This window comes from Perissodus microlepis, chromosome 8, assembly GCF_051167445.1.
Source record: "Perissodus microlepis isolate ML-2025 ecotype Zambia chromosome 8, ASM5116744v1, whole genome shotgun sequence".
Lineage (NCBI taxonomy): Eukaryota > Metazoa > Chordata > Actinopteri > Cichliformes > Cichlidae > Perissodus > Perissodus microlepis.
The window spans coordinates 16,702,624-16,833,219 of record NC_140468.1 but is presented as its reverse complement, the minus strand read 5'-3'; the positions used below and the strand labels follow the sequence as shown (position 1 = coordinate 16,833,219).

The following is a 130,596-nucleotide window of genomic DNA, read 5'->3' as shown; positions in this document are numbered from 1 at the left end:
TGAAACAATCTCCACAGTGACATCTGCTGGCCAATGTGACTATTGCCACATCTTTTTAATGCTGCTCTGTGAAACAAATGAGGCAGACAAGCCCCGCAATTCCAACAAAACGACTTATTATAACAGACTGTCAGTAATGGTGATGAGCACATCTTTTGGAGAAATCCAAATCCAACCAAGGCAAGAAAAACATTGAGACTGTTAAAGACAGCAAGCAGTAACCGTAATAAACAGTGTGCTTCAACAAAATTATATTGACTATTGACATATTTTATTGAGCTCACCCACCAGTCTCCGTTTTTCTCGCCATGTCTATATGAGAGTAATCGCCGAATAAGATATTTATACATTATTTATATATCTATACAATATCTGTCTAGTTACACTTTTAATTCCAGTCTTTAAGTGATTAAATGGTGTATATTGGTCTTTAAAATTCACAGCAAAAATAGTAATGAAAGATGTGGTATTGTTTTCTTTTACACATGTGAGTGTAATAAATAGAAAGGTAGTATCAAAAACATTAATTCAGTAATTACAAATGATTCTGGTTCATAAGAAAATAGAATCCTGGCGCTTCCCATGCATACTGAAAACATATTAATGCCCTCCATTGCAGATTTCACATTTTTCAAAACCATCCTCTGGATTGGACTCATTTACAGGCCAGCTTTGGCCTGCAGCCAGAAGGGCAGAACGACAGACTAGCACTAAGTTCACATAATAAATAAATAAATAATAAGGAAGAGAGACTAATTGGCTTGCTGAAGGTGGGCAAGAAGATAATGGAATCAGAGTGATGATAACAGAATTAAATTTAGATAAGTATAGAACATGTAAAGTGTAAACACTCTGGAATCCAGGCAGACACGAGAGCACAGACTTCTTGAACTTTCTGTAGCATAATCAATCAAAAGTAAAAGAAAATACAAATCTAAAAAATACAATCATTTTATGCTTCCTGGCTTCACTTTTTAATAACTTCGAGGGTATGGAAATCTGTTCAGTGTGGTAACGTTTGTAGAATTCAAATCACTGGCCCTCTAAACTGTCATTTGAATAATGTTGGTGTGTCATCCTAGGCCGGGTTTCAGTCACATCAAATCAGCTGGTCAAGTCATTCTCTATGACTTAACTAACTTTGACTGTAATCAAAGCTTTCCATAACATGACTGTTGTCATTTTATTTCACCCAAAATTAGTCAGAATTTCCTGAGAAGGTAGCCTGGGATTCATCACCAGCAGACTAACTTGTAAACATGGTGAGATTATATCAAATTTAAGTGATTTCTGTAGATATACACTGACCAACATTACACTAACCTTATTATAAAAATATATCAGTTTATATGTTGTGTTATTTTTAGTAACAAATAAGTAATCTTTTCCACTGCTGAAAACTTTTTGTTTTTATGTAGCTTCCAAAAAGATGGCAGTTCATGACTGACTGGACACCTCAAACGAAATTACGCAATAATTTCTCATGAAAATTTCTCATTTCATTATTTCCTCTTTTTCTTAATCACCACAGTTTTCTTCCTGATAGTTTTCCAATTTAACACTAGTGACATATCTTGAACTCTTCACTTCCCTATACTTCTCTTTTGTAACAAATTTAGACCAGAGATAACTAAGTTTGACTTTAGCATGTTTTATTTTGGCTCAAACAGTGGAGTGGGGTAAAAATATGAAGGTTAATGCTTTGCATTTTACTGCAGGTGAAAGAGTATACACAGCTTGTCCTTGTGGCATGTGCACAATAACTCTCCTATAAACCTCTTTCAGATTTTAATGACTGATTAGTTGCATGAACTACTAAAAGTAACGTTGTCTTCTAATTCTGTTTTCCCAACTACCTTGTTGGAAACGGTACAGGTTACAGTGAAAACAGCTACTGTGTTGATGTCTTGATGTCACAAATGTGCTCACACATTGAGCTTACACAAGTAAAACAGCAGAAAGAAGATGAAAAAGTAAATTCATGACACAGTTCTGGTGTGAAGACTCAAAACACACAATCACACAAAAGTGCAAATTGCTCTGATTAACACAAGGTCATTGCCGTGATGTAAAAAAGTGCTGATTATGTACATTTTTTCTCCAAATAGCACCAAAAATGTTAGCTAATCCTGGCTATATTTAGTTATTTTCCTATTCTGGTTGAACTGGGCTTTCTTTGCATTTGCTGTGCACAGCAGACGTCCAGTGAACAAGTTAGAAGGATTTTATCTGTCAATGGTAAACAGCCCATATTCAGTTACAATATATTTATGAAGTGATTATAACTCAGCCTTTTACTGAGTTGAAAATTGTGTTTCACAATGAGGCAGTAAAATAACACACACACACACACACACAAATGTATATATATAAAAATGCTCCCTCGCCCCTGCGGGCAGTCTTTATCCTTCAAGCTCAGGTCCTCTACCAGAGGCCTGGGAGCTTGAGAGTCCTGTGTAGTATCTTAGCTGTTCCTAGGACTGCGCTCTTCTGGACAGAGATCTCGGATATTCTTCATGGGATCTGCTGGAGCCACTCACCTAGCTTGGGAGTCACTGCACCTAGTGCTCTGATTACCACTGGGACCACCGTCACCTTCACCCTCCACATCTTCTCAAGCTCTCCTCTGAGCCCTTGGTAATTCTGCAGCTTCTTGTGTTACTTCTTCCTGATGTTGCTGTCATTCAGTATCGCTATGTCAATCACTACAGCCATCTTCCTCTGCTTGTCCAACACTACTATGTCCAGCTGGATAGCCATCACCATTTTGTCCATCTGTATCTGGAAGTCCCACAGGATCTTAGCTCGGTCATTCTCGGCCACCCTAGGGAGTTTCTCCCATTTTGACCTCAGGACTTCGAAGCCATACTCGGCACAGATGTTTCTGTATACTATTCTGGCCACTTGGTTATGGCGTTCCATGTATGCCTTGCCTGCTAGCATCTTGCACCCTGCTGTTATGTGCTGGATTGTCTCAGGGGTATCTTTACACAGCCTGCACCTTGGGTCTTACCTGGTGTGATAGACCCCAGCCTCTATGGATCTTGTGTTCAGAGCTTGTTCCTGTGCTGCCATGATTAGCGCCTCTGTGCTGTATTTCAGTCCAGCTTTGTCCAGCCACTGGTAGGATTTCTGTATGTCAGTTACTTCCTCTGTTCTTCCATGATGGTTCCCCCTCCTCTTCCTTTTTCTTGGGTTTCTGCTGCCTGAGGTATTCGCTGATCACGCGGTCTGTTGGGGCCATCTTACTGATGTATACATGGATGTTTGTTGTCTCATCCTGGACTGTGGTGCTGACACTCACTAGTCCCCGGCTTCCTTCCTTGTGCTTACCATACAGCCTCAGGGTGCTGGACTTGGGGTGAAACCCTTCATGTATGGCCAGGAGCTTCTTTGTCTTGATTTCAGTGGCTTCTATCTCCTCCTTTGACCAGCGTATTATGCCAGCAGGGTACCTGGCCATGGGCAGGGTGTAGGTGTTGATAGCCCTTATTCTTACCGTTCAGCTGACTCCTCAAGACTTGCCTGACCCTCTTCAGGTACTTGGTGGTTGCAGCTTTCCTAGCGGGCTCCTCGTCGTTCCCATTTGCCTGTGGGATTCCCAGGTACTTGTAGCTGTCCTCAATGTCTGCAATGTTGCCTTTTGGTAGTTCAAGCCCCCTCAGTTTTTCCCTCTCTTTGGGAAAAACCATCCAACTACACTTCTCCAATCTGAATTGACCCTGTGCACGAGAAAATGCTAACTTCCTGGTTTGAGACCGGATGTGGGGTTGTACATTTCCGGTAGCTTTACTTTGCGGTCAATCGCTACTGCGAAAATATACTCCAAAATCATGTCCAAAACTCGAAAACGGAAAGATCGCGTTAAGTTACAAAGAGCAGAAGGTGGGAACACTCACCACTGTTGTGTCATAAAAAATCTAATGATCAATTTTGACGTTTAAAGAGTTTAGATCGATCAGTTGTTTACATCACTCTTCTGCAGCAGAAGACACATCGTCCACATTCAGAAGCACATCTCTGTATAGTGACTGGTCTTATGATTTAAACAGGCAAATGTTCAGCATTCAAACTACAGGTGAAGAATAGTCAAACCAGATGTTTCCCCGTTATGTCGATATCAGCTAGTCAAGTACACACCTACACAGCATGTTAACAAACCGTGAAAAAAGCCACACAAAAAATGAATGATTGCTGGTAAGGGTTTCTATACATTAGTATTTACGAAGGGTATGTTGTGACTTACCTTCAAAATTACAGTGGTCCCTCGCTATAACGCGGTTCACCTTTCACCTCGTTGTTTCACAGATTTTTTAGTGCAAGTTTGCATGCTTTTTTTTTACGTCACATTGTGTCCTGCGTCCTGATCGCTGCAGACGATCTCCTACCGTGACGTCTCTCCTGTACAGTACAGAATCGCTGCATTGATCGCTAGCAGTGTGACTCTGAAGTGCAGTACTGTATGTCCACGATGTCCACGAAACGTTTTGCACCGTCAAAAAATACAATTGGCTACTTGATTTCACCTATCGCTGGTTATTTTTAGAACATAACACCCGCGATAAACGAGGGACAGCTGAGAAATATAACATTTGAATCCCTTTTCTCTTTTGCTCTGAGGCACGGGGAAAAATATCGACAAGTCGATGAACATCATTTACAGATATATTGGGTAAATGCCCAAGACATCTATAGAAATGTAAATCGCCACTTGATTCATTCATTTGCTTAACTTGTTTTGGACCGTGAACAAGGTGTGAATAGGACACCGGAAACAAAGCTCCCCACAGGAGTTTCCGCACCGGAAGTAGCATATGCTAACGTGCACATAGTCAATAGTCATTCCGATGTCACTGCTGTATATCCTGGTGGTGTGGATCAATAAATCGATTGTCTCATTCACTCTTGGCATACAGCTTGATGTCATCCATGTAGAGAACATGGCTGATGACTGCTCCATTCCAAAGTCGGTATCCGTAGACAGTCTTTTTGATTATATCACTGAGGGGGCTCAGGCCTTTGCAGAACAGTAGTGGGGACAGTGCATCTCCTTGGTAGATCCCACACTTGATGGTGACTTATGAAGAAATATAACAGAAATATAAAGAACTGCTAAAAAAGCAAGCAGAAAAGCAAGAATAATGAGAAGAACTCGCAAAAAGTTGTAAGATCTAAAAGGTGTAGACTTAAAGTGCAGCACAAAGCTTCTTCAGATAGATGATAAAATAGCACAGAAAAAAGATTACAGAAACTGTGCCTGAAAAAGGAAAAAAAAAAAGTTGAGTTGATTGGAGGTGTGGTGCTTGTATTTGGAAGATTTTGCTGTGAACAGCCAACATGCAGTCAAATAGAAGGCAGGAGAATAAACCGGCTGTTCTCCACAGAACCATCGAAGGTGTACTCTGAGTGGCAGGGGAAAAGTATGAGAACAGCATCTCAGACTCAACCAGACTGAGCAATACTGGAAGAGCATAAGGGAGAAGGAAGCAGGACAGAACAGCAATGCTTGGTGGCTAGTGGATCTACTAGCAGACCACAGCAACCTCCCTGAACTGAGTCTAGTGTGGACAAATGTCGAATGAAACACACAAAATTGTATGCAAACTAATACATACATATATATATAAATACATAGAATCAGAATTAGACCCCTAAAACATTACAAAGACACCTAATCCCCATATTTATCGCCTGTCTGCATGTGTGAGGACATGATAACAATCCACCCTCCCTAACCATCATCTTGTGACTGCTATTTTTAATTATAATGACCAAATCCAGTGATTTATATCATGAGCTGTCTTTTGCAGGAACAAGATGAATAACTCAACTAGCTGATGCCAGACTGTAGTGTTTTTTGTTTTGTTTTGGTTTTTTTTTTAGACTTTTCTTTTAGATAAGTCACACAGTACACTCAAAAAGTGTTTTCCCCCTAACATTTTGTCACATTTTGTCATGGGAAGCTCATCATACAATTGTGTAAATTCTTTTTTACATTCTACACTTAGAATGCCCCAGGGACAAATTCAATTTTCCATTTTCAATTCAATTTATTTATACAGCACCAATTCACAACAACAGTCACCTCAAGGCACTTTATATTGTAAGGTAGACCCTAGAATAATACATACAGACAAAAAAAACAACAACAATCATATGACCCACTATGAGGAAGAACCTTGGCGACAGTGGGGAGGAACATCTCCCTTTTAACAGGAAGAAACCTCCAGCAGAACCAGCCTCAGGGAGAGGCGGCCATCTGCCGCAAGCGGCTGGGGTGAGAGAAGGAAGACAGAACAAAAGACATGCTGTGGAAGAGATTAATAACAAGTATGTTTCAATGCAGAGAGGTCTATTAACATATAGTGAGTGAGAAAGGTGACTGAAGAAGAAATACTCAATACATCATGGGAATGCCCCAGCACCCTATTGCAGCATAACTAAGGGAGGATTCAGGGTCACCTGATCCAGCCCTAACTATATGCTTTTTAAAAAGGAAACTTTTAAGCCTAATCTTAAAAGTACAGATAGTGTCTGTCTCCCGAATCCAAACTGGATGCTGGTTCCACAGAAGAGGGGCCTGAAAACTAAAGGCTCTGCCTCTACTTTTAAATACTCCTGGAACAACAAGCCTGCAGTGCGAGAGCGAAGTGCTCTAGGTGATACGGTATTCACTATTTTGGATTAATTGAAGGCTTTTCAGGGAGTTTTTAGGACATCCTGATAATAACGAATTACAGTAGTCTAGCCTAGAAGTAATAATTGCATGAATTAGTTTTTCAGCGTGATTCTGAAACAGGATATTTCTAATTTTAGAGAGATTGTACAAATGGAAGAAAGCAATTCTACATATTTGTTTAATTGAAGGTGCATATCCTGGTCAAAAATAACTCCAAGGTTCCTCACAGTGTTACTGGAGGCCAAGGTAATGCCATTCAGAGTAAGAATCTGTTTAGAAACCATATTTCTAAGATTTCCAGGGGACAGTACAATAATCTCAATTGTATCTGAATTTAGAAGCAGAAAATTAGAGGTCATCCAGGTCCTGCAGTTTAATTAATTGCTGTGTGTTATCTGGCTTCACGGATAGATAAAGTTGAGTATCATCTGCATAGCAATGAAAATGCATGCTATGACTTCTGATGATACTGCCCAGGGGAAGCATGTATAATATAAACAGAATTGGTCCTAGCACGGAACCCTGTGGAACTCCATAATTAACCTTAGTGTGTGAAGAGGACTCTCCATTTACATGAACAAATTAGAGTCTATTAGATAGATACAAACCACTGCAGTGCAGTACTTGTAATACTCTATTGCTCTAATGCTCTAATCACTCTAATGGAATATTATGGTCAACAGAATCTAATGGTATCGAACACTGAAGAAGATTTGTAACATTTGTAACCTTCACTAAAGCTGTTTCTGTGCTGTGATGGGCTCTGAAACCTGACTTAAACTCTTCAAATAGGTCAGTCCTCAGCAGATGATCTGTTAGCTGTTTTATAACTACTTTCTCAAGAATTTCTGAGAAAAGCAAGGTTGGAGATTGGCCTATAATTAGCTAAGACTGCTGGGCCAAGAGATGGCGTTATAAGATGGCCTTATAAGTTCCAGTTTAACTACTGCCAGCTTGAAGGCCTGTGGTACATATCTAATTATTAGAGACTGGTTGGAGTAATTAATTGTGGGACTTCTTAGAGCAGTCTTGTAGGAATGGGGTCTAAAAGACATGTTGATGGTTTGGAGGAAGTAATTACTGAAATTAACTCAGACAGATCAATTGGAGAAAAAGACTCTAAATAAATGTTACTGAAAGTAGCTGTAGATAACATTACATCTGTGAGATGATTATGAGTAATTTTTTTCTCTAAAAATTACTCTTAAAATTAAAATTCTCTTAAAATTTTATTTGTGAAGAAGTACATGAAGTCATTACTAGCTAACGTTAAAGGAATGGTTGATAGGCCAAATTTTCAGTTTTGGGTTGGTGAATGGTCTGGCCTGCAGCTAGGGCAGTTCAGCACCTCGACTCGTCTTCTGCAAAGGTATGCCTTTGTAATCAGTGCAGTTTGTGGTTAAACATTGTCTTGCTAAAATATGCAAGGCCTTTTCTAAAAAAAGATGCCATCTGGATGGGAGCATACGTGTATATACTTTTCAGCATTAATTGTGTTTTTTCCAGATGTGAAAGTCACCAGTTCCATTAAACTGAGTGCTGACAACAAACCAGCAATTGAGAAACTTTTTTTTTTCTTTTTTATGGGTAGATTTCTTTAGTTTAAGACCTTCATTCTGGGCCTGTGGTACATTTAGAGTTCCAGATTTACCTTAATAATGTCTCTTTGCGTTTCTACATTCAGTTTCTGATCAGTCTTAACAGGTTTTAATTAGTTGAAAAACAATCCTATAACACAATGCTTTCACTGTTATGCTGAATTGTATTGAGCAGCTGATTATTGATGCCACACTCATCATGGTAGAACTGAGACCAAACATCTGACCACTGCCATAAATCTAAGATATGCTGGAGTGTTGTACTGAGATTGTTTACAGGATTTCTGAAGCTTAGTTGGAATGATCACCAGGTTCTTTGTTACTTCGAGAAGCCTATCAGACTACTTTCGTTGGCCATTGTGGCCATTCTTTATAGCCTTAGCAGATCTGTTGGTTGATATTGTGAATGTCTCAGAGCTCTGCAGAAAGTTGCTTCAGTCTCACGGTGCATTTGGCTTGGTTATCTTACAAAATATTTTAACATGGTTATAGCTGTATAAATCTTTGATTTCAGGCAGTTTAGAATATCAGAGGTGACTTTTTTAAAAAGTATTTTATAAACATCTATAGATATTATGTTTCTGTTTTGTAACCATGAAGTATGGAATGATTCATGACGAGGCAAAAAATTAACAGGAACAATTTTAGTGTTAGGGTGTAAAGGGAATTAGTCATAATGTTTTCTGAATGTGATGTAAATAGTTATCACATCATGACAACATGATACTGGATAGTCATTAAAACACATGACAAAACCAGTAAATATTTTGTCACTGAAATATCATTTTATGTCGATATACTAAACTGACTGACTTGTACAGAATTTCACCACAATCTCAGCAGATGACGCTGACTCAGTCTTTGGATATTTTACATATTTAATCTCCTTATTTGGTTCACAATCCACAGGGAGGTTTTTCGATGACTTTGAGAAGAACATTAATGTGGAAAGAAATACAGAACTGTAAAAAGGGCAGAAGTCTGTAACGAAAACTACTGCCAATATTCGTGTTTATTACAAATATGACATATAAAAAAAATTATATATATTTTTTAAATTGCACTGTGGTCTTTAAATCTTTGTCCCAGAAATTAAAGGTAGAAGGAAATGTTTCAGTGTTCTGGCTGTGGGGTGTGCACATGGGCAGGGCAAACATAGTGGCAGGTGACACTCTGCTTATATATTTGCCACTCACTGCTAGCTGGGTGACAAGTACAAAAAGAGGGACACACAAGAACTGTGAATTTACACAATGGCGTTGAGGCAGTGGACTCATTTATTTGCTTTGGTGAGCCTCCTGGCAGCAGGTAAGTCAGGCTTATGCCAACATGTGCATGCAACATAAATGTTTTGAATTAAAATATAAATGCAAATATATATTTTCACTTAAAACCTTTTAAAATAGGATCTCAAAATTATCTCCTCTCATGAACAACACTGATCCTGTTGTGTTTCTTTCCAGAATCAAATGCTCAGCCTGATGGTAGGTAAAACAACAGTTTATCTGATTAAAAAACCAAATCATTAATTAAAATTTATTATTTTTTAATATTAATTATGTATTTTAAAATAAAAAAATTAACAGGGATCCAGATAAAAACAGAAAAAATGTTTTCCGTGTTCCTACAATGATTTATGTTGCTTCTGAAGTTTGATCCTGATGATCTTTGTTTCAGTGTGTGGCACTGCTCCACTCAACGGCAGGATAGTGGGAGGTGAAGATGCTCCACCTGGATACTGGCCGTGGCAGGTCAGTGTGCAGCTACATGGTGAACATTTTTGTGGCGGTTCCCTCATCAACAAAGAGTGGGTGATGTCTGCTGCTCACTGCTTCTCTGGGTGAGTAACACAAACGTCTGCTTAATCTTTATACCTAAACGGATCCAGCTAGAACAGGACTTTGACTAATATTTGTCTAAAAAGGCAAATACCAGATTGGGAATTCTAAAAATTATGTAATTCCTGAAACATTTCATGAACATAAATGTTAAAATACTGACTCAGGCTTTCTTACTCTTCCAGCTCAAATGCAGCATAATGACAAATGTTTACAGTACATTTTTTTGTCAAAACTACTATATTTTCTTTTCATTTCTATAACTTTAGTTCAAATCCCTCTTGGTGGACGGTTTCTCTTGGTCTTCAGAGCCTGCAGGGTGAAAATCCAAATAAGGTGTCCAGAAATGTTGTCAAAATCATTTTGCACCCAAACTATGACAGTGAGGCCTACGACAATGACATCGCTCTGCTCAGACTCTCCTCACCAGTCAGATTCACTGACTACATCAGACCTGTGTGCCTGGCAGCGAGTGGCAGTGTGTTCAACAATGGCACCGATAGCTGGGTGACTGGCTGGGGTGCAGTCAAGGAGGGAGGTGAGGCTGTTGTTGGTGTTTCAGTGTTCATGTGGTCTGTGGTTCATTGGTTTGTGTGTAAACAGCTCCTCATCTTTCTTCCCATCAGTGGCCTTACCCTTCCCTCAAACGCTGCAAGAAGTGGAGGTGCCAGTTGTGGGAAACAGACAGTGTAACTGCCTGAATGGAGTGGGCACAGTCACAGACAACATGATCTGTGCTGGTGTTCTGGCAGGAGGCAAAGACTCATGTCAGGTAGGCTTCCTCATCTCATTTGATTACATAATCAGGTGTTTCAAAGATTCTCAGATGTGTCCTCTTCATCTCTACAGGGAGACTCCGGAGGTCCAATGGTGAGTAAACAGGGCTCTGTTTGGGTCCAGTCTGGAATTGTAAGTTTTGGATCTGGTTGTGCTCAGCCCAATCTGCCAGGAGTCTACTCCAGAGTGTCCCGTTACCAGTCCTGGATCAAGTCCCGCATTTGCTCTAATAGGCCAGGATTTGTGCGGTTCATCTCCAGCGGGCTGGATCCTGACAGCAACTACACCTGTCCTGGTCCTCTAACAAGACCCTCAAGTGAGTCTGAATATGAATGGAAAAAATAAATATATATATAGCTTTCAGATTGTGTTTGGATCTCACTGATCATGAATCCTGTTTTACATCCACAGGGAGATAATAGCAGAGTCTTCATGGTTACAAGTTGCCGTCGTAACAATCACTGGACGTAAACTGAGCCATGCAGATGTTGACATCTTTACCAAAACCTGAAGATTTGGGTCATTCTTTCAGGAGATTGTTAGTGAAACATCATCTCCTGCAGCACTTTTGACAAGATTTCACCAGATTACTGAGTTTCCTTATTGCTGTCTTTTGCTGTCCTCGTTATCTCCATGTTCCTGTTGTTATGGTTTGTTGTTGTTGGAGGTTGAATTAGTTTGTTATTACAAATGACCAACAGATGCTAACAATCTTCATCAGCACCCATTTATATTTATTTAATGTACTAATGATGCTCAGATCAAAATGAAGAAACTAATTCATATAACCTGATTATTTTGTAGTATTTTGGTATGTTTCTGTGAACTAATTATACATAAATATCTCTGTACTGTGCATTCTGATGCTGTTGTCTAATTATAAATGGTATGATTATGTAAATTTAAGAACTAAATTTAAATGCAATTCTAATTACATATAGAATATAATAAACATTCATTAAGCAGAAAAATTATTTTGTTTTTGACATCATTCAAAAGTAAATATTATATATATTATTTGTTTGTGAACAATTTGCATCATGAGTGACAGTTTTAACAAATCACGGGTGTTTTTTTTAACAAGCTAAATCATTTTGAGCATATATATTTAATTTTACACAAAGGTATATTAAAACATACAATGTTCATGAAAATATAAACAGAAAATTTTAAATTTAGATGTGGAGTCATGAGCATATTCTTGATAAGCTATTTTAAATTTCATTCTATAATACATCACAGTCACAATCTCTTCATCACTCCATCTTCTCGGGTAGTTACATTAAACCTTCAGTTTATTTCATTTAAGGATCCAAATTATAAGAATAATACATCAGAAATCAATTCCTGATGACTTCTATTGTGACTCCTTAAAGAAAAATGTGTCTGCTTGTTATATTTTGCCTTCAGGTACCTGTGTGATCTAAGCAGCTAATTAACAACTGCATTGTTCTGCTCAGACAGACACTAAAAAACTATCCACATCCCTAAATGCACTGAGTTTCTGCCATGTGATTGGCTGATTAGATATTTGCATTAACAAGCAGCTGAAGTGGTGTACCTGTGAAGTGCATGGTCAGTGTATGTCACAGTCTGGCTACAGACTCATTTTTTCTCAGTTGCAATGTATATACTAAACTGCATTTAACATCTCACGATACACTACAGATACTCCTGCAGTGCAGTCATGTTTTAGAGTCACTGTGGTAATTGTGCTTTTAATGCTTTTAATTACCCCTCTAATAATCACCCTCTACATCAGCCCATATACAACATTCACAAATTACTTCGTGGTACACTGTACACTACAATGAATTTAAATTGAACAGGAGTGTTAAATCTTCATAAGTTTTGAAATGCAGATGGTATTGTTTTGTATGTGTGCTGTGATAGTCACTGCATTCTCTTGCGTTTCATTTAAAGGTGGGAAAGGCTACCACTTAATCAAGCACATCTTGACTCCCATGTCAAAGCCCTCAAACGACAACAAGATCTACTTCAACAAGGCCCACATAAAGATCCTCGATTTCATGCAGACGACACTGGATTCCATGAAGAGGTGTTTCAAGTGTCTGACATAATTTTGTTTTGCACAAGAAGGCTCACTTAAACAGTCTAACATTATCAAAGCAGTGTGCTGCACAACATTGCTAAAATGTTCCGTCCCTCCCCTGCCTGACGCTGATAAAACTGAGCCACTATATCCGGGCAAGCAGCAGTCAGGGCCATTAGAGATCAACCACGAGGCCCTCAAAGCCAGAAAGGGAAGTTACTGATAGTAAATTCTCTGCTGGGTCCAGCAGTCAGGACCCCTCAGGTAGCAACGTCACAGAAGAAGATGCATAAATGGTTGTTTCTGGTCTAGGAAAGAGGATCAGTGACACACTGAAACCAAAACTTGGTTTTTATATTTCTGTGAATGTGAAATATTATATTTCTTGTAGAAATGATTCTTTTGTTTTGTACTCAATGTATTTTTTGTCATAAACTGGCTGTGCAGCAGGCAAGAAAGAACCCAAAAGCAGACTAACAGGCAAGACTTAAACTCACAAACACAGCTTTATTGCAAAATTAAACTAAAACTAAACTGGAATTCTGGAACCTAAACATACAGAGAAACACACCAGCAAATAGACAGCCATGAGTGAAGGAGAATGCAAATGGACTGAGGGAAACAGAGGCTTAAATACACAGTACAACGACGAGGAAACAGAAAATACATGCGGAACAGAGCTGAGACAAATTAGACATGACGGCACCAGGGAACCAAAACTAAACACACTGAACATGGAACACAAGACCTTCACAATAGAACAGGAAATGAATGAATGACTGACACATGAGTTTGACAGAGGAGTGGAGGAAAGGAAGACGAAAGGGAGAAAGGGAACACGAGGGAGAGAGAGGAGACATGATGGGCTCAGGAAACATAGAATGGAACAGAAGGAGAGAGACCAGACGCAACAGCTCATACAAACACATAAACACAGACACAGAGGGAGACACACAGAAGGCAAAGACACAAGGGGAAACCTAATAACCCAACAACTAAACAGGGAGTATAAAGAAATTCAAAACAGAATAACTAAGACTATTAATGAACCTGAATATAAACCATAATACAAAATATCACTAGAATAGAAGAAACTCAACATGATGGGTGAAAAGGACCCAGAACCATGACATTTTTAACATTCCCAAGTCATCAGAGGGCTATTTTCTCACACAAAAACAACAACAACAATTATAATATCACACATTTAGAAGCGATGCAAACTAAATAAGATCTGAAGTGTAGTTAAGATGTAATAGTTTGCATTATTAAGTTTAAAACCAAAATATTGCTCATAGACAAATAGTTTTTCATCAGGTGCATAAAAGATTAAGTGCAGGGTTAATACTAGGCATTTACATTGTGCCGACGGAGCTCTTGGAGTGCAGTGGCATTGACGTATATGCTGTCTGGCGTCTCGTATGTGTTCTCACATATATCCTCATAAATGTTCTCTTCATTCGTGTCTTTTGGTTGCAGACTGTCCATAATGCACTGGTGCAGGAAAATGTACTGGGACTGAAAAGGAAATACCAGAAGTTGTTGGTTATTTGAAATGCAGAACTTCTGCCTGTAAATATCATAATACTTTCTTTCAACATTGCAGCACAGTTTCAAAAATAAAGCATTCGATTTTTTTTTAATAAACAAAAAGGTCCAACAAGCTTTGTTTTATGAAAACAAATTTTTAGCTCTCCTACTTAAAAAGATGTAGACATAGACACAAAGAAAAATACTGTCCAGAATGTCACAAACAGGACTGTAATAACATTTCAATCAAGTGTTTTGCTGTAGAGGTGGGCTTGAATAATGTAAAATCAATTCATTAAAATCCTGCATCGATTTTGAAATATAATTATATTTTTCCCGAAACGCCAGAATCTCAGGTTAAACCTCACAAAATTTCAACAATCACCAAACAGCTAAAACAGTAAATGAGAGCAGGTACAGGGATTCTGCACAAAGACGTAAACACAAAGCGCGGACCCGCCGATGGATCAGAAGCAGTGAGATGTACCCTTTCTCACCCGACGGCACGGGCAGGGTCGGGGCTGAAAGCCGACAGCTCACTGATTCCCCTCCGTCGGCGGATCCGCGCTTTGTATTTACGCCCTTTTTGCGCTAGATTCAGAAGCTGCAGGTTTTTATCTCTCTCCAAACAATATTGACTGAACCAGCAGCAAATGAAGATCCAAACTATGCTTCACATTTCGCTTCACGTAAACATTGTCATGAATTAGTTTTGCTCCCACCACAATAAAATCACACTTCATGCAGAGCTCGCTGTCTCTCTCTACGAACAGTTTCCCATCTAAAAATCTTTTTTCTGCATTATTCTCTTGCTTATTATGCACAAGTCTACCGTTGTTTACAGCGCTGTCGACCGCTGCTTTTTTCCCTTTTACTTGCTTCCGAAAAGAAAGCCTCATTTCTGCTGTTCAATAGGCTACTGAACAAATTTAAACTTTTAAAAATTATCCAAAATTGCAAAACGCAGCTGTGTCTCTAATAAAACCTCTGCTTCACTTCAGCAGCATCAGGTAATGTTCAGATGTTGATTAATGACTTTATTTCATTTTTGATCTACTGCAGAATATTTTTAAGGTTATCTGCTATAAAATCCCAGGCAAGGAAAGTCGCCTTCATGTTTTTCTGTGTTTTTTCCTCAGTTACTTTGACACAAAGGCATCTGCTGTGATGCTTACACTTTTGATAAATTCTCGCAAGTGTCAGCTTTCTTTTTATAGATATAAAAATATGGAAATGTACTGATACGTGATCAGAATTATAATATTTCTGACTGAGGCTAAATTTCCCTGATTCAAATCAAATCAAATCGTGGATCGAATCAATTCGGGACCATGTGAATCGGAATCAAATCGCCCTATTTTGCTATAACATGTACAATGAACAAACTGGGCATTAAAGATTTTTTTTAAATATTTTAAGGAGTCATCTGTTCAAGTGTACAAAGTTTGAAAACAGAAATTGAACAATAGAAAAAATCTTTCAAACTCATATTTTAAGATGAAAGGATGGACAATAAGGACCTCAATTTAAAAAAAAACAAACAAACAAAAAAAACAACTGCATATCTTATGATGAATAAAATGCTGTCTGTGTGTTGTTTCACCAGCTGTGACTATAAAGAAATACACGGTTAGCTAAATAAGGAAGTGGTGGCTCAATCAGAAGCAGTTTAACACAGTTACCTCCGTCTGCACCATGTACGGTCGGCTCAGTCTCATCTTGTGTACGAAGGCATTGATGCCGACCGCTTCTTCTTTCTCCAGCTGCTGAAGCAGCACATCCAGGGAAATGATAGTGCCAGTTCTCCCGACTCCAGCACTAAGAGAGACACAAGCATCATAATAAGATAGCAAAAGGTTTTTAAGGTCACATAGAAAGCTCTCATCACTGTGTCTGTGCCAAAGTTATTGTAGTTAACAAAAACTAAACTAGAACCTATAACTAGATGTGAAAACAATGTGGAAAACAATACTGTACACAACAACAACAAGCTTCAATAAAATTATAGAGGAAATGTCTTTAATTATAGTCTTTGTCCCTTTGGTCAAATTTGTCATCACGGCCTGCTCAGTAAGGCTTTAGTGCATGTGTTTGCAATTTGTAATGTAATGTCTGTTCAAAACTTTTAAAAATATACCCCTGACAAATACCCTAAATGTTATAATTATTAAAAAAAAAACCCACAGAAACTAATGAAAGCTTAAATAAAACGGAACATTTCAAAAGAGTAAAAACCAAAGTGAAACTAGTAAATGCAAAATGAAACTAAAGTGAGCTGAAAACAAGACATCAAGACAGAAAGAAAAATGGATTAGAAAACACAAAACCTGAACGACACTGTTCTGTCACAAAAGACACACTTACACTTTTAATCACAGACAGGAGTGTTTGGGAATGTGATACCAACCCTTCACCTGCTCCTAATACGCTGCCTCGAAACATCACATTATATTTTTACAGTATCAGTCAGACACTGTCTGTGCTGTGTCTCTATAAAGTCTCACATATAGTAGAGTTTATATGTGAGTACGTAGTAATTTATAATGTTGTGGTTAATTGAATGCCTCCTCTGCAGATCCCAGAAGAGGTCTAACTATAACTGTATAACTGCATGTTGTATTCTACAAAGTCACTGGAGCACAATTGTGTCGTTGGTGGTATTTATATTTATGGGAATGATCCCAATTTGTTTCAGTGAGTTTTCATAATCTTACAGGATTGAAGGCCACAGACGGAAAGAAGTAAATATTAGGATGAACTAGTTGCTCCTAACTGAAGATCTTTAAGCTCAGCACTTATACAAAAAATGACCTTTAATAAATTATGATTTAATATTAGTAAATTCTTTATGCTGACCAAATTTATGGTCTCCAGCTTTTATGTCACTTCTTCTTAATCTAATGTGAATGAGACTAAAGAAAGCGTGCCTGGCAAAACAAAAAACACCTGGATTTAACCAAGCAAATAGTCAATAGCTTTCCCATTCATACTTACTGCAGTAATCAGTAATAATGTTTAATAATTTTGGCAACCAATAGCTTATTTAACCCTAACCCTGAAGTAGCATCTTATTTCTTAAGCGGTTATTTAGGAAGACATATCCTGTAGTAATGAAAAATATGTTAGTCCATTTCAGAAAGGTCAAATTACTGGCCTCCATCAAGCAAAGAAATATAATTGCTGAAACTCCTAAAATGGGTTAAGACATTTCCAAAGCATTAAAAAAAATTATAATATAATAAAATATAAAAATTAATATTAAAATCTGGAGAGAAAGTAATGAGCCATCATCTTTTGAGAGTAAATATGGTTGCAAAATATTCTTGAATGATTGTGATTTGAGCTCAGTTAAATGTTTGGTGAAACCAAATCATAAAAAACAAAACAAAATACAAAACTATTTGACTTGCTTTCACCACTCAGTTCAAAAAACAGCAGCCGTGTGTGTGTGTGTTTGCGCGTGCGTATGTGTGTGTCTGTGGGGTCATTAGTGATAATTCAATAGGATAGGCACCATCAATGTTGAAAACTATAAATATGTTTTAGAGCAACACTTTCAGATAAATATCCCAGAGGTCCTGCAAGTGGCCCTTTTACCTTCTTTTACTTTACTTTTATTACTTTTAATAGGCCATTTAGAGGATCTCTTGGAACTTAGGACTGTTAGATTGAAATTGTTAAATGTTGTCATTGTGTTACTTAAATTTGTAAGCCTTGCCTTAAATTGTATGATCAAAGACATTCTTCTGTTTCTGTTCCCATCCCCAGCCTGTTGAATGGTGAGGGAGGTAATTAGCTGTAGTGTTTAACTGTAGAGACATCCTATGTGAAAATTCTCTGTCCTTATTTAGTGAGTATGTTTTACTTCCTGCCATTTATGTCCTCACCTGTATATGGTAAACCGTTGGAGGAAGCTAAGCCAGATAAAGGGGTGAGGGGAGATGACCCTTTGTGATCAGCAGGACATCACACAAACACACACACACACACACATATACGTGCTTGCACATACACACACACACACACACACACATACACAGGCTTGTATATGCATACACACACATGCACACACACACAGTGCCTTAGTTTTATGACGCACCACAGGGTGGTTTTACAATGGGTGTTTGTGAAACTGTGGGTGCTGGTTCTTTGGAGTCGTTTGAGGTCGAGGGCAGGAGTGCTGCCGTTCGGCTCCCCTTGCTATATAGCATGTGAAAACCGGTTGAGCTGTTCTGCCTTGCATTCTTCATGGGTGATAAGTCTGAACTAGCGGGCCTGCTGAAGCGCAGACTCAACAAGGACCATTCACTTTTATAGTTTAGCTACTCAGTTCTCTTAGATGTTTATAGGCTCTTAAAAGAAGAGGGGCGCTGTCCCAACTTTATTGACTTGTGTTGCTGCCATCAAATTTAAAATGAGCTGATATTTATTGTTGGAATTTGGGTTGTAAGTGATGTGAGTTTACCTAAGTTTGTTGACAAGATCATCTAAAGTAAAGGTGGTCCAGTATTAGAGTGTGTGACTTTAGCTGGGTGGATATTGTATAAAAGCAACCCTGCACCCATGTAAAAGGAAACACTTATTTCATACCTGGAGTGAACCACAGTTGGTGCTTTGCCCCCTTCTCTCTCTATGTGCTGTCTCACCAGTCCTCTGAACTGGATCAGGACCTCTGTGCACTCTGGGACTCCATGATCAGGCCAGGCGGTAAAGTGGAAATGTTTAACTGTCCGTTCTTCTGAGATTTTTCTCTGTGAGGAACATTCATATACAGTTACTTTAGGCCTATGTCTTGATATACAGCATAATATTTTAGGTATCAATCAACCATTATTCTTTTAAAAGCAACATTAACAGCTAAAGCCTTCAATGTTTTCTATTTATGTTTTCTAGCCTTACTTAGTACCATCTACACACACACTCAGAAGATATAAGTAAGTTTTTATACATCTTTCAGGTTGAATTCTCTCAGCGTCCAGTTGGTCTCCTGTTGCTTAGATCTCATGGTTACCAACAGCTCTCCATAAAGGCATGACTTGCTGTCTGCAGGCCAGTATTGTTCACACTTGGTCTAGAAAAATGAACAAAAAGCAACAAAATACACGTACAAAATGTATATTAATCATAGATCTTGATCTGTTCTTTGTGAAGTGACCAGCATGTTTCCTCATGACAAAAACTTCATTGAAAGACTAGCAATAAAACATTTTAAGATTTTCCTGAAGACTTACCCGCCCTCCTTCAATGCAGTTGGTTACCATAACGATCCTCTTAACTCTTTGTTCCCAAATCATTCTCCAGAAATCATTAACAGTAGAGGGCAGAGGGCCCTGAGTGGCAATGTACTCTCTGTTACTGCTGTAGCCCTGAAAAGCAGTGGACAAAGTTAATATGTAGACTAATTTAGCTTGTATATCTTCTGCTCGTTATAGAAATTAAAAAAGAAAGCTCATGAAATCACACAAAGGTGCTTGTTTATATGATCTCTGTATGGTGTAGTTATAAAGAGATCTTCACTGAACTTTATCTTAATGTAACACTTACCGGCATGTAGTTGGCATTGATATAGTCTGAAATTCCATCAGGATCTGATGTAGTTAGCTTCACACGACACCAGTCATCTAATATGAGAAAACAGGTGATTTAACTCCAGTGCACCTCCAGTAGACCTGACATAGACTGCTAGAATGAGCTCACAACAGCACGGTTCAACAGTCAGAGGAGAGACTCACATGGCAAGACGTTATTGAAACGATTCTTCGCTTTGTTTTCAGGTAGAATAGCAGTCTTTCGTGTCTGGTCTGTTCCAACAGGAGCGAGGCACTGCATGAACGCAGCAGATAACAAAGCATGAAACGGAGATATTGGCCATCATAAAACAAATAAAATGGTAAGATATAAAACAGTAAAGATACAAAAACAGGAACACACAGAAGCAGAAGAGGAAAAAAAATCTTGATCTTTTTATGCACCTCATATTCTTCGCTGAAGCCTCTGTTCTCATCCAAACTCAGCTGATGGAAGTGGTCCGGAAACTTTGCAGCAGGAATAGATCTAAAAATAAATAAATAAATAAAACATAAAAAAAAGTAGAATTAATCTTACCTTTGTTTTGACCTAATTTTTTGCCGAATTTACCGGAGGAATCCACCCGAGGGATTAATAAAGTTTTATCTAATCTAATCTAATGAAATAATAAAAATTATACGATAGTGATTGACATTAATGATTCCCTCTCAAACGTATTAATTAATTTTTTGCCTTAATTAATGTTTTTCTTCATTGTGGGTAATTGTCATTGTAAAGAAACACTTACTTGCTCTGTGTGTTTGGTACTTTGGATCCACCAATGAATGAAGACTTCTTTCTGCTGCAGGATCGAATTTAAGACATTAAATTTGATAAATGTCTTGATTTAATCTACTTTACTCTTGTCAGTGAAGTGAGACCCACCTAATAATATCTGGTCTTTTGAGGAAAATGAAGACAACCAGAGCGACCAGGAGACCAAAAAGAAGCACACCAAATACGGACCCTGCAATAACTCCTAAAGAGAGCAAAAGCATAGTTAAAATGCAACAAAGTTAAAAAGTTTAGAGGTTTATTTTTACACTTGAGTGAAATGAAACGATTTGTAATCAAGTCAAAGTTGAAAATACTGTATACTGTTATGAAGCAGTAACATGGTAATATAGTTACTTTTACTCACCCCTTGGATCAGTCTGACAGTAAAAAACATGCGGTTCAGAACTCCTCACCCCAGACAGTGAAGTTACAGACACCTTATATTTATTGGCAGGTTGGAATCCATCGATTATGATCTCAGTTTCAGGACTAGCTACTGTGTGAGTCTTTCCAGCCACATTCACCTCCGCATTGGTCCACTCGCCCTCTGGGTCTGTCCATTTAATAAGAACAGAGTATCCAGCTGCCCAGTACTCACAGTGAGCATTTAGATTAGGAGGAACTGAGTAAAACAAGAAAAAGGTTTTACAATCACAACTAAAGCAGAAAATATATGACTTATAGTAAGTATAATTAAACTTTTTATACTATAAAAAAGAGTGTATGAAAACTGCCTGTAATTTTAAAATTAGTTTTCAACTAGAAAGATTATTTGCCTTATGTTGAATTCAAAGCAGTCCTCTTATTTTAAACATTTTATAATTTTGGGGATTTTCATATAAAAACTAAAAATAAAGACCTCAACATTGACACATTAGATATTGAAAGAAATACTTATTTTCTGCTTAAAGCTTTCTTGAGCTAATTTATCAGAACAGATTCAACAAAATTATATTGACTATTGACATATTTTATTGAGCTCACCCACCAGTCTCCGTTTTTCTCGCCATGTCTATATGAGAGTAATCGCCGAATAAGATATTTATACATTATTTATATATCTATACAATATCTGTCTAGTTACACTTTTAATTCCAGTCTTTAAGTGATTAAATGGTGTATATTGGTCTTTAAAATTCACAGCAAAAATAGTAATGAAAGATGTGGTATTGTTTTCTTTTACACATGTGAGTGTAATAAATAGAAAGGTAGTATCAAAAACATTAATTCAGTAATTACAAATGATTCTGGTTCATAAGAAAATAGAATCCTGGCGCTTCCCATGCATACTGAAAACATATTAATGCCCTCCATTGCAGATTTCACATTTTTCAAAACCATCCTCTGGATTGGACTCATTTACAGGCCAGCTTTGGCCTGTAGCCAGAAGGGCAGAACGACAGACTAGCACTAAGTTCACATAATAAATAAATAAATAATAAGGAAGAGAGACTAATTGGCTTGCTGAAGGTGGGCAAGAAGATAATGGAATCAGAGTGATGATAACAGAATTAAATTTAGATAAGTATAGAACATGTAAAGTGTAAACACTCTGGAATCCAGGCAGACACGAGAGCACAGACTTCTTGAACTTTCTGTAGCATAATCAATCAAAAGTAAAAGAAAATACAAATCTAAAAAATACAATCATTTTATGCTTCCTGGCTTCACTTTTTAATAACTTCGAGGGTATGGAAATCTGTTCAGTGTGGTAACGTTTGTAGAATTCAAATCACTGGCCCTCTAAACTGTCATTTGAATAATGTTGGTGTGTCATCCTAGGCCGGGTTTCAGTCACATCAAATCAGCTGGTCAAGTCATTCTCTATGACTTAACTAACTTTGACTGTAATCAAAGCTTTCCATAACATGACTGTTGTCATTTTATTTCACCCAAAATTAGTCAGAATTTCCTGAGAAGGTAGCCTGGGATTCATCACCAGCAGACTAACTTGTAAACATGGTGAGATTATATCAAATTTAAGTGATTTCTGTAGATATACACTGACCAACATTACACTAACCTTATTATAAAAATATATCAGTTTATATGTTGTGTTATTTTTAGTAACAAATAAGTAATCTTTTCCACTGCTGAAAACTTTTTGTTTTTATGTAGCTTCCAAAAAGATGGCAGTTCATGACTGACTGGACACCTCAAACGAAATTACGCAATAATTTCTCATGAAAATTTCTCATTTCATTATTTCCTCTTTTTCTTAATCACCACAGTTTTCTTCCTGATAGTTTTCCAATTTAACACTAGTGACATATCTTGAACTCTTCACTTCTCTATACTTCTCTTTTGTAACAAATTTAGACCAGAGATAACTAAGTTTGACTTTAGCATGTTTTATTTTGGCTCAAACAGTGGAGTGGGGTAAAAATATGAAGGTTAATGCTTTGCATTTTACTGCAGGTGAAAGAGTATACACAGCTTGTCCTTGTGGCATGTGCACAATAACTCTCCTATAAACCTCTTTCAGATTTTAATGACTGATTAGTTGCATGAACTACTAAAAGTAACGTTGTCTTCTAATTCTGTTTTCCCAACTACCTTGTTGGAAACGGTACAGGTTACAGTGAAAACAGCTACTGTGTTGATGTCTTGATGTCACAAATGTGCTCACACATTGAGCTTACACAAGTAAAACAGCAGAAAGAAGATGAAAAAGTAAATTCATGACACAGTTCTGGTGTGAAGACTCAAAACACAAAATCACACAAAAGTGCAAATTGCTCTGATTAACACAAGGTCATTGCCATGATGTAAAAAAGTGCTGATTATGTACATTTTTTCTCCAAATAGCACCAAAAATGTTAGCTAATCCTGGCTATATTTAGTTATTTTCCTATTCTGGTTGAACTGGGCTTTCTTTGCATTTGCTGTGCACAGCAGACGTCCAGTGAACAAGTTAGAAGGATTTTATCTGTCAATGGTAAACAGCCCATATTCAGTTACAATATATTTATGAAGTGATTATAACTCAGCCTTTTACTGAGTTGAAAATTGTGTTTCACAATGAGGTAGTAAAATAACACACACACACACACACACACACAAATGTATATATATAAAAATGCTCCCTCGCCCCTGCGGGCAGTCTTTATCCTTCAAGCTCAGGTCCTCTACCAGAGGCCTGGGAGCTTGAGAGTCCTGTGTAGTATCTTAGCTGTTCCTAGGACTGCGCTCTTCTGGACAGAGATCTCGGATGTTCTTCATGGGATCTGCTGGAGCCACTCACCTAGCTTGGGAGTCACTGCACCTAGTGCTCTGATTACCACTGGGACCACCGTCACCTTCACCCTCCACATCTTCTCAAGCTCTCCTCTGAGCCCTTGGTAATTCTGCAGCTTCTTGTGTTACTTCTTCCTGATGTTGCTGTCATTCAGTATCGCTATGTCAATCACTACAGCCATCTTTCTCTGCTTGTCCAACACTACTATGTCCAGCTGGATAGCCATCACCATTTTGTCCATCTGTATCTGGAAGTCCCACAGTATCTTAGCTCGGTCATTCTCGGCCACCCTAGGGAGTTTCTCCCATTTTGACCTCAGGACTTCGAAGCCATACTCGGCACAGATGTTTCTGTATACTATTCTGGCCACTTGGTTATGGCGTTCCATGTATGCCTTGCCTGCTAGCATCTTGCACCCTGCTGTTATGTGCTGGATTGTCTCAGGGGCATCTTTACACAGCCTGCACCTTGGGTCTTACCTGGTGTGATAGACCCCAGCCTCTATGGATCTTGTGTTCAGAGCTTGTTCCTGTGCTGCCATGATTAGCGCCTCTGTGCTGTATTTCAGTCCAGCTTTGTCCAGCCACTGGTAGGATTTCTGTATGTCAGTTACTTCCTCTGTTCTTCCATGATGGTTCCCCCTCCTCTTCCTTTTTCTTGGGTTTCTGCTGCCTGAGGTATTCGCTGATCACGCAGTCTGTTGGGGCCATCTTACTGATGTATACATGGATGTTTGTTGTCTCATCCTGGACTGTGGTGCTGACACTCACTAGTCCCCGGCTTCCTTCCTTGTGCTTACCATACAGCCTCAGGGTGCTGGACTTGGGGTGAAACCCTTCATGTATGGCCAGGAGCTTCTTTGTCTTGATTTCAGTGGCTTCTATCTCCTCCTTTGACCAGCGTATTATGCCAGCAGGGTACCTGGCCATGGGCAGGGTGTAGGTGTTGATAGCCCTTATTCTTACCGTTCAGCTGACTCCTCAAGACTTGCCTGACCCTCTTCAGGTACTTGGTGGTTGCAGCTTTCCTAGCGGGCGCCTCGTCGTTCCCATTTGCCTGTGGGATTCCCAGGTACTTGTAGCTGTCCTCAATGTCTGCAATGTTGCCTTTTGGTAGTTCAAGCCCCCTCAGTTTTTCCCTCTCTTTGGGAAAAACCATCCAACTACACTTCTCCAATCTGAATTGACCCTGTGCACGAGAAAATGCTAACTTCCTGGTTTGAGACCGGATGTGGGGTTGTACATTTCCGGTAGCTTTACTTTGCGGTCAATCGCTACTGCGAAAATGTACTCCAAAATCATGTCCAAAACTCGAAAACGGAAAGATCGCGTTAAGTTACAAAGAGCAGAAGGTGGGAACACTCACCACTGTTGTGTCATAAAAAATCTAATGATCAATTTTGACGTTTAAAGAGTTTAGATCGATCAGTTGTTTACATCACTCTTCTGCAGCAGAAGACACATCGTCCACATTCAGAAGCACATCTCTGTATAGTGACTGGTCTTATGATTTAAACAGGCAAATGTTCAGCATTCAAACTACAGGTGAAGAATAGTCAAACCAGATGTTTCCCCGTTATGTCGATATCAGCTAGTCAAGTACACACCTACACAGCATGTTAACAAACCGTGAAAAAAGCCACACAAAAAATGAATGATTGCTGGTAAGGGTTTCTATACATTAGTATTTACGAAGGGTATGTTGTGACTTACCTTCAAAATTACAGCGGTCCCTCGCTATAACGCGGTTCACCTTTCACCTCGCTGTTTCACAGATTTTTTAATGCAAGTTTGCATGCTTTTTTTTTACGTCACATTGTGTCCTGCGTCCTGATCGCTGCAGACGATCTCCTACCGTGACGTCTCTCCTGTACAGTACAGAATCGCTGCATCGATCGCTAGCAGTGTGACTCTGAAGTGCAGTACTGTATGTCCACGATGTCCACGAAACGTTTTGCACCGTCAAAAAATACAATTGGCTACTTGATTTCACCTATCGCTGGTTATTTTTAGAACATAACACCCGCGATAAACGAGGGACAGCTGAGAAATATAACATTTGAATCCCTTTTCTCTTTTGCTCTGAGGCACGGGGAAAAATATCGACAAGTCGATGAACATCATTTACAGATATATTGGGTAAATGCCCAAGACATCTATAGAAATGTAAATCGCCACTTGATTCATTCATTTGCTTAACTTGTTTTGGACCGTGAACAAGGCGTGAATAGGACACCGGAAACAAAGCTCCCCACAGGAGTTTCCGCACCGGAAGTAGCATATGCTAACGTGCACATAGTCAATAGTCATTCCGATGTCACTGCTGTATATCCTGGTGGTGTGGATCAATAAATCGATGGTCTCATTCACTCTTGGCATACAGCTTGATGTCATCCATGTAGAGAACATGGCTGATGACTGCTCCATTCCAAAGTCGGTATCCGTAGACAGTCTTTTTGATTATATCACTGAGGGGGCTCAGGCCTTTGCAGAACAGTAGTGGGGACAGTGCATCTCCTTGGTAGATCCTACACTTGATGGTGACTTATGAAGAAATATAACAGAAATATAAAGAACTGCTAAAAAAGCAAGCAGAAAAGCAAGAATAATGAGAAGAACTCGCAAAAAGTTGTAAGATCTAAAAGGTGTAGACTTAAAGTGCAGCAGAAAGCTTCTTCAGATAGATGATAAAATAGCACAGAAAAAAGATCTACAGAAACTGTGCCTGAAAAAGGAAAAAAAAAAAAAAAAAGTTGAGTTGATTGGAGGTGTGGTGCTTGTATTTGGAAGATTTTGCTGTGAACAGCCAACATGCAGTCAAATAGAAGGCAGGAGAATAAACCGGCTGTTCTCCACAGAACCATCGAAGGTGTACTCTGAGTGGCAGGGGAACAGTATGAGAACAGCATCTCAGACTCGACCAGACTGAGCAATACTGGAAGAGCATAAGGGAGAAGGAAGCAGGACAGAACAGCAATGCTTGGTGGCTAGTGGATCTACTAGCAGACCACAGCAACCTCCCTGAACTGAGTCTAGTGTGGACAAATGTCGAATGAAACACACAAAATTGTATGCAAACTAATACATACATATATATATAAATACATAGAATCAGAATTAGACCCCTAAAACATTACAAAGACACCTAATCCCCATATTTATCGCCTGTCTGCATGTGTGAGGACATGATAACAATCCACCCTCCCTAACCATCATCTTGTGACTGCTATTTTTAATTATAATGACCAAATCCAGTGATTTATATCATGAGCTGTCTTTTGCAGGAACAAGATGAATAACTCAACTAGCTGATGCCAGACTGTAGTGTTTTTTGTTTTGTTTTGGTTTTTTTTTTAGACTTTTCTTTTAGATAAGTCACACAGTACACTCAAAAAGTGTTTTCCCCCTAACATTTTGTCACATTTTGTCATGGGAAGCTCATCATACAATTGTGTAAATTCTTTTTTACATTCTACACTTAGAATGCCCCAGGGACAAATTCAATTTTCCATTTTCAATTCAATTTATTTATACAGCACCAATTCACAACAACAGTCACCTCAAGGCACTTTATATTGTAAGGTAGACCCTAGAATAATACATACAGACAAAAAAAACAACAACAATCATATGACCCACTATGAGGAAGAACCTTGGCGACAGTGGGGAGGAACATCTCCCTTTTAACAGGAAGAAACCTCCAGCAGAACCAGCCTCAGGGAGAGGCGGCCATCTGCCGCAAGCGGCTGGGGTGAGAGAAGGAAGACAGAACAAAAGACATGCTGTGGAAGAGATTAATAACAAGTATGTTTCAATGCAGAGAGGTCTATTAACATATAGTGAGTGAGAAAGGTGACTGAAGAAGAAATACTCAATACATCATGGGAATGCCCCAGCACCCTATTGCAGCATAACTAAGGGAGGATTCAGGGTCACCTGATCCAGCCCTAACTATATGCTTTTTAAAAAGGAAACTTTTAAGCCTAATCTTAAAAGTACAGATAGTGTCTGTCTCCCGAATCCAAACTGGATGCTGGTTCCACAGAAGAGGGGCCTGAAAACTAAAGGCTCTGCCTCTACTTTTAAATACTCCTGGAACAACAAGCCTGCAGTGCGAGAGCGAAGTGCTCTAGGTGATACGGTATTCACTATTTTGGATTAATTGAAGGCTTTTCAGGGAGTTTTTAGGACATCCTGATAATAACGAATTACAGTAGTCTAGCCTAGAAGTAATAATTGCATGAATTAGTTTTTCAGCGTGATTCTGAAACAGGATATTTCTAATTTTAGAGAGATTGTACAAATGGAAGAAAGCAATTCTACATATTTGTTTAATTGAAGGTGCATATCCTGGTCAAAAATAACTCCAAGGTTCCTCACAGTGTTACTGGAGGCCAAGGTAATGCCATTCAGAGTAAGAATCTGTTTAGAAACCATATTTCTAAGATTTCCAGGGGACAGTACAATAATCTCAATTGTATCTGAATTTAGAAGCAGAAAATTAGAGGTCATCCAGGTCCTGCAGTTTAATTAATTGCTGTGTGTTATCTGGCTTCACGGATAGATAAAGTTGAGTATCATCTGCATAGCAATGAAAATGCATGCTATGACTTCTGATGATACTGCCCAGGGGAAGCATGTATAATATAAACAGAATTGGTCCTAGCACGGAACCCTGTGGAACTCCATAATTAACCTTAGTGTGTGAAGAGGACTCTCCATTTACATGAACAAATTAGAGTCTATTAGATAGATACAAACCACTGCAGTGCAGTACTTGTAATACTCTATTGCTCTAATGCTCTAATCACTCTAATGGAATATTATGGTCAACAGAATCTAATGGTATCGAACACTGAAGAAGATTTGTAACATTTGTAACCTTCACTAAAGCTGTTTCTGTGCTGTGATGGGCTCTGAAACCTGACTTAAACTCTTCAAATAGGTCAGTCCTCAGCAGATGATCTGTTAGCTGTTTTATAACTACTTTCTCAAGAATTTCTGAGAAAAGCAAGGTTGGAGATTGGCCTATAATTAGCTAAGACTGCTGGGCCAAGAGATGGCGTTATAAGATGGCCTTATAAGTTCCAGTTTAACTACTGCCAGCTTGAAGGCCTGTGGTACATATCTAATTATTAGAGACTGGTTGGAGTAATTAATTGTGGGACTTCTTAGAGCAGTCTTGTAGGAATGGGGTCTAAAAGACATGTTGATGGTTTGGAGGAAGTAATTACTGAAATTAACTCAGACAGATCAATTGGAGAAAAAGACTCTAAATAAATGTTACTGAAAGTAGCTGTAGATAACATTACATCTGTGAGATGATTATGAGTAATTTTTTTCTCTAAAAATTACTCTTAAAATTAAAATTCTCTTAAAATTTTATTTGTGAAGAAGTACATGAAGTCATTACTAGCTAACGTTAAAGGAATGGTTGATAGGCCAAATTTTCAGTTTTGGGTTGGTGAATGGTCTGGCCTGCAGCTAGGGCAGTTCAGCACCTCGACTCGTCTTCTGCAAAGGTATGCCTTTGTAATCAGTGCAGTTTGTGGTTAAACATTGTCTTGCTAAAATATGCAAGGCCTTTTCTAAAAAAAGATGCCATCTGGATGGGAGCATACGTGTATATACTTTTCAGCATTAATTGTGTTTTTTCCAGATGTGAAAGTCACCAGTTCCATTAAACTGAGTGCTGACAACAAACCAGCAATTGAGAAACTTTTTTTTTTCTTTTTTATGGGTAGATTTCTTTAGTTTAAGACCTTCATTCTGGGCCTGTGGTACATTTAGAGTTCCAGATTTACCTTAATAATGTCTCTTTGCGTTTCTACATTCAGTTTCTGATCAGTCTTAACAGGTTTTAATTAGTTGAAAAACAATCCTATAACACAATGCTTTCACTGTTATGCTGAATTGTATTGAGCAGCTGATTATTGATGCCACACTCATCATGGTAGAACTGAGACCAAACATCTGACCACTGCCATAAATCTAAGATATGCTGGAGTGTTGTACTGAGATTGTTTACAGGATTTCTGAAGCTTAGTTGGAATGATCACCAGGTTCTTTGTTACTTCGAGAAGCCTATCAGACTACTTTCGTTGGCCATTGTGGCCATTCTTTATAGCCTTAGCAGATCTGTTGGTTGATATTGTGAATGTCTCAGAGCTCTGCAGAAAGTTGCTTCAGTCTCACGGTGCATTTGGCTTGGTTATCTTACAAAATATTTTAACATGGTTATAGCTGTATAAATCTTTGATTTCAGGCAGTTTAGAATATCAGAGGTGACTTTTTTAAAAAGTATTTTATAAACATCTATAGATATTATGTTTCTGTTTTGTAACCATGAAGTATGGAATGATTCATGACGAGGCAAAAAATTAACAGGAACAATTTTAGTGTTAGGGTGTAAAGGGAATTAGTCATAATGTTTTCTGAATGTGATGTAAATAGTTATCACATCATGACAACATGATACTGGATAGTCATTAAAACACATGACAAAACCAGTAAATATTTTGTCACTGAAATATCATTTTATGTCGATATACTAAACTGACTGACTTGTACAGAATTTCACCACAATCTCAGCAGATGACGCTGACTCAGTCTTTGGATATTTTACATATTTAATCTCCTTATTTGGTTCACAATCCACAGGGAGGTTTTTCGATGACTTTGAGAAGAACATTAATGTGGAAAGAAATACAGAACTGTAAAAAGGGCAGAAGTCTGTAACGAAAACTACTGCCAATATTCGTGTTTATTACAAATATGACATATAAAAAAAATTATATATATTTTTTAAATTGCACTGTGGTCTTTAAATCTTTGTCCCAGAAATTAAAGGTAGAAGGAAATGTTTCAGTGTTCTGGCTGTGGGGTGTGCACATGGGCAGGGCAAACATAGTGGCAGGTGACACTCTGCTTATATATTTGCCACTCACTGCTAGCTGGGTGACAAGTACAAAAAGAGGGACACACAAGAACTGTGAATTTACACAATGGCGTTGAGGCAGTGGACTCATTTATTTGCTTTGGTGAGCCTCCTGGCAGCAGGTAAGTCAGGCTTATGCCAACATGTGCATGCAACATAAATGTTTTGAATTAAAATATAAATGCAAATATATATTTTCACTTAAAACCTTTTAAAATAGGATCTCAAAATTATCTCCTCTCATGAACAACACTGATCCTGTTGTGTTTCTTTCCAGAATCAAATGCTCAGCCTGATGGTAGGTAAAACAACAGTTTATCTGATTAAAAAACCAAATCATTAATTAAAATTTATTATTTTTTAATATTAATTATGTATTTTAAAATAAAAAAATTAACAGGGATCCAGATAAAAACAGAAAAAATGTTTTCCGTGTTCCTACAATGATTTATGTTGCTTCTGAAGTTTGATCCTGATGATCTTTGTTTCAGTGTGTGGCACTGCTCCACTCAACGGCAGGATAGTGGGAGGTGAAGATGCTCCACCTGGATACTGGCCGTGGCAGGTCAGTGTGCAGCTACATGGTGAACATTTTTGTGGCGGTTCCCTCATCAACAAAGAGTGGGTGATGTCTGCTGCTCACTGCTTCTCTGGGTGAGTAACACAAACGTCTGCTTAATCTTTATACCTAAACGGATCCAGCTAGAACAGGACTTTGACTAATATTTGTCTAAAAAGGCAAATACCAGATTGGGAATTCTAAAAATTATGTAATTCCTGAAACATTTCATGAACATAAATGTTAAAATACTGACTCAGGCTTTCTTACTCTTCCAGCTCAAATGCAGCATAATGACAAATGTTTACAGTACATTTTTTTGTCAAAACTACTATATTTTCTTTTCATTTCTATAACTTTAGTTCAAATCCCTCTTGGTGGACGGTTTCTCTTGGTCTTCAGAGCCTGCAGGGTGAAAATCCAAATAAGGTGTCCAGAAATGTTGTCAAAATCATTTTGCACCCAAACTATGACAGTGAGGCCTACGACAATGACATCGCTCTGCTCAGACTCTCCTCACCAGTCAGATTCACTGACTACATCAGACCTGTGTGCCTGGCAGCGAGTGGCAGTGTGTTCAACAATGGCACCGATAGCTGGGTGACTGGCTGGGGTGCAGTCAAGGAGGGAGGTGAGGCTGTTGTTGGTGTTTCAGTGTTCATGTGGTCTGTGGTTCATTGGTTTGTGTGTAAACAGCTCCTCATCTTTCTTCCCATCAGTGGCCTTACCCTTCCCTCAAACGCTGCAAGAAGTGGAGGTGCCAGTTGTGGGAAACAGACAGTGTAACTGCCTGAATGGAGTGGGCACAGTCACAGACAACATGATCTGTGCTGGTGTTCTGGCAGGAGGCAAAGACTCATGTCAGGTAGGCTTCCTCATCTCATTTGATTACATAATCAGGTGTTTCAAAGATTCTCAGATGTGTCCTCTTCATCTCTACAGAGAGACTCTGGAGGTGCAATGGTAAGTAAACAGGGCTCTGTTTGGGTCCAGTCTGGAATTGTAAGTTTTGGTTTTGGTTGTGCTCGGCCCAATCTGCCAGGAGTCTACTCCAGAGTGTCCCGTTACCAGTCCTGGATCAAGTCCCGCATTTGCTCTAATAGGCCAGGATTTGTGCGGTTCATCTCCAGCGGGCTGGATCCTGACAGCAACTACACCTGTCCTGGTCCTCTAACAAGACCCTCAAGTGAGTCTGAATATGAATGGAAAAAATAAATATATATATAGCTTTCAGATTGTGTTTGGATCTCACTGATCATGAATCCTGTTTTACATCCACAGGGAGATAAGAGCAGAGTCTTCATGGTTCCAAGTTGCCGTCGTAACAATCACTGGACGTAAACTGAGCCATGCAGATGTTGACATCTTTACCAAAACCTGAAGATTTGGGTCATTCTTTCAGGAGATTGTTAGTGAAACATCATCTCCTGCAGCACTTTTGACAAGATTTCACCAGATTACTGAGTTTCCTTATTGCTGTCTTTTGCTGTCCTCGTTATCTCCATGTTCCTGTTGTTATGGTTTGTTGTTGTTGGAGGTTGAATTAGTTTGTTATTACAAATGACCAACAGATGCTAACAATCTTCATTAGCACCCATTTATATTTATTTAATGTACTAATGATGCTCAGATCAAAATGAAGAAACTAATTCATATAACCTGATTATTTTGTAGTATTTTGGTATGTTTCTGTGAACTAATTATACATAAATATCTCTGTACTGTGCATTCTGATGCTGTTGTCTAATTATAAATGGTATGATTATGTAAATTTAAGAACTAAATTTAAATGCAATTCTAATTACATATAGAATATAATAAACATTCATTAAGCAGAAAAATTATTTTGTTTTTGACATCATTCAAAAGTAAATATTATATATATTATTTGTTTGTGAACAATTTGCATCATGAGTGACAGTTTTAACAAATCACGGGTGTTTTTTTTAACAAGCTAAATCATTTTGAGCATATATATTTAATTTTACACAAAGGTATATTAAAACATACAATGTTCATGAAAATATAAACAGAAAATTTTAAATTTAGATGTGGAGTCATGAGCATATTCTTGATAAGCTATTTTAAATTTCATTCTATAATACATCACAGTCACAATCTCTTCATCACTCCATCTTCTCGGGTAGTTACATTAAACCTTCAGTTTATTTCATTTAAGGATCCAAATTATAAGAATAATACATCAGAAATCAATTCCTGATGACTTCTATTGTGACTCCTTAAAGAAAAATGTGTCTGCTTGTTATATTTTGCCTTCAGGTACCTGTGTGATCTAAGCAGCTAATTAACAACTGCATTGTTCTGCTCAGACAGACACTAAAAAACTATCCACATCCCTAAATGCACTGAGTTTCTGCCATGTGATTGGCTGATTAGATATTTGCATTAACAAGCAGCTGAAGTGGTGTACCTGTGAAGTGCATGGTCAGTGTATGTCACAGTCTGGCTACAGACTCATTTTTTCTCAGTTGCAATGTATATACTAAACTGCATTTAACATCTCACGATACACTACAGATACTCCTGCAGTGCAGTCATGTTTTAGAGTCACTGTGGTAATTGTGCTTTTAATGCTTTTAATTACCCCTCTAATAATCACCCTCTACATCAGCCCATATACAACATTCACAAATTACTTCGTGGTACACTGTACACTACAATGAATTTAAATTGAACAGGAGTGTTAAATCTTCATAAGTTTTGAAATGCAGATGGTATTGTTTTGTATGTGTGCTGTGATAGTCACTGCATTCTCTTGCGTTTCATTTAAAGGTGGGAAAGGCTACCACTTAATCAAGCACATCTTGACTCCCATGTCAAAGCCCTCAAACGACAACAAGATCTACTTCAACAAGGCCCACATAAAGATCCTCGATTTCATGCAGACGACACTGGATTCCATGAAGAGGTGTTTCAAGTGTCTGACATAATTTTGTTTTGCACAAGAAGGCTCACTTAAACAGTCTAACATTATCAAAGCAGTGTGCTGCACAACATTGCTAAAATGTTCCGTCCCTCCCCTGCCTGACGCTGATAAAACTGAGCCACTATATCCGGGCAAGCAGCAGTCAGGGCCATTAGAGATCAACCACGAGGCCCTCAAAGCCAGAAAGGGAAGTTACTGATAGTAAATTCTCTGCTGTGTCCAGCAGTCAGGACCCCTCAGGTAGCAACGTCACAGAAGAAGATGCATAAATGGTTGTTTCTGGTCTAGGAAAGAGGATCAGTGACACACTGAAACCAAAACTTGGTTTTTATATTTCTGTGAATGTGAAATATTATATAATACTTGTAGAAATGATTCTTTTGTTTTGTACTCAATGTATTTTTTGTCATAAACTGGCTGTGCAGCAGGCAAGAAAGAACCCAAAAGCAGACTAACAGGCAAGACTTAAACTCACAAACACAGCTTTATTGCAAAATTAAACTAAAACTAAACTGGAATTCTGGAACCTAAACATACAGAGAAACACACCAGCAAATAGACAGCCATGAGTGAAGGAGAATGCAAATGGACTGAGGGAAACAGAGGCTTAAATACACAGTACAACGACGAGGAAACAGAAAATACATGCGGAACAGAGCTGAGACAAATTAGACATGACGGCACCAGGGAACCAAAACTAAACACACTGAACATGGAACACAAGACCTTCACAATAGAACAGGAAATGAATGAATGACTGACACATGAGTTTGACAGAGGAGTGGAGGAAAGGAAGACGAAAGGGAGCAAGGGAACACGAGGGAGAGAGAGGAGACATGATGGGCTCAGGAAACATAGAATGGAACAGAAGGAGAGAGACCAGACGCAACGGCTCATACAAACACATAAACACAGACACAGAGGGAGACACACAGAAGGCAAAGACACAAGGGGAAACCTAATAACCCAACAACTAAACAGGGAGTATAAAGAAATTCAAAACAGAATAACTAAGACTATTAATGAACCTGAATATAAACCATAATACAAAATATCACTAGAATAGAAGAAACTCAACATGATGGGTGAAAAGGACCCAGAACCATGACATTTTTAACATTCCCAAGTCATCAGAGGGCTATTTTCTCACACAAAAACAACAACAACAATTATAATATCACACATTTAGAAGCGATGCAAACTAAATAAGATCTGAAGTGTAGTTAAGATGTAATAGTTTGCATTATTAAGTTTAAAACCAAAATATTGCTCATAGACAAATAGTTTTTCATCAGGTGCATAAAAGATTAAGTGCAGGGTTAATACTAGGCATTTACATTGTGCCGACGGAGCTCTTGGAGTGCAGTGGCATTGACGTATATGCTGTCTGGCGTCTCGTATGTGTTCTCACATATATCCTCATAAATGTTCTCTTCATTCGTGTCTTTTGGTTGCAGACTGTCCATAATGCACTGGTGCAGGAAAATGTACTGGGACTGAAAAGGAAATACCAGAAGTTGTTGGTTATTTGAAATGCAGAACTTCTGCCTGTAAATATCATAATACTTTCTTTCAACATTGCAGCACAGTTTCAAAAATAAAGCATTCGATTTTTTTTTAATAAACAAAAAGGTCCAACAAGCTTTGTTTTATGAAAACAAATTTTTAGCTCTCCTACTTAAAAAGATGTAGACATAGACACAAAGAAAAATACTGTCCAGAATGTCACAAACAGGACTGTAATAACATTTCAATCAAGTGTTTTGCTGTAGAGGTGGGCTTGAATAATGTAAAATCAATTCATTAAAATCCTGCATCGATTTTGAAATATAATTATATTTTTCCCGAAACGCCAGAATCTCAGGTTAAACCTCACAAAATTTCAACAATCACCAAACAGCTAAAACAGTAAATGAGAGCAGGTACAGGGATTCTGCACAAAGACGTAAACACAAAGCGCGGACCCGCCGATGGATCAGAAGCAGTGAGATGTACCCTTTCTCACCCGACGGCACGGGCAGGGTCGGGGCTGAAAGCCGACAGCTCACTGATTCCCCTCCGTCGGCGGATCCGCGCTTTGTATTTACGCCCTTTTTGCGCTAGATTCAGAAGCTGCAGGTTTTTATCTCTCTCCAAACAATATTGACTGAACCAGCAGCAAATGAAGATCCAAACTATGCTTCACATTTCGCTTCACGTAAACATTGTCATGAATTAGTTTTGCTCCCACCACAATAAAATCACACTTCATGCAGAGCTCGCTGTCTCTCTCTACGAACAGTTTCCCATCTAAAAATCTTTTTTCTGCATTATTCTCTTGCTTATTATGCACAAGTCTACCGTTGTTTACAGCGCTGTCGACCGCTGCTTTTTTCCCTTTTACTTGCTTCCGAAAAGAAAGCCTCATTTCTGCTGTTCAATAGGCTACTGAACAAATTTAAACTTTTAAAAATTATCCAAAATTGCAAAACGCAGCTGTGTCTCTAATAAAACCTCTGCTTCACTTCAGCAGCATCAGGTAATGTTCAGATGTTGATTAATGACTTTATTTCATTTTTGATCTACTGCAGAATATTTTTAAGGTTATCTGCTATAAAATCCCAGGCAAGGAAAGTCGCCTTCATGTTTTTCTGTGTTTTTTCCTCAGTTACTTTGACACAAAGGCATCTGCTGTGATGCTTACACTTTTGATAAATTCTCGCAAGTGTCAGCTTTCTTTTTATAGATATAAAAATATGGAAATGTACTGATACGTGATCAGAATTATAATATTTCTGACTGAGGCTAAATTTCCCTGATTCAAATCAAATCAAATCGTGGATCGAATCAATTCGGGACCATGTGAATCGGAATCAAATCGCCCTATTTTGCTATAACATGTACAATGAACAAACTGGGCATTAAAGATTTTTTTTAAATATTTTAAGGAGTCATCTGTTCAAGTGTACAAAGTTTGAAAACAGAAATTGAACAATAGAAAAAATCTTTCAAACTCATATTTTAAGATGAAAGGATGGACAATAAGGACCTCAATTTAAAAAAAAACAAACAAACAAAAAAAACAACTGCATATCTTATGATGAATAAAATGCTGTCTGTGTGTTGTTTCACCAGCTGTGACTATAAAGAAATACACGGTTAGCTAAATAAGGAAGTGGTGGCTCAATCAGAAGCAGTTTAACACAGTTACCTCCGTCTGCACCATGTACGGTCGGCTCAGTCTCATCTTGTGTACGAAGGCATTGATGCCGACCGCTTCTTCTTTCTCCAGCTGCTGAAGCAGCACATCCAGGGAAATGATAGTGCCAGTTCTCCCGACTCCAGCACTAAGAGAGACACAAGCATCATAATAAGATAGCAAAAGGTTTTTAAGGTCACATAGAAAGCTCTCATCACTGTGTCTGTGCCAAAGTTATTGTAGTTAACAAAAACTAAACTAGAACCTATAACTAGATGTGAAAACAATGTGGAAAACAATACTGTACACAACAACAACAAGCTTCAATAAAATTATAGAGGAAATGTCTTTAATTATAGTCTTTGTCCCTTTGGTCAAATTTGTCATCACGGCCTGCTCAGTAAGGCTTTAGTGCATGTGTTTGCAATTTGTAATGTAATGTCTGTTCAAAACTTTTAAAAATATACCCCTGACAAATACCCTAAATGTTATAATTATTAAAAAAAAAACCCACAGAAACTAATGAAAGCTTAAATAAAACGGAACATTTCAAAAGAGTAAAAACCAAAGTGAAACTAGTAAATGCAAAATGAAACTAAAGTGAGCTGAAAACAAGACATCAAGACAGAAAGAAAAATGGATTAGAAAACACAAAACCTGAACGACACTGTTCTGTCACAAAAGACACACTTACACTTTTAATCACAGACAGGAGTGTTTGGGAATGTGATACCAACCCTTCACCTGCTCCTAATACGCTGCCTCGAAACATCACATTATATTTTTACAGTATCAGTCAGACACTGTCTGTGCTGTGTCTCTATAAAGTCTCACATATAGTAGAGTTTATATGTGAGTACGTAGTAATTTATAATGTTGTGGTTAATTGAATGCCTCCTCTGCAGATCCCAGAAGAGGTCTAACTATAACTGTATAACTGCATGTTGTATTCTACAAAGTCACTGGAGCACAATTGTGTCGTTGGTGGTATTTATATTTATGGGAATGATCCCAATTTGTTTCAGTGAGTTTTCATAATCTTACAGGATTGAAGGCCACAGACGGAAAGAAGTAAATATTAGGATGAACTAGTTGCTCCTAACTGAAGATCTTTAAGCTCAGCACTTATACAAAAAATGACCTTTAATAAATTATGATTTAATATTAGTAAATTCTTTATGCTGACCAAATTTATGGTCTCCAGCTTTTATGTCACTTCTTCTTAATCTAATGTGAATGAGACTAAAGAAAGCGTGCCTGGCAAAACAAAAAACACCTGGATTTAACCAAGCAAATAGTCAATAGCTTTCCCATTCATACTTACTGCAGTAATCAGTAATAATGTTTAATAATTTTGGCAACCAATAGCTTATTTAACCCTAACCCTGAAGTAGCATCTTATTTCTTAAGCGGTTATTTAGGAAGACATATCCTGTAGTAATGAAAAATATGTTAGTCCATTTCAGAAAGGTCAAATTACTGGCCTCCATCAAGCAAAGAAATATAATTGCTGAAACTCCTAAAATGGGTTAAGACATTTCCAAAGCATTAAAAAAAATTATAATATAATAAAATATAAAAATTAATATTAAAATCTGGAGAGAAAGTAATGAGCCATCATCTTTTGAGAGTAAATATGGTTGCAAAATATTCTTGAATGATTGTGATTTGAGCTCAGTTAAATGTTTGGTGAAACCAAATCATAAAAAACAAAACAAAATACAAAACTATTTGACTTGCTTTCACCACTCAGTTCAAAAAACAGCAGCCGTGTGTGTGTGTGTTTGCGCGTGCGTATGTGTGTGTCTGTGGGGTCATTAGTGATAATTCAATAGGATAGGCACCATCAATGTTGAAAACTATAAATATGTTTTAGAGCAACACTTTCAGATAAATATCCCAGAGGTCCTGCAAGTGGCCCTTTTACCTTCTTTTACTTTACTTTTATTACTTTTAATAGGCCATTTAGAGGATCTCTTGGAACTTAGGACTGTTAGATTGAAATTGTTAAATGTTGTCATTGTGTTACTTAAATTTGTAAGCCTTGCCTTAAATTGTATGATCAAAGACATTCTTCTGTTTCTGTTCCCATCCCCAGCCTGTTGAATGGTGAGGGAGGTAATTAGCTGTAGTGTTTAACTGTAGAGACATCCTATGTGAAAATTCTCTGTCCTTATTTAGTGAGTATGTTTTACTTCCTGCCATTTATGTCCTCACCTGTATATGGTAAACCGTTGGAGGAAGCTAAGCCAGATAAAGGGGTGAGGGGAGATGACCCTTTGTGATCAGCAGGACATCACACAAACACACACACACACACACATATACGTGCTTGCACATACACACACACACACACACACACATACACAGGCTTGTATATGCATACACACACATGCACACACACACAGTGCCTTAGTTTTATGACGCACCACAGGGTGGTTTTACAATGGGTGTTTGTGAAACTGTGGGTGCTGGTTCTTTGGAGTCGTTTGAGGTCGAGGGCAGGAGTGCTGCCGTTCGGCTCCCCTTGCTATATAGCATGTGAAAACCGGTTGAGCTGTTCTGCCTTGCATTCTTCATGGGTGATAAGTCTGAACTAGCGGGCCTGCTGAAGCGCAGACTCAACAAGGACCATTCACTTTTATAGTTTAGCTACTCAGTTCTCTTAGATGTTTATAGGCTCTTAAAAGAAGAGGGGCGCTGTCCCAACTTTATTGACTTGTGTTGCTGCCATCAAATTTAAAATGAGCTGATATTTATTGTTGGAATTTGGGTTGTAAGTGATGTGAGTTTACCTAAGTTTGTTGACAAGATCATCTAAAGTAAAGGTGGTCCAGTATTAGAGTGTGTGACTTTAGCTGGGTGGATATTGTATAAAAGCAACCCTGCACCCATGTAAAAGGAAACACTTATTTCATACCTGGAGTGAACCACAGTTGGTGCTTTGCCCCCTTCTCTCTCTATGTGCTGTCTCACCAGTCCTCTGAACTGGATCAGGACCTCTGTGCACTCTGGGACTCCATGATCAGGCCAGGCAGTAAAGTGGAAATGTTTAACTGTCCGTTCTTCTGAGATTTTTCTCTGTGAGGAACATTCATATACAGTTACTTTAGGCCTATGTCTTGATATACAGCATAATATTTTAGGTATCAATCAACCATTATTCTTTTAAAAGCAACATTAACAGCTAAAGCCTTCAATGTTTTCTATTTATGTTTTCTAGCCTTACTTAGTACCATCTACACACACACTCAGAAGATATAAGTAAGTTTTTATACATCTTTCAGGTTGAATTCTCTCAGCGTCCAGTTGGTCTCCTGTTGCTTAGATCTCATGGTTACCAACAGCTCTCCATAAAGGCATGACTTGCTGTCTGCAGGCCAGTATTGTTCACACCTGGTCTAGAAAATTGAACAAAAAGCAACAAAATACACGTACAAAATGTATATTAATCATAGATCTTGATCTGTTCTTTGTGAAGTGACCAGCATGTTTCCTCATGACAAAAACTTCTTTGAAAGACTAGCAATAAAACATTTTAAGATTTTCCTGAAGACTTACCCGCCCTCCTTCAATGCAGTTGGTTACCATAACGATCCTCTTAACTCTTTGTTCCCAAATCATTCTCCAGAAATCATTAACAGTAGAGGGCAGAGGGCCCTGAGTGGCAATGTACTCTCTGTTACTGCTGTAGCCCTGAAAAGCAGTGGACAAAGTTAATATGTAGACTAATTTAGCTTGTATATCTTCTGCTCGTTATAGAAATTAAAAAAGAAAGCTCATGAAATCACACAAAGGTGCTTGTTTATATGATCTCTGTATGGTGTAGTTATAAAGAGATCTTCACTGAACTTTATCTTAATGTAACACTTACCGGCATGTAGTTGGCATTGATATAGTCTGAAATTCCATCAGGATCTGATGTAGTTAGCTTCACACGACACCAGTCATCTAATATGAGAAAACAGGTGATTTAACTCCAGTGCACCTCCAGTAGACCTGACATAGACTGCTAGAATGAGCTCACAACAGCACGGTTCAACAGTCAGAGGAGAGGCTCACATGGCAAGACGTTATTGAAACGATTCTTCGCTTTGTTTTCAGGTAGAATAGCAGTCTTTCGTGTCTGGTCTGTTCCAACAGGAGCGAGGCACTGCATGAACGCAGCAGATAACAAAGCATGAAACGGAGATATTGGCCATCATAAAACAAATAAAATGGTAAGATATAAAACAGTAAAGACACAAAAACAGGAACACACAGAAGCAGAAGAGGAAAAAAAATCTTGATCTTTTTATGCACCTCATATTCTTCGCTGAAGCCTCTGTTCTCATCCAAACTCAGCTGATGGAAGTGGTCCGGAAACTTTGCAGCAGGAATAGATCTAAAAATAAATAAATAAATAAAACATAAAAAAAAGTAGAATTAATCTTACCTTTGTTTTGACCTAATTTTTTGCCGAATTTACCGGAGGAATCCACCCGAGGGATTAATAAAGTTTTATCTAATCTAATCTAATGAAATAATAAAAATTATACGATAGTGATTGACATTAATGATTCCCTCTCAAACGTATTAATTAATTTTTTGCCTTAATTAATGTTTTTCTTCATTGTGGGTAATTGTCATTGTAAAGAAACACTTACTTGCTCTGTGTGTTTGGTACTTTGGATCCACCAATGAATGAAGACTTCTTTCTGCTGCAGGATCGAATTTAAGACATTAAATTTGATAAATGTCTTGATTTAATCTACTTTACTCTTGTCAGTGAAGTGAGACCCACCTAATAATATCTGGTCTTTTGAGGAAAATGAAGACAACCAGAGCGACCAGGAGACCAAAAAGAAGCACACCAAATACGGACCCTGCAATAACTCCTAAAGAGAGCAAAAGCATAGTTAAAATGCAACAAAGTTAAAAAGTTTAGAGGTTTATTTTTACACTTGAGTGAAATGAAACGATTTGTAATCAAGTCAAAGTTGAAAATACTGTATACTGTTATGAAGCAGTAACATGGTAATATAGTTACTTTTACTCACCCCTTGGATCAGTCTGACAGTAAAAAACATGCGGTTCAGAACTCCTCACCCCAGACAGTGAAGTTACAGACACCTTATATTTATTGGCAGGTTGGAATCCATCGATTATGATCTCAGTTTCAGGACTAGCTACTGTGTGAGTCTTTCCAGTCACATTCACCTCCGCATTAGTCCACTCGCCCTCTGGGTCTGTCCATTTAATAAGAACAGAGTATCCAGCTGCCCAGTACTCACAGTGAGCATTTAGATTAGGAGGAACTGAGTAAAACAAGAAAAAGGTTTTACAATCACAACTAAAGCAGAAAATATATGACTTATAGTAAGTATAATTAAACTTTTTATACTATAAAAAAGAGTGTATGAAAACTGCCTGTAATTTTAAAATTAGTTTTCAACTAGAAAGATTATTTGCCTTATGTTGAATTCAAAGCAGTCCTCTTATTTTAAACATTTTATAATTTTGGGGATTTTCATATAAAAACTAAAAATAAAGACCTCAACATTGACACATTAGATATTGAAAGAAATACTTATTTTCTGCTTAAAGCTTTTTAATTTCTTGAGCTAATTTATCAGAACAGATTGGTCAGTTAATAATAAAATGATACCTGGATGAAGCTCATATATTAATACTGAATCATATTATATAACTGTGTTAACCTGCGGCATGTAGATGGTGAATAAAAGGTGTTTTGTTGCAATAACCTTTTTCAAGACTAAAAAAATTGAATGCAAGGGCAAAAACTAAAAATTAAAAACTAAATTAAATCAATTCACAGATAATCTTTCTGTAACCAATATGACTGAATACTTTAAGATCTCAAAAACTACTTTATAGATTAAAAATAAGCTAGTCCTTCAAATGGTTTCTGTTGTAAATGCAGACATTTGTTGTTTAAGACAGATTTGTACTCATGAATTGTTAATTTGTGTTCACACTGCAGGAAAACTTTGGAAGATTTTTCATAGACAAGAGAGATATTATAGGTGGCACCAGGGTAAAGTCCAGTAAACGACACATTTTCACATCCATCACTGACATGAACGTTAGATCCATTATAGGCGCTTGCAGTCGAGAACAAGCCTTCAATCTTTGCTTTGATTGATGAGTTGGTAACTTTCCAGTCTGCACTGGCACAGTCGATGGCTGAAATAGAGGAGACCATAGTTATACGCAAGAACCTATTATTTTTTTTATGGTTGTTTATACAACTCATTGAAAAGAAGACCAACTGAAGTGCTTCAAACTGCAGGCTCTTTGTAATTTTTCTCATGGGACAAAATTTCATTCTCATACTGAAAAAGTTATAAAAGTTTTTTTTTTTTTTTTTTTTTTTTTTTTTAACCTGTTACAGTGAAATTCGTATAAGGAGTGCTCCTGAGTCCAGCGAACACTGTGGTTAAGCTGAAATCATACTGTGTTCCAGGCTGAAGAGATGTCACTACTTTTTTGATTGTATCTGAGGACCTGTCTGACACACTATCTGACACACCACCATTGATTTGAAGCTCGTATTCCCAGGCTTTATTCATGTTCTCCCACTCTAGAGTTATGCTGTTAGTAAATCGTTCAGTCACACTGACCCAAGGCACCACTGGTGGAACTGAAAAAACAAAAATAAAACTCAGAAGTGGAATTTGTTCATTTTTTCTTTTAGAGTGAAATAGCTGCATGTTACTGTGGAACATACAGAAGTATAGAGCTAGTTCAGTTATCACAAGCTTTTACATACTTAAGTCTGAGTAGGTGTGTGAGCTAAATGGCTCATCATCAATGTGTTTCCAATCAGGTGATCAGATCAGTCAAAATTCAATAAATAAATAATAACAATATATACTAATAATATGATAATTATATAGTTATTATATAAAATATAATAATTAAGCATGCTACTTGCTAAGAGGACACCATTCATGTTTGTTGCTCTATTACAAGCACAAGCCTATTAAAAGGGTTTGATACACACTTCCTTCTGCTCTGAGATAGTGGAGCCTGGATGGATAAAGAGCACTGCAGGCCAGAAGGAAAATATAGAAATTTGACTTGGACTTATACTGTCCATTTAAATATATTGCATCACAAGGAAAATAAACAGTTAAAAAAACACTAATTACATACCTGTCGGTGCACTAAAGTTGTATCCAGAGCTGCTGACGTTCTCAAACACAGTAAAGAGGGTAAAACTGTAGTTTGTCCCAGCAGTCAGAGAAGAGACCACACATGTAACTGATGCACCTGATGTCGTACATCCGTCCATGTCATTCTTGCCAATAACAATACTACCGCTGTCATATTCTAGGATGTATGTTAGTATGTCGTTAACCTTCTCCCACATCAGAGTTATACTGCTCTCATTTTGTGTCACAGTCACATTCTGGACATTTTTTGGAGCTGAAAGAAGACAAAGAATGATTTCGGAAGCATCAAAAGATGTTACTTTTTGTTAATTCCTTTCAAGGCACTCATAGTGACAAAGCCACACACATATGTTAATAAATAAATGAAGCTCAGGTCTCATTTAGTCTGATTCAAATGCAGTTGCTGTGAATTATAAGGAGCTAAAGATGAAATAAAGACAATTTTACAAATTCTGATTCACAAATGACATCCTTAAGTAACCATTTTGGTTTCCTAAGCTTTTAGTAAGTATAAAAATCTGATTTCAAGTTTTAATGTCTCCTGTCTAATGTTGTAAATGTATATCAGACAAAAATACCTGACCAAGTCCCTCTCAAGGACTATGACTGTTTTAGATGTTTTTAATCTGTTAACCTTCACGAGGTTAGCAGTAAGCATTCTAGCATTATAGGTAGAGGTGGTATTTGACATATTCAGTGTTACAATGTTTATGTTATGAGGAGCTATTATATAAGCATGGTCCAAAAAAAAATTGAAAAACCATTGCAAACGTTTATTTCCAAATCATATAACATCCATCCATTCTCTTCCACCTATCCTTTTCAGGGTCGCGGGGGGCTGCAGCCTATTGCAGCTGTCAAATTATATAGCATCCCCACATAAATAGATATTTTCTACAGAGACAGAATTTTTATTCAGTTCATTCATTGCATTATCACAGTCAAAAATATTAAACATTACCCATCTGTGGTTAAAAAAACCAAATACAGGAGTTTGTGAGAGGATTTCCATAAGTAAAACATCCAGTAACAAACAAGTCTTCATGATCACAGCAGTAAAAGAGTATCCAGTGCTGCTGGCTCCCTCAAACACAGTGATGAGAGTGAAGTTGTACTTTGTCATAGCAGTCAGAGGAGACACCTCATATTTAATGGGTCCCTCTTGAGAAGCACTGATATTCTTCTTCATGTCAGTGCTGTTATTATACTGTAGGATGTATTCTGGGATGTTTTTAACCTTTTCCCACTCCAGTGTTATGCTGGTCTCATTTTGATGCACCACATTCACATTATTAACACTTTGTGGTGGTAAAGATAACAGAGGAAAGTGGCTTTGACAAAAAAAACCTCTCCATCAGCTAAAGTTTCAAGTACAAATGAGGCGTCCATCTGGGCTTATTTATCTATAATACAGAAAATATGTCTTACCACTATCAGTGACTGCGATGCAGTTTACTCCACTGCTTCTGACATTTCCAAACACAGTGAAGAGAGTGAAATTGTATCTGGTTCCACTGGTCAAATCTGACACTCCGTATTCTTTTTCAGAATTACTAATGTTGATCTTTCTTTCATTAAACACAAGTAGATAATTGTCGATGTTGGGGACTGTTTTCCACCCCAGAGTTATGCTGGTCTCATTTTGTCCATTTTTCTTAAATTCGTCAGCGTTACGAGGAGCTAGAATAGAAAAACGTACAAACAGGAAACTGTAACAACATTTTCTGGCAGAAACAGAAACATGGAGCGAGGCTTCAGTTTCAGTATTTTTATCAGTCCTTTTAAAAAATATTAGGTGAGCTACACTCTTCTGTTTCTGAGAAACCTTAAACATCATTATAGAGCTCTGCCCTTGTTCATGTTGTAGAGGAGCATCAACTGTGGAACATTTTAAAGGACTATGACTGTTTTAGATGTTTTTAATCTGTTAACGTCCACCAGGTTAGCAGTAAGCAGTCTAGGATTATAGGTAGGGTTAGTATTTGACATATTCAAATCGGAAAATTTAACAAATGTCTATGTTATTATTCTATAGGATGTATTCTGGGATGTTTTTAACCTTGTTCCACTCCAGTGGTATACTCATCTCATTTTGATGCACCACAGTCACATTATTAACACTTTGTGGAGCTAAAGATAACAGAGGAAAGCGGCTTTGATTTAAAAACACAAAAAAAACCCCAACAACTCTCCATCAGCTAAAGTTTCAAGTACTCAAGCCGGTCCATCTTGGCTTATTTATCTATAATAGAGAAAATATATCTTACCAGTAACAGCGATGCAGTTTACTCCACTGCTTCTGACATTTCCAAACACAGTGAAGAGAGTGAAATTGTATCTGGTTCCACTGGTCAAATCTGACACTCCGTATTCTTTTTCAGAATTACTAATGTTGATCTCTCTTTCATTAAACACAAGAATATAATTGTCAATGTTGGGGACTGTTTTCCACTCCAGAGTTATGCTGGTCTCATTTTGGCCATTTTTCTTAAATTCGTCAGCGTTACGAGGAGCTAGAATAGAAAAACATACAAAGAAGAAACTGTAACAATGTTCCCAACAAAATCTTGCATTTTCTGTATGTTTTAATTAGACTGAACATTTTGTTCAGTCCTCACCAACCTGTCACAGCACTGAATCTGTATCCACTGCTGTTGAGTCCCTCAGATGCGGTGATGAGAGTGAATGTGTAGTTTGTCCCAGCAGTCAGAGAAGTGACCACATGAACTATGGGTCCTTCTTCAGCTTTATTAATACCTTCTGTTATATCAACATATTGCAGGATGTATGTTGGGATGTTGTTAACCTTGTTCCACGTCAGAGTTATACTATTCTCATTTTGTGTGGTCACATCCACTCTGTCAACATTATCTGGAGCTGGAAAAGAAAAGAGGACACACAGTGGTTTTAGTTAAAAAAAAAAGAACAAGAACTGAAGCACTGATTATACTGCTTTCATTCCTTTGTACCACTGTGCCTTTTGTTACATCATCAGGAGCTGTGATGAGTTAAGAGTAGCGTTCACCTTTTACCACAATAAAAACCCTTAATGACATTCACTTCAGTTTCACTGATCATCAACAAAAGTCAAAGGATAGTGTTTCATTCTTACGGGCTTTTGTTGTTGTAGATGTAGAAGTCAGCGGAGTGGGATTTCTTTGAGCCAGCAAAATGTTGTTTTCTACTTTAGGATCCAGTGGAGTGGTTTTTGGTGTTGTAGCTGTCAGCACGTTGGTTCTTAGTCTTGTCGTTGTTTCTGTTTTGGCTGCACTTCCATGTCCTGATCTCACTGTCGTTGTCACTGTCGCTGTGATTGTTGTAGAGGAGTCAGTTGTACCCTAAAAGCAAAAAAAGAGTGAACATGGCGAAAACTACCACATCTACAACAAATTCTAAAAAAAATCACTTTCACAATGTAAAAAAAATGCAATTGAATACTCAATTAACACGAGGCTTGGCAGTCTAACAGAGCGGTGTTTGCTGCTTTTAATTTCACATCTACATTATATCATAAACAATATGTGAACAGAAGTGTGACTGGCTGCTCAAAGGAGTAATACTTAGAGATATTCTCTGAGCATTCTGCTGCATAAGAGCAAAAACTTTCACTAAAAATAAAAAATGATGTGCAGGAAACAAATAAGTCAGTGTCAAATTATTTTAGAATTTTATGTGTCAGCTCCTGCCAACTATAGTAACATCTATAACGTATGAATCACAGAGCTGGCAACTTTAATTAATGAAATGTTCACTTTTGCTAAAAACACAAATCATATTTATTATTATATTGTATATTATAGCTACAGTTACTTAATCACTGTTCTATAAAATATCTAACACATTTCTCCTCAGACATACTCTTTAAAATTCCACATCTGATCTGATTAAATCATTAAGTCTGCACCGTGTAAGTGTTTAAGATATTGTTGAATTTATTATTAACATTATTTTCTCCTTCATGCTCTTTTTTTTCTCAGAGGAAACAGTAATAGATGGGTGTTGCAAAGAAGGAATAAATTCGTGTTTCAAAAAAAAAGTCCAGAATTTTCATGCCGTTTAACAAGATTTTGTTGCTCCTGTATTTCTGTACAAACCAGTATTTCACAAAACATAACTATAGTGTTTCAAATACATAATGAAGCATGTCATGTATTTAGGCTTCACTGTGGTTTTGACTGCACTGTTTCCTTTTGTCGAGGGTAACCTACACTGAGCTTCGCTATCTGATCACCATCAAAGTGAAAGGTAAAAAAAAACTTACCCAGAGTAGACTCAGGAAGACACAGAGCAACAAGTGGTCTGAGATAAGAGATAAAAGCTTCATCGTCTTCAGGACTCCTAACTGGCACACATACTTTGAACTTGTTCAATTCCTTTGTTTTCCCAGGATAACCTTGTAGCTGCTATTTTCAGCACCTCTGCTGGTATGTTGACAAAAACCACACTTAAGCTTGGCAAAGAATTTCTCTGACCCTGCACTATGATAACTTTAATTCAAAGTTGTTGACTTTTAATTCTTAGCTACATCCTCCTCTCGTAACCTCTGGTCCCTTTTCATATTGGCAAGTGACTAAGTAAATAACTGCTTCTCCTTTCTGGCCTTGTACAACTACAGAGACCTTTGTAACACCTGTTACTTCCTTATTAACGGTCATGCTGTGCTGCTTGTCAAAGGTACGTCAATCAAGAACATTTGCCTCTCTTACATGTTTATTGGAGGTAATTGCTGCATATCAGCTGCTATTTATCTGTTCATGCTTGTGGCCGCTTGTGTGCCTTTATTATGGGCAAATAAAATATGAGACGTTTTTGTTTATGATCACAGGTAAAGTTGTGAACTGCTGCTTTGAATAAATAATATTTGTGTTGTTTTATTTTAAGAATTTCCATTTTTTTCAAGGTTTTAAGTAAAATCACTGTTTAGGTTCCTCCGCTGATTGCTTTCACAGCACAGTGGATCTCCTTCTTGTGTCTTAGCACTGTCTTAGAAAGTTGTGATATTTATAGCTTCCTTGTGGTTGATCTCAATAAGGAACTGCGAACAGAAACTTACCCTCATACTGTTAACTGCGCACAAAGTCACAACAGTCTTTATGGTGTCATATTTTGAGTAGCGCTCAATAAAAGTGCTGCTATTTCAAAGAAAATTGTTGTCCACTGTGGAAACATGATGGGGAAGTTAGGATTCATAAATGATAATAGTTTTCCTCATCTGTTAATATGGAGTCATTTCAATTTTTGAGCTTCCGTGTTATACTGAGGATAAAGATAGCTCTTTTTAAACAAGTGCAGACCACTTTGTCTTGTCCCTTTTCTGTGTGTCAGTTGTAATTAAGCTGATGCCTAGTTTTGTGATGCAGTGCACACTCCGAGCAAGCCTATATGGAGATCTGCAAGTTGGGGCATACCACAACTCTGGATCATGGGGGGGGGGTGTTAAGAGATGGAATTTATTATATTAGTTTTAGTTGGGTATTTGTGTATTTTAACCCTTTTATGCATGTTTGTGGGCTGATCAGCCACTTTTTTAAGTTTCCCCTTTGTCTCGATTAGGTAGGTCAGTTTCTTTGTGTTAGTAGTACTGTTTTTTGCTAGCTGTTGAGTAGAGTTCTGTGATTTTGACCTCTTTTATGGGCCCAAGATTGAGATTTTTCTATCCAGTTTAACCAACTTAGTTTTGGGGTTAAATAAAAAAAAACCTCTTTTTTGGACTTCAACCTGTGCCTGACTTTCCTTCACTGCTCGGTCCATCACAACAGAACATTGTCATTGAGGGTTCCAAGCTTACATTTTCCTGTCTATTGAATGGGGGTGCCTAAAGAGCCAGTCGTTTCCTTTTTCTCTACTTCAGGGAGCAGTTTTCTACCTTATTGTCTTACATGTTCCACCCTTTTTGCCAGGGTGAAGGGAGTATCTGCCATCAATCAAGAAGACAGCTGCATGAAACTACGACGGTGTTTGCTAGTTCACCTTACATGCATTAATGTAATAACGTGGTTAGCCTACTCAAAGTAAATTACACACGAACAACATTAAGCTACTCACGCAGAGAAGAACGGCTGCTGCTGCCATCATCATCCGTCATCATTTCTGCTACACTGGCAGGGCTAGGGGCCAGGACTCTCCTCTTCGGGTTCTTGGGGGATGTTGCTAATGCCGGGTCCGATAACAGGCACCACACCCGGACTCGGTGTGAGGTCTTGCAGCAAGCTATCAAATACAGTGCATTTCTCGGCTTTTAAAAAAACGCTATGCGTCGCCAGGTGTTTCATCAGATTCGATGTGTTACCTCCTTTGCACAGTATCACCTTAAAGCACTTGTTGCAGGCTGCTGAGTTTGCATCTTTTGCTGTGAAGTACAGCCAGACTTTTGACCGCTTCGCCTTGGGCATTTTTAATCTGTAGCTCCTCTCTAAAAGAACGTACAGTGGGGCAAAAAAGTATTTAGTCAGCCACCGATTGTGCAAGTTCCCCCACTTAAAATGATGACAGAGGTCAGTAATTTGCACCAGAGGTACACTCCAACTGTGAGAGACAGAATGTGAAAAAAAAATCCATGAATCCACATGGTAGGATTTGTAAAGAATTTATTCGTAAATCAGGGTGGAAAATAAGTATTTGGTCACCTCAAACAAGGAAAATCTCTGGCTCTCACAGACCTGTAACGTCTTCTGTAAGAAGCTTTTCTGTCCCCCACTCGTTACCTGTATGAATGGCACCTGTTTGAACTCATCATCTGTATAAAAGACACCTGTCCACAGCCTCAAACAGTCAGACTCCAAACTCCGCCATGGCCAAGACCAAAGAGCTTTCGAAGGACACCAGGAAAAGTATTGTAGACCTGCACCAGACTGGGAAGAGTGAATCTACAATAGGCAAGCAGCTTGGTGTGAAAAAATCAACTGTGGGAGCAATCATCAGAAAATGGAAGACATACAAGACCACTGATAATCTCCCTCGATCTGGGGCTCCACGCAAGATCTCATCCCGTGGGGTCAAAATGATCATGAGAACGGTGAGCAAAGATCCCAGAACCACACGGGGGGACCTGGTGAATGACCTGCAGAGAGCTGGGACCACAGTAACAAAGGCCACCATCAGTAACACACTGCAACGGCAGGGAATCAAATCCCGCAGTGCCAGACGTGTTCCGCTGCTGAAGCCAGTGCATGTCCAGGCCCGTCTGAAGTTTGCCAGAGAGCACATGGATGATACAGCAGAGGATTGGGAGAATGTCATGTGGTCAGATGAAACCAAAGTAGAACTTTTTGGTATAAACTCAACTCGTCGTGTTTGGAGGAAGAAGAATACTGAGTTGCATCCCAAGAACACCATACCTACTGTGAAGCATGGGGGTGGAAACATCATGCTATGGGGCTGTTTTTCTGCCAAGGGGACAGGACGACTGATCCGTGTTAAGGACAGAATGAATGGGGCCATGTATCGTGAGATTTTGAGCCAAAACCTCCTTCCATCAGTGAGAACTTTGAAGATGAAACGAGGCTGGGTCTTCCAACATGACAATGATCCAAAACACACCGCCCGGGCAACAAAGGAGTGGCTCCGTAAGAAGCATTTGAAAGTCCTGGAGTGGCCTAGCCAGTCTCCAGACCTCAACCCCATAGAAAATCTGTGGCGGGAGTTGAAAGTCCGTGTTGCTCGGCGACAGCCCCAAAACATCACTGCTCTCGAGAAGATCTGCATGGAGGAATGGGCCAAAATACCAGCTACTGTGTGTGCAAACCTGGTAAAGACCTATAGTAAACGTTTGACCTCTGTTATTGCCAACAAAGGTTATGTTACAAAGTATTGAGTTGTATTTTTGTTATTGACCAAATACTTATTTTCCACCCTGATTTACGAATAAATTCTTTACAAATCCTACCATGTGGATTCATGGATTTTTTTTTTCACATTCTGTCTCTCACAGTTGAAGTGTACCTCTGGTGCAAATTACTGACCTCTGTCATCATTTTAGGTGGGGGAACTTGCACAATCGGTGGCTGACTAAATACTTTTTTGCCCCACTGTACGTACCTGGGCCTGCCTACTACGCTTGCAAAGGTAAAATGATTGGCTGGAATCCAAAGTGTATGACGTCTCTGGAAAAAAAAAAAAAAGCACCAAAATAAAGCACCGAAATGTGCGCTGCTTTTCGGTTTGGTTACTGCCGTTTATGTGCCATAATGTCACCGGATACTGGTACCCATCCCTACTTGCAAACAATCGAGGGAAATTAATATGGTAAGCTGTGAAAATCTATGAATAATGTTACTGTTATTGAATGAAATAATAACGAAACAAACCCCTCAGTTTCTTACATTTAATTGTTTCTGTTTCTTGATTAGGTAAGAATTGATAAAAACACAGTGCGATGCTGTCAGATATGAGAGCGCAGATCTTCTTTCTTTAACTTACTGTAAAACAGAGCTTCATATTAAACCTTTACACTCTGCATGTCTTTTCAGTGTGATAAATTTTGAAGAATTTAAATTACTGTCTCTTTAAATTGTCATTTAAAATAATGTTGCTGCATCATCCTAGGCCAGGTTTCAGTCAACAGTTTTTCTGGGTATTAGTCAGCCTGTATGCCTTTGACAGCACTTTAGTCAGAATTTCCCGACAAGGGAGCCCAGAAATGCACAAATATCTGTAGATTCATCAACTGCAGAGTAACGTGCTAACATGGTGACATTACATTGACATTACACTGATATCTGGAGATATACTCTGATCATTATTAGTAACCTTCTTATAAATATAACAGTTTATCATGTAGGGACCTTTTAGTCACAAAGAAGAAATTTTAGTCAGCAAAAGGAATGTGAGTCTGCACAGTGACAGTTTAAACAGATTTACACAGCATATGTAAAAATTACAGAGACACAGATGTTGCTATATGATTAGTGAATAGATCTGCAGATTAGGTCCATAGAAGATCACCATAGAAGTGCAAGAGAAGTGATCCTGCCGAATTTTAAATATCAAAATAATCTGAGAAATGTTAAAAAGGTTGATTCTTTTCATCTGGATGTAGCGTTTTCGATTTGATAAATGTTTACTGCAGGTTTCCCCAACCTTATAAACAGAACATTTGCACAATAACTGAAACCAGCCCACTGAATGAACAATTGGCTGTGAGGTCAGTTCCTCACGCTGCACCAAAAATTGGTTCACCCCACCCCTAAAACAAACAGAGTAATATAGTGTACGCTGTTAAGTGCCAGAGAATTGCTATGATTTACATATCCAAACAACCTCTGGCTAAGTGGATAGCACAACACAGAAGAGCTACCTCGTAAGGCCAGGACCTGGACAGGGAGGAACGCTGGTTTGAGTGAGGAGTTAAGTAGGCCATTTACGTGAAAATGGAAAAACCATCTCTGAATCGAGGAGGGGGCCTAGGGGTACAACTGTCACCATCTTACAATGCTGTGATTGCAGCCATTCCCTAATTCTCTGTGAATGGTACTCATGGCCATTGATCAGTGGGCTTTGATCAGTGGTTGTTGATCAATGGTCATGACAATTTGTATATTATTGATCAGGGAACTGACCTCACAGCCCATTGTTCTACATCCAAATGAACAGTATCAACCATTTTGGGATTTACTTACCTGGATGATTGAGCATGGATCAAGACAACTTGAGAAACGTTTTCTGTTGCAAAAAATAAAAGACTCTATTGGTGATAACTTTTTGTAGTTGGATTGTAGTTGTAGCTTGACTGGATAGCCCAAAAACAAAAAAACTGAGCTCTATTTTCTTACGAATCAATTCCTTGTTTAACCATTTACTCTCTCTAATCCATCACAGTTTTCTTCCTAAAAGAAAAGTGCATATATATATATATATATATATACCACAAGTTACCACATGTTACCACATGTTCATCAACTGCAGAGGAGCCAAAAGTACAGACATTCCGTAGAAGTACAAATACTAGTGTTGAAAAATACTCCAGTAAAAGATGAATTTCAGTTTTAACATCTTTAATCAAATAAAAGTGAAAACGTACAGTCTCTGAAATGTAGTCAAAGTAAGAAACTAAAAAGTGGCTTTTAGAGGATGTTTCTACCAGTATTTTTTTTCCCAAAAATTATAAGGCAACATGTGGCATTTCGTTTTTTAGGAAGAGAGGAACGTTTTGGGAGTGACAGCGGTGAGAGCGATAACGAGTTTTGAGATGTGAGAGATTTGAGGCGTTAAACGTGTTTGAAGTGTATAGTTTTGTTTGTTTTATGTGTCAAAACAATGAGGGTTCCAATGAATGTCACAGTTGCTTGCCAATAAGCCACCAAAGGCAGATTGCAATGTAAACGCTGTCTCACCTCCTGTTTTCAGGCCTGCAGGTATCAGGCTTGTGATGTGCTCCTCTGTTTTCTAGTGGACAGAAACATTTTTTTTAGAGCCCCACAAATAATTTGTGTGACATCTTATTTTATGCAGAACACCTGATTTCTAAATAACCTGATTTTTAAATGTTTATATTAAAAACGGCTGAGGGATTGGCTGCATTTTTAGGTAATTAGCTGCATATAACTTTGTTGTTTTTGCAAAACTTGTGCATAGGTTTTTAAAAAATACAATTTTGTTTTAAGTTCTGAAAATAATTCATTAAACATGTTTGCCATTTTTACAGTAAAAAATATAACTTTTTTTCTACTCAGACTGTATTTATTTTTTGTCTGAATTTAGAAAAAATGACACTAAATTCAGACATGTGAGGTTATGCTGAAAAGAATGATAACAAACGAGGCAAGGTAAGCAGTTTTTAAAGGTGAATTAAAGAGGTAAAATTAAAAGTAGTAAAAAACACCCAATTATACCCTGGACCCTAGAGAGTTAAATGTATCAGTAGGATGAGGGCTAATTTGCTGACTGAAAAGGCCATAGCATTGCATTTATATAATTTCCATACTCATCAAACCATTCAGTTATCCTTTGCATACTGTAAATACTCTGCCAATATGAAATAGACCACTCCCATTAGGAGAGAAATTATTTTTTATTGGATGTAAGAGCCATATATGTTTTTCCTTTTTTGGATTAAGAGGGTTGGTTTAAATGCACACACTGTATTGGTGCATGGTTGTGGGGCATCACTCATGGGTGTGTATTAGATGATAAATGTGGTTGCACTCAACTGTTCACCGCACCTGCTGTGTGATGAGCAGAAAGGTAGTGTGAGCGGTGAGCATGAGGGGAAACTTTCTGTTGACCGCAGCTTGATGTATAGTTTGATGCACTAGTTGATGCTGTAGTTTGATGTTGCAGTTTTGCACAAAAATTGGTGTAATATTTTGTGAGTTGCAGTCATGTTTTTTTTGCGCAGTGTGTGCATTTGTATTACATTTGATCCAATGTACTGATTTGTGGGTCTTTGACAGTGCAACATGGAATAAAAGGAACAAATATCAAAGAAGTGCATTTCAAGTGTTTATTGTTGCACGTCGTCAGTGTCCTCATGTTTACCCTGCTGCAGCCGTTGATTTAAAGAGCCGCAATATTGAATAAATCAATGAACGCTTTCTATAAGTGGAACATTAGAATCAACAAACCCCTAAAACATAACAAAGACACCTAATCCCCACATTTGTCACTTGTCTATATGTGTGAAGACTTGATAACAAATCCACCCTTCCTAACCATCATCTGGTGCTAGTTATTTTTTGATTATGATGACCAAATCCAGTGATTTGTTTCATGGGCTGTCTTTTGCAGGAATCAAGATGAATAACTCAGCTAACTGATGCCAGACTGTAGTTATAGCATTTAATCTTATTAGTAATATGTGTATTTGTATTTTTAAATAAGTCACACAGTGCATTCAGAAAGTGTTTTTTTTTTTCTGTACTACACATTTTGTTATTGGTAGCTCATCATACAATTATATACTTTTTTTTTTTTTGCCCTCATCAGTCTACACTTAGTATTCCCAATGGACAAGGGAAAAGATATCAGAATGTTTGTACTTAAAAACCCAACTACAAAAAAGATGCTGTGCAAAGTGTAAATAAAAACTTAAAGCACTGTGAAATTCACAATATAACATAAGAAATTTATGAAATGTTTAAAATGAGATCATCAACAATTTTGAGGGGAAAATTGTCTCATTTTGAATTTGATGACTGCAATACTTCTTCTGGGAACTGAGAAGATCAGCTTCTGGGTTTTTTGAGAAGGGAATGTTGTCCAATTCTTGTCTGAGACCGGACCCTCACTGCTCATCAGTCTTGTGTCTTCTTTGTTGTATGCTATGTTTCATGATAGGCCAAATTTTCAGTTTTTGGTTGGTGAAAGTTTGGACTGCAGGTAGGCCAGTTCAGCCCCTCGACTCTTCTACTGCAAAGCAGTGCTTTTGTCATTAGTGTAGTATGTGGTTGACCATTGTCTTGCTGAAATATGCAAGGCCTTTTCTAAAGAAAGATGTCATCTGGATTGGAGTATATGTTGCTCTAAAATGTGTATATACTTTGCACCATTGGTGGTGTTTTTTTTTTCCAGATGTGAAAGCCACCAGTTCCATTAAACTGAGTGCTGACAACAAGCCAGCTTTTGCGAGACTTTTTCTTTTCTTTTTTAAGGTACGTTTATGTAAAGTACATCTTCTCAGTTTAGGACTTTCATTCCGGGCCTGTGGTATATTTACCTTCAAAACCAACAGAAAAGAGCTCCAGATTTGCATCGATAGTGTCTCTTTGCATTTCTCCATTCAGTTTCTGATCAGTCTAAACAGGTTTTAATTAGTTGAAAAACATTGCTATAGCACAATGCTGCCACTTTTATGCTGCACTGTATTGAATCCGAATCAGAATATCTTTATGTCACAACAAAATTAAGTGCAGTCCCTGCGGTGTCAAGGGAAGAAAGTTGAAATATATTTACAAAAGAAGTATAAAAAAAGAGTTATAACACAGTCATTAGGTCGTAAATAGAACCCTAATCCACATAAACACTCTTGTGCAGAATGTCACCCATTGCACAGCATTTGTCAGGTTAATTGTTGATGATTACTTGTGATTATTTGTAATCAGCTAAAAATAACCTGATAGCTAATCGGTACTCCCCCCCCCTCCCCCCTCCAACTGATGATGCATAGAACTGAGATCAACCATCTGACCACTGCCATAAGATATGTTGGAGTGCTGCACTGAGATTGTTTACAGGATTTCTGAAGCTTACTTAGAATGATCACCAGCAGATTTTTGGTCACTTCACTTCCGGAGGCCTATCAGATCATTAGTTGGCCAACCAGGCCAGCTCTAGGAAGAGTCGTGTTTGTTCTATCTGAGAGCTCCGCAGAAATTGCTTTAGTCTCGTGATTTGAAATTTCTTCTGCAGCTGCATGTGCCTTGGTTATCTTACAAAATAACATGACTTTATCTGGATAAATCTTTAATTTCAGGTAGTTTAGAATATCACAGCTGAAATTACGTTGAATTTTTAAAAAGTCTCAATACTTTATAAACATTTATAAAAAATTATGTTTCTGTTTTAAAACCATGAAGTATGCAATGGTTAATGATGAGGGAGAAAATTAACATAAACAAATTTTGTTTTAGGGTGTAAAGAGAATGAGTCACATTCAGAAACAATAACATTGTTTCTGAATCTGATGTAAATAATTGTCACATCATGACAATATGATACTGGATAGTCATTAAGACACTTGACAAAACCAGTAAATATTTTGTCATTGAAATATCATTTTACCATGGTGCTGAAACACACAGCAGACACATCAGTGACAACTGACACTTGTACAGAATTCCACCATAATCTTAACAGATGATGGTTTCTCAGTCTTTAAATATCTTACATATTCACTCTCCTTATTTGGTTAGAGTCCACAGGGAGGTTTTTCATTGACTCCGAGATGAATATGAATGTAACAATAAGTCTTTGATGAAATCTACTGGCAATATATTAAAAATATAATACACATAACATATAAAAAAAACCCTGCAATCTTTTTAAAAGTCTTTGTCCCAGAAATTAAAGGAAGCAGGAAATGCTTCAGCCGTGGGGTGTGCAAATGGGAGGGGCAAATATAGGTGACACACTTATATATTTGCCACTCACCTATGGTTGGGAGAAAGGTATAAAAAGTGGGACACACAAGAACTGTACAGTTACAAAATGGCGCTGAGGCAGTGGATTCATTTATTGGCATTGTTGAGCCTCCTGTCTGCAGGTAAGTCAGGCTTATGCCAAAATGTGCATACAACATAAATGTTTTAATTTAAACTATAGACGCAAATGTATATTTTCACTTTAAAAATAGGATCTTACTGAAAATTGTCTCCTCTCATGAACAACACTGATCCTGTTGTGTATCTTTCCAGAATCAAATGCTCAGCCTGATGGTAGGTTTGGTGGTTTATGTGTAAACAGCTCCTCGTCTTGCATCCCATCAGTGGCCTTACCCTTCCCTCAAACGCTGCAAGAAGTGGAGGTGCTAGTTGTGGGAAACAGACAGTGTAACTGCATGAATGGAGTGGGCACAGTCACAGACAACATGATCTGTGCTGGTGTTCTGGCAGGAGGCAAAGACTCATGCCAGGTAGGCTTCCTCATCTCATTTGGTTACATAATCAGGTGTTTCAAAGATTCTCAGATGTGTCCTCTTCATCTCTACAGAGAGACTCTGGAGGTCCAATGGTAAGTAAACAGGGCTCTGTTTGGGTCCAGTCTGGAATTGTAAGTTTTGGTTTTGGTTGTGCTCGGCCCAATCTGCCAGGGGTCTACTCCAGAGTGTCCCGTTACCAGTCCTGGATCAAGTCCCACATTCGCTCTAATAGGCCAGGATTTGTGCGGTTCATCTCCAGCGGGCTGGACTCTGACAGCAACTACACCTGTCCTGGTCTCTAACAAGACTCTTAAGTGAGTCTGAATATGAATGGGGAAAATAAATAAATAAAAATAAATTATATATATGTGTGTGTATGTATAAAGCTTTCAGACTGGGTGTGTTTGGATCTCACTGATTATGAATCCTGTTTTACATCCACAGGGAGATAATAGCAGAGTCTTCATGGTTACAAGTTGCTGTCGTAACAATCAATGGACGTAAACTGAGCCATGCAGATGTTGACATCTTTACCAAAACTTCGATAGTTGGGTCATTCTTACAGGAGATTGTTAGTGAAACATCACCTCCTGCAGCACTTTTTAAAAGATTTCACCAGCTTACAGAGTTTCCTTATTACTGCCTTTTGCTGTCCTCATTACCTCCATGTTCCTGTTGTCCACCCATTCATATTTATTTAATGTACTGATTATGCTCAGATCAAAACGAAAAAACTAATACACATAAACATTTCAAAAGAAGTTTACATTTCTAACTAGAAAACTTCATTATTTTGAAGTGTTTTGGTATGTTTCTGTGAGCTAATTATACATAAATATGTCTGTTCTGTGCATTCTGAAGCTGTTGTCTAAAAATGGTGTAAATTTAAGTACAAAATCAAAATGTAATTCTAATTACATCATGACTATATTGAACATTGATTAAGCATAAAAATGATGTTTTGAGATATTTCAGAAGCAATTATTATATATTTTATTTATTGATGAACAAAGCAATTTACATAATGAGTGACAGTTTTAACAAATTACAGCTGATTTCTTTCTCAAGCTAAATCTTTTTAAGCATATTTTTTTAATAATTTCACACAAATTTACATTCATCATACTCAAATGATGTTTGTAAAAAGATAAACATAGAAAATGTTAAATTTAGATGTGCAGTCATGAGCATATTCTTGATAAGCTATTTTACATTTCCCACTATAATACTTCACAGGACATAATCACTCCATCTTCTCATATAGTTACATTAAACCTTCAGTCTATTTCATTTAGGGATCCAAATTATAAGAATAATACATCAGAATTCCTGATGATTTCTATTTTTCTATATGATTTCTAGAGACCCGTGTCCACTTGTGATATTTTGCTTTCAGGTACCTGTGTGATCTAAGTAGTTAATTAACAATTGTATTTTCCTGCTCAGACAGACCCTAAAAAACTATAAGTCTAAAGGACTACAGATGATATTTCCTTAAAGTAAAATAAAGTAAAACTTTGATGTCTTCAGGTTATTTTGTGGCCTCCTGTTGAGTTCTGACTGTGAACCTCATCATTCAGTAGTAAATGCGTAAATGAGGGAATGATGTCAGACACAGTAAACTGTTTTTTCTTTAGTCAGTCAAGTATATGGGCGTCACTAATTCTACAAAGCTAAAAAAAAAAAATCTGCAATACAAGGTCTGGTGGCTGAGGAAAGTAAAGTGAATTAATATTTTTTTATTCTGTTGTGGTTGCACCTCCATCCGTACCTGGACCCTCTGCTTCTTCCTGATTTTATTTTATCATCTCTTTGTAATCACTCTTGAAATATCCAGCCTAGGAAGACAAAATGTATTGTGTAAAATGATTGTATTCACGTATTAGGGTCGCACCATGAATAATGAAAAGAAATAAAAAATAATCAACGTTTAAGAAATTTAAATCATGTATTCTCTTATTTCATGAAGCTGTGTGAGTGACTGAAAAAACAGAAGTATAGACTTCCTCACCTTGTACAGGCAAACAGTGAATAAAGCAGTAACAGCCAAACCTCCAATGTATCCTCCAATTATCTCTTTAATGTAATCTGGTTCAGAATACACTTTTATCTCTGCCTCAATCTAAGAGATGAGGTAACATATTTTAATAAAATTCATCATTTTATTAACTTAAATGAGAGAAAATAATGTGTAATCACCTTGTGGACAGGAGGATTATTTTTCGTCCACGCTGAAAAGTAGATGTACTGGTTTTTGTCATACTCCAGACTAGCTGTGCTGGTTAAGAGGAATTTCACAGATTGAAATCCAATCTAAGAAAAAAAAAAATAGAATGAGATGAGCCTAAATTAGATATGCATTGCTGTATAATTTAAGAAGAGATATATATGGAGTCAGTTGTTTTAATTCTAAAAATATTTACTAATACAACACTTAACATAAAATACACATCAATTACCTGCTCTATCCATCCTGAACTGAAGTTGGCAGAAATTTCATACATCCTACTCTCCCATATTCCCATAAATGTGTTGCACTTGAACACTCTGCACGTGGCTACAGAGCAGTCCTGTGGGTGATTTAAAGAAGACTGAATGTAACCAAGCTGTGATTCAGAGTAATATAATTTTATATACACGTATTTAGAATTAGGTTAAATTACAGCAGGAAAAGTGTGGAAGCATACTTACCACTACTTTATGTTTTTGTATTTCAGCAACAAATTCTTTGTTAAGTGGTTCTTCATCATTTCCTCTCTGACAGTTTGCAATCTGAAAATAATTTTAAGTGTTTTTGATTCATCCTAATGTTAGTCAGCAGCTAAAACGTCTGACACATAAATTACCTGTAGGCTGCTCAAATCCACCCAAATGTCTTTTTCACCAAGCTTCACTGGAACCCTGATCACCACAGTGAAATTAAATGCTCTGATATAGTTTGTAATCTAAAAGAAAGAAAAAATAAAAATAACCACTGTTAAAATTAAGATTTTATAAATCAGCTTTAACTAATAGTTTGTTTGTTTTTTGTGAAATAATAATAAAATAAAAATGAATTAAATGGTTAATAATTGATGTATTGAAAATTATCTTGACAGTTGATTTAAAGTTGATATGGAGTTTCAAATACATAAAAAGGTTAATAAACAAATTGTAATTTAGATTTAAAAATTATTTGGAGAGCTGTTATAAAGTAGAAAGTGAATGTTATAATATTTGTTTAATAAAGAGTAAATTACAGACAGTATAAAAGATGTAACTTGTGTTTTGAGTGCTGCCAATTTGGTGTTATATAACCGGTTGTCACAAGCATATGAATGGATACACATGACTACGACATGTCCACAGTGGTTCAACATTAACTTGGATTAAACAGCAGCTTTCGCTCTCTGGGCTCACTGATCAGTAATGAAATCTTTATCACAAAATGTGTCTGATCAGCTTTATTTATTACAACAATTGCAGAAATTACATAATAACTAATGTTTAGTAAACTACATTGCTTTCATTGCTTGTTAGTATTAAACTTTACTAAAGGTTACCCTCTTAATAATGAGAGTTAAAACATATAACCAGAAAGACACAACCAAGCATTAGGCTCAGGACTGACACAGTGCAATGAACTTGCTATGTTGATATTAGATGAAGTCATGTTTTTACCTTGATTATTTGTTGGACTGCTTCCTGTGAATTATTCATTCCAGGGGTCAAATTATGGCTGCTGAAGGAGCTTTACATGATAATAAAATAATAATGAATAAAACATTTTTGATAACATTTTAAAGTTGTATTACTTTGCAAATAATTCATGCTATATCAAGTAAAACAGTTCATACCTTTCAAATGTGAGAAAAATGCTGTATTTCACATCAATCGATTTCTGTTTGTAGAGTTCACTTGTAGTGGCATGCTCCTGATTTCCACTGCAAGAGAGAAGAAAAAAAAAAGGTTCTGTATCTGTGGAGCCATTGTATAAATTCAGAGTATCTGTACCAAAGGAACAGTACCTGGTGGCATTTGCAGTGACAAAGATCTCCCTCTCAAGTTGACTGTTTGTTTCAATCCCATATGTGATACTGAAGAAAACCTTAATTGAAATAGAGAGAGAGATCAAATTGTCTCGTATCTTTTTAATAAACTGTTTAGAAGTGAGCAAACATACTCTGTACAAAAAACAAACCTTAGTTTTGCTCTTGAAAATTGGCTTGTCAATAGTGCAGTCTGTCCTTCCTCGTGATAAACCATCTTCACTGTCCAAAGAGTTGCACTCAATTCTTCCCTTTATTAGAAAACAAAATGACTGCTGGATGCATTGGAAGAGCAGCAGATCAGTGATGAACTGATACAGACTTGATCCTGATGCCTTACCTGCTGACTCGTGAACTTCCTGTAGGAGAGTCCAGCTGGGTATGTGAGAATAACACGACTGTTGTAGGAGTTTTCTCCTCTATTCTCTACTGAGACTGTGACATCCAAAAGCTCATCAATGCCCACTTTAACCTCTGAGGATCTGTGGAGTATGAAGCTGGATGAGAATAAAGGGAAAACAAAACAAGACTACAGCTAGGGCTGCTCAATTAATTGAATTCTAATCTAAATTACAATCTGGGCTTTCAACGATCATTAAAAATGACTGAGCCGTGCTCCCTCGTGCTTTACTCTCGCGCTGCTCTGTGTGGCAAATCGATCGCACCTCTCTGTGTTTCGAACACATGTCACAACAATTAACAGGACCCGAGGGAAGCTCGGAAAGCTAAGCAGAAGTTATTTGCAGATGAGAGAATAATGGCTGCTGAAGAAAGAATGCCATTGGTTGAAAAGAGAGGCAAAACGACTTCAGTGGTGTGGAAACATTATGAGTTCGCGGGGTCAGACATGGATCAAGTAGACATAGTGTGTAAACTTTGCTACGGTGTTGTAGCTGCACCACAGAACAACACTACAAACTGACATACCTCAATGTCAGTTTGATGCAATTGTGCATTGTACATTGCACAGCTTGCCTTGATGTTTGGTTATTTGTATGCATAAATATTATGCAGTATTTTGAAGTTCACTAAACATAGATGTTTACATTTTTCATTTATTTTTTATATTGCAAACATTTGCACTGTTATCAGTATTTGCACACTATTTTATATTATTTTTTGACAATCTTTAAAGCCATTATTCAGTACTCTGTCATTGTTAAATAAATATCGTCAAATCATCAAGATCTCAATTTCAGTGAAAATAATCGTGATTATCATTTTTGCCCTAACTACAGCCATACTAATGTCACAATATACCAAATATAATGTACTTTGAGCTTTGATAAACCATGCAAATTTTCAGCTCACAGTACAGTAAAAATGGCTGTTCTAAGATAATGATGCTAAATGAGAACATATTTTTACCATCCCTTTTTAATCAGTTAACATTCTAATATTTTCTGGTTAGCACAAAACACAAATAACTGAGTGTCACCAGTTTCCGAAATATTAATGATGGTTGTATAAGGACAAGTTAAATGACAAGTAAATAATAACACATTTGAAGAAAACGAGACACACAAGGAAAGCTTAAGTTTTGTAACTGTGCCTCACCTGGTGAAGTTGAAATCCAGTTTCAGGTTATCAACACATTTGTTGTCAGTGCCACAGTTGATCTCAAACCCTAACTGTGGAAGAGAGCATAATGGAAAAGTTTACATTATACATTATTTAAAGACTAAATAAGTGGTTGTATGGTCATCCAATTTTATTTTTTTATTTACAGTTTTAACTGTTATTTATATAGCATATTTCATTATATATAAATTCAATGTGCTACCACCAGAGATGCAATCTGATTACTTTTTTTCAAGTAACAATGTAAGGGATTACTATTGCAAAAAAGTAATTAGATTACTGTCACTTTCCAGTAAGCACACTGCGTTACTGCATTACAGAACCGTCAGGATTTTGTTTGTGAGAGTGTCTCATGACAATGATATAAGTGCGTGCGACATCCTTGGCAGCAACAGACGTGTGAAGATCAGCAATGGATAATATGAATTGCAGGAGAGAGTACGACCATGCAGCGTTTAAAGTGTTGACGTACTTACATTACTTTAAGTTTTATCCCATAAAAAGTGACAATAACATTAGCATCCACTGTACACTGTGTGTGGGAAGAAAACTTCTTTCTACAGCAAAAAATTAACCTTCAAATCTGAGCAAACACCGAGCACGCTGCCACGGGAATGTGAAATTCACAGAGAAACCCCCGGGTACCTCCACTGACATGACCACTGCGGCACCAAGCAAACCCCCACCCGCCCCTCTCCTGCTAAACCAACACTCAATGTGCTAAACAGGTGACAACAGGTTTAAGAGCGACAGGTCTTAGTGCTGCTAAATCTTTGATTTTATTTATTTTTTGCTGAATTTTACTTGCATCTATTTGAAAGACTGAGTGTAAACACAAAACATTATTTTATTTTATATGCTGGAATATGCAGAAAATAGGTTTAACAAATTTCCCACCTGTGGGACTAATAAAGGTCATCTTATCTTATCTTATCTTAAATGTCAAAGACTGTTGCATATAATTTAATTTTTGCTTAATGCAATGTGCATAAAATTAACAGATTAAAATGAATAAAACAATTTTTAGAAAGAGGCTTTCATTTGATTCAATTTTATATGATGGATTATGCATAAAAATAGAATTGGGTTGAAAGGTCTATTGCTTTATTACGTATTCAAGTTGTGTATTGTATTTTGGAATTACTAATTACTAATTACTTTGGAAAATAAGTAAAGTAATGGGATTACTTTTTTGGAGAAGTAATCAGTAATTGGTAACTAATTACTTATTTCAAGTAACTTGACCAACTCTGGCTACCACATGTGGTATAAAGGCAATAAAATCAACAAAATAAAACTAAAATAGTTTGCATTATTCTCCTGAATTAGAAGAAGGTAATAACGATTACATTTGTTAAACTGATTTGTATTACATTGGACTGCTGATTTATTGTGAATGAATGATATTGTTTTATGATGCATTATACTGCTGAGTTATAAGAAGAGCACATCCCACGGGAGCTTCACTCCCACCGTTGTTAAAGGCAGACAAAATAGGGAGCCAAGGCCATAAGGCAGGCTCGCTAGGAGTTAGAAAAAATGTGAATGTTTAGGCTTTTACGACTAGGTGGGGGCCACTAGAGGCTATAAGAGTTTGAGTAATGCTCCACCATTTTGAGATTTACAGCTGATGCTGCAGCGTACATCTCCCGTGCGTGCGTTCATTAAAATCATTGTTTGACCGACTCTCCTGGACCAATTGTTATTTTTTGTGCTCACCCTCAATATTTGAACTCGTAACATAAAATAAAAGACAGGAAATGGAATTTAATATATACACACAAAAAACCCAGTTATTATCTGTAACACTGCTGGAATTAAAAGGACTTTGAGTCTGTTTTGAAAGTAGGCATGAAGGTAAACTGAACTAGGAGGCAATGAAGTGGTTAGAGATGGGAATGAAGAAAGGTTTGGATTAGTTCAATTCCTTGGATTTGCTAGTCTGCTTGCCTCTCGATTTCACTCATCTGTTCCACTTGTACTTGCACTAAAGTTAGCTGATTTCAGTTTGTCTGCCGGAGGAGGAAAGCAATGGTGTGGTCTACAGCATGGGTATGGACAGTACTTTTATTCATAAAGAATGAGAGCATGATGGTGTAAAGTGTAAACTGCATAAGGGACAGAAAAAACTGCATTTCCCTGTTAACACAACTTCAGCTCTTTGCAATCAAATTGACCAGACAGTATGCTGATGCAAGTACTCAGAGTGATGTTAGCTGAGTGAATGTCGACCTCAGGCCAGCAGCCAGACCCTGAACTTTAACAGGTAACAAACTGATAAGTAAGTCAGGCTGCCCCTGTTTCTACCTGTTCATGTTTCTAAAGTTGAATCACTGTGGCGATCGCTTGAAAATCTCTTTCTGCAGGTTTTTGTCTTTGCTTTGTGCTGTCAGCTGTGTGTTCATACATAAATACTAAGAGAAAGGTTGTATGTGTGAACTCATTAGGAATTTGGAATTTGTGTTCATGTGTTGGACTGTGGACCTATAGATTATATTAATTAATGGTAACGAGACCACACAGCATGCAATTAATTTTGACAAATGTAATGTCTTTGCGATGCTGCTTAGCGATGGTGGTCACTCTGAAAGCAGATGCTGTTAGGATCACAGTTTTTAGCCAATATTTTCACTTTTTGTGGTTATGAGTTTATTTCTGGACTTGTGAAAGAAATTAGATTCTAGTTTTAAGATTAGTCCTTCTAGTTTAATGTCATTCTTTGTGCTTTTGAGTTTTATTATTTCTATTCTTAGCCTTTAATTTTTATCATTGTTAGTTCCCCTCTTGTGTCACCTGCTCTTTGTCTTGTCTCTGTGAGTACTCAGCCTTTGCCTCTGTATGTGCTACCTTTGGTCTGTTGTTCCATCTTCTCAGTTAATAGTATTTGGTTATCTTCATCTGTGGTCCTTCTCATGTCTCTGTGTCTCGCTGTGCTTTGTCTCTGGTTGTCTGGTCTCTTTGTTATTTGTTTCAGGTGAATCTTGTGCCCTCTTTCAGTCATGTCTCTGTGATCTCTTAGTCTGTCCCTGTGTCAAGTTTGTGTGTCTCAAGTCTGGGTCTCAGTCTCTGAGTGTGATGCGTTTCCTGTCTTATTTTGATCGTCGCTTATCTTGTGTGCATCATGTTTGATTCCTTTCAGCCGTGATTCCCTCCTGTGTATTTATTGTCTGAGTCTCCCTCTGATCTCTGTCACGTTGTCCTCATTCTCTCTCCTCTGTGTACTCTGTTCATTCAGTTTTGTAACCACTAAGTTATTGGCGTCTGTTTAGTCTGGGCTTTTTATATTTTTGTGTCCCCCCCCCCCTCCCTAACTCCAGTAATAAAGCTGTTCTGAGCTCACTCCTATCACCGTGTCTGCATTTTGGGTCTGCTCTCTACCAGTCACACATTGACATATGACAGTCAGAACCAATGAGACTGCAGTGTGAATCGATACGGAACTGAATCAATAATTGACATTGATAATAGAATCAGAATCACTAAATTCAATTCCCATCACTATTTGTGATTGTATCAAACAGGTGTATACACAGGTTAAAGAGTAATGGACCAAGTATTGATGTTTTGGGAGCCCCAGACTGAAGTTCATTTTTGTAGACCTAAAACAAATTTCAGTGTATTAAGTATGAAAAGTAATCAACAGTCTGACCTGGTAAATCAACTGAATAGTGAAGTGTTTGAATTAAGATACCATGATCAACAGTGTCAAGATTGAGCAGGACTAAGACTGAAACTCTGTGAATCACTGTTGATCTTCAGCACATTTGAGAGAAACAAGGAAAATGCCAGTCTGAGAAGAGCTGTTGCTAATATAATGACACTTATGCATCAGTTCAATAAGGAAAATCTGTACTTGCTCATCTATCTGCTTTCTGGGTGTTTCGAATTTGAGGCGGTGCCAGATAAATTACTATAAGAGACTAAGAGATTATTTCTAAAATTAGAAATGTTATTCTGGAGTAAGTAAATAGCAAAATTGATACATTTATTTGCGTAAAGATTCACTTGGTCTCATTTTGGAAGGATGAAGTTGTTCATCCTTTGCTTTATTGATCAGAGAAAGAAAAATAAAAAAGCAGACTGATCACTGTTAAACAGTTGGGAGATGTAGGATTGTCTGGCAAATTTTATATCATTGCTGTAAGAGTGAAGTGTGTTTTTATAGATCTCTAATTTGTAGTTTATTATATTTTCTCCCTGGCAGATTATTTTTGTCATTGTTATCGTTTCACTGTTTCTCCAAGGTGCTATGCTGTTACATTACATTTCTCACAGGAACAATATGATAGATGTGTTAACAAATGGTACCACAGAGATGGTTATTTCATCACAAATAAAAGTAATGGTAATTTACAGTTTGAAAATTCTCTAATAAATTAATAATAAATAATAATGTATGGCACTGACATAATACTTTTTGATATTTTGGTTGGTATTTGTTTTGACAGATGAACAAAAAAAAAAAAAAAAATACGAAAATTATAAGAGACAGTAATATTTAGAAGATTTGTAACTGTGATATCAAGTCATCTGATAACTCTGCAAATATTCTCAGCAGGTAGACGGGTTGCCTTCACACCACCCGCATTCAAAAATAAAACAAGCATCAATCAGTCATTAATTAAAACCTGATGGCCAAGAGGAACAATGGCTGGTTGCTAATAAGCAGAAACCAGTTTGTGTGTTTTACCAAGTAGTGGTACTTTATACCAGGAACAACATTTTTGTTAATATTCTTCATTCACTTCTGGAAAACATCTTAGTCCCCTGCACAGCCAAGAAACTGATCTTAGACAGAAGCACTTTTAATAAGGTGAAGGTTTGTGTATTTTGAACTTGTTCTTTTTTTGAAAGTTCAAATTTGCTGCTACTGTTGAAGCAGGTGAGAACTGCACAAGTTCTCGTCAGTGGCAAAAGTAGAGTAGAGAAAGTAAAGGTAAAAGTAAAAAAACTGTATAGTTCTTGGTACAGCTTGTATGCAGGAAGATACCACTGAACAAAGCTGTGAAGAACAATAATAGTCACCCCCTATTGCTGTTGACTTTTTTTCTAAGAAGTGGGTGAATTAGGACGTTGTGATTAATACGTAAAATACTATTTTGTCTGTAACACATCACTATGATGTGGTCTAACTTTGCTTGTGACTTCTTGACATTTGTAGACATTATGGAAAAAAATAACATTATATATAATAACAAACAGCACAGTCATATAATAGGTTGGGAGCTTGTGCTGTGAGGTCCCTCCCCTCACATGGTTTTGTAATTAACCAGTGGGCAAGTACATTTATTCATATTATGTTATAACTTATATGTAGAGTATATTTCTTATTTATGTTTTTGACCGGGGTGTAGAATTGCTTATAAACTTGTAAAAAAACTTCAACAGAAGTCTCTCAAAGCAGCATTAGTCAGATGCATGCCTTTAATAAAATGGATTCAGTAAAGTTAAGGGCAAACCTAAAGGTTTGTCATAACTTCATAAAGACTAGCCTCAGTTAGTCAGCTAATAGGGTTTTTAAAAGGTTACTTACAGGATGAATGGTTGTTGTTTGGGCCTGCGGGGCAAGACTCGGTCTGAGATTCGTGTTTGAGGGCAAACCATTAAACGTGAATTTGAGCTCATTGGAAAGTTCATTGAGAGCATCTTCAGGGCAAGCCTGCAAGAAGAGGTTTAGATTCAATGTTGGAGGAGTCTTAAAAATAAAATTAATTAAATAAAATCTTAAGTTTAATGACTTTTAAGGACTTTATTTTAAGATTGCTATTAGATCTTACCTCAGTGAGGAATTTTATAGTTATACATTGTTGTCTTCCTAAGTCAACAATAACTGATCCAGACTGCTCTCGTTGTTTCCCACTGATGTAAGCTCGGTTGTTTGGAGGCTTGCGAGTGGCATCCAGTGTTATAGTGTAATCAATCCTCGCTCGAGCTAAAATAGAGGAATAGAATTTGATTTTAATGTTGCAAGTTTAAATACAATAAAAATAAAATGATGTGCAGTGATTGAGAAAAAGAGAGAAGGATTATTAACCTGTGTCGACTGTAGACACTCTGCTCATAGTAAAGCACATTTCAGCTGTATTCTCTAATGGTTTTGAGCAGTCTACATTCTGTGTAGGGATTTTGTTTGGGCTAAATGATACCTCAGCTCTCACCATTACTATGGGTCTTGATCTGGAAAGTAAGAAAACACATGTGAACGGCATGGCAGATGGCTGCCCCTGCCTGAGCCGTGTTCAGACAGAGGTTTCTTCCTGTTAAAGGGGAGGATGTCCTTTTTGAAAGAGAACTTTTGATTTCATCTAATTGTCTGGGTTAAGCTGTGTGGAAGAGAAAATATGGACCCGAGAAACAATATCTAAACTCAAAAGGTAGCTTTAATGCTGAATACTTTCAAAACAAAAGCAAAAAAAAAGCAAGGGATCTAAAACCAGAAATCATAGGATTTATTTAGAGGGAAGATGCAACAAGGAACAGAGGGAGACTCAGACAGTATAAAACATCAGATAATGATTGAAATAGGAAACAATGAAACAAAACACAACTGAAAATAATAAACAAATAATTCAGAGAGGGAAGTTTGAGTATAAAGGGAAACACTGGGGAGCACTAGAAAGTCAGAAACTAAAAACTTAATAAAAATTGAAAAAGGTCTAAATCATACCCAAAATGACAAAAAACAGAAATGCTGTAAATTATTGTTAATGATTTGTGTAATAATTTCACATAAATCATTAAAGCTTTTTATAAAAATATATGTAAATGTGTCAATTTTATAATAATAAACTTTGGAATGTACCTAAATATTTGACCATTACATGGACTTACCTCAGTAAGACAACTTTGCCCTTAGAACCCACCGCTAAGTCAGGAAGTTCATCACCACTCTGATCAAAAGACGACTGACTGATCGTGAGGCCAAAGAACTTCAGTCCTGACTGGACCTCAGAGCCAGTAATTCTCTGTGTAGATGGAAATATTTTAATCAAACTATATATTCCAACTGTAGATTGTATAGATATTGGAATTACGTGGTAGATTTTTTTAGTCATCATTGAGAGTTCTCTGATCCTGTGTACCTGTGAGTAAGTAGGACTGATTCTTCCTCCTTCACTGTGGAATATGTAGATGCTGCCTTCACCATTATTCTCCAAAGGTGCTCCAACTGCCAAATCCATGAATCCATCTCCGTTTAGATCAGGCAGCACAGCAAGAGAAGAGCCGAACCTTCCTTTGACAGCTGCACGTCCTCTTAGTACTAACGGATCATCAAAATTACACTCCACAAACTGAAAAGAGGAGAGTGAATATTATATGGTCAATAACAATTTGAAAAATAAACCGATTAATTTAACTGCATTAGATAAAACTGTGATTTACCAAACCGGTTAATGTGCAAACATAAACTCTTCCCTCTCTATCAGGCTCCATGTACATTGGCGCTGATATGGAGATTAGATCAGTGATGGCATCATTATTTATGTCCATGGTACACACCTCTGCCCCAAAATATTCACCAGTCTGATACTGTGTAAGGAAGATATTATTATTTTTGTATCTGAGATAATAATTTCTATGGAAATTATAATTTAATTCATATCTGTCTTGCTACAAATGAATACCTGTGATGCCAATGGCTCAATCTTTTGTTTTTTCAAGTTTTCTCTGTTAACAGCAAACACAACTCCTCTGTGTTTATATCTTGGAGCACCAACAACTGTCAGAGAGCCATGCCAGGATTTAGCAATCGCCATGGAGTAACCTAGAATTTTGGTTTTCAAAAGGAGAAGACAGATTAAGATTCCTGATTCCTCCTTTTAAATTATGTCTGTTTTGCAAACTATTCTTACCAAGATAACTGTCAGGCTCCAAAGACACATCCTCATATGTTTTCACCTTCTGGCCTCCTGTTGTGTATTGCACGTAGCCTCCCTTCCACTGGTTTGCACCAACAATAGACATCTGAATTCCCTACAGTGCAGACAGAAAATACATTTTATACACAATTTATTTTACATTTAAAATCTGGACTGTGTTTAACCTGTATTTGCCATTAGAACTTAAAAACTGCCACAAAGGCACATGTGAATCTCTCTTTCTATGACTAGACTGTCTGGTGAGTTTCAGGTAGTTTTAATTACCTCGGGCACATAAACTGCACTGAATCCCTCTTGAGACTTTTCCAGTGACTCTCCACTGCTTTGAGATCCTGTAACAGAAAAATAAATGAGAAGGTAAAAGAGAGACACGATGAGTCAAATTCAATTTGAAGATTAATTTTTTTTTACTATGCTTCAAGTAATTATTTAACCTCTTAGGACCTGGCGTCCACATATGTGGACATCACATTTTGGGTTATTTAGACCAAAATGCTCAATTTTGCTCTACATGGGCCTGATATCCACAGACGAGGACATTATACTGCTACTGTTCTATCAAAATTTTAAACAAATATCCTCATATGTGGCTCTTATTTTTCTTAAAAACAAAAATAAGGTAAAAAAAAAAAAAAAATCTGGCAATTCTTTGTTTTTGCATTCATCGGGCCCCAATATGCCCAAATATCAAAGAGAAATTAAAAATGCATGCCGTGGAAGAGTTCGGGTCTTAAGAGGTTAAAATTATTTTTTTTTTACAGTTTATTTTAAAACTGCTGAGCATTTATTGCTCATTTCACAAAATGTAAAGTTACATTTGATTTTACATGTGACTTTACTGAATACAGTACAATAAAGTTAATACAATGTACTAATTTTAGTTGCTTCTTATTGTAGCATTTTACACAACAAATGAAAGTTAACTGCTTCAATTCCAGAAGGACACAGATCCATGCAATGAATGTGAAAAAGATCCCTTGTGAATAAGTGAGCGGCTGAAAGTAGCATTTATTACAGTGCAATTATTTTAATTTTTGAAACATTTACAGGAATTTTAACAAAGTTGTAACAATACATTTATGTTTGCACCTTCGATTGAGAAAATTTTGTCCTGCAGATTCTGTCTTATTACTTCAAGTGCGTCGAAGTTCTGCACTTGAAAGACGTGTTTGTTTGAGGGAGACGATGCAATGGTGTCCAGTTCTCTTCTGGCATCAGGGTTAGCAAATGCACCCCCCACCTACGATTGTTGACAAACATGTTTGAGTCCTCATACTATGCAAAATTATTTGCTCACTTTATTAAAATACATTCGTTAAACTTCACTTGATTTACAAACAGGTTTTAAACTCTCTAACACTGAATAGAACCTAAATCCATGATAGCATTTATGTCATGCTATAAAATAGTTTTTACACATATTTTTTTCCTCTACTAGCTGTATTTGTATTACACACATATCTCATGTTTCCATTAGTAATTCAGCTTTTTCATTTAAGAGACTTCATTTAAATTTTACATGGTCAGTGAGTTTGGCTTTGATTTAAATAAATGCACTACATGTACATTATATGGTGCATATACAAATGTGTGGCCAGCATGTAACCAAAACTCCTAATCTTTGAATTCCGGTGTTTTCGGTCATATCACTACAGGCATAAAAAATTCAGTCACTTAGCCATGCAGTCTGAATTTACAAATATTTGTGAATGAGTGAGTCATTCTAAAGAGCTCACTGAATTTAAGTGTAGTACTGTAATATGATCCCACTGCTGCAACAAGTCACCAAATTTTATTTGGTCTGCCTGTATATTCCATGATTGACTCTATGTGGTATTATTCCAAAGTGGAAACATTTAGACAAAATGCGACGGGAATTTCATAACATTGGTTTCTATGGCTAAGCAACTTCAGGAGCTGTAGTGAGTGAGTGGTTCAGGACTTTTCTCCCTATAGTGCAGCATAATGTGACTGTAGTGTCACAGTTCTGGGTCATGTTGACCCAGCTTTCTGTTTTTCATGCTTTGGTGTTTTTCTAGATTATGATTTATGATTATTATTTAGTAGGCTTTGGTCAGTGTCAAGTCTCTCTCTCTGTCTAGTCCGTGTCTTAGTAAAGTGTGTTTTGTTTCCTGTTTTACTTCGAAGGTTCTTGTTCCTGTTCCGGCTTTGCTCTCCCTGTCTCGTTAGGTCTTGTTTCTCCCAGCTGTGTCCCCCTTCTGTCTCTAATTCCTTGATGACTCCCTCAGTGTATTTAAGCCCAGTGTGTCCTTGTGTCAGTGTCGTGTCGTTAACGTCTGTTCACCCTCATCTTGCTGTGTGTTCATGATTTCCAGTCCTCCTGCATCTCAGTTTAGAGTTTTGTTTGCTTTTGTGAGTTTTATGTTATGTTGAAGTTTTGTTCCAGCAATAAAGCTGCATTTTCAGTTGAAACCTCGTTTCCTAAGAGTCCTGCATTTTGGGTCCACCACTCCTGCCTGCCTGCCACACAGCCAACCATGACATGTAGTGTGACAACTGAATAAAACTCATTATTACTGTAAAAGTCAACATACTGCAGGTTTAAATAATGGAAGTACTTACCCCAATAGCAAATCGAACAATGTTTTTACTCTCTGCTAGCTGTGCTGCACCTCTCAGATCAGTCCGATCATGAGATTGTCCATCAGTAATTACTATCAAGACCTTCACATTTTGTCTGGAACCTCTTTGTGGTGTGAAAACATTGTTCCTGTCAAATAAAAAAACAAATCTCATTTCAAAATATTGTTTTACAGTTGATCTTGTAAATTATACACAATCAGGTAAACCGCATTATTATTATTATTATTATTATTATTATTATTATTTCTGCATGTCATTCTCTTTGGCAATTTTTTAACATTTTTGTACAAAACAACATTATACAAGTTTGTTTGTTTGTTTTTTTTGTTTTTTCAAATTAAACTCAGCAAATATTTGAATTTAGCCTTAGTTGGGGCCATATCATCTTCTCAGTAGAAGATGACACTCTGAAGCACAAGTTTGTGTACAGTGTGTCTTTTAAAAGGCTTCCCTCAGTCATACAGTCCACACAGTACTTAATGTGATCAGATTTATGGAAAAAAATCAACTGGACAATAATGTATTTGCACTTCTTCACTATTATAACTGCATTATTTACACAACATGTCTGATGGCCTTGGCTGTGTAAGTAGTTCCTCCCTGTTGACTGATGTCATTGATGTCAGTCTCCACTGATCCAGATGAGGAAAATTTCTTAAAGTAAAAGTGAACCTGCGGTGAAGTAGAGAACTGGGAAACAGAAAACTGAAAAAGAGAGAAAAAATACTTAATAGAAATAAAAATGTAGCTATTTTATGTCTTTGCTATGATTTTACTGACAGAGAGACAACAGCTGCTCACCTGTGTGTCACTTGAGAGAAATGATTGGATTAGATCTTTCACAAATTTCTTCATTGTTTGAAAATCAGTATTATCTACACTGCCTGAACCATCCAACAGAAAGGCAATGTCTGCTTGTGTTCTACACTCTGTCAAAGAGATGGATTCAGAATTATGTTAATTTTTAAGGGTTAATTTTATATTTTTTCAAACTGATATCATGCAAGAAAAAGGATTTTGTACTTTGGTAAAGGGTCAGTGAATACAACACATTCAAACATAGTCCCTTTAAAGTGTCCCCTTAAAACATTTTAGAGGGCATCACTAAATGTAATCATGCACCAGGTGTAATGGTGTCTGTGTGTGTGCGTGCGTGCGTGCGTGTGTGTGTGTGTGTGTGTGTGTGTGTGTGTGTGTGTGTGTGTGTGTGTGTGTGTGTGTGTGTGTGTAAGAGAGAGAGAGACAGAGACAGAGAGGCAAAGACCATTTACTGTTACCTTGAATAGAAGAAGGTACGGGTGGTCTGATCCTATTATAACGGTCCAACTGAAAGCACACACCGTTGTACATGGTGATACTTCTGCAGTCCTTCGGAATGGTTGGACCACACACCTGAGAGGAGACAAAGCCAAGATGCCAAAATACAGCAGGTTGAGTATTTTTTGTCACTTAAACAATTATTAATTCTATATAAAATCAAACAAATCGGGGGTGGGGGGCTGACTTTTAGTCTATTTAAAGAAGAGAGAGGGAGGCAGAAAGATAGAGAGATATAGGGATAGATAAAGAGAGATACAATCACTGGTAATGTCTGCAGTTAAGTAACTCACCACAGTGTTTTGTGCTGTCGGATCACTTTTCATTGACAAACCAAGCGACATGTTGACTGCAAACTCTGGTGCTGTATTGAAAGCATTACAAATGTGTTAAAACACTCCTAAAATACACTTTGTGTGAGGAAGAAAACAATATTCAAATTGAGAACTACAAAGTGCCACAATTCATGATTTGGCATGATAACTATAAGAAGTGGTATCGTCTAGACTGGAAACTGAGATAAACAATAGTTTTCATCTGGTATATTTTCAAAATGAAGGAAGGCAAAACAAAACTCAGTTTTACTTTTCTTCGTCACTATTGTCAAAATTTAAGAAACTTTTTCTTGTTTTTATCATCAGTTGGAAAGTTTATTTCATTTTTAAGGCTGAACGTTACATACTAAGATATCTAATATGTAAATCTACTGTAACTGTGATTTGATTTAAATGTATGCGACAGGATCTATGGATATCTATTTTTATGGCAAAATACTATCCGAGTTTTAGCACATTTAGAAATGAATGGTTACCTACCTTGAAATTGTATATTTTGGCAGTTTGGGGAAGAGGTTTTGCACCTGTATATTTTCCCTCTTCCATTTTGTGAATGCTGTTCCAGTGGAGCACTGACGAGCAAACTAACAAAATAAATCCAGTCAATCATGTAAGTCTAGAAAGCAAACTCTAATTAAATAAACTCCATATGTCCATATAGCATAACAGAGATGGTAAATAAATAAAAAAGAAATAGCAGTAATGTTAAACATGCAGCTGTAAACCCGCTTTCAACATAACAATGCATGTCCTGACTTACTCTGATTGTCTTTGCACCACCTGGTAGCCAAAACCAGCAGCAGAGTTACTCAGGGTCTTCCAAGCCACAGGATCAATATTGAAACCAAGTGCAGCTTTTAACACTGAGAATTAAAGAATTAAGAAGGACATCAGTAATTTTATTTAAAGCCACTCTAATTATCATCACACATAGGAAACTGTAAATAGTATATGAGTATACATGTATAGTATATCAATTGCGTTCATTTGTATTTTTATTACCATGAGTTTATTTTGTTACCACCAGAGAGCACTAAAGACATTTTAAAGTTCTGCACACTGTGGCTCAGAACAATTTTCCCCATAAAAATTCAAATTTAAATTTCGCTGTAGTTAAATATTTTCTGACATAATCATTCTATAGTGAAAATCTACAACCACACATAACAAAATCTTTGTTGAAAACAAAGCGACACCTAAACTGTCCTGTTGTTTATATTTGTTACAAAAACAAAGCCTTCCTTTTTTTGGGCATGATAAGAACAGTCAGTATGACATCATATAGCACTGTTACTTGTTCAACAATGACAGCTTCATGATGCCTTAGTTTCCAGAAATATAAAGTTATCTAATACTCTACCTCATCAGCATGACACACTCAACTTGTTTTTTGTGGCTTTAAAAGGAATAAAGAAAAACCTTGTGATATACACTACCAGTCAAAAGTTTGGACACACCTTCTCATTCAGTGGTTTGTCTTTATTTTTTGGTCCTTTCTACACTGTATATACATACTGAAGACATCAAATACAGTAAGTAAGGCATATGGAATTATGTAGCAAAGAAAAAATATATATAACTCTAAATATGTTTTATATTTTAGATTCCTGAAAGCAGCCACTCTTTGCTTTGTTGACAGCGCTGCAAACGCTTCCCTTAATGAGCTTCATGATGTAGTCACCTGAAATGGTTTTCACTTCACAGCTGTGCCTTGTCAGGGTTCATTTGTGGAATTTCTTGCATGCTTAATGGGATTGTGACCAATGTTCCCTCGAAGCTGCGCACGTGCGCACTGCTGGCACGGCCTCTGCGCACAGAAAATCTGCGTTGCGCACAAAAAAAAAAAAAACTAACCTGAATTGAAATTAAAATTAATACTTTAACAATTCTGTTTTGCAGTGTTAGTCAGTAAGTGACTGGCTGCTCCCCTATGGGATTAGAACGATGCCACCTCATCCCATAGTCCAGCCAATAATGCGATTCACATTCGTATATACGCAGCTAATCCACGTCGTTGACAGGCTATGACAGCGTCCTTATGTGCCGAAACCGGTGTTTTAGCTAGCAAAGCGGCGTGGCTGATGAAGAGTGAAGCCACGTTAATGACAACGTGTACAACCATTGGAGATGTGAGCAGGACAGACGGAACAATTGACGGAAAAAGTGTGGTCTTTATACCAGTTTTTAAATTGTGTTGATGGGCCATGTAAAACCAGAGTTATGATAAAAATATATGCAATGTTTGGTTTTCTTCCTGAACATTATCATTGTTTATATTTACTGCGGGAAGAAACGGTAAAAACTGCGTTTTATAAGAAAAAAGGCTCGAAAGCACTCTCCGCCTGTGATCAAAAACAAAACAACCCCCCTCCCTTCTCTTACGTATTTGTCGGAAAACGTACCATGTCGACCAGTCAAAACATGATATGGCAACATGGCATCTAGTTGTAAGAAACGGGGGGAAGTTTTAGGAGTGACGGCGGTGTTTTGAGATGTGAAATTTTGAGACGTTTAGCACAGATCTTGTGTAGTTAGTATGTAGTGTAGTCAATAGTTTTGTTGTGTGTGTCAGAACAATGAGGCGACTGCTGAATGTTACAGGTGTTACAGGAGTGATACATCTCCTGTTGTCAGGCCTGCAGGTATCAGGCTGTTGTTCTCCTTTATCTCATAGTGGACAGAAATTATTTTTTGGAGTGGCACAAATAATTTGTGTGGCATCAAATTTGATGCAGAACAGCTGATTGTTAACTGCATTAAAAAAAATAGTTGCAAAAAACTTTGTTGTTTGCAAAACTCAGTTACTTTTTTGAAGAAGTAACTATATAATTAATTGCCCAACATTGGTCTTTATATACTGTATTTTGCAGACAGAGAGTTACAGGACTCTCTCCCAGACCACAGACTCATAATACAAGTCAGAGCTTTATAAAAAAAAAAAGAAGAAAGTTGTGTTTTCGAAATTGGAGTTCAAGTTATTTTTACTTCAATAGAGCTAACATACTACACAGGTCAATGATTACATTTTTGTTTTACATTTTCATTGTAGGTGGGCTAAAGCAGTTAATTAAAAGTAGTCTAACATAAATATAAATGCTGTAATTTGATTATTTTAATAAACCATGTAACTTGGATGGATTAGATGCTGGCGTGACCACATTGCACACGTCTGCTGTTGCTCACAGTGGTCCAAGGGACCGCTCAGGGAGTTTGTGTGTTCGCTCAGACACATGAAAAATTAGAGGGAACATTGCTTGGGACCATCACTTGTGTTGTGCAGAAGTCAGGTTGGTACAGAGCTGACAGCTCTATCTGACAACTGTTAAAATTCATATAATGGCAAGAACCAATCAGCTAAGTACAGAGAAACAGCAGTCCATCATTACTTTAAGAACTGAAGGTCAGACAGTCTGGAAAATTGCTAAAACTTTGAAGGTATCCCCAAGTGCAGTCACAAAAACCAAACTGGTTCACATGAGGACCGCCCCAGGAAAGGAAGACCAAGAGTCACCTCTGCTGCTGAGGATACATTCAAATCACCAGCCTCAGAAATCGCAAGTTAACAGCACCTCAGGTTAGAGCCCAGATAAATGCCACACAGAGTTCCAGTAGCAAACACATCTCTACATCAACTGTTCAGAGCAGACTGTGTGAATCAGGCCTTTATAGTCAAATAGCTGCTGAGAAACCATGACTAAGGAAAAGCAACAAGCAGAAGAGATTTTTCTGGGCCAAGAAACACAAGGAATGATCATGCTGTGCTTTGGTCTGATGAGTCCAAATTTGAGATCTTTGATTTCATCTGCTATGTCTTTGTGCAACACAGAAAAGGTGAACAGATGGTCTCTACATGCATGGTTCCCACCATGAAGTGTGGAGGAGGAGGTTTGATGGTGATATTGTTGGGGATTTATTCTAAATTGAAGGCTCACTGAACTAGCATGGCTACCAAAGCATCCTGCAGCGCCATCCCATCCCATTCGGTTTGCATTTAGTTGGATCATCATTTTTTTTCAACAGGTCAATGACCCCAAACACACCTCCAGAATATAAAACAATAGCCAACAGTAGCAAAGGTGGATGCAGTGACAGATTAACTTGAATCAAAGTATGATGTGACATTTTTGTGAAAAGCTTCCAATTCTCAGTAGCACTGAACAAAACAAACAGATATGTATAATGAACACATGAAATCATCAAAATCATTTTGGATTTTATGTCGTTGGATTTTTGTGCTTGTTTTTGATGAATAATGAAAAAGTTACTTTCAGTTACTTTCAGTATGACTATTTAGGAAACACTTTTTTTACTCAGTACACTTCAACAATAGTAAAACGAAAAACTTTAGTAAGTAGAAGCTGTTTTTACAACCAAACTAAGCTGATTGTAGAGTTCAGCAGGTAGTTTGATTCAGAGATAATGAAATGTAAATAAAGAAATGACCATTGCAAATGTAAATCTAAGTGATATGGTTTCACTTCTAATATGTAGGTATACCTGCTGGTTGTTAATACCAGAAGAAATATATATTGTTTTACTGAAAATGTCACTGTGCTTTATTTAGTAGAAATACTAAAGTCATATTTTCACCGTTTACAAAAACTTATAATGAGAGAACAAAAGACAAATTCAGAATGCACAAAGTTGTCTTACCTGACAAGAATAGTGTAGCACTAATTATGCAGTTCATTGTGTTACTCCCATGAAAAACACAAATGACACATGAGTTCAGTATTACTTATGCTGATACTGTCAGAGAAGGAGATGAAAGCAAAAAGCAGAAATCATGAGACAGTTGCTCAAAGGTAAGAGGTTCATTTAGAGGAACTCTTAAGTAGGAGGAGCTACAATACTGACAGCAGTGTCTGTTTGATGCTACACCACACTGTGGTGGTATGGTTTAATGTGGGGGCGACCTTGGCTCAGGGGATTGGGAAGCTCATCTGTAACCAGAAGGTTGCCGGTTCGATCCCCCTGCTCTCTCTGTCCTGGTCGCTGTGTCCTTGGCCAAGACACTTCGCCTACTGGTGATGGCGCGATATGGCAGCCTCGCTTTTGTCAGTCTGCCCCAGGGCAGCTGTGGCTACAACTGTAGCTTGCCTCCACCAGTGTGTGAATGAATGTGGAATTGTACAGCGCTTTGGGTGCCTAGAAAAAGTGCTATATAAATGCAATCCATTAATGTGAATTAACTACTTTTTTTTTTAAATAAACAATAGTAAAACTCACAGTAAACACATTAGATAGTTTATTAGTTTAAGGGCAACAAGATAAAATCTGTGTAATCATGAATATTATTTTAAAAAAAGAAAAAGAAAACCTCTCTCAAATCTGCTCTTCTTTGCTGGTGTGATACTAAATTCTTTAGTAAAAAGTTTATCTTCTTGAAAAAAATTCTAAAAATAAAAAGTCAGTTTCTGCTTTTCATCTGACTTCCTCTGAATCGTTTCATACTATCTGTGAGAAAGTTTGCTAATGTGCCACTTTTGAAGAAGGCATGACCTGATCTCCATGCTGAGATTAAATATATACCTACATCTTGTTGACGTGCAAACGTTACCAAAAGTGTCATTTTATTTACAATGTTCAGCATTACTTTGGGTATGTAAAAATAATTAATTTCTAAACCTCACCTAACTGGTAGAGGACTAACCAGCTGACTCCGGTTGTATGCTGAGTTGATCAGGTTACAATCTACATGAAGTCATCCTCATTTGCGCCAACTTCCCACCAGTGTTAACATATATTTCTGTCACCACAAAATAACACCTGATGCTCTGAGCATATCCAAGGTGAAAAATTTCACATCTTTTCAAATGTGTTTTCTTTCATAAGCTATTTCAGTGAGAGAAACTGAAACTGATGCCGTGTGCACTAAAGCCTGACTCTGTGAATGTGCAACCTTTGTTAAGCCTGATTGTTAACAGAGACTGAAACAAGTGAAGTGCCAACTCCGGGTCAGAAAGGAGTTGCTGCACCTACTGCAGTTCTTAAGAATCTTGTATTCTCTGCGAGAAATTGACAGACTGATTTTTACAACATTTGCCATCTATCATACCATGTATAGCATCATACCATGCTATACCATTGCTTCTGGGATGCTCAGACGTGTTGGTGAGAAAATCTGCTGGGCCTGAACACCTCTCTCTGCAACTGGATCCTGGACTTTCTGATGGCAAGACCACAGACAGTCTGGACATGACATTCAGCCCCTCACTGCCAGACAGCAAAATAGTTTTTTCCCCCAAGCCGTCAGACTCCTGAACACTCAGTGACTGGAATGACACACATACACACACACGCGCGTACCTTCATACACGTCATTACCAAGCACTTATCTGCACAATCTCATACACACACATGAACACGTTCATACACCAGGTTACTTTTTCCACATTTCTGTTGCATTGTTGTGTCTGCACTGTCTTGTGTCTGCATCGTTCTGTTCTGTCTGATATTGCACTGTCTTTGTTTTGTATTTTTGCAATTTTGCACATTGCACTTTATGTAGTCCCATGTTGATTGTCTGTTACATATCATATATAGCACCATGGTCCTGGAGGAATGTTTGTCTCATTTCACTGTGTGCTTTACCACTGCACATGGTTAGAATGACAATAAAGTTATTTGATTTGACCAGACTGGACCAGTTTGTTACGATGTAGAGAGAGCTGACCACAAAAGCATCTGCATTTTTAACATCAGCTAGGGCCACGAGCAGTGTGTAGTGACTGAAAGTTTGAGATCACAGATATATACAGAGGAAAAAAGCTTCCTCTATAGTTTGTCTAGACTCTTCCTTAGACTTATGGTCTCCATATTGACAGGAGGGCTGAGACATCTGGATGCATTCTGGATGCCTCCTTAGCAAGGTGTTCTGGGCATCTCCTATCAGGAGGATGCCCCAAGATCATGTCCTGTCTGACTAATGCTTTAACTAAGCTAGTGTTGTATCGATGATTTAGATCCATGTTGAGAAACTCCTGTTCCATTACATCCCAAACGTGTAAGATTCATGAGACATTTGGTGACTGTGGAAGTCGTTTGACTACAGTGAACTTGTTTTCATGTTCCAGGAGCCATTTTGAAATCATTTGGACTTGACATGGTGTGTCATCCTGCTGGAAGCAGCCATCAGAAGACAGGTACATTTTCATAATAACAGAATGGACTCAGGTAGACTGTAGCATTAAGCAGTTAAAGTAACAAAGTACAAATCCTTCATTACAGTACTCAAGCAGAATTTTCAGGTATCTGTAGGTTCAGTTACTTTTACTCCCCAGATTTTAACACAAATGTAGTTTCTACTTCTTACTTTTTCAAGCTTGTTGCTTTTGGTTTAAGATTCTTGTGTGCAGTTATTGTTGCTCAAAACTGACATAAAATTCGGTTTCAAAAAACAAACAGCGACTGCTGTTTGAATGGTCATGTCGCATAAATCCCTCATTTTCATCACTGACACAAGACAGAAGCCAATTATCAGTGCCGGAGTAGACAAACGAGAAAGCATGGCGGCAGAAACTGGAGACGGAGCGATATGGACAGAAACTGAGGTTTTGGACTTGATTAGCATATGGGGAGACAATTCTATTCAAGCTAAACGACTCCGTGTCCATATATACCTCTGCACGAAGGTAGCAGCCACTGCTCCAAACAAGGCCATTGTTAAAGCACGGGCTCTCTTTTTTCACAGTGTCCTTCTTTCTGTAATTAATTTGTCAAAATTCTGTCGGTTATGACTGTGCAGAAATTGATAGACTGCTGCAACAACACCTACTAGCTCTGGCCGCCATTTTTACTTCTGTAAACAGAGCGTGTTGTGTGTGACGTCTTCTTTTGCGCATGCGGGCCGCTTTGAGGGCCGTAAACCGTTCACACTAGAGCGCGTTTACCGTCACATTTTATTTGTAGTGTGAACAACCAGACAAAAAAATCGGATTTGATCAAAAAATCTGAATTGAGCATTAAGACCTGCAGTGTGAATGTAGCCTGATTTTCCTGTGTAGGTGTGGATGCAAACTGACTGTAGTGTATATCAAACCATCTAACAGTTCACAGGAGGGAAGTGAAGTAATTTCAAACTTGTTATGGTGAAAAAAGTGTGATTCTTCAATACTTTTAACATGTTGTCATCCAGATTTTTAAAGCTACAAAAAATGAGTCCACAATTGAATGATAAAAACACAATTCATACACAAAGTGACCTCTGGTAAGAACAACCATAGAGAAATTGTGTGGCTTTCTCTTTGCTCTGATTACATGCATTTCTAACCCTGGTTCACAAGTGACACTGCTACATGAAACTTATTCACACCCTACCAGACGACACACGTCAGATTTGGCTAGAGCAGTAACATCTGCAATGTAGGCAACAGCAAATAGATCAAATTTTTTATTGCCATTGTTTTTCTCTGCCCGTTTACGCTCATTATAATTTATGATGAAAAAGTCTGTAGTAGGAGATATTATTTTATTATAATATTAATAAAGACTTTCAGTTAACTTTGCACAAAAAATGGTAAATGTCCAAGCAACATCCATACAGTTACTTTTTAATTTTTACTTTATGACATTTCAGAGCTACTTGCTTTTTTTCACTTTTGTTTCAATAAAAACCTTTTACGTGACTTTTTTAAACACAAGTATCTGTTGTTTTGCTCAAGTGATGTGTGTACTTTGTCATTTCTATCAGGCATCAGTGTGCATATCAATGCTCAGCAACACCAACAAGCCTAAAAGACCACAGAGTACAACAACTTGTTGTACATGTACAGAAACAATAAAGTTCCATTCTATTCTGCTCTAAGTGGATGATTGCAAATTCTTTCCTTTATTTAGAAAAACATCTTCAGCAGCAGTTTATTTCTGAATGCTGCCTGGCTGGTGGATAACTAACCAGCCAGCTCTAGTTCTTTTGAAGCCTTATTACTTCTCCGCATGCTTATTAGTTCAAACTGCTTTTCAGGAAGTCACTTCTTTTGCAAGTGTGCACCACTGCTAAAAATGAACTTGTCAACCCAGCCTAACACCCAATAATCTGACCACATCCAGTTTCACATCAGTTTTTTGTAAGTCTTTCTGTGTGTGTGCGTGTGTGTGTGTTAAATGGCATATCTAAGAGATGGAAATTTAATCAAATGCAGCTCTTTATGGTTTCATCAAGATTTTTTTTTTTTTAAAAAGGTCCAATATGAATTATTCTGTTGAACACTGTTAAACATGAAGTAAAAGGATGATGACATATTTGTAAGTTTCTGTCATAATATTCAGGGAAAAACGGACACAAATATAGACTGCAGAGGTAAGAAGAATGCACAGGAACACAGTATGACCCAATTAAAAAAACATGAGTAAACTGAGACTTGGAGTACACACAGGAGGTGAGGAGGAGCAGTGGAAACAAGACAATAACTGTGAGGAAGTAAAACTCAACTAAGTATAACAAAACTTCCTGTTTTATTTTGTGAGACAGGGTACTCGGGGAAAAAACAGGAAGCAACAGAAAAACACTGAACATGGAGACAAAGACTGAATAAATAAACCAAAATGCAAGATACACTCAAGATCTAAACTCAGTTAGCAACCTACAAAAAGCCAGACAGATTTACATATTGAATCATTAAACCAGTTAAAGATCATTAAACCAGTTAAAGATTTATATATTGAATCATTAAACCAGAAAGAAATGACTGCACTTAGAAGTAATACACTGCTACAACAAAACCCACAAAACTCAACAAGCCACCAGAGCTTCATTGTGTTTAATATGCCAAAAGTAGACAGTTAACATGTCCCTGGAATTATAAACACATTTGTGATTCATGAACAACCTTAATTTCATTTAAATTCCTTTATGTTACAACAGCTAAAAGGTTCCCTTGCTCTGGGAATGCTTGGCCATGGCTCACATGCACCACAGCTCAGGACCTAGCTTATTGGCCAACCTTAGCCAATCTTAACTCAGATTGAAAAACTTCTTCAGAAAATTTCCTCAGATTAAATCCAATTCCCTTTGGTGGACTTTGACTAGGCCACTCCAAAGTCCTTTTTGTTTCTCTTAAGCCATTAAGACGTCAACTTGTTGGCGTGTTTTGAATCATTGTCCTGCTGCAGAACCCAAATGCGCTTCAGCTTGAGGTCCAAAACAGATAACCAGACATTCTTTTTCAAGAAACTTAGTTCATTTACCACAGCAAGTCTTTCAGGTCAGTTTAACACACAGGGCAGTATAGGTTTGGGTTTTTTCCCTTTAATAATAAACACCTTCATTTATAAACTGCAATTTGTGTTTATATGTGTTATCTTTGTCTAATATTTCAATTTGTTTGATGATCTGAAACATTTAAGTGTGGCAAACATACAAAAACAGGAAATCAGGAAAGGGGTGAACACTTTTTCATACAACTGTATATATGCAGACTCTTTCACCTTATGCAGGCATGTTGTCAGTAAAACCAGAAAAGCAAACTCTCCACCAATGATTTCCTTGGTGAAATTTGGATCAGGATACACTTCTCCCTCTGTCTAAAAATGAAAGGTGAAAAAGAAGAAATTCAGTGTTTTCAGCACCTTGTCGACTCTGTGACATGAAGAAATAAGGCAGTTTTAAAAGCCTGCACACTGGACTTCTCTGAAATGAATCAAGTGTAACATTTATCCAATAAAACAAATTGTTCTTTTCAGGAGTAAGAGTCTCTTGATCTCTGGCTGATCCCTCCTTGGGTAGTCTGTGCCCCATTGGCCACCTCAAAGGGTAGGGTGGGTCAACCCACAATGAGATGCCCAATCTACGCCTTGGGGCTCATGTCATGGGGCAGTGATGGGAATAACGCCGTTACAAGTAACGGCGTTACTTTTTTAAGTAATGAGTAATCTAATCTATCGTTACAACGCCGTTACAGTTACTAACAAGAAAATGCGGCCCATTACTATTTTTCAACAAACAGACGGCTGAAGCTGTGTTCAGCTTACCGCATCTTATATCAGTTGCACGGAAGTAGCTGTCTACGTAAGTAATCTGGACGCTACAGCTTTAAGCAGCTGTGCGCGCTCCCGCAGACGGTAATTACGATCACTGTCTAGCACAACACCTGGAGCTAAGGGGGCAAAAGTGCTGCTGTTTGACTGAGGAAGAATAAAGGAGTCGTGGTAAGCCAATCACATGACCACTTAAAGACAAAGCAACAAGGTGATAAATACCAGTTTTTAAATTGTGTTGATAGGCCACGTAAACCAGAGTCATGATAAACAATGTATACGCGACATTTTTTCCTCAATAGTTTCATCACGTTTACTGTCTACGGACAGCGCTAGCAAGCACTCTCTGCTTATGAGCAAAAAACCCCCCCAAAAAACAGAGGATGTTTTAGGAGTGATGGCGAGAGAGAGCGAGAGAGAGCAGAAAAAGGGAGAGAGCGAGTTTTGAGATGTGAGAGATTTGTGACGTTTAGCGTGTTTGGAGTGTGTAGTTAATGTGTTGTCTTGTGTAGTTAGTGTGTAGTGTTGTGGATAGTTTTGTGTTGTGTGTCAGAACAATGAGGTGACTGCTGTCTCCAGGTAGAAAAAGGAGTGATACACCTGCTGTCAGACCTGCAGGTATCAGGCTGTGATGTTCTCCTTTATAGTGGAAAGAAAGTATTTTTTTGGAGTGGCACAAATAATTTGTGTGGCATCTTATTGAATGCAGAACAGCTGATTGTTCTGTAAATAGTTTGAAATGGTTATTTAAAAAATTAAGGTAAAAGGTAAATGGATGCAAATAACTTTGTTCTTTGCAAAACTTGTGCATAGGATTTTAAAATTGACAATTTATATTTGCATTTAGAGTTATGAAATATGATTCATTAAACATGTTTGTGGTTGTTACAGTAAAAAATATAACTTTTTCTACTCGGATTTTATGTTTTTTGTCTGATTTTAGATCAATTGTGTTAATACAGTATGTCAAAATGAAAACATAACTGTAATTTCAGACATGTGAGGTTGTGCTGAAAAGGATGATACCAAACAAGGCAAACTAAATAGTTTTTAAAGGTGAAATGTGGAGGGAAAATCAAAAGTAGTTAAAAATGGCCAAACCCTGGACCCCAGAGGGTTAAATGTTTTTTTTAAAGTAACGCAATAGTTACTTTTCAAGTAATTAATTACTTTTAGAATATTTTAACTCAGTTACTAACTCAGTTACTTTTTGAAGAAGTAACTAGTAACTATAATTAATTACCCATTGGGCAGGATGGGGCTTCCAGGGGAGGGAGCAACCGTTGCTGGGTGCAACTTGTCTCAGTCCCTTTATTGTGTGTCTCTGTTGTAATGGATTGGGTTCCTGGTGTTGTGACAGTGTGCAGATGTCTGTGAAGGTTCTCAGTCATCCATGTCATCGTAGTCTAAGGAGCTTGGAAAGAAAAGCGCCTGGACTTCTTTAAGTTGCTTGAAGACGTTTCACCTCTCATCCGAGAAGCTTCTTCAGTTCTAAGGGTCAAATGGTGGAGAGTCCCAGATTTAAACCCAGTGGGAGTTTCCCCCCAAAGAGGGACAAAATGACCCCCTGATGATCTTCTACCTAATCACATGAGCCAAGGTGTGAAAAGTGTGCAGATGAACACTACTACTGAATGGGAGTGCCTAAAGAGACAGTTGTTTGCTTGTTCTCTGCTTCAGGGAGCAGTCCTCTACTTTCCAGTCTTACATGTACCAGCCCTCCCTACCCCCACCTCCCTCATACAACACATCACTTGCAAACAATCACAGGAAATTAATATGGTAAACTATGAAAATCTACCGATAATTTTACTGTTATTGAATGGAATAATTATGAAACAAACACCTCAGTTTCTGACGTTTAATTGTTTCTGTTTCTTGATTTAGCTGAGAACTGATAAAACACATTATTATGCTGTCAGATATGAGAACACAGATCTTTCTTCTCCACCTTACTGTAAGCCAAAGCTTCATATTAAACATTTACTGTCTGCATATCTTTTCAGTGTGCTAAATTTTGTAGAATTTAAATCACTGTCTCTTTAAATTGTCATTTAAAACAATGTTGCTGTGTCATCCTAGGTCAGGTTTCAAAAGATGGCAGTTCATAACAGCTGACTAGATAGCTCAAAAACAAAGAAAGTGAGCTCTATTTTCTCATGAATCAATACCTCATTTAATCATTTACTCTCTTATCCACCACAGTTTACTTCCTGATAGTGTTCCCAAAATTCAGCACTAGTGAGATATTTTTTAATTATTTACTTCCCCATTCCTGAACTGGGGTAAAAATGTGGAGAAGCACATGTGGAGGAATATGCACTGCTTGTTCTTGTGGCATGTGCTTAATAACTTGCCATCTTTAAAAAAAAAACCTAAGCGTATAAAAATGTCAAAAATGTCATGTGGCAACCTAATATGCATATATAATGTTGACCTTGTCAGTAGTTGTGATACATCATTAGAATCTGACATCACACACAGCCTTATCAGAACTCATAAGTAAGCAAGAGAAATTCCAAGGAAACCACATTTTAGTTGGTACGCAGCTATCAAACCTTTGGCATCAACTAAGAATTTGCAAACATTTGGACCCATTACAGATTTATTGTATTAAAATTTCTCAGAGAAAAACACTGTCCAAGTCAAAGAGATCACCCATGCACAGTGTGCTCTTTATAGATAATAGGGAAACGTTCTGACAGAAACCTGGTCTTGTTAGAAGAGAAGGCATCCATCCCACGTTGGATGCGGCAGCTCTTATTTCTCAAATTTCTCGAAAATTTATTAACCCCCCCCCCCCAAAAAAAATCTAACTATTCAGAGTTAGGACCAGGAAGCAGAGTGGCAGTCTTACACGCTTCTCTGCAGCTTATCTCCTCCTCTTATTCTCTTATCACAGCTTTATTCTCCACGAGACTCCAGTGAAATCCTGCCAAAAAAGTTATTTAGAATATAGGTTATTATAGTTAACTAAAATTAAAACTATATTAAAAGATGACACTGAAAATTTACTGTGTTTGTAATATAATTTTTTTGAACTCCCTAAAGCTTGACCCGGACAAATACTCTCCACATTATCCATCCATCCATCCGCTTCCGCTTATCCTTTTCAGGGTCGCAGGGGGCTCTGGAGCCTATCCTAGCTGTCATAGGGCAAGAGGCAGGGTAGGCCCTGGACAGGTTGGAAGTCTGTCGCAGGGCTAACAGACAGGGACAGACAACCATTCCCACTCACATTCACAGCCAGTGGCAATTTGGATTATCCAATTAACCTATCCCCACAAGCTGCATGTCTTTGGACGGTGGGAGGAAGCCGGAGTACCTGGAGAGAACCCACGCAGACACGGGGAGAACATGCAAACTCCACACAGAAAGACCCCGGCCTGATGTTGGAATTGAACTCAGGACCTTCTTGCTGTGCAGCAACAGTGCTAACCACCGTGCCACCGTGCTGCCCACATTATAATAATCAAAATCACAAAAACGAACACTGAAAGAAATGAAAACTTAAACCAAAACTACACTTAAATGAGCCAGAACACACTGCACTACATACAACTAAACTGGATACACACAAAAACTCAAAATGAGATAGACCTGAAAAACCTACCTCAGAATGGTTGTCTGTATTAAGAACAGCCCTCCTCAGTTAGTTTATGTTTGACCGTGGAGTCAGTCAGCTTTGACCTGAATGAATGCCAAACTACTTTACTTATTCTCCAAGTAGGAATGTTAACAGAGGTTAAACAAGAACCAGCTAGAAAAATATTAACAAAGTAAACAGTATGCTCAGTTGTTCTAAAATGTCATGAAAAAGTCAAAAAGCATATCTGGGCATGCAGACAGAAGATATTATTCGTTTTATTCAATAATAAAAGTAACAGGTGCAACATGAACTCTTGGATGAATGTGTAGTTTTGTTTATTGTGCATGCCATCTTTGTCAGATAACATATTAGTGATGAGTTGTACTCTAAAGATATTAATATTAATCTTTATTTATTTCTATCAATGACATATGTCAACATGTTTAATTAGAGAGTTTACTTAAAGTACTAATTTTCTAATTCTCTAAAGCTCTACTGCAGTGATGACATGTATTCCAAAAGATATTCTCTCATCTAACACATCTTTCTAAAATTTCTTATAAATATTCAGTTGAATTGCTTAACCTGCAACCTACAGACAGGCCTCCATACAGAACCCAGAGGTATGTTTTTGCAAGTATTTTACTGACATTGTAAATCAGTTTACTCAGGATAAAAGTTTCAAGTTGTATCACAGAAATGTCTAGATTTTTGTTTTATAAAATATGCAATAATGATAATAGTATTTAGTTTCTTTAAATGACATTAAATACATAATTAATAATTCTGTGAAGTTTTGCTATTTACAAGTTCTTAATCAAGCTTTTTTAATGCTAAAATATAATATAGTTGTTATTTATGAATTTTAAATTTTAAGTAAACTGTACAGTTATTTAATTGCATTCCTTTTATTATTGCTGTCTACAGAGCTCTGCAGACAGCAGCTTTGGTCTCATGGTTTGTAATTTGTTCTTCACCTGCATGTGGCTTGGTTATCTTACAAAATAAATTAACATGACTTTATCTGTATAAATCATTGATTTCAGGTAGTTTTAGTATATCAGTGACTTAATTTAAGAAGATTTTTTAAATAGTCTGAATACTTTACAAACATTTAAAGATTACATGTTCCTGTTTTTTACCCATGAAGTATGGAATGATTCATGACAAGGAAAAAAATTGACAATAAACAATTTTAGTTTTAGGGTGTAAAGGGAATGAGTCATAATGGTTTCCGAATACAGTGCGAATAGTTGTCAAATCATGGCAACATGATACTAGCTAGTCATTAAGACACTTTAATTAAGACTAATTAAAATATAATTTTATGTCTAAATAGTAAATCATGGTGCTGAAACACACAACTGACACATCAATGACAACTGGCACGTGTAAAGAATTTCATCCCAATCTTAAAAGTGAGAAGTCCACGGGTAGGTTTTTCATTGACTTTGAAATTAATATTAATGTAGCAAGAATTACTGAACTGTGAAAAGGGCAGAAGTCTGTCATGGAAAATGACATAAAAAAATCACATAATTGTTTTTTTAAAGTGCACTCTGGTCTTTAAGCTCTGGACATTAAAAAAAATCACTGGAGTTCTGTAGTCTTTGTCCCAGAAATTAAAGGAAGAAGGAAATGTTTCAGTGTTCTGGCTGTGGGGTGTGCACGTGGGAGGAGCAAATATAAAAGTGACACACGGTTTATATATTTGCCACTCACTGACAGCTGGCTCACAAGTATAAAAAGAGGGACACACGAGAACTGTGCAGTTACACAATGGTGTTAAGGAAGTGGATTCATTTATTGGCTTTGGTGAGCCTCCTGTCTGCAGGTAAGTCAGACCAACATTTGCATGTAACATAACTGTATGCAAATATAAATTCAGGATCTCCTCTCTTGAACATCACTGATCATGTTGTGTTTCTTTCCAGAATCAAATGCTCAGCTTGATGGTAGGTAAAAATAAGAGTTTCTCTGAGTAAAAAAAAAAAAAAAAAATTCATAAAAGTTATAAACTGCTTCATTTAATTATCTATGTTTTTGACATTACAATTCATTTCATCAGCGATCCAACTACAAACAGGGAAAAAAATGTTTTCCATATTTCACAATGATTTACGTTGCTTCTTAAGTTTGATCCTGCTGATCTTTGTTTCAGTATGTGGCACTGCTCCACACAGCAGCAGGATAGTAGGAGGTGAAGATGCTCCACCTGGATACTGGCCGTGGCAGGTCAGCGTGCAGATATTTGGTAAACATTTTTGTGGCGGTTCCCTCATCAACAAAGAGTGGGTGATGTCTGCTGCTCACTGCTTCTTTCGGTGTGTAACACAAACGTCTGTTTAATCTTTATGCCTAAACTGATCCAGCTATAACAGGGTAGAGGTGTGCAGATCGATCCAAATATCAATAGTACTGATATCAACTCTGACATTGATATCAAATCGATACTAGCGCGATGCGATCGATACTTTGTGTTTGTGGGCACGAGTTCAAGTGCAGGTGGGGTGGTGGAATCAGTGAATAGCAAAGGTGGAGGTTCAGAAGAGATTTTTATGTCCGTGGGGGGGGGGGGGTGTTCAGAGGGAAGAGGTGAATAAAGGTCTGGAGTTTGTGTGTGTGAGTCGAGCGACAGTGCAGGGAGAGAGTTCATTCATCCATCCTGTCAGCCTGATGTCTTTCAGCCTGCTGGTTCCAGGGCAGAGGCTCATTAGTCTCCTTCCCTATAGCAGAAAACTGGAAAAGCTGTTTGACAGATGAGTGGAGTTATCTGCAATGCAGAGGAGTTTTTGGGTGAGGTGAGTGCAATAGATGTCCTGGAGGGAGGGAAATGAATCACTCACAATCCTCTCTATTATTCTCACTACTCAATATAACTTTTTCTGGCAGGACCCAATCAGGAGCCATTAGATACAGTGATGCAACTGGTGAGGATACTCTTAACAGTGCCTTTGTTGAAGGCGCTCATAATGGGGGTTGAAGCTCTTGCTCTCCTCAGTATGTGGGGAAGTAGAGTTGTTGTTAGGCTTTACTGACCATTGATGCTGTGTTCTTTGAGCAGGAGAGATCTTCTGAGATGTGCACACCAAGAAACTTGAACCTAAGAAAGCTGCCTATATAGGTTAAAAGTACTGACATCGGTATTGGTATCGGCAATACTGGCCCTGCATTTACTTGATATAAGATTGATACCAAATCTGCAGTAACGCAGAACACTGGGCTTTGACTAATATTTGTCAAGGAAGGCAAATATCAGATTGGGAATACTGAAACTGCCAGCATTCCTGAAACATTTCATCAACATAAATGTTAAAATACTGGCTCATGCATAAATACAAATGTTTACAGTTCAATGTTTTGTTTTGTTTTTTCATCAAAACTTCTATATTTTCTTTTTCTTTTTTTTTTTTTTAACTTTAGTTCAAGTCCTTCTGGGTTGAAGGTTTCTCTTGGGCTTCAGAGCCTGCAGGGTGTAAATCCAAATAAGGTGTCCAGAAATGTTGCCAAAATAATTTTGCACCCAAACTATGACAGTATGACCAACAACAACGACATCGCTCTGCTCAGACTCTCTTCACCAGTCAGATTCACTGACTACATCAGACCTGTGTGCCTGGCAGCGAGTGGCAGTGTGTTCAATGATGGCACTGATAGCTGGGTGACTGGCTGGGGTGCAGTCAAGGAGGGAGGTGAGGCTGTTGTTGGTGTTTCAGTGTTCATGTGGTCTGTGGTTCATTGGTTTGTGTGTAAACAGCTCCTCATCTTGCATCCCATCAGTGGCCTTACCCTTCCCTCAAATGCTGCAAGAAGTGGAGGTGCCAGTTGTGGGAAACAGACAGTGTAACTGCCTGAATGGAGTGGGCACAGTCACAGACAACATGATCTGTGCTGGTGTTCTGGCAGGAGGCAAAGACTCATGCCAGGTAGGCTTCCTCATCTCATTTGGTTACATAATCAGGTGTTTCAAAGATTCTCAGACGTGTCCTCTTCATCTCTACAGGGAGACTCCGGAGGTCCAATGGTGAGTAAACAGGGCTCTGTTTGGGTCCAGTCTGGAATTGTAAGTTTTGGTTTTGGTTGTGCTCAGCCCAATCTGCCAGGAGTCTACTCCAGAGTGTCCCGTTACCAGTCCTGGATCAAGTCCCGCATTCACTTTGATAAGCCAGGATTTGTGCAGTTCATCTCCAGCGGGCTGGATCCTGACAGCAGCTACACCTGTCCTGGTCCTCTAACAAGACCCTCAAGTAAGTCTCAGGTTCCAGTTTTTCAGTACCAATAAATGAATATGGATAAGTATATAATGTTTTCAAATTTTCTGTATCTGTAATTCAATTCGGTGTTATTATACAGCACCAAATCACAACAACAGGTGCTTCAAGGTGCTCTATAATGTAAGGTGAAGACCTTACAATAATAGAAAATAGAGAAAACCCCAACAATCATATGACCCCCTATGAGCAAGCCCTGTGGTCAGTGGGAAGGAAAAACTTCCTTTTAACAGGAAGAAACCTCGAGCAGAAACAGACTCAGGGAGGAACACGACCGGTTGGGGTGAGGGGAGGAGGGTCATCTGATCCAGCCCTAAGTGTTTGCTTTATCAAAAGAAAAGTTTTAAGCCTAATCTTAAAAGTAGAGATAGTGTCTGTCTCCCAAATCCAAATTGGAAGCTGGTTCAACAGAAGAGGGGCCTCACAGCTGAGAGCTGTGCCTCTCATTCTACTTTAAAATACGCTAGGAACGACAAGTAAGCCTGCACGAAGCGCTCTAATGCTGTGATACAGTACCATAAGGTCATTAAGACAAGATAGCGCCTGATTATTCAACACCTTACATGTGAGGAGAAGGATTTTGAATTCAATTCTGGATTTAATGGTGGAGCCAATGAAGGGAAGCAAATATAGGAGAAATATGCTCTGTCTCTCTCTAGTCCCTGTCAGTACTCTTGTTGCAGCATTTTGGATTAACTGAAGGCTTTTCAGAGATTTTTTTGGACATCCTGATCACAATGAATTACAGTAGTCCAGCCTTGAACCACCTAAATCATTTGCTTTTTAAATTTTTGTTTCTTCTTTCAGTGTCAGTTTGTGGCAACACTCTCGTGAACAGTCACACAGGAGGAGACAAGAGCACTGTACCTGAAGGAACTTGGCCCTGGATGGTAAGTCTTCACCAAAATGGAGTGCACAAATGTGGAGGAAGCTTAATATCTGACAACGTTATACTCACAACTGCGCAATGCGTCTCTACGTAAGTACACAAACAGCATTTATAATTTTTAATTTTAAAATATGAGCTGTTTGAGATTTGTCTTTTAATTGTGTCTTCAATCCTCCTGACAGCACCAGTCCAAATGCCAGTGAATGGAATGTGTCTCTTGGTCTTAGACTCGTAAATGGTTCTGAAGACTTTGAGACATCTTTGGGTGTTTTGAACATTACAGTGAGCAAAATGACCGGCTCCAATATTGCACTATTGGAGCTGTTTGAATCAGTCAGTTTCAACAATTATATCCAGCCTGTGTGTTTGGACATTAGTGATTCAAGGTCTTTCCCCATTGGTAGTCAGTGTTTGGTGACAGGCTGGGAAAACAAGAACAACAGCAGAGGTAAGGGTTTGCTGTTTTAAAAAATTGCAGTGTCTGAATATCTTTGGTTGCATTTGCAAATATGACTCCTATAGGTGCTGTTCTTCAAAACATGAAAACTCAAGTTGCAAGTTGTGGCAATCTTTCTGATTCAGATCAAATTTGTACTCACACCATGGACCTTCAACAGGTAAAAACAATATTTATAATTGTATCCTAAATGTGCTTGGACTGATGCTTTCAGGCTGGGTGTTTGTTGATCACTGATTATGAATCCTGTTTTATATCCACAGGGAGGTCAGGGCAGCCCATTGCTGTGCAAGTCAGAGTCATCATGGTTCCAGGTTGCTGTTGTAACAGTCTGTGAAAGTAGACTGAGCCATGGAGATGTTGATGTCTTTACCAAAATCTCAAAATTTGGGTCATTCTTAAAGGAGATTATTGATGAAACACCATCTGCTGCAACACTTTTAACAGGAAGTTCACCTGATTTCTCAGTTTCCTTATTGGTGTTTTTTTGCTGTCCTCATTATCTCCTTGTTCCTGTTGTCATGATTTGCTCTTGTGGGTGGTTGGTGTAGTTCATTATTACAAATTACCAACAGATGCCAAAAGTCTTTATTAACACCCATTCATATTTACTTAATGTAGTTATGATGCTCAGGTCAATATGAAGAAAATTATTCATGTGAATATTTCTAATGAAGTTTAAAAATCTTTTTTTTTTTTACATTTTGGAGTGTGATGGTATGTTTCTCTAAACTAATTATACAGGAATATGTCTTCTTTGTGCATTCTGAAGCTGTTGTCTACTTAAAAATTGTATAAATCGTGTAAGAGCAAAATTGAAATGTAATTCTAATTACATACTTATTATAATAAACATTGATAATGCTTAAAATAATTGATAAAATAATGTTATTGTTTTGTTGTTGTTTTTTTAGATAACTCAGGGCTAAATATTGCATATTTTGTTTATTTGTGAGCAAAGCCATTCACATTATCAGTAGTGATGTGCGGATCGATCCTGAAATATCGATTCCTCCGATACCAGTCATTTATGTTCTAGAATCCATTCTCACATTAAAATATCGATATTTTAGTAATTTAGGGTAAATTTGTAGTTTACCATTAACATGAACACAGTGGAAAGTAACTATATCATTCAGATTGTCTACATTCGAAGGAACTACTTCCTCTTCCGCCTTTCATAGTCATGTGCGAAATACGGCTGCATAACTGTCTCGCAGCCCCTTGGCGTGCGCACTCACAACAATGGCTGAGCGTAACTGGAGTCATATGCGGACGTATTTTACCTCCACAAACAGCTGAGCTGGTTTGCATACATGTGGCAAAAAAGTGAGGTGTTGTGGCAACACCACTAACCTTGTCAAACACCTCAGAGTAAATCATATCACAGAATATGACAAGCGTATGTTGAGGCGAACTGAAGAGGAGGAGAGGGACAGGTGCTGCTAGGGCGAGACAGACGCCTCTCACTGAGTCCTTTAGTGCTGCAGGCAGGCAAGGTGTTCAAATAGCGCACAACTTCAGTTTTTTTATTTGTATATGATGAACTCTGCATTATTAAGTGATAAGAACAAGTAATCTGTTGTCCTGTAATCATTATGATGCTTAAATTTGAGATACAATAAATAAAATAAGTTTTTGTACAAAGTATCGGTATCGGATCAGTATCGTCGATACCATACTGAATTTTACTTGGTATCAGATCGGAAAGGAAATCAGTGGTATCGCACATCACTAACTATCAGTGACAGTTTTAACAAATTACAGCTCTTTTTCCACAAGTTAAATGCTTTTAAACATATATACTGAATTTCATAGATTTACATTCATTTTCTGTGACTAAAGGTGTGTCTTTGCAATGGAAGTTGTAGTGGTCCACAATGGAGGCAGGTACATGGTGACATCTGGTGGCCAAAAATATGAAGTGCAGCTTGAATCCACAAATAAAATGAACCGCTTCGTTATGATTGCCCACTCTGCAGAGTAGAGTTCACAATTCTGTGGGCCACCGTTGTGTTGCTTTGAACATGTATTTTTGGGCGGTGAAAAAATTATCATGTGTATTTGTTTAAAAATAAATTTGATCAATAAACTTTCCTTATTTAAACATGCCATGGTGTGGTCTTTCTTTGCCTGTGATTACTTGATGTTGGTAAATACAATAGATGAAAAATACATATAATATACATATAAGACAGCTAAGACCTGGCTCTCTGTAATAACTGGGGAAAAAGACCAAAATGCCAATGTAAATGAATCATATAAAATGGTTCATTTGTGAGTCTATCACTGAAAATTTATTTGTGATAATACGATAATGTGGAAAAATGTAGCGTTTTCTTGGTGTGCATGACTTGCATGACTAGTTGGGATTTAACTTTACAAACTGACAGTTAGTCAACACAATGTACCACTGAAACACAGCAAATAAATTTCAGCATTTTTAGAAAATAAGATGTTTCTAATTCACTTCAAACTTTTGAGCTGTAGTATAGAATGCAGTGATAGGCTCTGGATTATAGTAGATGATATAGGACTATCAGGACATGGAGAGACATGATAGACGCTACCAGAGCTTCAGATTTACATGTGAAGTCAATGGAGGAGCGCGATGAAGCGCAACTAGGGGTCGCACGAAACTTCAGAAGCACATTTGCATCGCGAAAACGCTTTTCTGCCTGATTCGCGCAACCAAGTAGCGCGACTGACACGTTTGAAGCGTGAAGTAAAATACGTGCTGCAGTTTATGTGGTGCATTTTGTGCATTCGCACTTATCGTGTCTACCGCTGGAGTTGGAAAAATCTGAACTCCAGCGTCAAGTGATGCTGCGACATCCAATCAGGAGCCTGGTGATGTGATGCTCTGACCCATTTCAAAGAGGCAGGTCCAGCCAAAGCCATTCATTCTATCAATCAGTAGTTTTCTGATGAGGCAGCAGGCTCTCCAGGGCAGAAACAATGTTCTTATTTTTCTCCTCATTCTCCCTGAAGCTTTTCCAATTTAAGCTGTGTCCTTTTTATTCCTGTCTCTCTGTAAACAGTTATATTTTATATATTTATGTTTAATGTTTTTCTGTTTGAGCATCTTAATTTTATTTCAAATAAATTTTTATAATGACTAATGTGTAAAGCGTCCTTAAGTTTACACCGCTGCTCTGCTCTCCACAGTGAATAGAGACGCTCTCTTCAAACGCTAGATCGACAGCTGCCATCTTGCAAACATGCCGTCTGGCACTACTTCCTCCCACATTTCCGCTTCACACGCATGAAAATTGCACATTTTAAAGCGCGACTAGTTTGCTTTGGACCCGCTTCGAGGTGCGAATGTGCACGCGACCAGCTAGGGGCGTCTGGCGCTTTTTGGTCATGTCTATTGCGTTCGGTGTGAACGCACCGTTAAAACATTATGAACTGTCTTGCTGTAGAGAAAGTGGAGTCTTTCATCCTTAAAATGCTACCAACATTTCTGATGAAAGAGCTAAAAAATGTAGTCTTGGATTTGAAATGATGACAAAATCCTCATCCGATACAGACAGATACATGCATACAATAAACAAGTTTGAGGTCAGATTAAAAAGTCATTGTTTTAAATAATCACTTTTGTATTCAAAGGTCACATGGTCATGTTACTTTTAAACATTCATATTTCTTTACATTTCTGATTAATTAATAAGTTTCCCTACAAATCAAAGCAGGGAACACTCTTACATCACACTGACTGGAAAAACCTGTCTTTCATTTTTACCTCTAAAGTTTTATCTGCTTTTGCCCTCTCACCAAATATTGAAATAGTGCTAAAAATACATGCCAGAGTGTCATAGTTCTGTTTGACTTACCAGTCTTTAGAAATTACATAAAGTTAAATTATGTTTACAGTCAAAATCATGGAGATACATAGAAGATTTCAAAGAGTTAATACTGTGAAAGTAGACACTAGCGAGGACAGGTGGTGCTTTAAGTAGGGTAAAGCTGGAAAAAGGAGATTGTCTTTTTTAAAGGCCCAATCTTTCTTGCTGGACTTACAGGCTTGAAAATATACATAAATATATCCTCTTAAGACAAATATCTAGTGGTGGTTTCTTATTTACAATAGGTGCTCCAGTTTTATGGTCCTGAGTCTTGAGGATCCTGACCACCAGGTAAGAACCTTTGTTACAGATCATAGCAAATGACTAGGCAAGGGAGTGATTTGAGACACAGCAAGCTGTTGTATGTTTAATTAATCAAATGTGGTAGCATGGACATTTCTACACACCATGTTCACCCCTGAAATTATCAGGATGGTCTACATCTGTCATTCAGATTAGATGTACAGCTACAAATGCCATCTTTGTTACTCTGCTGAGGGTGCACCTGCAGCCGTCCCTGGATCATCTTCTGTCATTTCAATTATCATCTGTTTGTATTTACTCTTGAAAAATCCAGCCTAGAAGTGAATGAAAAAGCACATAAAATACAGCAATCATATATTAGAGTTCCAATAAAAATGTAACCAAGCTACATGAGAAAAAAAAACTTGTAAACTTTTAATTGAAAAAAGTATAAAAAGAGTCTTTCACCTTATACAGGCTAGCAGTGAGTAAAGCTAGAAAAGCCAACCCTCCCAGGGATCCTCCAATGATCGCTTTGGTGAAATTCAGCTTAGGATACACTTCTACTTCTGCCTCAATCTGACAGATGAAGTGACAGAATGTGAATAAAATTAAAGCTCTTAATATGCCAAACAAAAGAAAATATTGTATAATCACCTTGTGAACAGGAGGATTGTTGTCAGACCCTGCTGAAAAGTAGATGTACTGGTTTTTGTCATACTCCAGACTGGCAGTGCTGGTCAAGAGGAATTTGGCAGACTGAAGCCCAATCTAAGGGAAAAAAATATATCACGAGTTGACCCTAAATTAGATATTGTTTGATTTAACAGGTAAATGGTTATATATCTAAACATTTAGCAAACAATCCAAAACACATTAATTTAACATAAACTACCCATCCATTACCTGCTCTATCCATCCTGAACTGAGGTTGGCAGAGATTTCATACATCCTACTCTCCCGTATTCCCATGAAAGTGTTGCACTTGAACACTCTGCACTTGGCTACAGAGCAGTCCTGAGAATGATTTAAACAAGACTGAATCCAACAAAAACTGTGATAGCTGAATTTGAGATAGGTGAGGTGAATGTTAAAATCTAAAAGAGGTTGAATTTCAAAAGCTCAAGTGCAGAGGTATGCTTACCACCACCTTATTTTTTCTGATATGAGAAACAAAAGTTTTGACAGGTGGTTCTTCGTCAATTCCTCTCTGACAGTCTGCAATCTGAAATACATTTAATTCAGGTATGCTTGGTTTTGTCCTAATTATACCACATCCATTCATCCTTACATAACATTAAGCCATTTTTAGAAATGATGGGTGACTCAAGACTTTTGCACAATACCTGTAGACTGATCAAATTCACCCAAATATCTTTTTTACCAAGCTTCACTGGAACCCTGATCACCACAGTGAAATTAAGTGCTCTGATATCATTTGTAATCTGATAAAGAAAAGGACAACCAAGCAATACAATTAGATTTAGATTATACAGAACATATAAATACACATATATAGATTTATACAGAACTTATATTTTGACCTTAATTGATTGCTGGACTGGTTTCTGCAAATCACTCCTCCCAAATGTGAAATTGTTGTAGCTGAGAGAGCTAAACAGACATATTTAAAAAATTAAATAAATACCATGTAATACAACATTTGTTAATTTCTAAACGATGCTTTTTATTTCAAGTGGAAGAACCCATACCTTTCAAATGTCATAAAAATGCTATATCTCACATCAATCGATTTATTTTTATAGAGTTCATTTGTAGTGGCATGCTCCTGATTTCCACTGAAATGAAGAAGTGAAATGATTCATATTTTAGCTGTGGGACTATACAAAAATATACCAAAGGAACAGTACCTGGTGGCATTTGCAGTGACAAAGATCTTCCTCTCAAGTTGACTGTTGGTGTCAATCCCATAGGAGACAATGAAGGAAGCCTTAATTGAATGGAGGAGACATATCAAATTGCGTCATCTCTTTTTGCTGTAAACAAAACTATAAAGAAGTGAGAGAAAGATATTCTAAATGGTAAATGGTAAATAAGAAGATATTCTAAGCAAAAACACCTTAGTTTTGCTCTTGAAAATTGGCTTGTGGATAGTGCAGTCTGTCCTTCCTCGTGATAAACCATCTTCACTGTCCAAAGAGTTGCACCCAATTCTTCCCTTTATTACAAAAATAAAATGACTGCTGGATGTATTGGAAGAGCAGCAGATAACTGATGAACTGATACAGACTTGATCCTGATGCTTTACCTGCTGAATGGTGAACTTCCTGTAGGAGAGTCCAGCTGGGTACGTGAGAATAACATGGCTGTTGTAGGAGTTTTCCCCTCTGTTCTCCACTGTGACTGTGACATTCAGAAGCTCATCAATGCCCACTTTAACCTCTGAGGATCTGTCAGAGTATTAAGGAGGATGAGAATAAAGGAAAAGGAATACAAGCACAAGCAAAACACAGCTCTATACATGAGCCTCACCTGGTGAACGTAAAATCCACTTTAAGGTTATCAACACATTTGTTGTCAGTGCCACAGTTGATGTCAAACCCTAACTGTGGAAGAGAGCATTTTGGAAAACATATTTAAATGATGAATGACTTATTCCAATTAGCACATTGAATATAGGGAAATCCAACAACCAATTTTTTCATTCTACCATCTCGTGGAGGTTCTTTGCAGGGAAGAAAACAATTTCTGATAATATTCTTGATCCACTTCTGGACAACTTTGATCTCAGACACAAGCTATCATTCTAAGTTAAGAATTGTGTATTTTGAGCTCTTTTTTTAATTGCTTTTTGTTACTTCTGCATTAGTCTTTGACTGGTAGTACAATTAGCCATACATTAATATCCAATAGTAATTTTCTTTCTGGTGGCAGAAGGGAAATAAAATGATTACTTAAACATTAAAGCCTTTTACTGTGCTCCATGGTGGACATAGAGAGCTGGAAATACAACAGCTGATCACTTATTCTTGTTATAATTCTTTGAAGTCTGCTTAAATCCAGCTAATCTTGGGATGTTGGACTACTTTGTTTACTTTGTTCTTTTCATCCGCGACACCTTAAAAGCCGGTCCGTGAAAATATTGTCACACATTAACTGGTCCGTGGCGCAAGAAAGGTTGGGGACCGCTGCCTTAGCTCACATGATAGCTGGTGGGCTAGTGACTCTTACAGGAATAACACCTTGACCCACTTTGTTTCACTCTTAAGGCCATTATATAGGGAGCGCATTATAAAAAAGGAATGTGTTTTTTGCAGAACATTTGTATTCAAAAAACAACTGTTAGTTAGATCTTTGTATTTACGCCCAAGATATTGAGCTTGATTTAAAATAAAATAAAAGCTGCAAATTTGTCCAACAAAAGGTCGCCGTGAACATCTACATTAAGAATGAGTGATTTCGAAAAATGTTTTAATGCACAAAATGTTTGCATGGATTTTACATGTTCAGTTTGTAAAGGCCTTTAGTCTTTGTTTTCCCCATCAGATGCTGTAAATCCTTTTGGATGACAGCAATTTTTTCTGGAACTAAAAAGACGTTCAGTGGCCTGGATCACTTAGAACTGACACTTTAACTGAGTTTAATGGTCAATTTCATGTCAATAATTAAATTAATTCATACAATTAATTAATACAAGGGAAAGACTAAAGTTGTTTTCTTGGCCCAATTGTTTGTTAATACACTGTGTTTAAATATTACTTACAGGATAAATGGTTGTTGTTTGAGCCTGTGAGGAAAGACTTGGTCTGGGATTTCTGTTGATGGACAAACCATTAAACGTGAATTTGAGCTCATTAGAAAGCGCACTAAGAGCATCTTCTGGACAGGCCTGCAAAAAAACAGCAATTTGGTTTGTATTCAGTGTTGTAGGACTCTCTGAACTGAACTTTGATTGTTTGCATTGGGGTTTTTTTTTTGTTTGTTTGTTGTTTTTCCTGATATTATTAGATTTTTACCTCAATAAGTAACTTTAGAGTTGAACACTGTTGTCTTCTTAAGACCACAATTACTGATCCAGATCGTTCTCGTTGTTTCCCACTGACATAAGCTCGGTTGTTTGGAGGTTTACGTGTGGCATCCAGTGTTATAGTATAATTAATCACTGCTTGAGCTGGAATAAAACACAGTTTGGATTCAATGCTACAAATGATGGGCAGTGGCTTTGTTGTTGAATGATGTAGAGTAGAATGATGAACCTGTGTGGACTGCAGACACTCTGCTCATGGTGAAGCAGACTGTAGCTGTGTTCTCCAATGGTTTTGAACAGCCTTCATTCTGAGTAGGGATTTGGTTTGGGTTGAATGACACCTCAGCTTTCACCATTACTATGGGTCTTGATCTGCAAATGAACATCACAGGAAAATACCACACTGCATTTTTTACAAACCACTACTGCTTAAAAGTTTTTGATCATGCAAAATCATTTTTGAAAGTAAAGATAATTTGTTTTTATCTAATAGTTTATATCAAAGTGTCTAGAAATGTCATAAATTATTGTAATAATTTAAAAAATTATTTATGGAATTCATTCTAAACTTTTAACCAGTGGGGCATTCATTTTTTTTATTTAACAGAAATAGTTAATAGAATTAAACATGGACAGTAATAATGCATGATTGGACTGTCTTGGACTTACCTCAATAAAACAACTTTGCCCTTTGAGCCCACCGCTAAGTCAGGCAGTCCGTCAAAACTGTGGTCAAAAGACGACTGACTGATTGACAGGCCAAAGAACTTCAGTCCTGACTGGACCTCAGAGCCAGTAATTCTCTGTGTACATGAAAATATTCGATATTCAAACTGCAGAAAATGACTTTACATTACAGATTAGTTTAGTCATCCTCGTGAGTTCTTTGATGTTGTGTACCTGTGAGTAGGTAGGACTGATTCTTCCTCCTCCTTCACCATTAAATATGTAGATGCTACCTTCACCATTATTCTCCAAAGGTGCTCCAACTGCCAAATCCCTGAATCCATCTGAGTTTAGATCAGGCAGCACAGCAAGAGAAGAGCCGAACCTTCCTTTGACAGCTGCACGTCCTCTTAGTATTAATGGATCATCAAAATTACACTCCACAAACTAAAATGAGGAGAGTGAATATTTTATGAACATTAAGAAAGTTGACAAATAAACCGATTAATTTAACTGCAGTAGATAAAACCGTGATTTACCAAACCAGTTAGTCTGCAAACATAAACTCTTCCCTCTCTATCAGGCTCCATGTACATTGGGGCAGATATGAAGATTAGCTCAGTGATGTCATCATTATTTATGTCCATGGTACACACCTCTGCCCCAAAATATTCACCAGTCTGATACTGTGTAAGGAACAAATTATTAAATGAAAAGAATCAGATAAATGAAAATAGTACAGTTTTGTTTATATATAGTCTAAATATATTTTACATTGTCATTCAGGTCTATCACTTTATACTGTACATACGTACCTGCCATGGAAAGGGCTCAATCTTTTGATTTCTAGAGCTATCTCTGTTAACAGCAAACACAACTCCTCTGTGTTTATATCTTGGAGCACCAACAACTGTCACTGAGCCACTCCAGGATTTAGCAATTGCCATGGAGTAACCTAGAATTTAATAGTCAAGCAGTCTTCAGTTAAAATAGTAAAAAATAGTCAAATATACTCATACAGAGAATTTATAAATATTTTCATTAATATTTAAGGTGCATGGAAGATGTTTTTTCTTGAAATGTTGTCATTTGTGGTATTTCATATTTTATGTGACATAAAGCACAATCAAAAACAACATGACTAACATTAAACACCTAATTAAAGCATACTCTTCCTCAGCCTTTGGAATCCTTACTCATGCTTTATATGTTGTCTATTATCCAAACTGATTGGGGGAAAGAATTACAGCACAGCTATGTATATACTACATGATCACATGTTTATGTGTTAGTTGTCAGAGTAATATTCTTACCAAGATAGCTGTCAGGCTCCAAAGACACGTCCTCATATGTTTTCAGCTTCTGGCCTCCTGTTGTGTATTGCACGTAGCCTCCCTTCCACTGGTTTGCACCAACAATAGACATCTGAATTCCCTACAGTGCAGACAGAAATGTACAGAAAAATAAATGTGTGAATGTTTTATACAGTGCATTTAAATTTGGAGTTTTGTTTGGTTTTTCTTTCTTTTTATCACTTGACTGTCTGAATTTAAAGTGTTTTAAATTACCTCAGGCACATAAACTGCACTGAATCCCTCTTGAGACATTTCCATTTTCAGTGACTCTCCACTGGTTTGTGATCCTGTAACATGAAAATAATAAAAAAAGAACTTAAAGGACAGACTGTGTAATTTCAATTTGTTCACGACCTGAAGGACTGATTCTAGATAATCACTTGCTCTTTATTAAAAATATGTCATTTATGTATTGTTTAACACACTAATGTAAAGAGCTAAAAAAGATGAACATCTCTCAGGCCTTTACTGCAGGTGGCTTCAGTTGCTTTAATTTTTTATAGCTGGAATGTTTACAGAAATTTTAACAAAGTTGTAACATTTTTTAATGTTTGTACCTTCGATAGAGAAAATTTTGTCCTGTAAATTCTGTCTTATTATTTCAAGGGCGTTGAAGTCCCTAACTTGAAATACGTGTTTGTCTGATGGAGATGATGCAATGGTTTTCAGCTCCTGTTCTGCAGCAGGTTTATTAAATGCATTCCCCACCTAGAAACACACACACACACAGCTTTTACTTTACTAGCACCCACACAGTCCTCCTCATGAAGAATGGTGCCTCATTTCATTAGTGTCAGAAAATTAGGTTAACTTTACAGGGTCATTGAAAGGATTAACCTTTTGAAGAAACTGGTACAGTGTAAAACTGAGCAGGTACGTACCCCAATAGCAAATCGAACAATCTTTTTACTCTCAGCTAGCCTTGCTACATATGGTAAGCGATGTGAGTCATGAGATTCTCCATCAGTAATAACTATCAGCACCTTCTTTGCATTTGATCTGGATCCTCTTTGTGGTGTAAAAACATTTTGGCTGTTGAATGAAGAAAACAGTTTCAGTTCATCTTTCTTTACAGTGCATCTTTTAGATGTTTTAGATGTTGAAGAGAACTGCTTACATAAAAATCATGATGCCTTCTTTTACAGTATTTTCGCTAATATAACAAAGAATTATGATTTTTTAAAAAAAAAAAAATAAAATAAAGCTCTACAAGTTATCTCTAACCTCTGACATACTTCATTAACTGTGAAAGATGTGTAACATCATGGCAGCACTTACACAACATGTTCGATGGCCTCAGCTGTGTAAGTTGCTCTGTCTAGTTGTTTTATTCTATCAATGTTAGATTCCCATGATCCAGATGAGAAAAAATTATCAAAATAGTAATGGACCTTTGATGAAGTAGAGAACTGGGAAACAGAAAACTTGAAAAGAAAAAAGTATGGAAAATCAATCATTCCATCAATTATGGAAATAAAGAAATATTTAATATTTAATGTCTGTTCCTCACCTTTGTATCACTTGAGAGAAAAGACCGAACCAGATTTTTCACAAAGGTCTTCATTGTTTGAAAATCTTCGCTATGTACACTCCCTGAACCATCCAACAGAAAGGCAATGTCTGCTTGTAGCGGGCATTCTGCCAAAAAGATGGGCAGGAAATGTAGTGTTGAGCAACTTTAAATGGCCTTTCTTTGTTAGGAAGATTCACGCTTTGGTCCCATTTGCCATTTGAATCTTTGGTGCACGCTTATTTGTGACTTGGGATGTTTACATAACTGGGAGTCAACTGCCTTCATAAATTATGTTTGTGTTGTAATATGATTTCTGAAACTCTTAAATCTTACCCAAGCTAAAATCCTAATAATTAAAAATAATTAAAAAGTCAAAAATTACTACTTAAAGCAATAAAAACTAATCTCAACCTATTAAAGTGACTCTGGGGGGTAAAATGAAACTGAATTGAAAATTCAAAACATAATTAAAACTAATTTAAAAAAATATTTAAAAAAGCACAATAACTGTAATAAATGAGCTTCAGACTGTTTAAAATGTATTAGGTTATTGGGTCACAGCGATTAATTGTGTGAATGTGCAGTGACATAAGTATTTATAGATTCTATTATTATTATGAGTTTGTTTTCACAAACTTAGTATCCTGTTACCTTTGACAGAAGGTGGTATGGGACGCTCAAATCTATTGAAACGGTTTATTTGAAAGCACACTCCACTGTACATGGTGATACTTTTGCAGTCCTTTGGAATAGTTGGACCACATGCCTCAAAAGAGAAAAGATCAAATTATGATGAATCAAGCATGCTGATTATTCTTCCATTCCAGTGTGACACGTCTGCAGTTCACCAACTCACCACAGCATTTTGGGTTCCAGGATCACTTTTCATTGTCAAACCAAGAGACATGTTGATAGCAAAATCTGGCTCTGTATTTAAAGCATTGAGTATATATTAAAACACTCATAAAATAAATGTTGGGGTCACTAGAAAATACATTTTATTTAAATGACTGCCACTTTTCGTACCACATTACAAAGGGAAAGAATGCAAAATACACTAATCAAAGTTCACTATTACTGTGTCTGAAAATCAACAAAAAATAAATAACTTTTAGCAAGAATTAATTAAACAAACAATTACATTCAATTAAGTGTTTTGTTATATCATGAAATGGCAAATGTTTAAGCTTAACAATGCATTACAAACTCGCACATTTCAGTTTTTTTCTCTAGAAATCCACCTTATCTGCAAATTAATCTAATTAATGTCATATTCCAAGATCTCAATACTTGAAAGATACTGTCAGAGTTTCAGGATATTGTGTTAAAACATCAAGAAACCACCTACCTCGAAATTGTATATTTAGGCAGTTTTCACCAGAGATGGTACACCTGTATATTCTCCCCTTTCTGTTTTGTGAATACTGTTCAAATGGGGCACTGACAAGCAAACTAAGGAGAGAAATCCAGACATTAGATAACATTTTGGTGAGCAAAGTGCAGTGAAAAACCTCCAGTTGTTTTATTACATGATTCAATATTTCTTTTAAAAAAAAAAGCATTAGTGGTGAATGTTATAAGCAGGCAATTGTAAACCCATATTAAACATATCTATGCTCTGGCTTACTCGGATTGTCTTTGAACCACCTGGTAGCCAAAACCAGCAGCAGAGTTCCTCAGGGTCTTCCAAGCCACAGGATCAATATTGAAACTAAGTGCAGCATTTAACACTGATAATTAAAGAAAGAAAAACATTATTAAAGCTTATTATGGAATGATAATGTGATTTATTTCAACAGCTCAGCCTTCTGTGTTTCTTTAATTACTAAATTAATTACAGGGGGGTCACACTCCTCAGCCTCCCTGGGAAAGTCTATGCCAGGATGCTGGAAGGAGAGTCCGTCTGTTAGTCGTACCTCGAATACAGGAGGAACAATGCAGTTTTTATCATGGTCACGGAACACTGGACCAGCTCTTTATCCTCTCGAGGATACTTGAGGGCGCATGTGAGTTTGCTCGACCAGTCTACATGTGTTTTGTGGACTTGGAGAAGGAATTCGACCGTGTCCCTCGCGGTGTCCTGTGGGAGGTGCTGCGGGAGTATGAGATGTGTGGCCCATTGCTACGGGCCATTCGATCCCTATACAGCCGTTGCAAGAGCTTGGTTTGCATAGCCGGCAATAGGTCGGACTCATTGCCGGTGGGTGATGGGCTCCGCCAGGGCTGCCCTTTGTCACCAATTCTGTTAATAACTTTTATAAACAGGATTTCTAGGCGCAGCCAAGTGGCGTAGGGCTTTCACTTTGGTGGCCTCAGAATCTCATCTCTGCTTTTTGCGGGTGATGTGGTTCTGTTGGCTTCATCGGGTGAAGGCCTCCAGCTCACACTGGAACAGTTTGCAGCCGAGTGTGAAGCAGCAGGAATGAGGATCAGCACCTCCAAATCTGAGGCCACGGTTCTCGGATGGAAAAGGGTGGAGTGGCCACTCCGGGTTAGAGATGAGTTCCTGCCCCAGGTGGAGGAGTTTAAGTACCTCGGGGTCTTGTTCAAGAGTGATGGGAGAAGGGAGCCGGAGATCGACAGATTGATTGGTGCTGCAACTGCAGTCATGTGGACGCTGTACCAGTCTGTCGTGGTGAGAGAAAGCTGAGTGTAAAAGCGAAGCTCCCAATTTACCAGTCGAACTACGCCCCTACCCTCACCTGTGGTCACGAGCTGTGGGTAGTGACCGAAAGAACGAGATCGCGGATACAAGCAGCTGAAATGAGCTTCCTCCGAAGGGTGGCTGGCCTCTCCCTTAAAGAAGTTCAGCCATCCGGGAGTGGCTCAGAGTAGAGTCGCTGCTCCTCCACATCAAAAGGAGCCAGCTGAGGTGGTTCTGACAAGGATGCCTCCTGGATGAGGTGTTCCGGGCATGTTCCACCATGAGGAGGCCCCGGGGCAGACCCAGGACACGCTGGAGAGATTATATCTCTCGGCTGGCCTGGGAACGCCTTGGTGTTTCCCCGGACAAGCTAGAGGAGGTGGCTGGGGAGAGGGAGGTCTGGGCTTCTCTGCTTAGGCTGCTGCCCCCGCGAGCCGGCCCCGGATAAGTGGAAGAAGATGGATGGATGGAATTTTGGGCATGACCTGACACATCTTTCTCTAAATAATCATATAATATGGTGCTAACTTTGCATTGTTCCTGGCTTCTTGCATCTTACATTGTTCAACAGTGACACATTTACAGTGAGAAATATAAATGTAATAAAAAAATATTGCTCATCATTATAACATGCTGTCAACCTTTTGTCAGGACAGCCTTACTGTGGTCATTATGGTTTCAAACACACATTTCTGCGGGTAGCTTTGTTCACAGAGGATGACATTCAAATAAGTAATAAGTAAATTGCCACTAGCAAAGTATGTCTAGAAGATATAGTTTCACTTCTAATTTTTATTACCAGTACTCCAAAAAATCTTTTTTGGGGTGAAAAATGTTGCCACAATTTTGAAAGACAAAATGAGAAGGCACAAACTTGCCTGACAAGAACAGTATAGCACTGATGATCCAGTCCATTGTGTTACTCCCATGAAAAAAATAAACGTGTGATTTTTTCTGTTTCAGTGTGACTACTCAAATGAGCTGTTACTTCTTCTGAAAGTGCTGAAGGTTGAAACTAAAATGCAGAATGCACAGAGTGAATGCTCAAAGTTAAGACAGTCATTTAGAGGAACTCTAATGTAGGAGGAGTTATAATACTGATATCGCTGTCTTTTATATTTGACACACAACACTTTGGTAAACTATTTAAAATTGATGTGACTGTTAAAGCACAATTAAAAACAATATCACATATACTAAAAAGATTGAATAATCTATTAGTTTCTGGGCAACCAGATGAAATCATTGCAAAGTAAAAACAGGAAGCAATCTGACAGTGTAAATGTTTTCAGGGGGCTTTTGCCCACTGGTAGGCAATTTGGCTGTGGGTGAGGAACCAGACAAAGAAGAAATCAGACGACCCTTGTCACAGAAACACTAAGGAAACAGGCCTGGGGAGGGTGCTTGAATGAAGATTACCTTGTGGCTGGGCCTTAGCCCATGGTGTCTGGCAGGCTGCAGTCCACAGAGCAGACATAGTCTCGGCCTCCTATCCGGTGTTTAAGTCTGACGTCATTAGCTGTGCCTGGGCCCAAACTCCACTGCAGGTCCTTAAGTCACACGATCACAGCGGCATCACTGAGAGTTAAAAACTGTCTAAATCTTTTCATCTGTAATAAAATGATCACCGCTGCTGCTCTACCAGGTCTAACAATTCAGTTTAACATCCAGGCATCCATGAAAACCAAATTTATGAAATTTAATGGCGTTAGAAGTTATCAGGGAGTTAGCTTGCTAGTTTCCATATATAATATGGTATGGTATGGTATATAATATACCATGTTCTGACTTGGGGATTTCCAAAACAAATTAAGACGTACAGCTCTGCTATCACTTCCAACATAAATGATGACAGGAAAGTAAACAGCAGTGACATTTGTAGGGTCACTGAAGGTTGGCTAGCTGGTATATAATGATGTGCTACGTGATCGCTAGCGACACAGCTATGTTAGCATAATATAAACAGTGAAGCTGGAAAATGAATGCTAACTTTTTTCCACTCTATAAAAGTTAACGTGACGGTTCCCAAACGTTAGGGACAAATGCAATCACATGGCAGAATGCTGTAAACGGACCAAACTTCAGTCAGGAGAACAAATGAGATAACCCATCCACAATACAAGGTTAGTCATTAATATACTGCCGCATGGGCTGAGCTGTAGTTACATTGTAAGGTTTTAAAAACGGAGCTTTAAAATGATTAGCGGTAATAAAAACCGACAGAGGCCAACAGTGATCACTGACTGTTTTTAGGGGCTTGTTGAGATTAAATAGAACAAGATACAACGCATTAAAACATGTTAAATACAAAACAGCCTTATTAAATGCAGAGTAGTTTGGGCCTGATAGCAGGATTCATCACGTCATCGCTTAAAGACCGGATAGGTCCACTTCCTGCAATGTGTGTTGGAAAGACTAAAGCCAAAGGCCTTGGCAGACCAATCCCTGTATATCAAGGCTGGTGATTGCGACATGGATGTCATCTCTCTGGTAGGGAAGTACTTTGAGCTAGTGCAGGAGGTTTAGAGATACCAGCTAGATATAGTTGGGCTCATCTTAACGCGTGACTTTGGATCTGGAGCCAGTCTTCTGGAGAGGGCTTGAATTCTTTTTGAGTCTGGAGTTGCCCTTGATGAGAGGAGGTGGACTGGGATGGCAATAATTGTATGCCTGCTGTCTGTACTGTATGCTGGAGCTTGCACATGTTTATGAGAGGAATTTTTCCCTGCACCTTCAGGCCAGAGAACAGGTCCTTACTGTCCTGTGTACTTATGCCCCAAATGACAATTCAGAGTACTCTTCTTGGTGTCACTCCGAGGGGTGTTTGAGGGAACTCTATCTTGTGACTCTGTCATTGTTGGAGTCAAATTGTTAAATGTCATTGTGTTACTTAAATTTGTAAGTCTTAGTTCAAGCAGCAGGATCAAAGACATTCCTTTGTCTCTGACCACCTCTCCAGCCAGTTTGTTGGTGGGGGAGGCTGAAGTGTTTTATTAGGCACATCCTATCTAAAGATTCTGTTTGTTGCTTAGTAAACTTCCTGCATTTATGATCCTTTTGTGGGCAGGAGGTCACACAAACGCACCCCCAAACACAAACACACATACTCACATACATACACACACACACACACACATTCTTGCACATGCATACACATGCACACACGTGCACACATATACATACATAGTGCCTTGTCTTTTGTAACCATTGGAGGGGTTTTACAATGGGAGGCGCTTGTGTGTACTGTAACTGTTTTCAATAAAAGGTGGCAAGCGGAGGCCTAAGGTGGGGTCAGTCTGAGACACTGAGGGGGCCTCCCTTGCTAGCAAGTAAAAGATGTTCGTTTTATTTTTGTCGTTAACGAGAATAAGTTTCTAAACCAGCGGGGCCTGTGGAAGCCCAGACCCAAGTGAGTGTGACTGTGAGGCCTGCATGATTTGAACTCAAGTGTTCTGTTATTGGACTTCTGTGCAAATCACAGTCTATCCATAATGAACACCATGTTTGAACATATGGATGTCCATAAGAGCAAGTAGCACCAGAACACCCTAGGCTGCATGTCAATGATCGATTTTGCAATTGTATCATCAGATTTAAGGCTTTATGTTTTGGACACTCTGGTGAAGAGAGGAGCTGAGCTGTCAATTGATAACCACCTGTGGTGGTGAGGTGGCACAGGAGGATACTGGCAGAGACCCCTATCTGTGAGATCTTCAACTCACACCTCAGCCACAACTTCAGCAGCATAACAAGACTTCTCACCTTCGCTGGAAACGCCTGGGTGTTCCCCTGTGATACTGAGAATCTTAAACAGCATTCCCTATATGCCTATATACAACACTGGCAATAAGAAGCACATGTTTAAAATAGCTCTATATATCATTAATATCACTTTGACCTTCAGATTAATTTATTGATCTTGAAGTAGAGGTCAGAGGTCAAGCACGACATTGTAAATCTTCTGTTATACCTCTCTGACCTGTCTTCCCCATGTGATGTTTTTGTGTAATGTATGTATGGTCGGAGGGTAAGATGGTGCCGCCATTGCGTGCAATAGGTCGGCAGCCTTAACATGAAATTTCCCCTTGTGGGACTAATAAAGGTATCTATCTAATAAAGGTATTTATCTTAATAGTACATTCTATATGTTGACATTGCACACCACACTTGTAAGAATCCCATTTATAAGGCTTTTTGTCAGTTTTTGACAGATCAATCATTAAGTTGACCTTCAAGACTTTGATGAATGTAAGCCAAATTTTAATGGATCATTGGCATGACCCAACTTTACATCCCTGCAAAGTTTTATTGGAATTAATTTTAAAACTTTTGAGCTATTTTGTTTACAGACAGAATGATGTGCATGCATGAACATGCACACATATGCTACAAAAAACATAACCTTCTTGGCACTAATTAAAATAGTCAATAGCCTATAAAACCTTTTGTCTAGCTTAAGTTCTTATATGCAGATGTGAAACAAAATTATTTGCTAAAATATTGTTATACTCAGAAAAAACATTTTCACTTGAACTTTTCACTTCAAATTGTAAAAAAGGAAAAAAAGGCTTATTGTATATATAGTGTCAATTTGTTTTCATACTAATGGACTGACATTGTCAAAAACATTTAACCTCATTATGGACAGAAAGTGAAACCTCTGCGTAAAAAAGCAGAAAAATCTAAAAATACAGTGTGCATTTCTGCTTTTCGCCTGACTTCCTGTGAAATGTCTCAACTGTCTGAGACATTTGTGCCAGTTTTGTAAAAGGGAGTCAGCATGAGTTGGTTAAACGGGCCTGTATTTAATATGCACCTACTTCATGTCTATGTATGGCTGTTTATACAGTCAGGGAAAAATTATTATGTTTGGCCACTAACAAAGAAATGTTCAGTCTATAAGTTAAATGGTAGGTTTATTTGAATAGTGAGAGACAGAACAAAAAAATTGAAAAAAAAAATCATTTAAAAAAGTTATTAATTAATTTTCATTTTCATGAGTGAAATACTTTTTCGATCCCTTATCAATCAGCAAGATATCTGGTGTCTTTTATACAGGTAATGAGCTGACATTGGAAGCCTTCTCAACTTGTTACCTGTATAAAAGACATCTGTCCATAGACGCACTCAATCTATCCATATTCCAAACTTTGCACCATGGCCAAGACCAAAGAGCTTTCCAAGAATGTCCAGGACAAGATTGTGGACATACACAAGGCTGGAATGGGCTCCAAGACCATCGCGTTTAGCTGGGTGAAAAGGTGACAACAGTTGGCGTGATTATTCGCAAATAGATGAACCATAATATAACTGCCAATCTCCCTCAGTCTGGAGCACCACGCATAATCTCACCTCGTGGAGCTTCAATGAGAATGAGAAAAGTGAGAACAGTGTGGAATGAGAACAGTGTGGAACACTGGCTTACATTACTCGGGAAGAATTTATCAATGATCTCAAAGCAGCTGTGACCATAGTCACCGGCAAGGTCCCCCTGCTCAAGAACACACATGTAAGGGCTCATTTGAAGTTTGCCACTGAACATCTCTATGATTCAGAGGAGGACTGGGTGAAAGTGTTGTGGTCAGATGAGACCAAAATCGAGCTATTTGGCATTAACTCAATTCGCTGTGTTTGGAGGAGGAGGAATGCTGCCTGTGACTCCAAGAACACTGTCCTCACCATCAAACATGGAGGTGGAAACATTATGTTTTGGGGTGTTTTTTCTGCCAAGGGGACAGGACAACTGCACAGCATCAAAGGGAGGATGGATGGGGCCAAGTACCATCAAATCTTGGGTGAGAACATCTTTCCCTCAGCCAGGGAATTGAAAATGGGTTGGGTGGGTATTCCAGCATGATAGTGATCCAAAACACACAGCCAATGCAACAAAGGATTGACTCAAGAAGAAGCACATTATGGTCTTGAAATGGCCTAGTCAGTCAGACTACAATCACCAGGAAGTCAACCTTTTTTCTGCTACTGACTCTCCACTGATATAGTGTACTTTTTGTCACCACACCTTAACACCTGATGCTCCTGATCGAAGGTGCACCATTTCATATCTTTTCAAATGTTTTGTTTCATTAGCTCTCCGAGTGAGAGAAACTGAAAGAGGTCCAATGCGTAGTAAAACCTGAGTAATTTGAAACCTTTGCCAGATCCAAATAAATACAGACGGAAATAATGCAAGATGGATTGCTGCTCACAGTGGGAACTTCAACCTAGGACATATTCGGGTGGTGGATCTCTTTAGTCCCTCTGGCATGTCTTGTGAAGAGGAAGCTGAGCCTGGGGATGAAGGGGGTGGTTGACACCCGTCTGCAACATTACATGATAGATGAGGCACAGTGGCTCTGTGTTAACAGACTGTGATTGTGGTTCCCCTTTTTAAAAATAGAAGGATGTAGCATATCCTCCAGTCGCTTCTGGCTGTGGAAATAAACAATGGAAATCAGCTTTCTCTGTAGGGTGTCTGTGTCTGTAGGGTGCAATGCCAGAAGAAGCTGGCTTGCTCAGTTGGTATAGGTGTTAGGACATTCCTGTGGCTCAGTGTGCTACGAAGGAGGTATATGTAATGACCTCATGAATTCTTTTATTATTTGGGCTCTTACATTTAGTTTCAGAGCTTGTTAATGGTACATGATTCAGTATTTAGTTGAGTTTGATGTTAAACACTATTTCACTAAGTGCATTTTAAAAAAAAATTAATTTAAGAAACTATTTTAATAGTCAGAAGCTGATTGAAATTGGAAGCAGGTGAGGGACCAGACAAAGATCAATTCAAAAAGCCCTATGAGTGAAAAATCTAGTGAACAGTTTGCCCTGCCCAGGACAGGGTTATCGGGGTCCGATTTCACAAACGTTAAGTGGCTTATTCTAAGGAGAGAATGTATGTAAGTTCCTTAGATGGCTTAGAACAATGATTCTCAAACTTTTCACAATGAGTACCACCTCATAAAATATATGGCTCTTAAGGTACCACCACTGTAACCAACATTAAAGTACAGTAGTATAGGTCTATTTAACACTAAATATAGTTTACACAAGACAATTTAATTTCTTATATGAATTATATTTATATTATAACTGTCATAAACAGGATGTGATGAGTGATAATAATAACAACTGCACTGCATTAAAACATTTACAGCAGGTGGGATATCTGGTCTTTAAGTGATGACCTGATGAAACCTGCTTCCAGGTCCAAACTACTCTGTGCTTATTAATGCTGTTGCATTTTTTTTTTACACGTTTTAATGCATTTTATTTTGTTCTATTTAATCTGAACAAGCCACTAAAAAAAGGCAGTGATCACCGTCGGCCTCTGTTGGTTTTTATTACCACTGTGGTGGACCACTAGAGGGCTCCACTCACACCCAGTGTATAGGAAGTGTGTTCCTGTGTTTTGTGGCGCGATATGCGCAGTTTATGTTGGAGACAAATAAAGAAGGAGTGAGAACTGAGAGCTCTGTGTCGTTGATGCTTACCTCCACATTGGTGACCCCTGACTCGAGCATGCAACGGGCCGCAGATAACGCAGACTCCGCTATGGATGCATCAGCGGCCGCCGGACCTCCACCTCCTGTTGCAGCTACGTTCGCTGTGGCGCTGAAACTGCCGGACTTTTGGCTCCATGACCCCCCGTCATGGTTTGTACACGTGGAGGCTCAGTTCGCCCTTCGTGGCATCTCGGCTGACGACACGAAGTATCACCATGGGGTGGCCTCGCTCGACCCGCTGGCCACCCGTCGCGCGATGACGCTCCTCCGGGACCCACCCGCCCAAGGGAAATACGCCGCCCTCAAGGAGCTGCTTCTTCGGCGCTATGCCCTCTCCGACGCTGAACGAGCCGAAAAGCTCCTCAACCTGTCAGGCTTGGGTGGCGGTACCGCGCTCAAGCTCATGGAGAACATGCTATCGTTGCTCGGGCCGGATGACAGTGGTTTCCTCTTCGCCCACCTCTTCCTCCGCCAACTACCGGCCGCCGTGAGAGCTGTCCTCGCAAACTCCCCGCTTCTGCCTGCGAAGGATTATCGCTCCCTGGCTGAAGAAGCGGATCACATTCTCCTGGCTAGCCGCACTTTCGACGTTCACGCCCTGGCTACAGACTCGCCGGCTGCACCTTCCACGCCTCCACCTGCCTCCCCCGGAGCATCCGCCCCCTTGCTGACGGCAGGGATTGCTACACGCCGGCACCGCGGAAAGAGCATCTGTTTCTACCATCAGCGTTTTGGCGACAGAGCGCGTCGCTGCCTGCCGCCTTGCGCTTTCACGGCCCAGGGAAACGGACCCGCCAGCGCGCCGTAGCAGCCGCGACCGCTGGCAATACAGAAAGGCTGCTCTTCATAGAGGACTCGCGCTCCGGGAGACGTTTTCTCGTGGACTCCGGCTCCCAGAAGAGCCTCCTTCCCCCTACCGCTGCCGACGGACTAGCAGCGAACTGTGGGCCACAGCTCATTGCAGCTAATGGCTCTCCCATCAAAACGTTTGGGGAAAGGTTGGTGACTGTTTGTTTTCATGGCCGGGATTTCCAGTGGAACTTTGTTGTTGCCGCTAGCTCTGTACCTATTTTAGGTGCTGATTTCCTGTGTGCTCATGGACTGCTTGTCGATGTTGCTAACAGACATTTAATCGATGCTCTCTCGTTTTCTTCGCTACCCTGTTTTACTCGGGCCGCTGAGCCCCTGATTCGGGCTAATGTAGTGACCTCCGGGGATGCTTTTCAGCGTTTGCTTTTAGAGTTTCCATCGCTGTCTGTCCCTAATTTCTCTAGCACGGTAATGAAACATTATATTCCCACGGTCGGGCCCCCGGTGTTCGCGCGCGCGCGCCGCCTCGACCCCGCGAAACTGTCCGTTGCTCGGGAAGAGTTTGCAGCCATGGAGCGCCTTGGCATTGTACAGCGTTCGAACAGTGCATGGGCCTCTCCGCTTCACATGGTGCCCAAATCGGACGGTCAGTGGCGGTCATGCGGAGATTTCCGCCGTTTAAATAATGCCACGGAGAATGACCGTTACTCCATCCCCCACATTCAGGATTTTTCTGCCAATCTCGCCGGAACGTCGATTTTTTCTAAAATTGACTTGGTGCGGGGGTATCACCAAGTTCCCGTGCGCGCCGAAGACGTTCCTAAAACCGCTGTCATTACCCCCTTCGGCTTGTTCGAGTTTTTGCGCCTGCCGTTTGGCCTGAAAGGTGCCGCCCAGACCTTTCAGCGGCTGATGGACTCCGTTTTGCGTGGGCTGCCGTTCGTTTTTGTTTATCTGGACGATATATTGGTGGCCAGCTGCTCAGCGAGCCAGCACGAGTCCCATCTGCGCCAGGTTTTCCAGCGTTTGGCAGCGCACGGCCTGATCATCAACCCTTCCAAGTGCCAGTTTGGGTTGCCTGTTCTGGATTTCCTCGGGCACCGCATTTCCGCTGAAGGTGTGGTTCCGTTGCCCGACAGAGTCCAGGCCGTTTCGGCTTTTCCACATCCCACGTCGGTTAAAGCGTTGCAGGAGTTCTTGGGGATGATAAATTTTTACAACCGCTTTCTCCCCAGAGCTGCCCACCTGCTACAGCCACTCTATGCTGCCTTAAAAGGTAAAACGGCCAAAGATCCGGTTGACTGGCTGCCGGAACGCGTCCATGCGTTTTCCGCAGCCAAGTCTGCGCTGGCTGACGCCGCCCTGCTGGCCCACCCGCTTCCGTCAGCAGAGATCGCGTTGACCACCGACGCGTCCGACGTGGCAGTGGGTGGGGTGTTGGAACAGCGGGTTTCAGGTCTCTGGCAACCGCTCGCCTTTTTCAGTCATACGCTCCGGGATGCTGAACGCAAGTACAGTGTTTTTGACAGGGAGTTGCTGGCCCTGCACCTCGCGACACGACATTTTCGTTTTTTCCTCGAGGGTCGCAACTTTACTGCGTACGTTGACCACAAACCTTTGATGTTTGCGATGTCCAAGGTCTCTGACCCATGGAGCGCACGCCAGCAGCGCCAGTTGGCGGCCGTTTCAGAGTTTACCACAGACATTCAGCATGTGGCTGGTAAGTCCAATCACGTCGCTGACTGTCTCTCACGTGTGTTGGTTTCTCCGGTGTATGTCGGCGTCGACTACGCTGCCATGGTCGCCGAGCAACGTGCTGACCCGGATGTCCTTGCCCTTCGGTCAACAAAAACGGGCCTCGTGCTGGAGGACACCCCGGTGTGGGACGGCGGTCCGCACCTTCTTTGCGACGTTTCCACCGGCCGCCCCCGCCCGGTGGTTCCCCTTTCGTGGCGTCGTCGTGTTTTTGACTCGGTGCATGCCCTCTCTCATCCCGGCGTCCGGGCCTCGGTCAAGCTGGTCAGCGCCAGGTTTGTTTGGCCGGGCATTCGCAAGGCGGTGAAAGAATGGGCGGCGGTTTGTATCCCATGCCAACGCTCGAAAATCCACCGGCACACACAGGCACCCCTTGAACCTTTCCGTGTCCCGGGTAGGCGTTTCGATCACGTTCATGTGGACCTGGTTGGTCCCTTGCCGCAGTCACAGGGTTTCACGCACCTTTTGACTGTGGTGGACCGCATGACCAGGTGGCCGGAGGCGGTACCCCTGGCGTCCACGGCAGCGGTGACGGTGGCCAGGGCATTTTTGTCAACGTGGGTTTCACGTTTCGGTCCCCCTGCTGACATTACCTCGGACAGGGGCCCCCAGTTTGTTTCTGAGCTTTGGTCTGCTATGGCTGACGGCCTGGGGGTCAAGGTCCACCGCACCACAGCATACCACCCGCAAGCTAATGGGATGTGCGAACGGTTTCACCGGTCACTTAAGGCCGCGCTCCGGGCTTCCTTAACAAGTGGCGACTGGGTCGACCGTCTTCCGTGGGTTTTGCTGGGATTGCGTAGCGCGGTTAAAGAAGACCTCGGGGTTTCCCCGGCTGAACTGGTCCTCGGCCAGCCTCTCCGGGTCCCCGGGGAATTCTTACCTGAGAGCCCTCCCCCATGTTTTGATACCTCTTTGTTGCCTTTTCGCCCCCCAAGAGACTCATTTCCTGTTCCTGGTCCTGTGCACCACTGCCTGCCTGACACTTTTGTTCCGAGTTCGTTGGACTCTGCTCGTTTCGTTTTCGTCAGGCACGATGCCCATAGGGCTCCGCTGCGTCCACCATATGACGGGCCATACAGGGTTCTTAAACCAGGCGACAAACATTTCATTTTGGACTTTGGCGGTCGGCAGGAGGTTGTCTCTGTTGACAGACTTAAGCCTGCACATGTTATGCAGGAGGATCAGGTGGTCCTGGCCCAGGCCCCCCGCCGCGGCCGCCCACCTGCCACCGGGCTGATGGATTCTGTTTTTTCCCCCAGGAGCGACCCAAAATCAACGGAGTCCGAGTCGTCTGCAGCTTTTTCTGACCGCCAGTGCCAGCCTCGCTCCCGGGCTGGGTTGCCCTCTGTCAGTTCCCCACCCCCCCGGTTCAGCCGTTCCGGCCGTTTGCTTAAGCCCCGGGTCCTGGACTAGTTCTGCTGGGTGTTCGGGGGGGCCATGTGTGGTGGACCACTAGAGGGCTCCACTCACACCCAGTGTATAGGAAGTGTGTTCCTGTGTTTTGTGGCGCGATATGCGCAGTTTATGTTGGAGACAAATAAAGAAGGAGTGAGAACTGAGAGCTCTGTGTCGTTGATGCTTACCTCCACACCACTATTCATTTTAAAACTCAGTTTTTAAAGCCTTACGATGTAACTACAGCCCAGCCCATGCAGCAGTATATTAATGATTAACCTTATATTGCAGTTGTTCCCCTGACTGAAGTTTGGTCCGTTTACAGCAGGGGTGTCCAAACTATAAATGGAATAGAATATGGCCCGCACTTCAACTTTTGCTTGAGTGTATTGCACTTCTTAGTTTTAACACCAGGGGGAGCTACTGTTGATCAAGGCAGTTGCTCAACCAAAAAGGACAATCACAGAAGAAATTTACCCCAAGTTACTAAACATGGCAGAACCAAAGAAGCGAAAGGTAGAAAGTGAGTGCAGAAAATTTCAGACACGGTGGGAGAGTGAATATTTCTTCAAAGAATCCAAGGGGAAGTGTCTGTTTGATCTGCACTGAAACTGTGGCAGTTATGAAAGAGTATAATGTACAAAGTCATTATGAAACCAAACGTCAGGCCTATGCATCTTACACTGGTGCTGAGGGAGAGCAGAAATTAAAGCAAAGGGTAGCTGTCCTGCAGGGTCAGCAACAGTATTTTTTTCATGCTCGAAAGGTCCAAGAAAAGGCTACAATAGCCAGCTATGAGGTCACCCAACTCATCGCAAGACATGGCAAGCCTTTTGCAGATGGAGACCTCATAAAACAAGGCCTCGTTAAAGTCACCGAAATAATGTGCCCGGAAAAAGTGCAGGACTTCAACAAAGTCAGCATGTCCAGAAATACAGTTGTGTGACGCACTGAAGACTTGTCAGCCAACATTAAACTGCAACTGTCTGATAAAGCTTGTGCTTTTGATTTTTACTCCATCGCAAGCGATGAGAGCACCGATGCCACAGACACCGCACAGCTGCTAATTTTTTTGCGGGGAGTGGACGAGAGCACGAGCACTTTAGGTGAGTAAAAAATAACTGGTCAAAATCTACAGTCCTTCCGATTAATTGCTCCTTCCATAATTCCTCTTCTACACCACTGCAATCGGGAAATATAAAATATTTAGGTATTAATGTTTCTCCCAAGCTTGCAGATCTAACTAAATTAAACCATATCCCACTTTTAAAGAAAGTAGAAGGTGATCTGGCTAGGTGGAAATGTCTACCCATATCACTTATGGGAAGGGTTGCCGCTATAAAAATGATGGACTTACCAAAAATAAATTATTTATTCTCAATGATCCCAACTAAACCGCCACAAGATTGGTTCAGATCTCTGGATTCATGTATGTCCAAATTCCTTTGGAAAAATAAACCCCCCACGTATAAGCTTAAAAACACTACAAAAAACCAAGGATAAAGGAGGATTAGAACTACCTAACTTTCAGCACTACTTCTTAGCCAACAGGCTTCAGTTTATCTCAGGATGGCTAAAACATACCCTCTTAGATGAACCTTGGCTAGATGTAGAACAAGCACTTTGCAATAATCTAGAGATTTGAGATCTACCATTTATCAGCTCAAACATCCAACGACATGAATGCTTCAAAAGCATCAGCATCAGCTCTTCTCTGACAGCATGGTGGGAGTTTCTGAAGTTGACAGAGTCTTCATTAATCCCATGCAAACGTACACCTATCTGGAAGAACCCTGACATATTACAAAACAATAATATGATAAACTTTTCAGATTGGAGTGGTAAAGGAATCAAATATTTAGAACATATACTAGAAGGAAAAGAATTTATTTCATTTGACAGACTAGTTACACAATATGGGATCAACAAGAAAAGATTTTTAGAATATCAACAAATTAAATCCATAGTAAAAAAGAAATTTAAACCGGGTCAAGTTGAACTACAAACACCACCAAGTGTGGTTCAATTTCTTACTCTTAAAACCCCCAAATTACTTTCCGAAATATACAGAATGCTTTCTAAAACAGATGAATCAATATCACTTCCTATTGCAAAATGGGAAGCGGATTTATCAGTTAACTTAGACCAAAACTTCTGGACTCAGATCATCTCATTAGAAATCCCAGTCTTCAATTAATTCAATACAAAATACTACATAGAGTGCACTATACAGGTCATAGGATGTTCAAGATGGGCTTTACGTCTACCAACAACTGCTCACACTGCCAAACCAGTTCACCGGACAATTATATCCACGCTCTTTGGTTCTGTCCACCAGTTCAGAAGTTTTGGCGCGAGATATGTGAAGACTTATCGAAGTGTCTGAAATGTAACATTCCAACTTCCCCTTTAGTGTGTTTGTTGGGCAGCTTAGATAATGACACTACAGATAACAATATAGCCCATATGGTTTTCACTGCCCTATGCATAGCCAAGAAAACAGTCCTCATGAACTGGAAAAATAAGAATAATCTTAATTCTAACCAATATAGAAATTATCTATTAGATTACATTAGTCTTGATACAGCCTCTGCAACCACATCAGATCAATTGCTCTGGGCTCCTTTGATTAGCTCCATCACCTAGTGTGGGTGGTGGGGTCATAGTTTGGTCCCACCTTCGCTGTTGTGATTGGTGTGGGGGTAGGGACAGACTTAGGGCGTCGGGGGGTTCCCCAGGAGCATCTTCCTTGGGGGGCTCAACCCGGGGTAGCGGTCATGGCCTATTAAGGGCTCTGTTGGCTCTTAGGTGACGGTTTCCTCGTGGCTGCATGCAGCGGGGCTAGGGGAGGGTCTGTGCTGGCGGACGTGGGTTACTGACCTGATAGCCTGGCTGCCCCTGGGTGGGTCCGGGACAGGCGTGAGGTTCTGGGGGCGCTCCGTCTCTGGGCTGGGGCCCTGGCCGGGCCTCGGGGGCTTGGGTCCTGGTTGGTATGTTGCTGGGGTTGTGGGCGGGTGGGTGTATGGGGGCCCGGCCCTGGCGCAGGGTACCGCCAGTGCATCGAGCCACCTGGGGGGCTCTTCAACTGGTGGGGGAGGTTGTTACACCTTGCAGGAGCTCTCCTCTCTTCAGGAACTCACTCTGCAGGAGGGGGAGATATAGGAGAGGTGGAGGAAGATCTCAGCCTGGGCGTCTATTGTCTTGTGTAGTCTGGAAGATGAGTGGATGACGGGGTGGGTGCAGTTTTCTCTGTGGTGGGGTCGGGTGGGCTGTCCCGGGCTCTGTGGGGCCGGGCGGCGCTGCTGTTCTGGGCCCTGGTTCGGATGGGCCTGGGCCCCCTTTCCCTGGGGGGTTGTGGAGTATGGGGGTCAGCGGGGGGAGCTGGCCCCAGGGAGGGGTCACTTGCCCCTCCCTTCCTTCCCTCCCCATCTCCAGCTGCCTCCCTTTTCCCGCTCCACCACAATCACCCACACATGCAGGGCCTTGGGGTAAAGGTGTGTCACCAGGGTGCAGGGGAGGCATCCCCCCCTCTGTCCCCTTCTGGCTGCCTGTGCCTCAATTTTATCTCACAACTTAGACATTCACATTACTCACACTCTCATAACACATACATATAGGATCTTGGGGGTGGGCACGCTACACGGACTCCAAAAGACCATCAGGGTGTACACCTCACCCCTGGCGTCGTTGCCCACCTCTCAATTTTAAATACATGTAGACACTGAGGGCCATCAGGTGGGGCTATGCGCTTACCTGCTGTTCTTTGGCAGGTAGCTCCTTCTCACACCCCCGTTCTCTGTGACCTGTTGGAGTGGGGGGCCAGGAGGAGGAGTTGGCCGTCCGACTGGGGTTTGGAGTGTGGGGCCTCCCTGCTGCTGCGGAGTCGGGGCGGTCTGCTTCTCCCCACCGCAGGGAAAAGGGTAACACCACCTGGGTCTGGGTGCAGTTTCCCCCTCCAGGGGCAAGGGTACCTAGACCCGGTTCTTAGAGTACGCTTGGGGATTGTGATTGTGTGTACAGTGTCTCTCTATGTCTGTCTCCACGTTGGTTGAGTGTTGAGTAATTGCATATGACAGCATGAGGGTGGGAATGGATGTTTGTTTCTGTGTGTGCCTGTTTGTCTGTGTCCATATGTCAGGTTGGGCATCAGACACCACCTCTCTGGGGACATCTCAGGACATCTAAGGTATGGAGGCTTATCTCCCCCCACCACTTCCCCTGCCAGTGGCAGACGCCCTCAGACATCGGTGCCTTGGTGGTTCTTTGTGTCCGGGGATGGGTGCCCAGGTACACACCGGCTCACTCCTTGGTGGCTGCTTATCGGGGCCTGGAGCCTGGGGCTCGCTCGGGCCACTTCGGGGGTGGGGTGCCCTCGGCCTCTCGGCCTGGGGCTCGGTCACTCTGGCACAGCTGGCTGCCAGCGGAGCTCACGGGCACGTCACTGCAACCCCCCCTGGCTTCTGCTCCGCGGCTGCTGAGTGACCCCTCATCTGGTGCTCTCCTCAGCTCTTTCTGGGATAGTGGCCCGGCTGCCCCTTGGTCTCTTGTGTTCTGGGGGCCTCTGGATGTCTGGAGTCTTGATCTCCTCCATACCTGCTTCATGCCCTGGAGGACAGGGCTGTGGCTCCCCACACCCTCTAGCAGATCATTACATGAAGGAACCTTTTAAAAACAAGCGCGTCCATGCTCACAGGTGTACACACAGGTGCTCACACACACAAACTACACCCTTTTTGGCTCCTACCTCAAAGCACACTGTGCGCTGTCAATATTATGTGCTGCACAATAATGTTTAATATTTAGTATTTACTGTTATATTCCCATATATCATCGTGATGTTGTTTATTGTATTACTCTCGTTTTCTTCTGCTTGTGTTCCTTTTTCTTTCTCAAAAGGTGATCCAGGTGATTGATATATATATATATATTTTTGTCTGCTTATTTAGTTGGTTTTTGGGTTTTTTGCCCTTTATCCCCGTCCCTCTTCTCCACTGTTTTTCCCCCTCTTCCTTTCTCCCTTTTCTTTTCCTCATTCAAGTCTGTCCGGTATCTAGCAAGTGAAAATAAAAAATAAATAAATTAAAAAAATAAAAGGTGAATCAAATAGACCATTACGGCAAGGCTGGGATGGTCAATTTGGTAAAGTAAATCCGTTGGGCATTTTTCTTTGCCTTTAGACAATAATTCTGATGGCAAAAGAACCAAACGGGACAGGCAAAAAAAAAGGTGAGTAAAAAATATATTCTGCAGTACCCGTGTGTTAATGTGCAGGTACACATGCTTCAAATATCAATAATGCGCATCAATTCTGTCACTACCCTGCTTTTGCGCACCACTTTCTTATATGCGTTTATTTTGTTAACACACAGAGTACACACCGCTGTGCACAGCGCAGGCACACGCAAAATCAGCTGATCTCATCTGATGCACATCTGCTCCTTGATCAAGTGACATTTGTCCTGATTTTTGGCACGAGTGGCGTACGATCAGCACTGCAGCTGGATGGCCCGATTTACATACCCGGCGCAGCTAATACTCACCAGAATAATTTACTAAAATTAGTTATTAAGTCTGTTTTTAAGTTCAGTCTGTTAATGTTGATAACGGTTTCAAACGAACGTTAATAGGTGTGTTGCTAAGCCTAATAACTTAAATAACAAGCTTGAAATGTACCCGTCCCATTTTCCCCTTTATTGTTTTTTTCTCTGTACTGTAAATCTTCCGTCTAAGAAGAAATCTGAGGCTGCTGTTCTGAGAATGAGCTACCAAAGCTTTTTCTGAATAAATCAATAAAGATCCATTTATGGAAAGCTGTGATGAAGGCAGTTTTGTCTTTAATTATATTCAACAATATAACATATTTGACCACTTTTAAGTGATTTTTCTAACTTTAATACACTAAAGTTAAGGTTATATACCTAATTTCTAGTAAGTGGTCCAGCCCCTCCTATATTTTTATGTATGTGGCCCTCAGTGAAAAAAGTTTGGACACCCCTGGTTTACAGCATCCTGCCATGAAGTTACATTTGTCCCTACTCATTGGGGACCCTCATGTTAACTTTTATCTAGTGGAAAAAAGTTCATCCTCCAGTTTCACTGTGTTTATGTTATGCTAACATAGCTATGTAGCTAGCCACCACGTAGCACATCATTAGATACCAGCTAGCCCAACTTCAATAACCCTACAAACGTCACTGCTGTTTAGTTTTCTGTCTTCATTTATGTCGGGAATGATAGCAGAGCTGTACGTCTTAATTTTTGCCGGATTTTTGGCTTCACAACCCTTCTTCATGGTTTGTGCACGTTGAAGCTCATTTTACTCTTCATGGTGTTTCAACCGACGACATGAAATACCATCTTGTGGTGGCCTCGCTAGAGCCGCTGTCCACCCCCTGGGAATTACACTGCTCTCAAGGTGCTGCTGTGTTTTTACCATCAGCATGACTGCGCTGTGCTGCCTTTGCAGTTTTAAGGCCCAGGGGAACGAGCCTGCCAGCACTCTGTAGCGGCCGCGACCACTGGCGATAAGGAAAGGCTGCTCTTTATAGAGGACTCACGATGTTTTCTGGTTAACTCCAGCTCCGAGAAGAGCCTTGGGAACTCTTGTGTTGTCTTTGCATACCTCCACAATGGTTTATTATTTAATCGTAAATTTTTTTGGGGGAGATTTCCCGTGTACCACTACAGGGAGCCTAAGTATCACCAGCAGTACTCGTACCACAGTTTGAGAACCACTGTTATAAAGCATTAATTTCTAATATGATGCTAGTCTTCTGTAAACTAATTATAAAATAATATATCTGCTCTGTATGTCTGCTGTTATTTTTCTAATTAATATGATAGAATGATAAGACTTCATATGAAATGTAATTCTACCCACATCCTCCATATAATAAATACAGAAGAATAATATAATTTATTTTTATACATGTTACATATTTCATAATTCATTTCTTAACAAAGCCATTCACATTGTAAATGTTTTCACAATTACAGCAGTTCTTTAGTAGCTTTTTAACTAATTGTAGACAAGCAGTTTGATTCTTAATAGTAATAATAGTTACTTTAAATATACACCTTAAAGCTCATACGTGAGACGAGTGTCCAGAAAATCACCCAGGTAATCGCAAATCACAGAATATCATGCAAGAAGTCTTACAATGAAGCAAAATTACTGAATGTATTGTATCGTAGGATGGTAATTCCTGACCTTTTCTACAGTGGTCCCTCAACATACAGTGTCTGCTCCTTATGCCTTGTCATCAGGTACCAGCGTGAGATTTAATCCGTTTGTACACAATTGTGCTGTCCTTCTCTCACAGTATGATTTGAAAAGTTTTAGGGTCCTGAAAAAGAAATTTTTGTGTCTATTGCAAAAATGAAATTTACTTTCACGTTGTAAGGTTCACTTTGTGCCCCTTTGTCAGGACCGTGAACAACAGATGGGAACCTCTGCTAGAGGTGATAGTGAATGAATGAGTGAGGAAGTGATGTTAGGTTGTTTTTTTGTTTATTCAGTCT

General features: G+C 38.8%; 7 protein-coding genes, 2 long non-coding RNA genes and 1 pseudogene across 11 annotated transcripts in view; 4 read left to right on the top strand and 6 right to left on the bottom strand.

Moving 5' to 3' along the window:
* The first annotated feature begins 9,484 nt into the window (after positions 1–9,484).
* Positions 9,485–11,850, top strand: LOC146381718 (serine protease 33-like). Its single transcript, XM_084937860.1, has 7 exons — positions 9,485–9,585; positions 9,741–9,761; positions 9,955–10,117; positions 10,385–10,653; positions 10,742–10,887; positions 10,965–11,208; positions 11,304–11,850. The coding sequence occupies exons 1-7, from the start codon at positions 9,531–9,533 to the stop codon at positions 11,309–11,311; spliced, it is 906 nt and encodes a 301-aa protein (XP_084793986.1). The 5' UTR covers positions 9,485–9,530; the 3' UTR covers positions 11,312–11,850.
* A 2,442-nt stretch (positions 11,851–14,292) lies between these two features.
* LOC146381717 (receptor-type tyrosine-protein phosphatase H-like) lies at positions 14,293–20,698 on the bottom strand. The gene is made up of 9 exons (XM_084938636.1): positions 20,684–20,698; positions 20,448–20,510; positions 20,208–20,298; positions 20,020–20,096; positions 19,707–19,841; positions 19,424–19,546; positions 19,066–19,226; positions 16,158–16,293; positions 14,293–14,463 (listed from the first exon to the last, which is right to left on the bottom strand). Exons 1-9 carry the CDS (start codon positions 20,696–20,698, stop codon positions 14,293–14,295), a joined length of 972 nt encoding a protein of 323 aa, XP_084794762.1.
* Positions 20,699–20,791: 93 nt separating this feature from the next.
* Positions 20,792–21,296, bottom strand: LOC146381716 (uncharacterized). The gene is made up of 3 exons (XR_014801152.1): positions 21,185–21,296; positions 20,929–21,022; positions 20,792–20,845 (listed from the first exon to the last, which is right to left on the bottom strand). It is a non-coding gene; the product is annotated as an uncharacterized LOC146381716 (long non-coding RNA).
* A 9,719-nt stretch (positions 21,297–31,015) lies between these two features.
* On the top strand, positions 31,016–59,730 carry LOC146381714 (testisin-like). Of its 2 annotated transcripts, XM_084937858.1 has the most exons (7): positions 31,016–31,116; positions 31,272–31,292; positions 31,486–31,648; positions 31,916–32,184; positions 32,273–32,418; positions 32,496–32,739; positions 32,835–33,381. In XM_084937858.1, exons 1-7 carry the CDS (start codon positions 31,062–31,064, stop codon positions 32,840–32,842), a joined length of 906 nt encoding a protein of 301 aa, XP_084793984.1. In that variant the 5' UTR covers positions 31,016–31,061; the 3' UTR covers positions 32,843–33,381. The 2 variants fall into 2 exon arrangements, with proteins under 2 accessions (XP_084793984.1, XP_084793985.1); XM_084937859.1 differs by lacking the exons at positions 32,496–32,739; positions 32,835–33,381 and adding an exon at positions 59,500–59,730.
* Positions 35,826–49,402, bottom strand: LOC146381715 (receptor-type tyrosine-protein phosphatase H-like). Its single transcript, XM_084938563.1, has 21 exons — positions 49,118–49,402; positions 48,080–48,194; positions 47,479–47,736; positions 47,124–47,369; positions 46,887–46,986; positions 46,291–46,565; positions 45,892–46,164; positions 44,837–45,109; positions 44,064–44,321; positions 43,638–43,864; positions 42,718–42,979; positions 42,462–42,555; positions 42,325–42,378; positions 41,981–42,062; positions 41,741–41,831; positions 41,553–41,629; positions 41,240–41,374; positions 40,957–41,079; positions 40,599–40,759; positions 37,691–37,826; positions 35,826–35,996 (listed from the first exon to the last, which is right to left on the bottom strand). Exons 1-21 carry the CDS (start codon positions 49,178–49,180, stop codon positions 35,826–35,828), a joined length of 3,474 nt encoding a protein of 1,157 aa, XP_084794689.1. The 5' UTR covers positions 49,181–49,402.
* Positions 59,731–61,224: 1,494 nt separating the features above from the next.
* On the bottom strand, positions 61,225–78,052 carry LOC146381713 (integrin alpha-M-like). The gene is made up of 29 exons (XM_084938635.1): positions 77,934–78,052; positions 77,654–77,757; positions 77,132–77,202; positions 76,799–76,913; positions 76,323–76,450; positions 76,081–76,226; positions 75,501–75,648; positions 74,007–74,157; positions 73,182–73,249; positions 72,891–73,011; positions 72,663–72,802; positions 72,421–72,567; positions 72,120–72,329; positions 71,869–72,002; positions 71,072–71,214; positions 70,815–70,969; positions 70,571–70,696; positions 65,014–65,087; positions 63,797–63,938; positions 63,609–63,707; positions 63,436–63,515; positions 63,265–63,351; positions 63,089–63,158; positions 62,275–62,373; positions 62,120–62,200; positions 61,888–61,998; positions 61,628–61,741; positions 61,440–61,550; positions 61,225–61,266 (listed from the first exon to the last, which is right to left on the bottom strand). The coding sequence occupies exons 3-29, from the start codon at positions 77,180–77,182 to the stop codon at positions 61,225–61,227; spliced, it is 3,093 nt and encodes a 1,030-aa protein (XP_084794761.1). The 5' UTR covers positions 77,183–77,202; positions 77,654–77,757; positions 77,934–78,052.
* Positions 78,053–93,478: 15,426 nt separating this feature from the next.
* On the top strand, positions 93,479–98,155 carry LOC146381712 (serine protease 33-like). The gene is made up of 9 exons (XM_084937876.1): positions 93,479–93,573; positions 93,674–93,694; positions 93,901–94,063; positions 95,163–95,431; positions 95,520–95,665; positions 95,743–95,986; positions 96,818–96,989; positions 97,082–97,516; positions 97,620–98,155. Exons 1-8 carry the CDS (start codon positions 93,519–93,521, stop codon positions 97,365–97,367), a joined length of 1,356 nt encoding a protein of 451 aa, XP_084794002.1. The 5' UTR covers positions 93,479–93,518; the 3' UTR covers positions 97,368–97,516; positions 97,620–98,155.
* Positions 98,156–101,541: 3,386 nt separating this feature from the next.
* LOC146381711 (integrin alpha-M-like) lies at positions 101,542–112,659 on the bottom strand. 2 transcript variants are annotated; one of them, XM_084937826.1, is made up of 30 exons: positions 112,492–112,659; positions 110,597–110,699; positions 110,318–110,421; positions 109,826–109,896; positions 109,621–109,735; positions 108,967–109,094; positions 108,735–108,880; positions 108,338–108,488; positions 108,014–108,164; positions 107,670–107,743; positions 107,415–107,535; positions 106,917–107,056; positions 106,641–106,787; positions 106,336–106,548; positions 106,105–106,238; positions 105,665–105,807; positions 105,425–105,579; positions 105,172–105,297; positions 103,941–104,014; positions 103,717–103,858; positions 103,528–103,626; positions 103,319–103,398; positions 103,160–103,246; positions 102,992–103,061; positions 102,794–102,892; positions 102,592–102,672; positions 102,354–102,464; positions 102,105–102,218; positions 101,916–102,026; positions 101,542–101,782 (listed from the first exon to the last, which is right to left on the bottom strand). In XM_084937826.1, the coding sequence occupies exons 1-30, from the start codon at positions 112,526–112,528 to the stop codon at positions 101,690–101,692; spliced, it is 3,420 nt and encodes a 1,139-aa protein (XP_084793952.1). In that variant the 5' UTR covers positions 112,529–112,659; the 3' UTR covers positions 101,542–101,689. The 2 variants fall into 2 exon arrangements, with proteins under 2 accessions (XP_084793952.1, XP_084793953.1); XM_084937827.1 differs by lacking the exon at positions 103,160–103,246.
* A 4,111-nt stretch (positions 112,660–116,770) lies between these two features.
* LOC146381710 (uncharacterized) lies at positions 116,771–117,985 on the top strand (annotated as a pseudogene).
* An 11,987-nt stretch (positions 117,986–129,972) lies between these two features.
* LOC146381709 (uncharacterized) overlaps positions 129,973–130,596 on the bottom strand; it is a 5,782-nt gene continuing 5,158 nt past the window's right edge. The window contains exon 2 of the long non-coding RNA XR_014801149.1: positions 129,973–130,596. This exon is cut by the window's right edge and continues 159 nt beyond it. This is a non-coding gene — a long non-coding RNA (uncharacterized LOC146381709).

Coding starts and splice junctions, on each gene's coding strand:
- LOC146381718 (XM_084937860.1), top strand. CDS start 9,531: ATGGCGTTGAGGCAGTGGACTCATTTATTTGCTTTGGTGAGCCTCCTG. Junction 9,762..9,954: donor ATCAAATGCTCAGCCTGATG/GTAGGTAAAACA, acceptor TCTTTGTTTCAG/TGTGTGGCACTGCTCCACTC. Junction 10,118..10,384: donor GCTGCTCACTGCTTCTCTGG/GTGAGTAACACA, acceptor CTATAACTTTAG/TTCAAATCCCTCTTGGTGGA.
- LOC146381717 (XM_084938636.1), bottom strand. Junction 19,842..20,019: donor TCAATGCCAACTACATGCCG/GTAAGTGTTACA, acceptor ACTGCTTTTCAG/GGCTACAGCAGTAACAGAGA. Junction 19,547..19,706: donor ACTGCATTGAAGGAGGGCGG/GTAAGTCTTCAG, acceptor TCATTTTTCTAG/ACCAAGTGTGAACAATACTG.
- LOC146381714 (XM_084937858.1), top strand. CDS start 31,062: ATGGCGTTGAGGCAGTGGACTCATTTATTTGCTTTGGTGAGCCTCCTG. Junction 31,117..31,271: donor GGTGAGCCTCCTGGCAGCAG/GTAAGTCAGGCT, acceptor GTTTCTTTCCAG/AATCAAATGCTCAGCCTGAT. Junction 32,185..32,272: donor GGGTGCAGTCAAGGAGGGAG/GTGAGGCTGTTG, acceptor TCTTCCCATCAG/TGGCCTTACCCTTCCCTCAA.
- LOC146381715 (XM_084938563.1), bottom strand. CDS start 49,180: ATGAAGCTTTTATCTCTTATCTCAGACCACTTGTTGCTCTGTGTCTTC. Junction 47,370..47,478: donor CAGATTCAGTGCTGTGACAG/GTTGGTGAGGAC, acceptor TTTCTATTCTAG/CTCCTCGTAACGCTGACGAA. Junction 46,566..46,886: donor ATCCCAGAATACATCCTATA/GAATAATAACAT, acceptor ATGTTGTTACAG/TTTCCTGTTTGTACGTTTTT.
- LOC146381713 (XM_084938635.1), bottom strand. CDS start 77,182: ATGTCGCTTGGTTTGTCAATGAAAAGTGATCCGACAGCACAAAACACT. Junction 72,003..72,119: donor TCAGTCCTACTTACTCACAG/GTACACAGGATC, acceptor CCATCTACACAG/AGAATTACTGGCTCTGAGGT. Junction 63,939..65,013: donor CTGGATTTCAACTTCACCAG/GTGAGGCACAGT, acceptor CATACTCCACAG/ATCCTCAGAGGTTAAAGTGG.
- LOC146381712 (XM_084937876.1), top strand. CDS start 93,519: ATGGTGTTAAGGAAGTGGATTCATTTATTGGCTTTGGTGAGCCTCCTG. Junction 95,432..95,519: donor GGGTGCAGTCAAGGAGGGAG/GTGAGGCTGTTG, acceptor GCATCCCATCAG/TGGCCTTACCCTTCCCTCAA. Junction 95,666..95,742: donor GAGGCAAAGACTCATGCCAG/GTAGGCTTCCTC, acceptor TCATCTCTACAG/GGAGACTCCGGAGGTCCAAT.
- LOC146381711 (XM_084937826.1), bottom strand. CDS start 112,528: ATGGACTGGATCATCAGTGCTATACTGTTCTTGTCAG. Junction 103,062..103,159: donor ATTTTTATGACATTTGAAAG/GTATGGGTTCTT, acceptor ATGTCTGTTTAG/CTCTCTCAGCTACAACAATT. Junction 102,673..102,793: donor TGAATTTGATCAGTCTACAG/GTATTGTGCAAA, acceptor AATGTATTTCAG/ATTGCAGACTGTCAGAGAGG.